This window comes from Schistocerca cancellata, chromosome 5 (assembly GCF_023864275.1).
Source record: "Schistocerca cancellata isolate TAMUIC-IGC-003103 chromosome 5, iqSchCanc2.1, whole genome shotgun sequence".
In the NCBI taxonomy this organism is placed as follows: Eukaryota; Metazoa; Arthropoda; class Insecta; order Orthoptera; family Acrididae; genus Schistocerca; species Schistocerca cancellata.
Genome location: NC_064630.1, coordinates 588868466 through 589012644, shown reverse-complemented (window position 1 = coordinate 589012644; position 144179 = coordinate 588868466). Strand labels below are relative to the sequence as shown.

The 144179-nt window shown below is 41.7% G+C and overlaps 1 protein-coding gene across 1 annotated transcript; it reads left to right on the top strand.

The window, feature by feature from the left end:
• The first annotated feature begins 68580 nt into the window (after positions 1 to 68580).
• Positions 68581 to 123286, top strand: LOC126188705 (carboxypeptidase B-like). Its single transcript, XM_049930312.1, has 6 exons — positions 68581 to 68898; positions 84803 to 84890; positions 86853 to 86998; positions 105865 to 105921; positions 106006 to 106090; positions 123096 to 123286. The coding sequence occupies exons 1-6, from the start codon at positions 68581 to 68583 to the stop codon at positions 123284 to 123286; spliced, it is 885 nt and encodes a 294-aa protein (XP_049786269.1).
• Positions 123287 to 144179: the final 20893 nt, after the last annotated feature.

Here is a 144179-nt window from a genome sequence, read left to right as displayed (position 1 = left end):
AAGAGCCATTTAGCCCGAGCTTCCATCTCTCTTGTTGGATGGATTGTCATGCATGTGGATTTGTAACTTTTTTCTGAACAAGATGGTGTGCTAGCTCTCGTACAAAGCAATAACTTCTCTGTCGGCAAATTTTATTATGTGGTCGAACTTAGACAGCTCTTACTCCACCACGACCGATTTCTTCACGTGTCCCAGCCTGTAATGACGTTAACTGTCTGTGATCCTGGCATTTATGGACCTTCTGGTCATTCCGATATAGACTTTTACACGTGTGTAGGGTATGTGGTACATACCCAACATTGCAACTGGGTCCTCTTTGTCCTTTGCTTCTCTGTGATACTTGTTGATCTTCTTGGTTGGTTTGTGGATATCATTCTCTTTCAGTAGTGACTTAATGGATGATTTTAATTGAATCAAATGTGGGTTCTTGGTGTAGCACTGTAAATCAAACAAACACTGGCTTTTGCTTTGTTTCACAAATTTTATCATTCTTACTGCCCAATCCAGGTTTCCGGCTATAAGCCAATTTTCAACTATATTACTGATTCCCAAAGATGATATTGCAAAGATAAACAAGATGATAAGGCAAAGACAGTCATTTCAACTTAAGAAGTTGGTTTGTATCCGGAAACCTAGGTTGTGCAGTAACAATAATAAAATTTTTGAAACAAGGCAAAAAACAGTGTCTGTTTATTTAATGGATGAGTTCACAGTACTGAAAGATGCTTCAGTGTTCAGAACCAACAGTATACACTCGTTACAATCACGTACATTAACAACTAAAGCTATCGTTCTATGTTTCTGAGATTTGGCGTCACGTATCACAATCTCATTAATTTTCGATGTTATCTATGGTGACAGCAAGGACAATAGTGATGAACTGGCTTTAGAGACTACTGTATGGTGTTTAATACCTAATGTAGAGGTGGTAGATTTTTTGTATTTTTAAGTTGCACGGTCTGCCTCAATTGAGATGTATTAAGAACAGCTGAACTAGTATTCTCCAAGAGTGAACGTGTCGAAAAGCATAGCAGCAATGTAGTTTACCTCCTCAATGCAGCAGGCATGTAAGTACCAGCGTTGATGATGATGGTAATACAATGTACGGTATTTACCTGTAATTCATTACCTTTTTTTCGTGCAGGAGAGGCAAAACCATCACAACCATGTAATGTAAAAATAATACTGTTTAAGGGGCTCCGGAACGCCCTATACTTGCAATGTTAAAATAACGCTTATAAATTACATCTTTCCTCACAAAGTATTTGAGGTAGGAAGTTGAACTTTTTACAGATTATTTATTGGAATATGGGCTACAACTTAACACAGGGATTTTACAAAATTTTAGTTCAGTTATTAAAGATGATTTTTTTCAATTGTAATGAAAATTCACAACATTTTTTGCAATTTTTTATTTATATATTCAAAAATATACAGTTATTGGAAAAAGGCTGTGTTAAATTATGCAGAAGGTACTGTGTAGCATTTACTGAAAGTTTGAAACAAATATGTTTGGAAGATCCTTAGAAAACATGTAATTAGCATGAGAAAATAAAAGTTTTGGGAATCGAGCGACAAAGATTGGATTAACTTTTTAGTGCATTCCAGGTCCATAGGATGGATTATCTTCATCCTCTGCAAACTCCTCCTCAAGCTTCCTCTTGTCCCTCCTCCTGTTTACTCTTGCTTGTATTTCTAGACTCTTTACAGCCCTGTCTGCAGCCCGAAGGCGTTCCTTGTCTAAAGCAAGCATCGCTCGTACCATGTTAGAACCTATCTTCATTCCCATATTTCTAAATACCTTGCACCTTACAATGTTGCCATCATTGAAAGTCGCAACAGCAACTTTACTTTTACTCGTTATTATACTTCAACAAAACAGAGACTCAAGAAACAGAATTAATTACGAATATTTTCGAGATAACGACAGAGTAAATAAACATGAAACAATCGACAATCACACCAGCGATATATATTGAACCATCACAGGTTAGCCACAACACATACTTTATCTCACATCACTAAAATGTACCTGATGAACACGGACGTTAATAATAACACCATTTGACAGCAGTTTAACAGCGCCACAGTGGGTCACGCCCATGTAGAACACATTTCAAAAATAATTTAAAAATAGTTGTAGTCTTCGGAATTGAATAAATTATATATCTATTAAAAGGTAATAGTCTGCAGATTCAGAAAACGCAAAAAAGTAAAAATTGAACTTTTCATGATTTTGAGCCTTTCCGGAGCCCCTTAATTCGGCTTAGAGTTTAAACAGCAATGACAGCAAACTACTTAGTTCAGGAATGATGCTGGATCGCTGGTCCTCCTGGGTTATTGTTTTCGAAAATCCTCGATATAGTGATACAAATTATCCTTCGATCCGTCTATGTGACACTTCTGTGAAAATTACTGCCACGTTCATCACTCAGACTCCCTGAGTGATTGAGCCATGGTGGCCCATGTAGATCCTAGTTTCAAGAAAGGTCGCGCTCTTTGGTTTCCTGCTGTTCCAGTCGGCTGGGTGGCATGCGGCGGCGGCAGGACTGTTGCGGCGAGACAGGCGGCCTATGAGAGTGTGGGCAATGGGATTTGGCACCTGCTTGGCTGTAGTGTGATCTGCCGGGCTTTCGTGGTGCTCCCCTACGTAGCATCCTCTTGAGCGTTACCATATTATGGAAGATCGTTTGGTTCCGTCTTCGCTTTGGTCAGCGATTTACTTCTTGGCTAGCTGGGAGCTCAAGTGTTTCACATCTCACTCCATGATTTGCAACTGCTTCTGCTTTTACTTGTGGCGCTGTTCATTGTGTGATTTAGAAAGTGCTTTTTAAGCTGTCACATGAGGTTCAAGTCTTGACCTATTGTACGTTATCTCCTTTTTTAAAAAAAGAAAAGAAATTGCAGTTGGTTTGCTCATGGACATTGTTCAAGCTGCCTATTGAGGTAGCAGGAACTTGATAACAAAGGAGCTCTTTCTATGATGTTGAGAGTGAACTGTGTACTACCATTATCTTTTTTCTAGTGTCTTTTAGTTTTTTTCCCTTCGATCATCACTAAGTGTTTCTGGATGCAGAGCACGGTCCTGTTGTGGCGCCTGACGGTTTGGGCATGTGTTTGTTTGTACCCACCCGTGTACTGGATACAGGAATGCAGGTTGAAAACTGTTCTCCATTTTGGCATTGAAAGTAGCACGCTTCTACGTGGGCAAAGCTAGCTGATAAATGCCGCTTATTTCAGTTTCGTTGTTTGAGTTCCTCTGAAGGCTGATGGTAGTTGGTAGTGCTAGTATTGTTTGAGATATTTGTTTTGATTAAGAAGCCCTGGCAGGTTGTATAATTACCTATTACATTAAGTCGCTCTCATAGGTTTACTGCGGCGCTAAGGCAACAAAATTTTAAAGTGTACTTCTGCTATGAATGTTATCTGCTGATTAGTGTGATTAATGGCTGATTGAGGTGCAGCTTGTACTTAGGCTAATCCTAATTGAGACATCTGCTCTTCATTCCGCCATAAAGGTTGTTAATGAACTATTGGCACAGTAATGATCAAAGTTAGGGAGCAAATAGTAAAGCTTCTTTATTTCCATTATTTGTAGCTTATTGTAGTTGGCTTTCTCGAAACCCGCACATTACACTCTATTTCGTATCGAATCTGGTACTGAAAAATCGTTATATCGTAAATAATAGCCTTTTATCGGCACTAAAGATACACCTGGGAATAAATTCGTTATTTAGAAACTTGGTTAAGGTTATACTTTTGCTATGTTTTGACCTGTCTCAGCACTGGATTTTGTTTTTCACGGCCGGCGCGCAAAGATACCGGCCAGTTTACACCGGCATCTTGATGTTTGGACACAGGCAGAAAATGTATTGCAATGGTCATGATTTCCGGCAGCTTGGGCTGAGCGTATTCTGCAAATTAGCATTCTTTGGGTGCCCTGTTGCCACAACCAAAGAAATAGATAATTGTTTTTCTAATTTTAAAACTATTGTGATTTTAGGACTGTTTATGTATACTTCCATTAGTTTGAATTTTAAAAACTCCTTTTCTCCGTGGATTAGTTTTTTGATTGTTTAATACTGTTAATTTATTTCCCTTTAGCTTTACCTTTGGAGCACTTATTGTTTTATGTGAGTTTGAGCTGTCATAAATTTGAGGCCATCTATTTCTCAGTTGTGCAGTTTCAGGGTGCGACAATTTTGAGTCCACTCACTGTTTTCTTGGACAGTAAAATAAAAATAAAATTTATAACTTTGTTAAAGTTCGAAATTGTTATCATCAGTCCTTTTAAATGTTGAGTGGGAAATAAAGACGTTGATCCTTTTAGTGCTGACTGAGGTACAGTCCTTCCATTCAACAGCATTTACTGGTGCCGCCTTACGAGCAGTTACCAGGCCCATTAATACAAGGCGATCGTGCGATTTCTATAGAGGACTTACCACGAACGGTTAAACTTTTTAACGAGAGAGAATGAACTCTCGTGCAAGAGCAGACGTTTAAATATTAATGCATACCAATTATGCGATCCAGCATGCTCTAGAAATACGACTGAGGCAGCCATATATGTACAGATACTATGAGAAAGTAAGTGCCAATTTTATGGAATTAGTCCGTCAAACTCTACATTCATTGGAAGGCATTATCGTTCAACTACATAACACATGCAGTGCACCAATACATATATATATGAACCAGCCATGCAATATCAGATGTAGGCACAGAACTCCGTTCTTGTTCAAGCATGTTCATGTATCCAAACATATGTAAGAATGTGCAAATAAAAAAGTGTATTGTTCATGTATCAACATATGTAAGAATGTACAAATAAAAAGTGTAAGTGCCACATGTACATGTCTTTTTTCGTATAAAATACCCTTTATGTTAAAGTGAATGTATAGTCGTCTCTATGGCTGAGTGGACAAAACACCATCGTCACAAGGATCTCACAGTAATTGATTGGTGCTACAGTACTACGGAAAACCAGAAAGAGAAGAGGAAGAAGATGATGATGATGAATGGAACACTCTTTTCTGATAGTATGCAATCCATAACCATAGAGTCATCAGACTGTGGCAATATGAATGTTATTTTACATTGCTAGCCCAAAGTGACTGTGTTAGTTTCGCTCATGCATTATTTGTGTTATTACAGGAGATATTGTCCGGCATTGACGTTATAACACACCCGGTATTCAGCCAAAAAAGTGATATCCAATCACCAGAGAGAGTAAAGCCGAACACTGTCTTCATATTTGACAATGTTACTGTAGAAAACCAGGTCAGTTATGGAAATATTTCTGTTTCGCTCATCATATGTGGGTTGACGTCTTTTATTTGAATCGAACATATCTAAGGATTGTGCATGATTGGCAAGGGATAAAGGAAACCTAATTATAGCTTTCAAACAATACAATGCCGATTAAAACACATTTTTCAGGCACATATAGAAACTGATATGATACTAATTTGTAACCATATTTGGGGATTGCTAGAATTACACACTGTACAGGTTTCTGCTTATTGATAAAACAAGAAACTTGAGTTATGGGCGAGGAAGATTAAATTTCCAGGAATTAAACAGGTAATTTGCCAATACGGAACTGTGTCAGTATACTGTATACGAGTGACCTGTATGTACATATAAAGGCAACACAAAAGTTTTTTACACTACTATTCATTACATTTTGGACAGATTTCCGTGCATGTCCTGCGTTCATTCTGAGAAGGTGATGCACAGACTAAACGTAGGTTTGTACGTTGATGCAAAAATTGCACCAATCAACAATGACATTCCACAGAAATTCAGGCGATGAGTGATGGTACTGAAAATTCAAAAGATCTACAAACTTCTGAAAATCCAATCTGTAAAAATTACAATGTTGTGCAATAGCACTGAAGAGTGTAATACGAAAATTCAGATGACTGAAACTCTCAACGACTGAAAATCTCTAACGTCATCACATGGAAAGTCAAGTGAACAACCAAGTTCTCAAAATCCGTTCTAGGTTGATTATGTTAATCACTTAAGGACTTAGGACTATAAATGTTCAACAAGAGAACAATACTAGAGGCGTTCTTGACACACAGTAATATAATGCGTTCTTGCGGTTGATAAAACGCTAGAAGGTATAAAGAAGGACCTGCTGAAGAAAATCATTCTCTCTAAGAAACGATTAAACCTTTAAGTGAAAGTGTTAAACATATCTTGCACACACCCAATGAATAGTGTCATATGTGGGCGGGCAAATAATGGCAAGTGATTAATAATTGCTGCTTGAATAATTGAAAAAAAATGATTGGAAAGAATAGATGAAATAAATTGGAAGGCAGTTTATATTGGAAAGAATAGATGAAATAAATTGGAAGGCAGTTTATAAACCTGTATACGTATCCTGGGTGAACGTTAACTGATACCAATATCAACAGACCTTCAATATCAATACATTCAAGGTCAATATTCATAATTTGCGTTACGTACTGCCTCACATTAATTCCATTGTGCGTAGTCCTGATTATAACAAAGCCGAGCCAGGATCGCTCTTCCGCTGCTCGCGCAAATTCCTCTCGTCTGCTTCGAACCTCCTGATGCAGAATCTCGACGGCGGGCGAAACGATGAACAGACAGGGATACACATTTCACATATGTGAATTAATTTTATCTTTCTAATAACTTTTTATAATACTTTTAATGTACTGTTGAGATACACATTTTTTAAAAATGCTGGTACGACAGATCCAAGCTTACATCCGCATGCTACCACTTACAGAAACAAATAGGTGAAGGTACAGGAATTAACAAATTGAAGTGCGTATTTATTCTTTTTTTTTCTTTCAAGCGTATGTATCAAAACGTTATCCTTGCCACAAAACAACTTGTTAACTTATCTTTACCAGGGTTTGTAACCCATTCAGTTTACATATAGCTTACATGTATGAAAAGAAAAGAAGGAAAAATTTCTATGATTCAGTATGCTAACAATAAGGATCGCGCTAGAAGACAAGAACAATAAAAAGAAGAAAGACATACTGTTGTCAGTTACATTAACAATCAATATGCTACTTAGATAGATACAACACATGCGGTCGCCAGGACCCAAGCCTATACGAGTATGTTGGGTATGCAAACAAAAATATAAACAAACCTGCGTTAGTCTGTAGACATAGTGACAGCTGCAGTATCGACCTACAGCATAAAAAAATGAACGATCTATCTCTGTAATAGATATATGAGGAAGATCCCATCGAAATAAAATAAAAATGCTTGTGACTGTCCATGGCATCAGCCACCAGTGATAGTACAGCTCAGATGAATGAAATCATATCAGATGTTTCACAAATTCAAGGAAGATATATTACTAAATCATTATGGAGACAGTAGTTCAAGAGCTCAACAAACTTCAGCACAAAACATTCCTGCACCAGTCGAATGTAATGTCGCTGTTCTGTGACTGGACTGTGCCATGTTACCTCCAATCGATCTGGCACCCTGATGTTTTCCGCAACACTTTTTACATTAAATGTTTGTTTGTTTGGTCGTCTTTCTTGAAGTTTCTTGGTGTAGTGGAGCTTCTATGCAGTGCCAAAATATCTTGCAATGCGACTCCTTATCCATCTGCAGAGGCTCGAGGGCTGGAAGAATGCTTCCAACTATTCAAGCTTCGAAATGACGTAACCAGTATTTAAATAACTCTTCTGTGTTTGGCTGATCTGATGTAATGATTAAAATATTAGGTGAACAAGTCTGTTATCATATTTGTAAATCAGAACAGGACGTGCGAAGAGAGTCTTGGAACATAACAAAGTCGAATCTCAGAAGGGAATAACATTTTATTAAACTTTGTACAAGTGTTTCCGGGCGTTGTCATTATCAAATAAAGCCATTTTCTATGTGCCAAGCAAAGCCTGTGCCTACCAAGACACCGCCAAGCCACGATGGAAAAATATAAGCGACCCCTATCAGCAGCTGGAGAGGCTCAATCGTTCTCACACCTGGTTCCTGCGCTCACTCTTCTCTCATAATATCCACACATAATATCCACACGTATTTGAAACAAAAGAAAGCACAGTGGAAAGTTCTATCGTTAAATATTACATAAACAACATTTTTACACGAACGTCTTGCACTGGTTTGAGGAGAAGTGTAACATGTTATACGGAATGAAAAACGTGTCACACCGCAGACAACCCCCCCCCCCCCAAATTAATATGGAAGATGTATAAAATAATTTACTTGACTAATTATAATTATTCTATAGCCTTTAACCTTTTGTTAAATTGTTATTATTAATAAACTTAATATTTCTTATGACCATGCTCGTTTTCCAATCACACAATAAACATGTCTGATCACATGTCTTGTCCCAATTGTTTCATTTTTTGATTATTTTGGTTTAACAGGAGTAAACATCATAGCATGCAGCTTTATTACCTAACTCAGGTAACTTGAGAGGAAGGTATCACATCTTTTCAGTATCCTTGTTTCTTTGTTGTGATTATTTATTCAAATTGTTGAGCAGATATCTACACTGTTCCATAAGTAAAGAAAACTCATGAGAGATATGTGTCCTATAATACTCGATCATTATCCGTACCTTTTACTCAAAGGTAATTTGCTTTTCACTTTTAAATCGTTGTATATAAAAGCACAATATTCTCATATCTCATGAGAAAGAAGGGATTATCTTTAGTTACGAAAAGTAGTTACATACTGACGTTTTATTCTTTGCTACTTTCCATAATTTCAAACCTCAGATTTGTGATAAGTCAGCACACAAGGAAAGATTCAAAGAATCACAATAATAACACTCAAAACTCAATAACCAATCAAATTATCATGTTAGGTTAGGTTAGGTTAGGTTAGGTTAGGTGATGAAAAAGTCAAGAATGATGAGGTGTTCCCAACAGCAACATATATGTATGAAGGTGCTTTATTCGCAACTACCAGTTTCATGCCAGTATAGAAGTATCTTCAGGTTCATCTGTCAAGAATACAAACTGTAGTGGTTAATAAAAAAGAAAAAGAGAATAAAAGAAAAGGCTGAAAATGTGGGAAGAAATGGTGAATAAAAAGGGGGTTTTAAAATCGTTAATGACCGTGAAAAAAGGGAAAGAATGAAATGCAAATCGGACTTCGTATTACAGAAAAGTTATCGGACTTCGTGATTCGGAAAAGCTATTGTTGTGGTGGTCCTTGTGGCGTTTCTGAGCAAAAGTCAAACCAATTTCCACTACAAAAATTATTTGAAGGAGAACAGAGAATAACAAAATGTAACTGACAGGGGAAAAATGGCGTAGATAAGAGTTCATCATTTACCATGTTAACATGTCTTCTTTCGTGCGGCGTCCAGGTCTTCAAAAATCTCCTACTTCATTTCTGCGTGAAAAGTCTGCTCCGAAATCTTGCAATCGTCCAGGAATCACTAATTTATACAAATCAAAATCATCTTGACATTGAATGCAATTTATTTTACGTTGCTACTTCCATCCTCCGAATTTCATAACAACTTCCACAATATGTCTACACATTAATAAGTTTTTCGTCTTACTCAGATCAAGACTAGCTAATAAGTTTTTTACGTCTGCATTAAGCTTCCGCTCTCGAGAGACAAAAGAAACGGATAGAAAACAAAAAAAAAGAGTTACAATTTTAGTATTTTCTCTGTCGTCGAGCGCTCATACCGCTGCGACGGTATAATTTATATCTGAGGGAACGAGTGTAGCGCGGCGAAATTCAAAGTCCCGCTACAAAACCACTGTGTGAAATTTTTGAAACGGTAGAAATACAGAACAATAATGTTGGTATTCAATAAAACCAATGACAAGTACTCACAATGGTTATATTTCCATGATGTAGATGCACAATTACGGAGTTCCAGCTTTCGGGAACTTATCCATGCTAAGAGTCAGACCACATTTGTGGGTGTTCCTAATAAAATCTAGTTCACCCAAAAGATGCTTGTCAAAATGTACAACTCATGACTTTTCAATGACCCAGGCCTAGAAAAAAGGGGCGGGAAAAATAATAATGAAAGGGACACTATTTTGAACTGGGATAAAGTGCCTCAATTTAACTAACATCTAGGGAAAGTACTATAAGCACATGTGAAATGTCAACCAAAAAACAATACTCTAGTATGGAACAAAAACGTTGAGAATGGAAGAAATCTGAAAAATAGTTTACGGTTAACACTCCGTAGGATACATTATAAGATCAGATAGACATCAGCTGTATAGAACCAATTAAGTAAATCTTAAAACTCGTGTAATGTGCGTTCTCCTGCAGTGTTGCCAAGAGGCCAATGTGATGTTAGCATTCCGTGGAGTCTAGAAATACATTGGAAGTCGGAAGGCCACGGTGCTGAAGAGGAAAACAAAGTAAATACACGAACTGCTGCTAGGAGGAAATCATAACTGGGGAAACAAGCCAAGACTGGGAATCGCATTACATAACTTTAAACAAATCCGTAGTTTGTTGTAAGTTTAAAGTGAAAAATAAAACATAATCTGCTTTACATCGGTTCCTCAATATTATAAAATTATCAAAGGAGTGGTATTTGAGTATTGTACAGTTGCTAAATTAACGTGAAAATCATCCTTGTAGGTACTAGCGACAGTTCAGAATATCAAAATTCTGTAGGATATTGTAGTGTTTTAACTGTATGCCTTGCTTCTGATCCATAGTTTTAAAACTTCCAGTGACGAAGTATCATTCTACATGGTCATTTAAAACGCACGTTCCCTAATTCTTTCTTTTGTATTCTTTCTCTTCGCGTTTCTCAACGCCATAACTCACGTATATTCTTTCGAACTGTGCAGTACAGAACCTTCTTTAATGTTACTTGTTCCACATTCGTTGTCACTTTTATTATACATAACGTTCTTGTAGATGCTGTTAAAGTCTGTGCACCAATGATATATTTATTGTTACCAGATTATTATATCATCAAATCAATCACATTGCTGAAGCTAACTGGACAAGTTATAGGAACCGAACAGAATCTTGTTCGCTTTGAAACGTATTCCACTCTTCACTTGCTTAGATCCATAATCGCCGTATATTTTATCAAGTGACTTTTTACTTTCAGTTGAGCATATTTTCTACATATGTTATTAATTTCTACTTCTTCTCTTTTAACAGTGATAAGAAGAAAAGCCTTCACTTAACAGCTCTTTAAGCTCCTCATTTTACATTAAAAATCCGGTAAAGCTTTGCACAGCTGTGTTGGGTAGTGTCTCTAGTATGGCCGTCGACCTTGTCGCGTCTCTTTTTTCAGTTTTCAGTGAACAGTGAGCACGTAAAAATGCGTAGGGAATAGCGTCTCCCGCAAAGCACGAGGGCCTCGTTAGAGATTTCGCCTGTGTCATGCAGCCCACATAACACAACTGTCGAGCAGTTCCTTCTTCATACCAATTCTCGGCCGCACACTGCAGGGGCAATGAAGACGCTCCTGCAGCGTTTCCGATGAGAAGTGTTTGATCACCCAAAATACAGTCCGCAGTTGGCTCCCCCTGAGTCTAATCTCTGCTGACAAGAACCGCTGGCTATGAAGACAAACTTTTTCCACAGAGAAAGAGCTGCAGACCAGTGCAGATAACTGGCCGAAACCACAGGCGGCTGCTTTCTATGACGAGGATATTGGAAAGTTGATACACCATTACGACAACTCTGGAAGTTGGAGCGGCGACTATGTAGAGAAGTAGTTGGCAGGTGTACCTAACTGTTTGCAAATAAAACATTTCTGGTTTTCACTGTGGTTTTCATTTCGCGACGGATCGGAACTTACTTTCTGGACAACCCTCGTATATTAGTAACAATCACATTTTTTTATATTTATGTAAATCTTTTGTACACTAGCACACTCTTACCGGACATAACGTGAGTCATTTGAACTAATTTTGCTCTTCATTTGTTAAACAACTGATTAGCCCTCAGTGCTTGCTTGTTGGCGGCAATACTAACTCCATCTAGCGCAGCCCAAGTACTTGTCTGTTACGCTATTTCATTTCCACTGATACGTTAGCTAAAATGTACTTGATATCAAAATACAAACGATTCTCTAACACACCGGCGACAAAAAGTATTGCCTGGGGGGGGGGGGGGGGGGGGAAGAGATGAAGTGTAGTCGGTATATCGCACAGACTCCTCTCGGCTTCATCCATGAATGTCCCGAAAACTGATCCCTACTACCCTCCTATATTGGGTGATAACGCATCAGTTTCTATGCCGTAATTCACCAATATGGGGCGTATGTAATTGGTCGTAAGTGCTTTTGTATTTAACGGCTTACAGTACATACTTAAAAACTTTCATTAGCAAATATCTTCTACAAAAGATATACGAAACTCAATCATTATTCATAAGAGGAGAGGAAAAGTAGGAAAGTCCATGTACAAAAATACGAAAGTACGTTTACTTCACTCAAATAAAGTTTATAATCGTTATTCACTGACGTAAGTTTCTTATGTTCAGAAACGTACTTTTCTTTCTATTTTTAAGAATTAGGATACGGGAGCAAGAGATGAATGTATATTACAGACAATAGGGTAGCTGAAGAGGAAGAAATTGTTTCACGGAAAAACTAAATGAGATGTAGCGGAGCAGTTAACTCGTACACCCGTCGGGCGTCACTCAACCAGATTGATAAAGATTTTAAAATCTCCTGGGAATTTATTCACTTGAAAAGAAAAAATGATTATATAAGGTCATTTTTCCTACCATTACCTAAATAAAATTAGTAACAGTGTAAGTAGGCTGTTTAGGTTTTTTTATTGGTAACGCCACGTAGCGCTCTGTATGAAAATCACTGCCGGCCGGGTGGCCGAGCGGTTCTAGGCGCTACAGTCTGGAACCGCGCGACCGCTACGGTCGCAGGTTCGAATCCTGCCTCGGGCATGGGTGTGTGTGATGTCCCTAGGTTAGTTAGGTTTAAGTAGTTCTAAGTTCTAGGGGACTGATGACCTCAGAAGTTAAGTCCCATAGTGCTCAGAGCCATTTGAACCATGAAAATCACTGGCTGTGCTGTGTGCAGTCTGTGGCTGGTTTGCATTGTTGTTCGCTATTGTAGTGTTGGACTGTTGGCTGTTAACAGCGCGTAGCGTTGCGCAGTTGGAAGTGAGCCTCCAGCACTGGTGGATGTGGGGAAGTGAGATGGCGGATTTTTGAGAGCGGATGATCTGGACGTCTGTCCATCATGAACTGCTATATATGTTATGACTTTTGAACACTATTAAGGTAAATACATTGTTTGTTCTCTATCAAAATCTTTCATTTGCTAACTATGCCTATCAGTAGTTAGTGCCTTCAGTAGTTTGAATCTTTTATTTAGCTGGCAGTAGTGGCGCTCGCTGTATTGCAGTAGTTCGTGTAACGAAGATTTTTGTGAGGTAAGTGATTTGTGAAGCGTATAGGTTAATTTAGTCAGGGCCATTCTTTTGTAGGGATTATTGAAAGTCAGATTCCGTTGCGCTAAAAATATTGTGTGTCAGTTTAAACACAGTCATGTATAATTTTTCTAAGGGGACGTTTCAACAGTATTCTGATTATCGGATAACCTCATTCCGTTTGAGTTAAATCTCTTCTCATTTTTCTTTCTAACAATGCTGCAATCCCATGTATACACTATGTGATCAAAAGTATCCAGACACCTGGCTGAAAATGACTTACAAGTTCGTGGAGCCTGACATCAGTAATGCTGGAATTCGATATGGTGTTGGCACACCCTTAGCCTTGATTACAGCTTCGATTCTAGCAGGCAGACGTTCAATCAAGTTCTGGAAGATTTCTTGGGGAACGGCAGCCCATTCTTCAAGGAGTGCCGCGCTGAGGAGAGGTATCGATGTCGGTTGGTGAGGCCTGGCACGAAGTCTGTTTAAAAATCATTTTGTTTGTAACGGAAAATAAACCGACACTTCCCGTCGAAGCTGGATGTTGTATAAAAGATGTGCTGAGTAATATTTGTTGGGACTGAGTCCAGTTACACATGGCGTGAACGAAACTGCAAATACCTGCTGAAACATCAGAGGAAATGTACCTGACGATTCTTTGTAGGGACAGCCTTTAAATTCTTCCACAAATAATTAGGTGGTATCACTGAATCATATGTCAAAGAATAAAAATGAAGCCAGCTGATATTCATGATGATGAGCTTCTAAATACAATATACAGTCCTATAAAAATGGTGGCTCCATGCACACCGAAATTTAATGTACGTGATTAGGTATGTGTTTCAAAATACAAGGATGCCTTTGAGAAACATATAACTGGTCTACAGAGATATACACAATTTACAAAGTGCAATGAACATACATTTGAACTTACATCTAAGATAATGATTATGGTAGTGAAGTAGCTGGTTGTTTTTACACAGAAGAATTACAGAGAACCAGTAAACCAGACATATTTCTTTAGAGCGCATCATAAGACTTTCACCTAAAACGACGATTATGGTAGTAAAGTAGCTGGTAGTTTTTATACAAAAGAATTACAGAGAACCTTTGGATCAGTCATGTTTCTCATAGAGTATGTCTTAAGACGATGGGGCATTAGGCCTTCGTTGAAGGGCTTGGCTCCCCTTCATCGTTCGACAGCTACGAGATTGTTAAAAACGTGGTAAATCAGAAGGTGTGCGAACCCTCCAACCATGCAGTAACATAACATGTCTATTTTTGCCTGTCCTTGTGCATTGTATAAGGTAGTGGCGGTATTTTCAACGAGGTAAATGTAGAATTACACATTCCCATACACAAATACTGCAGACCAGGAACAAAGTTGCGAAAGTGGCTAACACGTAGTGATAAAGGAATCTGTATATTTGCCAGGGTGTGCAGGAAGCACTATATTGCATATGCTGCAAATGAAAGTTTTGTGTTGGCATGAGGCGTCACACACATGTGCTAATTTAAAGTGCCACAAAATTATATGTTGGCACCAAAGTTGCTGCAGTGCTCTTGTCGGCGTGTGGCCGAGCTGTTCTAGGCGCTACAGTCTAGAGCCGCGTGACTGCTACGGTCACAGGTTCGAATCCTGCCTCGGGAATGGATGTGTGTGATGTCCTTAGATTAGTTAGATTTAGGTAGTTCTACGTTCTAGGGGACTGATGACCTCAGAAGTTAAGTCCCATAGTGATCAGAGCCATTTTTTGCAGTTCTCTTGCCCTGTGTGGGAAGTTGCTGCTATCAGCAGTAGGGCAGCGCCGGCAGCATGCAGATCCAATGAGGGTGACCCGCTCTGAATGCAAAACAGAATGTTGTGGAGCATTCGCACAGGACGGCCTTCAATAGGTGCATGGATACCCAGTGGCAGGTTGACTGTAGCAATTTCTTGAGTTGTGTATCTGTATGTTTTACATACAATGCTTCCATGGCTCCAGTACTTGTTACTGCGAAGTCTGCCCACTATACAAATGGAATTGTATTTACAGGAAAGAGCAGGCATTACTACTGCGTGGCATATATGGTCAATTATTCCGTGTAAAGGTTGACTATTTGATTATGACACTGTTCTTAAACGACTTGTCAGTAACTGATCACATCTGCATCTGATTACATTGGCTAAGACTATTTCGAACCGTCCATACAACAGCATTTAGTCAACCAAATTATTTTTGTGATTAGTGATGCTTGTGCATCTCAGCAATAAAATAGTTTTGGGGTAAATTACGCTTACTGATAATCCTAATTTCTTATCGTTTTGTAATTTGGCAGGGCCTGGGGGAAGATTAACTCGAGTAACTTTCATGTGCCTCTTGTATAATGTTGTTTTATTTAGCCTTCGGTCTCATGTGCTTTGAGCTTATTACGTATATTCTTGTTTATTCTTTCAGATTGATTTTAATTCTGTGACTTTGTGCAGTGCTATATTTTTAAAATTATGGTCCTCGTTCCTTTTATAAGTTTTACACTTTGTCTTGATTGAACAAACTTGATCAGTTAATAAATAATTGTTTTCATTTGTCTTACTGGTGGGTGATGAAGTCGTTTTTATTAAGATAGTAATTTATTGCAAATTAAAAACTCATGTGCGTTTTAAATAAAATGTAGATTTCATGTTCATGCACGAACCATCCGAGCCTAACCTCTTTTCTGTACCACTATACAGTGCTATCAAACAGTAATTAGTTATGGTGAGTTGTGAGTAATAAGAAAACTATTTTTTAGGGGTTTTGCTAGTTGTAATATATTTGGACCTACCATCCTTTTACTGTGTTTTCTGTGTGACCAGAAAGGAGGTGACTGGGTTGATGGATCTCCAAAAGAAGGAACTGTACTACAGACTGTAAGTTTGTAACACTGATATCGTGGGAAGCGCTTTAGAGCTGCCGCAGTGGCTGCATGAGGTATTCGACTGCTCTGTACCACCATTGAACCTGCAGGCAGCACAGACGAGTGCAGTTTGTAAAGTAGCAAATTATTACGAGTCTGCGCAGGGGATGTCAAATTGAATGACTACGCAAGGCAACATGACCTGAAGCTCACTGGAAGTGCCATGAATCCGAGATCCTAACAGGGTGGCCACAACGAAACGTAACTCTGGTGGGACTATTTAAAGACTGAGAATGTAGGCAAAATGTAGTGAACAAACAACATTTTTTTTTAACCAGACGTAAATTATGTTAAACAAGTTACAGATTGAACAACTAACAGGTGCTTTAATCCTACACTGGGTGGATCCTGGGTGGCAAAGACAGTTTAAGTAGGTGATCCATGGGTCAAGTACTCTGGCCTTAAAAATGTGGATAAAGCAAGCTGAATTGATCTGACACCGAGCAGACTTTGATTAACCAAACCTACTGAAGTTTCTCTACATCGGTTCAGCTGAGAGCAAGTGGTGATTGAGATCTGTACGCCCTGACAATGCCGGAGCGGCAGTATGCTACCCTGTGTACTTCGTGGGGTCACGTGACTTGCAGCTGACGAGATGTGTGCGGCGGAGGTGAGACGTGGAGGCGGCACCTGAGAATCGATTACAGCCACGAAAACAATGCAAAAATCTCACGATCTAGTGATCAGGCAGAAGATTGCAATTTACTCTCTACCAGAGCCCTGAAATCGCGGTAGATTTCAGTGTGTGTCACACCCATTCGCTTGTCATACCAAGGACCAATTAGGCTCACTTATACGACAGAGCTCACAAGGATGCCAAACGCCAAGACTGGTAAAGCAAAAACGAATAAGTGAACCGTAAGAACTTTACCACAGGCCCCCAGTTTAGACTACTTGCAAGTGGAGTCAGGACAGGTTCCAAGTACCAACCACATATGCCAGAGCTTCGACCAGAAGTGCTTACCAGACCAAAGTCCCACACCCGAGTGCTTTGTTCCTCTCAAAAAAAAAAAAAAAAAAAAAAACCTTCACACCGTCTTGAGCTAATCACAGAGCTCTAGAGGCTCTAAATCTCCACTCCGACACGACAGCACAAATTCGGGCAAGAGCTAAGAAACCTGTGTGTCTGAAAAAGAAAGAAACCGTCAGTTACTGGCTTTTTTAAGTTTCCGCAGAGGGGGGAGGGATGTTAAATCACGCTGATCAGATTTGTACCAAAATAAAGAAATTCGGGCCTTTGATCGGTTTTAGTGTCTCTGACGAAAAACGACGAATCTATAGAATATTTCGGGAAAGTTTGAGTCTTGTGAGTGGTTTATTTTAGGAGATATTCGCCTGTGAACATTTCACGTCATCCATAAACTCGGCGTGATGTGTTTCGTACAGATTACGAGACATTATGAGGAACACGTTTTTTACAAGGGACCTACTGAATGACTGAATGTTTTAACTCGGAAGTAGTCGTGGGTCATTGACTGTTTAGGACGTTCAAAGTATCGGGTCGGACTAAATATCTTTTGGTTGCTTTTAGGTGTGAACGTGTAACAGACACAGTCAGTAACATTGCATGACTGATGTTGGGATATTAAATACGAACTTGATAGCAATTTTCTGTGTTTTAAAGACAATAAACCAACTTAAAGGAAATTTTAGACATTTTTTCAAACGAGTCGTGCAAGACTTCCGAACGCTCGATAGTTTAACTATTTAGTCGTATTTTCGTCAACGCTACTTTTGTTGGTTGAAACAGTACGTACCATAGCAGAGTGAAGAGGCAGACAACCAAGAAAGCTATTCATGTAGCTGGACTGATTGTTTAAAAGATAGTAAGAGAACAATCCACCCCGCTGTCGAAAGTTGCCTCTCACATACAGGTCATACACAGTTGTCCTTTGTCATTGCTGTGTTAGAAGTCAGACAGCCATCGTGTTGACAAATAGGTAGAGTTTGGGTGGAAATCTTACATAATATGAATAGACTTAGGGTTTTCTACAGCGTCAGGGAGATAGAAGAATTTAGCAAACCTGTCGCCTTGTTACACGATCAAGTGAGGTGGTTGCAAGAGCACACACACGTACTTTAGAGTAAGATAACGGAACGTGTTACAAACAATGAAAACTCTGCCAGGAGCGGGCTAGGGTGTACTGAAGCAGTGGTTTCTAGATCCCTTGTTGGTACGTCTGAAATATTTACTGAGCTGCCTAAGTCTTTGGTAGGATTGCTATGTGAAGGAGATATTTTGTCTGTTGGGAGTAGTGTAGACATTGAACATACATTACATTCATACATTGCATTTTGTTGTCAAACTGCAGGATAGGGGAGAGGTGTCTGTATTAGAAAACTTTCAATATTATCGATTGTTAATACCATTGATTTCTGGCCACGCTATGGGAGGATACGGAGAAAAGATTGTCTTTTGCACAATTTCAAGATGGAAAAAGTGTTCATTGGGGTGCAGTGTTCTGGAGAACCATTGGAAGACGATGTTAATAGAATTAAAAGGTATGTTCAATGTATCGTACGTGTTTTTCAAGGTTTCAGGAGGCAAAGGTGTTTAAAACCTTTGACAATAACCAGGTTTAGTTCCAATTACCCTTGGCTGAGGAGTCAAAACTAGTAACAGTTTTTGGAACTGACTGGAATCTTTTGGAATACAACTCGGTTCCTTTCGACCTGTCAACTGTCTCGTATTTTGGATAATATCTTCTCAGATTTAAAGTTTAGCTGTGTGTATCACTATTTAGATAGTTTTTGAGAACATTTCTCGTGAAGAACAGCCGGCTAGCTAAAGTACTTTAAAATGGACACAAACATTCTCTTGAATTTATCTCTCTTATTCAGCAGAATGGCGTCGTCCAAAAGACGCGATATTTCGGCAAGCCGACTTCTTGCCAGCTTCAGACGCTCCTGGAATCTGATTGATCTCTGATTGATGCCGACTCTGTATAGTCTTTCCCTCCTCCCGCAGCCACCGTCACTCCGTCTCTGCGCGTCAGAGCGGTCCGTGGCTGGTGACGGTGGTGGAGGGTGTGGGGGGGGGGAGGGGGGCAAGCACCGCCCCGTGTGATGGGGGAAGCGCGGCGCCCCGCGACAGATCACGAACCGCAGTCCCTCCGCAGCCGAGGCCGAGTGCAGATCTCAGCCGATGCTGTGACAATGCGTTTTCTTCTTCAGATGACCTGACGGGTGCGGATTTCCGTGTACACTGCCGATGTGATTTGATCATATTGAAGACTGGATCACAGGCCTTGCTTAGCTGAAAGCCGCTGTCCTATTTATTATTTCGTCATGCAGTCGAAACGCCATTCTCTTTGAGAATACAATGCCAGAAGGTATTCGACTGCTGCAACATCTTTGTGCCATCGTAGTTCATGTCACGTCCATGGGTGATGCAGTGCCCTGCCACGGCGGATTTTGTGGGCTGTACGTTGTCCGTGTGAGATGCTCATGCATCTCTTCTGTACCGTCCAGACGGTCTGGCCTACATACATTTTCCCGCAGTGGCATGGGATGCGGTAAGCTCCTGGTTTCCGGAGCCCCAAGTAGTCCTTGACTGATGTTAATTAGGGTTTGGTTTCCCTTGTCTCTCTACTGTGATGCCTGGATGACCAAATCGTACCATCTTTTACGATGGTCATTTATCATGTCAGAACCGCAGCTGCCAACCGGATCTCCAGAAGAGCTAGCCTGGTCCTAGTCAGGGAGAGGATCTGGTACACTCGATGCAGACTTGACCAGCCATACGAGTAAAACAAGTCTTCTCACTCCACTTACGTCTGGCTTGATTCATGAGAGTGGATAGATGAAGTTAGTTGGTCTCAAGCCAACAGGTCATGTCGATCGGCCTCCTGCAGAAAAAATCCTATATATGAACGCAATGCAGCCAACCCTCCGAAAGAAGAAATTCATAGAACTGTCGTCAACTGTATAGAGAAAGTAATTCACAATGCTACCTTATCCATACTTGGAAAGGGACTAAATTTCACACCGACACCAACAACAATACCAACAGCGCAATTCTGCAATAGGAATTCCACAGTCAAACGCAGGGGATAGAGGTCATGGGCGGAAGGAGGACACTGAAAGCCACTACGAGGGGGAGAACAGTCTGATGACGTTATAGAAGAAGAAATGAGAGTCGATATGGAAGACACAGGAAATCCAGTTTCTGAGCCAGAGTTTCACAAAGCTTTGGAGGATCTGCGATCAAACAAGTTGTAGGACATAGATAACATTCCATTGGAAGTGGTAAGGAAGCAACTATTCATGCTGGTTTGTAGAATCTATGAGTCTTGGTAGATGCCATCAGACTTTCGAAAAAAATATGACTCACCAATTCCGAAGTTAGCAAAGGCTGACAGGTGCAAGAACTATCGGACAATAAGCGTAGCGGCTCATGTATCCAAGTTGCTAGCAAGAGTAATATACAGCAGAATAGAAAAGAAAATGGACGATTTGTTAGTTGACGGCCAGTTTGGCCTTAGTGAACGTAAAGGAACCAGTGAGGCTGCTCTGATACTGCAGTTGAGAATAATGTAAGCAAGACATAAGAAAATTCAAGACATATTTAAAGGATTCAACCTAGAAAAAAATTTTCGACAGTGTAAAATGCTGTAAGATATTAAAAATTATCAGGACGTTATTGAGAAAGACCGGTAATCTATATCATCTACAAGGACTAAGAAACAAAAATAAAAACTGAAGACCAGGAACGAAATGCTCGAATTAAAAAGGGTATTAGACAAAGTTAAAATTTGTCGCCCCTGCTATTCAGTCTATAGGTCAAGCACTCACGGAAATCAAAGAAAACTCAAAGAATGAGATTAAAGTACAGGGCGAAAGGATAGAAGTGTTATTATTCGCTGATGACACTGCTATCGTTAGTAAAAGGGAGGAAGAATGGCAGGGCCTGTGGAATCGAATGGACAGTCTAATGAGTACACACTATGAATTGAGAGTAAACTGAAGAAAGATGAAATTAGCGTGGAGTTGCCGAAACGAGAATAGCAATGAACATAACATCAAAATTAGCAAACACGAAGTAGTCGAATAGGACGAATACGTTTAAATTGGAAACGAGATACACTATAAAATAAAAAAAAAAAGAAAACGAAGCACCAGGAAGGAATTATACGAACAGGATGGAAATCGGTAGATGTGATCTATATGTCGAGACCAACTAATGATTACGGTTTCAGCAAAACTTGATGACTTATACAGGAGAAAGATCTACATAAATTGAGCAATGACGCGTCGGTGCACATGTGACCCCTATGCAAGCAGTTATTCGGCGTGGCATTAATTGAGAGAGTTGTAGGATGTCCTTCTGACAGATATCGTGCCAAATTCTGTCCAATTGCCACGTTAGATCACCGAAGTCCAAAGCTGGTTGATGAGCGCTGTCCTTAAGGTCACTTGCTACTGAATCTGCTTCAAAAATTCGATTTTTTTCCTTCCTAAATCAATATTTAGAGTTCTCCGAACAAAATGGTAGTTAAATGAATCGATTCGGACATAGAGAACACCTTTAAAAACAAATTTAAATATATGTCGGTATGCGGAAACGACCGTGTTTCCTCTGCGGTCGGATGTCAAATGGCGTCATTATTATTTTGCCACTTCGAAAAGTTACACTGCGTAATCGTTTTTTGAGTTGGCAACCCTCTTAGCACACACGCTTTCCGATGCTCCTTTTTTCCTATATATACCTACGGTTTTCGAGAGTTGTTTGTGTTCTGTTCGTTGTTGAGCTGTTGGTGCTATGTCATTCTCGGAGGCAGTTATGCCTCCAAAAAAGTGTTTTGGAACGGGAAATCGTAAGTTTTATGGTAATCGGTTTACTTTGTTGGAAAGTAGAGACTCTGTAATTACATCCACTAACCTACTGGATGTTATGTCGACTCCGCCAAGTCACTCAAGACAGAAGCTAAAATATCTGAGTACCCAGAGTGACATTTCTATAAAATACGCTCAAAACATTGAAACGGACTGTTTCCATAACTGCTGTATTGAGTGCTTTATGTACGCTTCTAAAGAATGGTGCTATGTGTGCGCTTTGTGGAGAAGGTGGTTTTAAAATCGTTGAAGATTTTGAAGGCAGGAAATGTGTGGGTAGGATGTTACAAGTGGTTTGTGATTTCTGTGGGGTAACAAAAACTCGGTATTCTTCTGGATTGTGCAAAGGATAACACAAATATCAGACTTGCATGTGGAATGAGGTGTACTGGGGAGGGTAGAAAGGCAGCTGAAACATTATGTGCTATAATGAATTTGCCCCCACCTATAAGATTTGAGAAGTACACACAGTTACTTCTTGAAATTCTTGGTCAAGTGAATGCTGTGTCAATGAAGAAACTGTGTTATGCAAAGAAGGTGACACTGATATAGCTGCAGCATTTGATGGGACATGGCAGAAGCGTGGTCACCTCTCACTGAATGGTGTTGTCACCGCAACATCCCTAGAAAATGGAAAGGTGACTGACATAGAATGTATGGCAAAGTACTGCCATGGTTGCAAGGAAATAACCAGGATCATGTTTGTGTTCAGAATTTTTCTGGGTACAGTGGTGGAATGGAATCAGAGGGAGTTCTCAGGATATTTCAAAGATCAGAAGAGGATTATGGTCTACGGTATGTGAAGTACCTTGGAGACGGAGACTCCAGAGGGTCTGCAAATGTGTTGGAAAATATGCCTTATGAAAGAACTGTAAAAATTGAAAAGTTATAGTGTGTTGGCCATGTCCAAAAGAGGATGGACGCACGTTTGCATAAGCTAATAAAAGATACGAAGGGGGAAAAGCTCAGTGATGGCAAACCAATTGGTGGTTGGCGTCGTCTTACTAAGGAAGAGGTGGACAAACTGCAGCTCTATTATAGTTTCGCCGTAAGAAGGAATCGAGACAATATTGAGGCTATGAATAAAGCAGTACGGGCAACCTTTTTTCATAAAGCTTCTATGGATGACCATCCACAGCATGCTCTCTGCGACAATGGTGTAAACACATGGTGTGGATACAAAAAAGCAATAGCAAATGAAGAGACTTAAGCACACCATCACTCCCTGCCGTTTGAGGTATTGGAAGCAGTTAAGCCCATATACAGGAACCCGAGTGACAATAAAATATTGTCAAGGTGCTTACATGGAAAGATACAAAATGTTAACGAATGTTTCAACCATGTGATATGGGACCGCCTGCCTAAAACTGTATTTGTTGGTTTCAATACAATGAGATTCGGTCTATTAGGTACAGTTATTTACTTTAACGATGGGTCAGTTAGCAGATGTGATGTTTTGGAGTTGTTGGGACTAACTCCTGGTTTCAATATGAGACAAGCATTGATGGCAATTGATTTCTTGAGAGTGACTGAAGGTGTAAAATGGGTTTTTGAGGCAACTAAAGAGGCCAGAATAGGAAAGAGGAGGAAGAAAAGGAAGAGAGAAGATGAAGAACACACAAACCAAGAATATTATGCAACTGGAGGGAACAGAGGTAACAGATGAAATGTACCTTTAAACTGAATTTCCCAAGAATCAAATTTTCTGATAAGTTTATTTTATGCAACAAAAATCTATTTGAGCTAGAGGTCTGAAATTTTTTGTGATATTTCATGCTACCATTTGGAGAAAAGTAAACTACAGACACCACTTACTATCACCAGGAGGAAAAATATACCCTATTAATTATAAAAAATTGCCTTAATTTTGATTGTCTAATTTATGTATTTATAGTATAAAGCTATTGATTTAAATCATTTGATTGTAGTCTACTTTTTAGATAACAATGTCATAAATGTGTGCACAAAGTTTTAAGCATCTAAGAAAAATGGTTAATAAGTCTACAGACTTCAAACCTAGACTGGCAGATAAAATTTTAAATTACTGACCGATATAAATGAAAGAAAAAAATGAAATGAAATGAACTGAAAGAGGAAGCCGCCTGGTAGGAGAAACTTTTGCACAGAGCACAACTTAATCATAGCTAACACTTGGTTTAAGAATCATGAAAGAAGGTTGTATACATGGAAGAACCCTGGAGATACTAAAAGGTATCAGACAGATTATATAATGGTAAGACAGAGATTTAGGAACCAGGTTTTAAATTGTAAGACATTTCCGGGGGCAGATGTGGACTCTGACCACAATCTATTGGTTATGACCTGTAGATTAAAACTGAAGAAACTGCAAAAAGGTGGGAATTTAAGGAGATGGGACCTGGATAAATTGAAAGAACCAGAGGTTGTACAGAGTTTCAGGGAGAGCATAAGGGAACAATTGACAGGGATGGGGGAAAGAAATACAGTATAAGAAGAATGGGTAGCTTTGAGGGATGAAGTAGTGAAGGCAGCAGAGGATCAAGTAGGTAAAAAGACGAGGGTTAGTAGAAATCCCTGTTTAAGAGAAGAAATACTGAATTTAATTGATGAAAGGAGAAAATATAAAAATGCAGTAAATGAAGCAAGCATAAAGGAATACAAACGTCTCAAAAATGAGATCGACAGGAAGTGCAAAATCGCTAAGCAGGGATGGCTAGAGGACAAATGTAAGGATGTAGAGGCTTATCTCACTAGGGGTAAGATAGATACTGCCTACAGGAAAATTAAAGAGACCTTTGGAGATAAGAGAACCACTTGTATGAACATCAAGAGCTCAGATGGAAACCCAGTACTAAGCAAAGAATGGAAAGCAGAAAGGTGGAAGGAGTATGTAGAGGGTCTATACAAGGGCGATGTACTTGAGGAGAATATTATGGAAATGGAAGAGGATGTAGATGAAGATGAAATGGGAGATACGATACTGCGTGAAGAGTTTGACAGAGCACTGAAAGACCTGAGTCGAAACAAGGCCCCCGGAGTAGACAACATTCCATTGGAACTACTGACGGCCTTGGGAGAGCCAGTCCTGACAAAACTCTACCATCTGGTGAGCAAGATGTATGAAACAGGCGAAATACCCTCAGACTTCAAGAAGAATGTAATAATTCCAATCCCAAAGAAAGCAGGTGTTGACAGATGTGAAAATTACCGAACTATCAGTTTAATAAGCCACAGCTGCAAAATACTAACACCAATTCATTACAGACGAATGGAAAAACTAGTAGAAGCCGACCTCGGGGAAGATCAGTTTGGATTTCGTACAAATACTGGAACACGTGAGGCAATACTGACCTTACGACTTATCTTAGAAGAAAGATTAAGGAAAGGCAAACCTACGTTTCTAGCATTTGTAGACTTAGAGAAAGCTTTTGACAATGTTGACTGGAATACTCTCTTTCAAATTCTAAAGGTGGCAGGGGTAAAACACAGGGAGCGAAAGGCTATTTACAATTTGTACAGAAAGCAGATGGCAGTTATAAGAGTCGAGGGGTATGAAAGGGATGAAGGGGAAGCAGTGGTTGGGAAGGGAGTAAGACAGGGTTGTAGCCTCTCCCCGATGTTATTCAATCTGTATATTGAGCAAGCAGTAAAGGAAACAAAAGAAAAATTCGGATTAGGTATTAAAATCCATGGAGAAGAAATAAAAACTTTGAGGTTTGCCGATGACATTGTAATTCTGTCAGAGACAGCAAAGGGCTTGGAAGAGCAGTTGAATGGAATGGACAGTGTCTTGAGAGGAGTATATAAGATGAACATCAACAAAAGCAAAACGAGGATAATGGAATGTAGTAGAATTAAGTCCGATGATGCTGACGGAATTAGATTAGAAAATGAGACACTTAAAGTAGTAAAGGAGTTTTGCTATTTGGGGAGCAAAATAACTGATGATGGTCGAAGTAGAGAGGATATAAAATGTAGACTGGCAATGGCAAGGAAAGCGTTTCTGAAGGAGAGAAATTTGTTAACATCGAGTATAGATTTAAGTGTCAGGAAGTCTTTTCTGATAGTGTTTGTATGGAGTGTAGCCATGTATGGAAGTGAAACATGGACGATAAATAGTTTGGACAAGAAGAGAATAGAAGCTTTCGAAATGTGGTGCTACAGAAGAATGCTGAAGATTAGATGGGTAGATCACATAACTAATGAGGAGGTATTGAATAGGATTGGGGTGAAGAGAAGTTTGTGGCACAACTTGACCAGAAGAAGGGATCGGTTGGTAGGACATGTTCTGAGGCATCAAGGGATCACCAATTTAGTATTGGAGGGCAGCGTGGAGGGTAAAAATCGTAGAGGGAGACCAAGAGATGAATACACTAAACAGATTCAGAAGGATGTAGGTTGCAGTAGGTACTGGGAGATGAAGAACCTTGCACAGGATAGAGTAGCATGGCGAGCGGCATCAAACCAGTCTCAGGACTGAAGACCACAACAACAACATAATGTTTATGTAATAAAGTTTATATCAAAACTCTTCTGATTATTGTTATACCAAAATCTTCATCCTTAAAACACTTTCATTGTCCTAAAATTTCATTGTATTCAGAGTTCAAATTATGTATCTAGAACCTCATAAACTTTATGAAAATTCTTACTGTTTTTCCGGCCATTCACTGGCAAGTTACCTTAATGCTCCAGAATTTTCAACTGGGGAGAGATCCGGTGACCCTGCTGGGCTTGATAAGCACGAAGACAAGCAACAGAAACTCTCACCTTGTGCAGGCGCGCGTTATATTCCTGATATGTAAGCCCAGGACAGCTTGTCATGAAGGGCAACAAAATGGGGCATAGAATGTTGTCGGAGTGGCGCTGTGATGTAAGGGTGCCGTGGAAGACAACCAAAGCGGCCCTTCTATGGAATGAAATGGCAACCCAGACCATCACTCCCTGTTGTCAGGCTGTATGGCGGGCAACATTCAGGCTGGTATCTGACCACTATCAGAGGCGTCTCCAGATACGTCTTCACTGGCCATTGGGGCTCAGTTCGAAGCGGGACTCTTCGCTGAAGACAATTCTAGTCCAGTCAATGAGATTCCAGGTTAAAGACATGTGTGGAGACACTTCGGGCAGTTGTCAGATACCAGCATAAGCATACGGCCCGACAACCAGGAGTGATGGTTTGGTGTGCTGTTTCACTTTATATCAGGACAGCTTTGGCTGTCATTCGAGGCAGCCTTACAGCACAGCTGTACGTCGACGACATTCTATGCCTGTTTTTGTTGTCCTTCATGATAAGCCATCCTGTGCTTATATTTCAGCAAAATAATGCCCGCCCACATACTTGTCTGCATATCTTCTTGGTTTCCAAATTGTATATTGGCATCCCCAATTGAGAACGTTTGGGGCATTTTGGGCAGCACCCTCTTACATGTTCGGGATTTTGACGATCTAATCCACTAGTTGGTCAGAATTTGGCACGATAACCCTCAAGACATCCAACAATACTATGAATCAATGCCAAGCCGAATAACTGCTTGCATAAGGGTCAGAGATGGACCAACACGTTATTGACTTGCTTAATTTGTGAAGTTTTTACTCTTGAATAAATCATCCAGTTTTTCGGAAATCATAATCATTTTGTACTATAGATGCATGATACAGCTATCGCTTTCCGTCCAGTTCGGATAACTGCTTCGTAGCGCGTCGTTTTCTTCTGTCTTAGAGTAGAATACGAGACAGACGAGGCAACGACAGAAGTTGACTAGTACAAGCGAAGAGGGAATTTCCATCCAAAATAGATCTACTAGTATCATACAACGGCCTAATTTGAGGAAAAAATTTCTTGGAATGAATGTCTGGAGCACAACATTGTATGAAAGTGGATCATATACTGTGAAAAACGGGAACAGAAGAGAATCGAATCATTTAAGATATGGTGCTATAAGAGAATGTTGAACATTAGGTGCATTGACATCATAAGAAATGATGGGGTTTTCCGCAAGAATCGGCGAGGAGAGGACCGTGTGGAAAACGGACAAGAAGAGGCACGATGGTAGAACATGTGTTCAGGAATAATGTCCATAGTACATGTGAGAACTGTGTAGGTTAGAAACTGTAGGGGAAGACAGAGATTGGGGAACATCCAACAAAGTTTGGGTACAATTTATACACTGTGATGAAGAGGTTGTCACAAGGGAGTAATTCGTGCTGGGGCGCATCAAATCAGTCAGAAGAGTGAAAAAAGATTTACTAGCAACAGATTACGTATTTCTCGTGGGAGTACATTTCCAGGTATATGCTGGTATATAAGTGTGTCAGAGAATGGGAAGTAGAAATCAAAGAATAAATTATTGGTTGCTGTCAAATTTGTGGACAAATATTCAATGTGGTAGAGCGTTGAGGATTAGAAGTTGATACAACACTCTTGTGGGGAAGGTTAACCAGATCAGAAAGCGAGATGGAGTGGCATTCCAGGATTTGGAGGTAGTCAAAGAGGTTTATCATACAGGAATGAAAGGCGTCGCTGGCATCCAAGAGGATAAAAAATGAACCACTCTGCACCAGATATGCGCCGTTCTCAAACTTCCTGGAAGACTGAAACAGTGTCCCCAACCTGGACTCGAAATCGGAACCTCAGCTTTGGCAGACAATGTACCTAGAGACTGAGCTAGCCACGCAATCTCCTACTCTCCAAACATCACTGTCTGTCTCCGAAACATCTCGCTAAGCCAAGACTCCTGGAAGGAAGGATATTTTAGAGACTCTCCTTGCCACAGTCTAAGGCGTCGTTTCTAGAGCTAAGAAAGGATAGATCTCATGAAGGCTTTGTAGGTGTAGAGCACTTGTGCGTGCTCCAGCATTGTGCTCTTTCGGCAGAGATGCCACAGATCACCATCCGTCCTACTTTACAGAGCAGACAAGCCTACGAACCTCATGTTATCTTAAGAGTCGTGGACATCCAACCATTTAGCGCCCAGTGGTTAGTTTCACTGTCCTTCTACCTCTTTTCGTAGGTGCCCAGGACAGGAGCACGTGAACATCCGATCAGCTTCGCCGTTTTCGAGATATTCGTTCACAGTCTCTTCGTATTAATAATCTGCCCTTTGTCAAAGGTGCTTATCTCAGTGTATTTTCCAATTTGCAGCCCATATCTTCGCTGGGTTGATTCCACGTCCGTCTCTGCTTCGCTCGCTTGCTTCTATCTCCACGTCACGTGCCCGCAACGCCAGCAGGCGGCATCCAACGTTGCGGTAGGTAGTGCTCATAACGCTTTTGCTTATCAGTGTATAACAGACATTCACCTGCCTTTGCATGTGGCCTGTGATAGTAATCAAAGACACGCTAACAGCTGCGAACCATCTGCATCCCTTCATGCTTAATGTCTTTCCTGACGGGGATGTCATCCTTCAGCAGTATAATTGTCCGTGTTTCGGACCCAGAACCGTGCTATAGTAGTTTGAGAAGTATTACAGTGATATCATGTTGATATCTCGGCGACCAAATTAACCTGATGTAAATCCTATGCAACCCATCTCGATCGCTATCGGGTGCCATCACCGCATACGGGAATCAGTGACCCGTTATTCCGCGAATTAGATGACCTGTGCGTAGACATCTAATGCTGCATACCTCCGTAATGCGCAAAATCAGTGTTGTATTTCCTTCCAAAGACCGACAAGTAAGCTACTAAGCAGGTGGTCATACTGTTTTAGCTCATCAGTGTATACTGCATATATGTATATTTTAAACATGGTCGGCAACATACTGCAGCCCTCTCTAAGTCCTTTCGATTTTTGGAATTTCTCATCCACTTTTTCCATACTTTAAATGCTGAATACGATTGGTGCTATATTCTCCGAACTAGGGATATTTGTTGTGCTTCTACACCTATATACTCCATCACTTCCCATAGTATGTTAACGGATACAGAATCATACGCTTTTTCCTGAATCCACTAGTGTTAGGTGTACTTCCTAACCCTCAGAATATGTCTTCTCACTTATTTGTCTAAGACTAAAAATGTGATCCACACAAGATCACGTAAAGTGCCCTCCGCCACACACCGTTGGGTGGCTTGCGGAGTATAGATGTAGATGTAGATGTAGATGGTCCAACAGTAAAACCAGCCTGTTTCTCTCGCATATTTCCCTCAGCCTCATTCTCCAACATGTACTTCGGTATAGCGCTAAAAGGTCTGCTGATAGATGCCGCAACACTAGTTCCCCTATAATTATTTGAGGGCTTCTTGTGTCCTTTTTTTTTTTAAATAGATAGTAGATATTTCTGACACACACCACTCTACTGGTATTTCCTCTTCCTCCACAATGTGACTCAATAGTTCACATATGCGGATCACCATTTTAGGGGGTCCATATTTCCACAATTCCATCAAATTCCTCCCGGTCCACTTACCTTTCCATTTCTTGCGATTTTCGGCATCTCTTTTGCTTCTTCCTGTAACACTAGTTCTGTACTCTCTAATATACTGCTTTGATTGTAGATATTTATCACGTGGTGTATTCTTTTTTTCTACCAGGAGCTCTTTGAAGTGTTTTTCCACTGTGCAATAGATGTAAGTTGTATTGTGGGTGCGGGATTGCTAGACATTTTCATCTTCCTTATCATCCTCTATGCCTCTGTCGATCTCCTACATTCAAGCGAATGCTCTATTTCCCCACACACTTTTTCTCATTCCTCTTCCCAGCCTTTTTGTTATTCTTTAGTGGCACGGTAGATTGAATAGATGGACGTTTTCAGGGCACTGTTGATTTTTGCACTTTCCAGTCACTAGTGGTGTGAGCTTCTCACCAGAATTGCAACACAATACCACCGTCAGTCTCTCTTCGCCACATTTTCCTCAATGACATTTTTTTGCTCTTGACATGTCATGTTTTTTCAGACATCATGTTATAAAAAACGCAGGAGTCATTCATATTAAATACGAGTATATCTCTTAGGTAATACAAATGAGAGATCTTGGGCTAAAATTCCCTTGCCCACTCATTAGGATGTTCCTCAATTATTCTATGTGCTTCGACAAAAACGCTGACTGCACAGATTTTATGTCTCTTCTATAAAAGTCTTAGTCAGTCCTCAGAACACACAAACACAGCATTTGTCTTTCTCTCTTTTTTTGTTTTGTTTGTTATGGTTTTAGGGCGCAAAACTGCTACGGTCATTAGCGCCCGGTCTGTCACTTAGGAAAAGGTAAAAAACGAAACTGGAAACCAGCAGCAATGGCAACGAAACTCAAAAAAGTGGGGAAACCAAAAACAGAAGGAAAGCTTAAAAAACCACTATAGAAGGGGGGTTGTTTGTCCCCAAAAAGAGCTTCAAATGACTGACGTCATCTCACTGGCACTAACGAACTCGAGAACGCGATCGGCTGATCGCGTGTCATCTGCTAAAATGGAAGATATGTCAGGAGACAGCTGTAGACGGGCGCGTAACGGAGTAAAATAGGGGCACTTAAAAAGGTGTCTCACCGTCCACAGTTGAGAGCAGTGGGGACAGAGTGTGGGAGGATCGCCGCTTAAAGGATGTCGATGGCTAAAAAGACAGTGCCCTATCCGGAGTCTAGTTAAAATTACATCCTCCCGACGACGAGTTCGGGAGGAAGAGGTCCAAGCACAGGGAAGAGCTTTCACGTCCCGCAATTTATTATTGGGAAGTGTCGACCAATGCGCTTGCCATAAAAGAGCAACACGACGACATAAAACTCCGTAGATCGGCGAAGGGAATCGTGCGAATAGCTGGCTGAAGAAGAGAGACTGCAGCCTTGGCCGCTATATCGGCCGCCTCATTTCCACAGATACCAACATGTCCTGGGATCCAGAGGAACGCCACAGAGAGGCCCCCCAAGTGGAGCAAGTGGGGGCAGTCCTGAATCCGGTGGACCAGAGGGTGGACAGGGTAGAGAGCTTGGAGACTGAGGAGAGAACTGAGAGAATCTGCGCAGATAACATACTGTATCCGCTGATGGCGACGGATGTATTGGACAGCCTGGAGAACAGCGTAAAGCTCCGCATTATAAACCGAACACTGGTCGGGAAGCCGAAACCGATTTGGGGTGTCGCCAACAATATAGGCACTCCCTTTCCTTGAAGCTGGACAAGGGAATTTGCAGCGACCACATATGTTGGAACCATTCAGACAGCGAATCCTCCACTTCTTCACGTTCGGCTGTCTCATTCGTTAGTTATTGTTGCTGAATGAACAGCTTGTCAGACTTGCCTCTATTTTCTGTCTTTAACTTATTATTGGTGATCTAAGAGTGTTCTGCAACCTGTGTTTCAATCTTCTCTCCTCTGTCTACTACATGTAGAATTTGCTGCCTTAGTTGTAGCGTTAGAGCGCTATGAGCTCGTTTCTATTTTGGCAGCATATTGGGAGTGATGGAGCGAAAGGAAAAAAACACATCCACTGTTCAGAAACACAGACAGAGAGCTTCCGGTATTGTGTCACGAACTGTGTGAAGCGGTCTACTGACAGGGCTGAAAAAAAACAATCTGTTAAAAAAACAGTCAGTTAAAACCGCTAGCGGTATTTTAGTTCTGAATAACCGGTATTTTTCGATATTTGGTTGGCCTCGGTTATAACAGAACCGAAACAGCAATGAGCTATAGCAGCACTGCTAGAATTTATCGTTCCTAAATAAACCTTTTTAAAAAAATGAGTAATTCTTATTGGTAAAATATCCATTGCTTTGAAATATCGCGTTATAACACAAAACGGAAAAAGCGATCAGTGCTGTTTTAATAAGAATGCCGACAGAAACGAGCAACAAACACGTGGCATAAGAAGTGGTACAGCGTTGCTCAGACAGTGTTGTACCTATTACTGTGGCGTGACAATTTAGATAGTACAAGCGTACACGCAGTGTGCATGACTTTCCCCGCCTGATAGAAATGATAGTTTTTACTGTCGTCGACGGACATCAGTTGTATTACAGAATGGCGACATCCATAGTCTGGAAGTATTTTGCGAAGTGCCGTATCAATGAAGTACAGTGCTCCATTTGATTTAAAAGATTTAAAAGATTAAAAACCGTAGGAGCCACAACAAAGGAGAACACTTAGAACTTAACACTTGATTCATAGTTTACTATAGCAATAGAAAGCAGCTGATCAGCTGCCTGTGTTTAAATAATATGCCTTTATCTGCTTGCAGCCCTTGAAAACGGACAAATTAACATATACTTCAGCCTCAATTTTCACTCTTTAGCACTGACTCTTCGTAATGCTCAAATAGTACTATGTTTCTCGATTACAATATAATTTTTGGACAGAATTTCAAAACACTAGAATCAGTAGGACAATACTGGTGATTTTTTTGTAGTATTCATCCACTTATCACTTTTCGAGAAGAAGAGGGCGAAGGGTGGACGGATTAGGGTTTCTTTTATTTGCCTGTTTAATTTAACATTTTGACTCTCTTTATTTCGAAACTGAGGGAGTCAAAATTTTTCAACTTTGTTCGATTTCTAAGTTTATCATAGAAAATAAGAGGAATGAAACGAAAGTCATTTATTTCGGGAATCGGTATTTTCAGCTGTCTTAACAATGAGGTGAAACTGACACAGAAAAGAGCGACATAAGCGAAAACTGGTTATTTCAGTGATAACTGCCAACCCTGTCTGGTGACGAACCCTCCCCCCCCCCCCCCCCGTTCCCTCTTAGGCTTTGGATGCGACGCGTGAGCAGCTAGCAAGCGATTGGGCCATTGTTGCAAAATTACAGTACAGCACATTACCGTGAAAAATTATGTGGAATGCATAATGGAAAATACCGTAGTATCCAGCACTACATACATACATACTTGTTCGGTCTGGACGAAGAATAAGATATGGGCCATGTATGTGGGTACCAAATTTTCGTTTGTAGCATGAATTATCCGAACTTCGGTTTACGCGGTAGATCTTTGAATGTAATTTGGCAGGGATCGAACAGCTAGAACGGCTTCATCGAGTTTTTGGTTTATCTGATTTCTAAATAACGAGCGTCTACTGTACTTCGCTTATAACGTCACCTGTCCGCCACGCTAACATGTAGCGTTCGGTCCCACGCTGGGTAGCGCTCTTAATGGCTCATCAGTGCATAAAAATGATGATGAGCGATCGATCTGCGGTCGAGTGGTTCTAAATATGGCATTAAATGAAGTGGATAATTAGAGGCTAGCAACGAGATAAGGCCGGGTATACATGGGGGGCGGGCAGCGGAGTCACCAGACGACAGGATGCGCGCCTCTGCACTGTGTCTGCTGCCGCTGCTGGCATTACTGGCGCCTGCGCTGGCCGCCGTCTCCTACAGGGGGTGAGTGTCGCCAGTGTTACGCCACCTGACTTCGCGCTCCATCTACAGCTCACATCCTCGCTATGGCTCTCGGCGAAGTGGCTTATGGGAGTTCCTGAATTGATTCAAATCGAAATACGCTGACCATCTTTGAATGCTTCCAGTGAGTTAGCGAACTTAGCTACCAGACGACACACAGTGCATCTTACGTCTAACACTCCTGGATGATGAAGGCATTGAAACAGAGGATGACACGCGTAAAGCTGAAATACTAAACACCATTTTCCAAAGCTGTTTCACAGAGGAAGACCGCACTGCAGTTCCTTCTCTAAATCCTCGCACAAACGAAAAAATGGCTGACATCGAAATAAGTGTACAAGGAATAGAAAAGCAACTGGAATCACTCAACAGAGGAAAGTCCACTGGACCTGACGGGACACCAATTCGATTCTACGCAGAGTACGCGAAAGAACTGGACCCCCTTCTTCTAACAGCCGTGTACCGCAATTCTCTAGAGGAACGGAAGGTTCCAAATGATTGGAAAACAGCACAGGTAGTCCCAGTCTTCAAGAAGGGTCGTCGAGCAGATGCGCAAAACTATAGACCTATATCTCTGACGTCGATCTGTTGTAGAATTTTAAAACTTTTTATTTTTTATTTTTGCTGTAGTATCATGTCGTTTTTGGAAACCCAGAATCTACTATGTAGGAATCAACATGGAGTCCGGAAACAGCGATCGTGTGAGATCCAACTCGCTTTATTTGTTCATGAGACCCAGAAAAGATTAGATACAGGCTCCCAGGTAGATGCTATTTTCCTTGACTTCCGGAAGGCGTTCGATACAGTTCCGCACTGTCGCCTGATAAACAAAGTAAGAGCCTACGGAATATCAGACCAGCTGTGTGGCTGGATTGAAGAGTTTTTAGCAAACAGAACACAGCATGTTGTTATCAATGGAGAGACGTCTACAGACGTTAAAGCAACCTCTGGCGTGCCACAGGGGAGTGTTATGGGACCATTGCTTTTCACAATATATATATAAATGACCTAGTAGATAGTGTCGGAAGTTCCATGCGGCTTTTCGCGGTTGATGCTGTAATATACAGAGAAGTTGCAGCATTAGAAAATTGTAGCGAAATGCAGGAAGATCTGCAGCGGATAGGCACTTGGTGCAGGGAGTGGCAACTGACCCTTAACATAGACAAATGTAATGTATTGCGAATACATAGAAAGAAGGATCCTTTATTGTATGATTATATGATAGCGGAACAAACACTGGTAGCAGTTATTTCTGTAAAATATCTGGGAGTATGCGTGCGGAACGATTTGAAGTGGAATGATCATATAAAATTAATTGTTGGTAAGGCGGGTACCAGGTTGAGATTCATTGGGAGAGTCCTTAGAAAATGTAGTCCGTCAACAAAGGAGGTGGCTTACAAAACACTCGTTCGACCTATACTTGAGTACTGCGCATCAGTGTGGGATCCGTACCAGATCGGGTTGACGGAGGAGATAGAGAAGATCCAAAGAAGAGCGGCGCGTTTCGTCACAGGGTTATTTGGTAACCGTGATAGCGTTACGGAGATGTTTAACGAACTCAAGTGGCAGACTCTGCAAGAGAGGCGCTCTGCATCGCGGTGTAGCTTGCTCGCCAGGTTTCGAGAGGGTGCGTTTCTGGATGAGGTATCGAATATATTGCTTCCCCCTACTTATACCTCCCGAGGAGATCACGAATGTAAAATTAGAGAGATTAGAGTGCGCACGGAGGCTTTCAGACAGTCGTTCTTCCCGCGAACCGTACGCGACTGGAACAGGAAAGGGAGGTAATGACAGTGGCACGTAAAGTGCCCTCCGCCACACACCGTTGGGTGGCTTGCGGAGTATAAATGTAGATGTAGATGTAACGTGTCAGTACATCGATTAGTCCCTTACGCACAACACTTCAATGATCATCAAGTCCGTCAGTCATTTCTGGTTTAGTGGTTATAGACACCCTAAACTCAGTGTCCTCTGCTAGTTAACGTTGGCAGCAATCGAGAACCAGGCAATACCTGTCGAAATCATGTGATCTCTGTTTATTGAGATACTGCTATCAGCCATCGCATCGAGATCCTTGTAATGCTCGAGTAGGAGAGACATGTGCATGTTCTTCAAAGATATGAGTGTTGTTTGAAAGAGTTTCAGAGATTTTACGCCAGCCGTTGTGGCCGAGCGGTTCTAGGCGCTTCAGTCTGGAACCGCGCAACCGCTACGGTCGCAGTTTCGAATCTTCCTTCGGGGATGTATGTGTGTGATGTTTTAGGTTAGTTAGGTATAAGTAGTTCTAAGTTCTAGGGGACTGATGACCTCGGATGTTAAGTCCCATAGTGCTCAGAGCCATTTGAACCAGAGATTTTACAAACAAGAAACTACATATTCCTGCAGAAACTTCTTTCTAAATCCTTCTGTCTAAAATGCTTAATATAACTGGTATACTTGTTGTTACTTTTTTTAAAAATATTCCAACACTGTACCCTTCCACTTCTCCTCAGTTCTCCTTCTTGTTATGTGATGAAAGACAGTACATGAATGGTTTCAGAGAAATTTGTAACAATGAGATTCTTGCTTTGATTACAAGAGGGTGATCGTTATCACAGTATGAAAACAAGTTTCGTCCCGCGATCCACCAAACACACTAGACTGAAGATTTTCAGCTATACACTTCGCTTTTTACTGCCTCTGTACTAGATGTGACCGGAGATGTATGCATCTACTAGGGAGCTAAATCATCCGTACTACCCACAGTGGAACGAAAGAGATACAAGGTAAGGCAACTTGGACAGGCCCCAAACATATGTCCAGAACTATTTAATGTATGGAGCTGCGGTTTTGTATATCATAACGGACAATATAGCGAATTTATAGTGGCTGAGTCATGACAACAACTTTTTTAATGGAAATATATATAGTTCTTCAGTGGCACTGCAAAGAGCCTTCGATGAGATCTTACGGACATTACATGCGTAGGGCTTGATCAGACAGTAACAAGACAAAAGCACCGTGAACCACTGTCTCGCCGTCAGCAGAAGAGGTGCTACAATACTAAAAGTAAGCAAATACATAATAAAGCTATGGTGTTTATTATTATGACTGTCACATCAAGTGCTCAAAATGCTGACCTCAGTCATTGATACCTGCTAAATGGGATTCCGGATTGTCATACTCACAGATCAGAGCAGTGTATCACCGTATTTAATATCATCCACAGTCGTCGATGTGTTATTGTAGATTTTATCATTATTCCCACAGATAAAAGTCCAGAGGTGTTAAGAAGAGCGAACGTGTAGGCCATTTTGTGTTTCCCGAACGACGGGCCAAATGATGTCAAAAATTTTTGTTGAGGAAGTCTGCAATTATCTGTGCAGAATGATTGGGCCATCATCCATGCTCCACAAGGATTTCCTTACTAACAGTGCGATAACTTCCAATAACTGAGGCAGCATGCCTGCTAGGACCTGAAGGTATCTGTCGTTGTTTAGAGTCTCATCAATGAAACAAGTAACCAAAGATGCGACTCTTGGAAAATTACATCACACGTTGACGCATTAAGGTCATTGTTTATCCACTTCCCTCAGCCAGCAAGGATCTCCAATTGACCTTTGGTGTATAATGTCAGGACTAATTTCATTGTGGTTTGTAAATAATGCTTCAGACGTAACAAAAATCCTACATAGCATCGTTGCAACGCTTCGTAGTTGTCTTAGACAACAAATGGAGAAATCCAACCAATTCTGAAGGTCATTACACCGAAGCAGTGCATGGAGCGAAATGTGGAAAAAATGATATGCATTAGAACGTACCATTCGTACACACTTATTTCGCTGATCTCACTTGCACACCAAGTTGCCACGTAAAGAGATGTGGGCTATGTGTTTCCGCTGCTGAAATGTAAGGTGTATTTCTTTCACCTGCTGCTGTACTTATTCGTTGGTGTATTATATCATTAGAACTTCGGGTTTCTTTAAATATTTTGTCAACGTTTGTAAAGACAGATGGTGAGTGTTTGGCATGACCAGGAGACCTCTCAGCTGCAGCCGCACTGCTGCTCTGACAGTTTGGTGACGTTGGCCACACCGAAGTGTCGTATACGTTGTGTGAGTCTGAACAGCAGCACGAGCAAATTACCTGGACAGACTAGCGGGCTTCAAGTGCACTGTGTGTCAAACAAGTCTGGAGAACTACCAAGTTGTAACTGTTGTAATCAAAGCTGGCAAATCATCTTAGATACGTGAAAGGTGAGCCAGCCTTTGGGTCGTTGGTTGTAATTCCAAGTAAAGTCTTAGAAAACTGCTTTCTATCAATATTAATGAAATTTGTGCGACATCTATTATTCCTTACCAAGATCAAAAGTTTCTATAGGCCAAGTCAATGTGAGAACAGATCCTAAAAACTAACAACTGTTTCAGAATAGCTATAAATGGTGTGTTCGATAACGCTATCAACTGCCATCTACGTCCTGATAACAGGTTCCTAGGAGATGATGACTCTGGTCCTTGTCGTTTGATTGCAGACCACTTGCTATCGATGCAACATTTTTATATGAAAAGACCAAATGAATCAGTTGAATGGTTCAAATGGCTCTGAGCTCTATGGGACTCAACTGCTGTGGTCTTCAGTCCCCTAGAATTTAGAACTACTTAAACCTAACTAACCTAAGGACATCACATACACCCATGCCCAAGGCAGGATTCGAACCTGCGACCGTAGCAACAGCGCGGCTCCGGACTGGAGCGCCTAGAACCACACGGCCACCGCGGCCGGCGAATCAGTTGAGCTCGTCATCATTTTCTAAAGCCAAGCCCTGTCGTTGCGGCAGTTCACTTCTTTCGTCTATATTTCGTTGCTTAGTAGTTTCAGTATTCCATGCTCTGTACTAATTCTATGATATTCATTCGTTAGAATAATTATTATTCAAAACATGTTTACATATTACGGAACTGAATAGAGTACTCACTGACGATAGCTCAAAGGCGCTGAAAAATGTTTAGGTGTATACAGAAAATAGCTGTTTGCATGAGAGATGGACCTGAAATCCAGTAATCTGAGAAGCTACGTCAGCAACATGATGGCTGTTTTGAAAGTCGCGTTCTTGGATCAAACTCGCAATTTTAATATATAGAGGGTCAAGTCACATACCAAACAGAGAACTACACGAGAAAAACAATGGTGTCTTTTATAAAATAGCTTTATTCGAGTTACAATTTTATAGAACAAGGAAAACGCTGATGTTCACATATAGCGACCGCAGGATGTGCTCGGTGTGTTGTTCAGCGTATTGTAAGGTTGTTATTACCCGCCTCGCCCATTCCATAACTAACACAAGTACCAAAATGCGAACATCAGCAATCTACCCCCTGAGATGTGCAAGGTTTGTGATCATCGCATACTCACTTGAATTCACATGTCCCCACAGATAGTAAACTATCGGTTTTAAGTCTGGGGAACATGGAGGCCACTCCACCAGACGTCTGTGGCCTATCCATCTCCAGATACGTCCAGACAGCTATCACCAATGAGGCGCTGCACTCCATCCGTGGGTATCAGTAGATTACAAGGGTCGCCCAGAAAGTAATGTACCACATCTTTTTTCTCAGCCGACAACAATGGTACGAATGCGAAACTTTAGGTATGCATTATTTGAAGTTTCCGGAGTGCGCGTATGTGAACACGTTGACCAAACTCAAGAAGCGCTTACAGTAACTTCAGCGTCGTAACAGACCAGATGACAACGTTCGGCTTGACACAAATTTGAGGACTTCGGAATACATCATTAGACAAGGTTGGACAGTCTTCCCCCATCCACCCATATGTAGCCCTCATCGAACTCTCTTAAGAGTTCCACATGTTTGAGCCATTAAAGGATGACATTCGTGGAAGACATTTTGAGGATGACGAGGGGATAATGCGCGCAGTGAAGAAATGGCTTCATGACGAGAAGGGGGAATGGTACCGACAGGGCACACACGCCCTTGTGTTTCGTTGGAGAAATACCGTCGAACATGTTCTTAGCTGTTTTAGAGAAGTCGACGTAATTTACCAGTTCTTCTATGTGAAACATTTTTGTGTGATGCTTCGTAATTTACGTGTGTTGAAAAATCTTCTACACCGAAACGTAGTTTGAGCATTATTATTACCATTATGATTATTATTGTTAATCATATGATAATTACGTTTCAGTTTAGAAAGAGAAGTGCAATACACAGTTTCGCCATTGATGGGTTTTTATCCCTATGTAAGTGCATTGTAATCATAGTAATTTTCTTTTGTATAAGAACTGGTAGAGGAGCGTGTTCGCTTTAAGTCCTGTAGACCTATGTCTTTAAGGTGACGGTTGTGTGCTATGAAATTATCTAGAAATGTGGACTGTGGAAGTTCACTAATTATTGATCTCATGTGTTACTCGCATTTTATTCGAAAGATTTAATGCGCTACATCACACGTGTATTGATTTTCAGTCAGTACATGTTAACTGGGATCTCTCTGTTTCGCTGAATTCCTCTGAGACTCCACTTGGCGTTCGTAACTATTTTTGTGGTGTTTACCTGACCTGCAGGTTTCTTGCACTCCCTGTTTTCTTATGACGTTTTCCACTCCATAGAATACTTTAGTGTTAAATGCTTGTCTGTGCCACTGTTATAGGTTTCCTCTTTCATGTGCTATTGCTTTATGGCATTGGAATATTTTTGTGTAACGTTTCAGTCTCCTTGGTTCATCTACATCTACATCTAAATTTATACTCCGCAAGCCACCCAACGGTGTGTGGCGGAGGGCACTTTACGTGCCACTGTCATTACCTCCCTTTCCTGTTCCAGTCGCGTATGGTTCGCGGGAAGAACGACTGTCTGAAAGCCTCCGTGCGCGCTCTAATCTCTCTAATTTTACATTCGTGATCTCCTCGGGAGGTATAAGTAGGGGGAAGCAATATATTCGATACCTCATCCAGAAACGCACCCTCTCGAAACCTGACGAGCAAGCTACACCGCAATGCAGAGCGCCTCTCTTGCAGAGTCTGCCACTTGAGTTTGTTAAACATCTCCGTAACGCTATCACGGTTACCAAATAACCCTGTGACGAAACGCGCCGCTCTTCTTTGGATCTTCTCTATCTCCTCCGTCAACCCGATCTGGTACGGATCCCACACTGATGAGCAATACTCAAGTATAGGTCGAACGAGTGTTTTGTAAGCCACCTGCTTTGTTGATGGACTACATTTTCTAAGGACTCTCCCAATGAATCTCAACCTGGTACCCGCCTTACCAACAATTAATTTTATATGATCATTCCACTTCAAATCGTTCCGCACGCATACTCCCAGACATTTTACAGAAGTAACTGCTACCAGTGTTTGTTCCGCTATCATATAATCATACAATAAAGGATCCTTCTTTCTATGTATTCGCAATACATTACATTTGTCTGTGTTAAGGGTCAGTTGCCACTCCCTGCACCAAGTGCCTATCCGCTGCAGATCTTCCTGCATTTCGCTACAATTTTCTAATGCTGCAACTTCTCTGTATACTACAGCATCATCCGCGAAAAGCCGCATGGAACTTCCGACACTATCTACTAGGTCATTTATATATATTGTGAAAAGCAATGGTCCAATAACACTCCCCTGTGGCACGCCAGAGGTTACTTTAACATCTGTAGACGTCTCTCCATTGATAACAACATGCTGTGTTCTGTTTGCTAAAAACTCTTCAATCCAGCCACACAGACAATCACGTTTACATTTCATGTTTCAGTTTGTCTACTGTGTATGACTTGTTTTTATTTTTGCTGTGGTGCTTGCCTTGTTAAGAGAGGCGTGCTTTTACAATCCCACCCTACAAATCCTTAGACAAGACAGCTATAAAATCGTCACCCAAGAACATTCCTTCCTCAATAATTGCCTGAACTCACTACTTTTTCAAGACAAGAACAATCACAACATTTTCTACAGATTTTGTCCCTTACAACTGCTTGTTGTGCGAGCAAATATAAAGATATCTGACGCTGTGGGCTGCAAATAAGGCCCATGGCAGTGTTGCGAAGTGGCGCTGCCTGAAATGACATTGAATCCAATTCATTTAAAATTATATAAGACCTTTAACGCATGGTAACTGATGGAATACATTAAGGACGGTTTTCTTAAATTAAGTATAACTAACGGTGGAGGTAGAAGAGAGTTGGCGATACAATCGAACTAAGTAGATTGAATGGCAGGTAATAAGTTTTATGATCGGCAGAATAACATTACAACCGCCCACTGGTACAAAAAGGACGAAAACTGGGCTCCCAGAAACTACAGAAAAGACGAATCTGAAATATTAAAAGTAGCTGTACTCTATTACGTCACTCACAGTTGACATGTTGGATCATCTGTCGGATCGTTTGTCAGCGCACACACAGCATCGATGTTTTGAACGGCGGGACGCCTGTAGACCTCAGTAGAATGGCGTCCACTGAACGCTGCTGCTCTTGTTACTACTATTACTGCTACCACCACCACCACTACCACAAGCGGGGAGGGAGCTCTACATTTCTCTCGAGGGCGTCACCTCACTAAGCTCCCTGAGTACCATTTGCAAAGAAAGCATTCAGGGTTCTACATGGAATAATTAATGTACATTTGACTTTCATCCTTTACCAAGCACTCTGAGATGTACTGAGCCCATGCTTAATCGCCTTGTTCTACTGAAAATACAAACTGATAGTGTATTCATCAATTTAACTACATATTGTGCTGCATTGGTCACTTTCACTCCGTGTAATCTGTTCCCAACCATACAAATTTAGTTTTTGTTGGTTTACGCTCAGCTATTTGGCTCCAGAAGTCATTAAAATGGCTGATAGGTCAAACCATACTTAGTGTTCAGCGAGAGGTCAGTAAAGCACACCAACGTAATCGATGCCCAAAGTTAATACTACCTTGCAGCAGGATGTGTTAAGTTAAACAGGTGTCGCTGCATCGAATCTGTACAGTATTATTCCATACATGTGTGTTTATGTACTGTGGAGTGGTTTGATTTAATGTGTCACTAATTTATGGTTTCTGTTGAGAGGACGAGAAAGACATTCATGCGGACGGGATATGGTAGCCAGTTGGACCATACTAATACCACGGAAAGATTGTAGTGGAGTCGTTGTGTAAGGGGGCATCGAGACTGATCGAAGTCCGGCGACTCTCGGCTTAGGTGGTGGCTGAAGGAAAGGGGTTTATGAATGGAGTTGGATGTATGAGGTCCGCAACCCGAAGTGTGACTCTGTCTGAAGGCAATTGTCACAGGTCTCCTTCCTTTTAGTTACAGCATCCATGCGAATCTCTTCTGGATGAAACAGGCAACACAAACTGGACGGTAGCTGGTTGGTGGTTTGTAGGCTATTCTGAAGAGTCGCACCTTTGCTTTTCGTAAGACGCAAGCCATCGAGTGCATCGATAGTTCAGTGAGACATTTAACCTGTAGTATGTATGTGTAAATGGTGTAGTTCAGACCAGAGGCGGTCCTGTTAGCTTTTGGGGTGTTTTTCGTGTCATGATTTTGGGCCTACGCATTCAGCATTCTCGGTGACCAAATGTGCTCCTTCTTATACAGCTTAGTGAAGAATATTCTGTGGATTCTCCCATCTTCCAAGACGACAACGTGAGTGTTCGCAGAGTTGCACGGATTCGTTCCTAGTTCGAGTGAGACTCAGGCAACCTATCACACCTCGAAGTGCCCGCTAAACCGTCTGATCATAATCTGGTACCATCTGGACCAACAGGTGAAATGTAGCATCTAATATCATAGCAATTTAGTGGCTCTGCTGGTTCTAGTAATGAATGTGCGGCTTAATTTGGTTGTGGCATACCTGAAAATAGCTTGTGGAGGCTCTTTCTCACTGAACTGATGACACTTTCAGGGATAGAGACGGCATCATGTCGTAGTAGCATGTTGTCTCCTCGGGACTACTAGTACACTACTGGCAATTAAAATTACTACATTACGAAGATGACTTGCTAGAGAAGCGAAATTTAACCGACAGTAAGAAGATACTGTCATATGCAAATGATTAGCTTTTCAGAACATTCACACAAGGTTGGCGCCGGTGGCGACACCTACAACGTGCTGACATGAGGAAAGTTTCCAACCGATTTCTCATACACAAACAGCAGTTGACCGGCGTTGCCTGGTGTAATGTTGTTGTGGTGTCACGTGTAAGGAGGAGAAATGCGTACCATCATGTTTCCGACTTTGATAAAGGTCGGGTTCCAGCCTATCGCGATTGCGGTTTATCGTATCGCGACATTGCTGCTCGCGTTGATCGAGATCCAATGACTGTTAGCAGAATATGGGATCGGTGGGTTCAGGAGGGTAATACGGAACGCCGTGCTGGATCCCAACGGCCTCGTATCACTAGCAGTCGAGATGACAGGCATCTTATCCGTATGGCTGTAACGGATCGTGCAGCCACGTCTCGATCCCTGAGTCAATAGATGGGGACGTTTGCAAGACAACAACCATCTGCACGAACAGTTCGACGACATTTGCAGCAGCATGGACTATCAGCTCGGAGACCATGGCTGCGGTTAGCCTTGACGCTGCATCACAGACAGGAGCGCCTATGATGGTGTACTCAGCATCGAACCTGGGTGCACGAATGGCAAAACGTCATTTTTTCGGATGAATACAGGTTCTGTTTACAGCATCGTGATCGCCATACTGGCTTATCATCCGACATGATGGTATGGGGTGCCATTGGTTACAGGCCTCGGTCACCTATTGTTCGCATTGACGGCACTTTGAACAGTGGACGTTACATTTCAGATGTGTTACGACCCGCGGTTGTACCCTTCATTCGATCCCTGCGAAACCCTACATTTCAGCAGGATAACGCACGACCGCATGTTGCAGGTCCTGTACGGGCCTTTCTGGATACAGCAAATGTTCGACTGCTGCCCTGGCCAGCACATTCTGCAGATCTCTCACCAACTGAAAACGTCTGGTCAATGGTGGCCGAGCAACTGGCTCGTAACAATACGCCAGTCACTACTCTCGATGAACTGTTGTATCGTGTTGAAACTGCATTGGCAGCTGTACCTGAACACGCCATCCAAGCTCTGTTTGACTCAATGCCCAGGCGTATCAAGGCCGTTATTACGGCCAGAGGTGGTTGTTCTGGGTACTGATTTCTCAGGATCTATGCACCCAAATTACGTGAAAATGTAATCACATGTCAGTTCTAGTATAATATATTTGACCAATGAATACCCGTTTATCATCTGCATTTCTTCTTGGTGTAGCAGTTTTAATGACCAGTGGTGTATTTTGTGTGCTGTGTTTGTTTCGTATTCTGTAGCTGCTCCAAAATTGTGTTCAGGAACATGTCTACATTTTTTCATTGTGCTTAATGTTTGGACGTTGTTCTAATGGCTGTGTTCTTCGTACAGACACGAAGTGTACCGTCTGGTGCCTACGGAGGAGCAGCTGCCTGTGCTGGCAGAATGGCGGCAGTGCCCTGGCTTTGACTTCTGGTCGCAGGCACACCTCGCCGGCCACCCTGTGGACGTCAGGGTCCCTCCACACTTGCAGCGAGAATTCCGGGCAAACCTCGACCGCCACGGAGTGGAGCACCACTTGCTGATCGACGACCTCGAACAGTGAGTCTTCGTTTCTCTCACACGCGCTCTCATTCGACAGCATGACACTGTTCACAACTACACCTCCTGACAAAAAAAGTGAATCACTAGAAGGAAAGGAGGAAATGAGAATACGCTACTCAAGGGGACATGTAATGTTATTTCAGTGGTTTCAACATGGAGTCAAATTTTCAAAGAACTTGGCAGGAACGGCGCAGTTATCAGTATGACGTTGCGCCCCTTTCCGTCATGATGCGTGCAGTCATTCGGTTGGGATGGGTGTTACAAAGCCGGGCCTTACAAGGCGCTTGTTCGACCGATTCCTGAGAATTGTTCATCTGTACGCTAACCTTACCAGGTAAGACTGATAGAAGAGACAGGATATCTAAAGAAGAGCGGAACGTTTCGCCACGGGATAGTTTAATCGGCGCGAGAGCGTTACAGAAATGTTCAACAAACTCCAGTGGCAGACTTTTGAAGAGACACGTTGGGCATCACGGAGAGGATTACTTCTGAAATTTCAAGAGAGTGCTTTTTGGCAAGAGTCGGACAACGTTATTTCGTTCTACGAGTACATACATCTCGCGAAATGACCGCAATGAAAAATGAGAGCCGGCCGGAGTGGCCGTGCGGTTCTAGTCGCTACAGTCCGGAGCCGAGCGACCGCTACGGTCACAGGTTCGAATCCTGCCTCGGGCACGGATGTGTGTGATGTCCTTAGGTTAGTTAGGTTTAATTAGTTCTAAGTTCTAGGCGACTGATGACCTCACAAGTCGCATAGTGCTAAGATCCATTTGAACCATTTGAAAAATGAGAGCTAATACAGAGGCTTACCGGCAATCATTCTTCCCACGCGCATTTCGTAAGTGGATCAGAGAAGGCGGATCCGTTTGTGCTACCAGAAGTTGGTTGGTTCAAATGGCTCTGAGCACTATGGGTCTTAACTGCTTAGGTCATCAGTCCCCTAGAACTTAGAACTACTTAAACCTAACTAACCTAAGGACATCATACACATCCATGCACGAGGCAGGTTTCGAACCTGTGACCGTGCCGGTCGCGCGGTTCCAGGCTGTAGCGCCTAGAACCGCTCGGCCACACCGGCTGGCCTACCAGAAGTACCCTTCACCATACGTCGTCAGAAGCCTTCCGGAGTATTGATGTAGATATATATCGACTTGTGAGCAGAGCTGGTTTATGACCGAAATGATACAACCAGTGATTTCCACAATTTCTGCATTAATACGGTGTCTGTACACTACATTACAATGTTCTTCAGACATGCATTTATGTTTGGAGGACATAGTAATGTAAAATACAGACAGTGTATGAATATATGCATTGTGTAAATAATTTGTATACAAGCCTCAATGGTGTAAAATGACAATAGTAAAAATTTTCTCTCCCTGTCACGGAATTACAAAGTTCGAGCACTTTTCATGTGTCATTAATAAAATGTACAGCTGACACCAATAGTTACTGGCAAATTGCGAATCCATTTCGTAATATTTACAACAGCTCTGAATCGTAAAAACGGTGTCTCTTCCTTCAGACGTTTATGCATATCTAAAGGACATAATAATGTGATACACTCGACAAACACAGGCGTTGTATAAATCAGTGGTATGTACCCTCTATGGGCTAAAATGACCACAATAAAAATTGTCTCTCCCTGTGTGGGGAAACAAGGACTTCGAGCATAGGGGATATAGACAACATGACAATGGAAGTTTGGGTCGGCTCAGGAGGCGTTCACAGACAGCCGTAGTTGTTAAGGCGATCACTCGCGATAAACAAGAAATCCGGGTTAGAGGTGTGGTCTGGCACAGGTTTTCATGTGACTTGTACAGCTGACGCCACTACGTTTTATCAAATAGCGAATCCATTTCGTAACAGCATCAAGAGCAGCAGCTTGGGCCGCCAAGCTGAGAGGGAAGCCAGAAGCGACCCTAATGCAAAACTTACACACAGGATGTACGGTAATTAGTAGTGAAAACAACCCGTTTTCAAGATCACTACGTTTAGATTTATTTTCAAAAGTTTTACCAAGACAGCAAGGAAAGACAACCAGCGCATGAGTGAGGTAGGGAAAAGGGGGTTGGTGCCAAATAATACCTCGTTTGTGTGAGAAAAATGGAGGTGGAGGGGTTGACAAATAATACGTCGCCTGTGCTGCTCCTGAGGCAAGCTGGGCCACAACTGTTGTAACTCGTCCTTATTATCTTGGATATCGATTCTGGGACGGAGTTCACGTCCGGGACGATCCCACACATGTTCTGTCAGAGACAGATCTGTGCATCTTGCTGGTCATAGGAGTTGCTCTACATCATGTAGACAGTTCAGTGAGATAAGTATGAAGTGTGGACGAACATTGTCCTCATGAAAAATTGAAGCACTATTCTCCCGCATGAGAGGTAACAAATGAGGACATAGAATAGCCAGTCACATACCGTTGTTTCTCAAACCACTATCAACCGTGACCTGAAGTCACCATGACACCAGAAGTAACTACGCTGTGTTTCCCCACCTTTCCAGAACAACGTGGGACTGGAACCTCTTCCAAGTTCGTCATCATACTTGCAAACGGTCAGCTGGGAGACTGCAGAACTGCGATTCTTCGCGGAACACAGTGCGACGCCATTTATCAGCAGTTCTTGCTTCCCGGTCATGGCACCACTCCAGTGGCAACCGTTTGTGTTGGGGTGCTTACTGCAGCAAAAACGTGGTATGGTAACTTTGTACTCCAGCTGCTCCGACCAATGGTTCAAAATGACACACAGTGTGTCAGCGAGTTTGTTACTTGTTCTTGGATGGCAGGTGCAGACGTTGTGCATGGTCAACAATACGGCCCTCCTCCCATATGGTGATCACGTGACGTTGACTTGATCACGAGTATGTTTGCCATTACGTTCAAATCCAGTTCAGCACGAGGCCAACGTCATATTTGGTAGTCTCACAAATCTAGATGCTGCATGATTCGACCTGTCGTCGAAACCGAGTCCCGCAATACTGCCCCATTCAAACCGTCAGATGGTGATAACACCGCCTCTCATGAGTACGTCACATCTCAGTCTCCTTCACAGTTACCACACCTGGCGCTGTTCTCGCCCCTTATAGACTGAAGAGCGAAAGGAACTAGAACACCTGCCTAGTATCGTGTAGGGCCCCTGCGAGCACGCAGAAGTACCGTTATACGGCGTGGCATGGACTAGACTATAGCCTGTGCTCGAGGGAATTGGCACCATGAATCCTGTAGGGCTGTCCATAAATCCGTCAGAGTACAAGGGGGGTGCAGATCTCTTCTGAACAGCACGTTGCAAGGCATCCCAGATATGCTCAATAATGTTCATGTGTACCCAGTTTGATGGCCAGCGGAAGTGTTTAAAATCAGAAGAGTGTTCCTGGAGCTACTCTGTAGCAATTCTGGACGTGTGGGGTGTCGCATTGCCCTGCTGGATTTGACCAAGTCCGCCGGAATGCAGAATGGACATGAAAGGGTGCAGGTGCACGTGCCCCACACCATTACAGAGCCTCCACCCAGTCTAACATTTCCCTGGCGACATACAGGGTCCATGGATTCATGAGGTTGTCTCCATACCGGTACGCGTCCATCCACTCGAAACAATTTTAAACGAGACTCGCCAGACCAGGCAACATGTTTCCATTCATCAACTGTCCAATGTCGGTGTTGATGAGCCCATACGAGGCGTAAAGTTTTGTGTCGTGCAGTCATCAAGGATATACGAGTGGGCCTTCGGCTCCGAAAGCCCATATCGATGATGTTTCGTTGAATAGTTCGCACGCTGACAATTGTTGATGGCCCAGCATTGAAATCTGCAGCAATTTGCGAAGGGCTACAGTTCTGTCACGTTTAACGATTCTCTTCAGTTCTCATTGGTCTCGTTCTTGCAGGATCTTTTTCTGGCCTCAGCAATGTCAGAGATTTGATGTTTTACCTGATTCCTGATATTCACGGTCCGCTCGTGAAATGACCTTACGGGAAAATCCCCACATCATCTTTACCTCAGAGAGCCTGTGTCCATCGCTCGTGCGCCGACTATAACACCACGCTCAAATTCACTTAAATCCTGATAACCTGCCATTTTAGCAGCAGTAACCGAGCTAACAACTGTGCCAAACACTTCTCGTCTTATATAGGCGTTGGCAACAGCAGCGCCATATTCTGCCTGTTTACATACCTCTGTATTGGAAAAGCATGCCTATACCAGTTTCTTTCAAGCTTCAGTTTGTATCCTACTACGCTTGGTAAACGCACTACATACGAACAATCGTAGTTAATTTCGCAGACCGTTCTATCTGTCACAGAGAATTGCAAGTCCAATCGTTTACAAACCCTACGATAGTGTGCACATGTACGACGTTACACTGACAGCCGACAGAGTCCTCCAGGTGCTTCACTTTTTTGGCTAGGCGATAGAGATCCTGTCGTACACTTGTCACAAAGGATAGGGTATTCAGGAAATGTTACTTAAAACAGAATGGGCGAGTTAAATTCTGAATCGAAACTGTTTGGAAACGTTGATGGCTTAGTCTCATATACGTTGTAGTATATTAGATGAATACTGTGGTTTATTCATAGCAATGAGACATACTTGAGAAATATTGACTTGTGTAGAATGTAGATCATCTAAACGGTATGTAAAGATAAAAAATGTCAAAAAAAGTTTTGCTCATTTTGGATGCATCATTAATAATAGATAAAGATTCTACAGTTGATCCTACATAAGGTCCTTTCTTGTAAGTTGCGGGAATGTGTTCTTCGCACGGCATTTCGACAACATAACTAACGTAGATGAGGGACTGCGCTACCTAAGCTTTACGCCCTCGCATAGTGAGACGCAGTAGATGGGTCAATGGATACCCAGGAGCGAGTGGCTCAATGTTACTTCTGTGGTATTCCCTCCTGGACAGCATCGAAGGTAGTGGCATGCAGATCTGAAAATGGGTCTGAGCACTATGGGAGCACTGAGGTCATCAGTCCCCTAGAACTTAGAACTGCTTAAACCTAACTAGCCTCAGGACATTACACACAGCCATGCCCGAGGCAGGATTCGAACCTGCGACCGTAGCGGTCGCGCGGTTCCATGCAGATCTAAACTCTTCCATACCTTCCTACCTTCTTAATATATAAATTGTCAGTTTTAAGCATTTCCGTTTCCTGACATGTTTTCTTCCCCAGGATATACACCGAAGAGCCAAAGAAACTAGTACACGCGCCTAATGTCGTGTAGGGCCCAAGTGAGCACGCAGAAGTGCCGCAACAGGACCTGGCATGGACTTGACTAATGTCTGAAGTAGTGCTGGAGGGAACTGACACCATGAATCCTCCAGGGCTGTCTATAAATCCGTAAGAGTACGAGGGGGTGGAAATCTCTTCTGAACAGCTCGTTGCAAGGCATCATACCTATGCTCAGTAATGTTCATGTCTGGACAGTTTTGTGGCCAGCGGAAGCGTTTAAACTCAGAAGAGTCTTCCTGGAGACACTCTGAATCAATTTTGGACGTGTGGAGTGTCACATTGTCCTACTGGAATTGCCCAAGTCCGTCGGAATGCACAATAGACGTGAATGGATGCAAGTGAACAGACAGGGTGCTTACGTACGTTATCACCTGTCAGACTCGTAGCTAGACTTATCAGAGGTCCCATATCACTCCAACTGCTGACGCCCGACACCATTACAGAGCCTCCACCAGCTTGAACAGTTCCCTGCTGATATTCAGGCTCTCAGGTGGGGAAACACAGCGTAGTTACTTCTGGTGTCATGGTGACTTCAGGCTCTATGGAGTTTGTCTCCATACCTGTACAAGTCCATCCGCTCGATACAATTTGAAACGCGACCTGTCCGATCAGACAACATTTTTCCAGTCATCAACAGTCCAATGTCGATGCTGACGGGCCGAGGAGAGGCGTAAAGCTTTGTGTCGTGCAGTCATCAAGGGTATACGAGTGGGACGTCGGTTCCGAAAGCCCATATCGATGATGTTTCTTGAATGGTTCGCAAGCTACCACATATTGATGACCCAACTTTGAAATCAGAAGCAATTAGCGGGAGGATTACACTTCTGTCACGCTGAACGGTTCTCTTCAGTCGTCGTTGCATGATCTTTTTCCGGCCACAGGGATGTCGGTGATTTGATGTTTTTCCGCGTTCTTGACATTCACGGTGCACTAGTGAAAATTCGCACTTCATTTCTACCTCGGAGATGCCGTGTTCCATTTTTCGTGCGCCGACTATAACACCACGTTCAACTCACTTAAATCTTGATAACCTGCCACTGTAGCAGCAGTAACCGATCCAACAACTGCGCCAGACACTTGTTGCCTTATGTAGGCGTTGCCGAAGGCAGCGTTGTATTCTGCCTTTTTACATATTTCTGTATTTGAATGCGCATTCCTATACCAGTTCCTCTGCGCTTCAGTGTAAATCTCTTAAGTATGTTACAACGTATAGAAAGCAAGTTACTTTCATTTTTAAGTGAATGTACAATTTAATATTGTCGAAGCACGACGTGTCTTAGGCACTACTCTCAGGTCAAATTTAAATGGTTGCAAATAAATCTATAAAATAATACGTGATCATCGTTAGGTGCCAAGAAGATGTTCTACCATTTATATGTACTGATTGAATTGAAATTTATATATCGCTAGAATTAAGGAACACCATAAGATAGTTCTTGTCATAGTGAATAGCTCTTAACGACACCTTCTTACATCCAGTCTGGTCGTCACAGTAGTTACATCCAACTTACTGGGAACCAGATTCTCCATATTTAAATACAATAGTAGTTTTTCGCATGCATGTAGATCCAAAAAATATCTCTCGTAGTTCACATTTTCGAAACTGCAAATACGATTGCATTAAACAACCGTTAGGTACACAGGGCACTATTTCTAATAAATGGTGCTAAAGATGGACAACTTGTGTCGGGAAACATCTGTTACAAATCACAAATTGACGATGCTGTTCTAACGCAAGTGCACGATAAAAACATTAGGCACTGCAGCTGATATATTCAAACAAGCGGCGCTAGATTAGAAACATCATATCAAAGTATAATTTCTACAAGTGACAAATCAGATAACAAGTGTCATTACACTGTGATAAATGTACTGGTTTTTAAAAAATTTTTCGTCTCAATGTGTCCTGTATCATAGTAGTTGTCTAAAATTTCTCTACAAGTCTATGAAGATCTTTAAACCAACAGAATCGATTTCACCTGAATAATCTCTAAAGAAAATAAATAAGTCAGATAACTGAAAAAAGGTTCGCAACTACATCTCCTACACATTTCGGATGATTATTTTATTAATGGGCCCGTTTTTACACTTGCTTACTTTTTTCAAGGGAAGAAACAGATGAACGCAAAATGTTGTTCTGGAATGGTACTGGAATATTTGTAATGACTGAGCTGATGCACCTCCGTTGTGTTGTTAAACACCCATGCTTTTTAATAATGGCCCAGGCATATGCTGGGGTGACAAAAGTCATGCAATACCTCCTAATAAAGTGTCGGACCACCTTTTGCCTGGCATAGTGCAGCAGTTCGACGAAGCATGAACTCAACCAGTCTTTCAAAGCCCCTGCAAAACTATTGAGCTTTGCTGCCTCTATAACTGTCCATAATTGCCGGTGCAGATATTTTGCGCACCAACTGACCTCTCAATTATGGCACATCAATGTTCGATGGAATTTATGTCGGCCGATCTGGGTGGCCAAATCATTCGCTCGAACTGTCCAGAATGTTCTTCAAATCAGTCGCGAACAACTGAAGCCCGGTGACATGGCGCATTATCTGCAAAACGTCCACCGTTGTTTGGGAACAAGAGGTCCATGAATGGCTGAAAATGGTCTACAAGTAGCCGAACATATCCATTTGCAATCAGTGAGCGGTTCATTTGGGCCGGAGGAAGCAGTCCATTCCATCTAAGCACAGCTCATGCCACTACCAAGACAACATCAGGTTGCACAGTGCCTTGTTGACAGCCTGAATCCAGGGCTTCGTGGGGTCTGCGCCACACTCGAACCCTACCGTCTGTTCTTACCAATTGAAATTGGGACTCATCTGACGATGCCACAGTTTTCCAGTCTTATATGGTCCAGCCGACATGCTCACCAGCCTAGGAGATTCGCTGCAGGCGATGTCAAGCTGCTAGCGAAGACAATCGCGTCGGATGTTTGATGTCATAGCACATTAATGCCAAATTTCGCTTCACTGTCCTAACGCTTACGTTCGTCATAAATCCCACAATGATTTCTGGAGTGTTTCTTGTCTGTTAGCACTGACAATTCTACGCAAACGCTGCTCTCGATTGTTAAGTGAAGGCCGTCGACCACTGCGTTGACGGTGGTGAGAGGTAATATCTGAAATTTGGTATTCTCGGCACACTATTAACACTGTGTATCTCGGAATATTGAATTTTCTAACAATTTACGAAATGGAATGTTCCACTCCACGTTGAGAGTCTATTAATTCCCGTCATGTGACCGTAATCACGTCGGACACCTTTTTAAATGAATCACCTGATTACAATGCACTGTCCTTTTATAGCTTCTGTACGCGATACTACCTCCATCTGTATATGGGCATATCTCTATTCCATCACTTTTGTCTCTTCAGTGCATATCGGAGTTGTTATACCTCCTTCACTGCGTTAACAACGCCTCAGGGACGTCGAAGCCAACAATTCTGTTATTTACCGGTAGGCATGCAACAACATGCGCTACCTAATATGTTTCAAAACGATGCGCATAGAAACAGGATTCTTATGCCGCTCATACTTTGGATTGCATTGTTGGTAGAGAGGTAGGGTCCAGCGCTGTGGATAGCCCTTGTATACCCAATCCAAGGATAGTCTCAATGTCATTTTCCTTCAGTGCAGGGTCGAAAGTGAGTATATGCATTTCTTACTGCTTAGGTGAATGGAGCTAATCAGTAGGTTCATTTTATATTTGTGTGGTCTATGGTGAGCCTTAAGGGGGTTATGGAGGCATCAAAATGGAGCCTCATATTCCAAGACGACTATGCACAGCAGCGGCTGAAATTTTTACGATATATTCTTAAGACGTCGGGGTGGAACAGGCTGTAAAATTTTCTTGATATATTTTTTATTCGTTTCCGATATGCAGAGGTGCAAATTTACCCTACTTCTGTACGTAAAACACGCACGTAAAATCCAGTGTGAGGGGGAAAGGTAGTTTGTAAAGTGACGTAGCACGAAGAAATATGCTGTAAAGTGTTTCCATTACCATCAGAAAGGTTCTGGGAACCCCATGTTGAAGAACTAAAGCACAAGCAAAATTTTTGAGCCTATAAAATCCGGTTTAACGTGTATAATTAGTTTTGCGTTAATTCAATTTCACGTAAGTAAACTATCAAAATTTTACTGACCCATAAAGTTCTTTTCATATGAGTGACATGCCCTGCTGTGGTAGGCAAGAGAAGGGGCCCCGAAGAAAAATGCTCCTGTCGGAGCACAAAAAAGGCGAATATGCTCATGTTTAAAAGACCCTGACTGGAAAATCATTCTAACTTTCTCAGCATCTTTAAATATTTTTATAAGCGGAGGTATTTGCACATTCTATGTTGAGAGCGAAGGAGGCAGTGGCAGTGGGATAGAGACGGAAAAGTAATAAATAGTGGAAGATAGCAGACGGTGGTTGTGGTATAGAAAGAGCGAAGGAGATAATGACATTGAGAGGCAAAAGAAGGGACACAGTGGCAGTGAACATAGTAGACAGTGACAGAACAGGCTAGGAAAAGAGTGAAGGAGGTACTGCCGGCGGGAGAGGAATAAAGAGACAGAGAAAGTGGAAGTGTGTGCGAGCCAGTGATAATGAGAAACAGTCTGTAACAATGACAACGAGGAAGAGAGAGATAATAACAGTGAGAAGAGACAGCAGCAGTGGGTAGGAATGAATCAGTAGTAGCAACAAAGGAGAGCAAGAGGGAGAGAGCGACAGAGGGAGGAGACAGAAATAGTGGGACGTAACGAAGGAGATGTGGCTATGAGACGGTAGACAGTGACAGAGAGACACAAAGAAATAATGACACTGAATTGGGCTGAATGAGTGAATGAGAATGGGCATTTGGGAGTGGATGCGTATGAGCGACTTATAGCGATGGACTAGTGTGTGTGTGTGAGCGGCTTTACAATTAGGAGAGCTTTTGGGAGTGAGAGGTGAGTTACATGTTTAAAAAAACTATAATATGTTCTCACTCCAAAATGTTTGGGTAAATTTGTAAAGGTGCTGAGGAAGGTAGAACGAGGCGGCTAGACCCCGACTTTTCAGTCCGAGCCTTTTAGACAGGAGCATATCCGCCTTTTTTGTGCTCCGACAGGAGAATTTTACCGCTGGGATTCTTTGAATTGTAGAATCGTTGTCGTTGTTGTTGTCCTCTGTATAACGTTTAACCACATTGTAACAGATACTGTTGCCTTCATGTCTGATCTGCTTGTCGCCCACGTTTCAGTTCCGTACAAGGCTGCACTTCAGACTAATACCTTCAGAAAAGAATACGGAACACTTATATCTGCTTTCGGTGTGAACATATGTCTCTTTTTCAGTTTTCAACTTTTCTTGTTGTCGTAATTCTACGTTTTACGTCCTCTCTACGTCTGCCTCATCACCTATTTTGGTGCTCAAATAGCGAAACTCATCTACTACTTTTAGTGTCAAAGTTTCTAATCTAATTCCCTCGACATCACCAGATTTTATGCGACTAGATTCTATTGCCCTTGATTTAGATCTTCCTCTACATCCATTCTCTGCAGCCACTGTCAAATGTAAGGCAGAGGGTACTCCCATAGTACCACATATCAGAGCTTCCTCCCGCTTCATTTACATGTAGCGTGCACAAATGAATCTAACACTGTCCTTTCGATCCATATGGGAACAATAGATAGAATTCATTACGTTCAACTGGAATTATAATATATGAGACAGGGCGATATGACTATTGTGGACAGTACATGAATTATGCACTACAAGTTACTGTATTAGATGCTGTATTATGTTATCATAGCCGTAACGTATTTAATGCAGCTCATACACATATTCCAAGTTTCAAAATTTTTGCGCTAATCTAGACAATGATTTGAGCGTAAAAATCATGTTGTATCTTTAAGTACAGTTTGCTACTCACCTTTACAAATACTGCTTTAAAAATTATGTATGAGTGAATTAGCAAATTAAATAATTTGACACGACTTACGGATTACTAAACTGACAGCATTGCTAGCCATAATTCCACAAACATAGCTATGTTCATGATTGGCTCTGAGCACTATGGGACTTAACATCTGAGGTCATCAGTCCCCTAGAACTTAGAACTACTTAAACCTAACGAACCTAAGGACATCACACCTATCCATGACCGAGGCAAGATTAGAACCTGCGACCATGTTCTTGATTTGAGGGAACAGTAGTGTGATTGGCAGTTAGATTTAGCCGCTTTTTAGCATCCCAGGCCTATTCTTTTTCCGGACGCTTGTATCTCGGTTATCGACGTATTTTAGCCAGAAAACGCAGTTGTGTCTCAGGTGACCAGTACGCGCATCGATGACAATCATTAAACTGAAATTCTGTTTGTGGAGCCTTGTGGAGCGAGGCCAGGTAATACCACTATGCCGACTCGTCGTCAGGTGCCGACTTGCCTTCAGAAAAATGACTCCCCAAAGTGCCGAATGGAATTTCAAGATTGGGCACAGGAGATTCTAACGGAAATTTTTGGCTTCGACTTCGGACGTGTGTGACCAATGTGGCTCTATGTAAAAATCGTTAATTAAGGGCTATGGCGTTTCTGTATTTTTATCCTAGTTATCAAATTAAATTATTATCATTGTATTTGTATCAAACAATTTCTGTTCCTTTAAATAATATCTCAATGTCGCTCTGCAGGGTCTTCGAAAAGGAACGACAATGGGCGCAGACAAGAGCGGTCTCCAAAAACCCCGAGTCTCGCATATCATTCAACGAGTACCATCGGTACGAAGAGGTACGTTGCCACAAGGCGTACGTGAAAATTCACAACCACAACATTTTACGGAGGTTGGTCACTACATTATCTTACGTAAGCTAAATACAGCTAAATACATTTCATGGCAAAAAAGTGACGCAGCCAGAAATGGAGGAAGAAACGAAAGGAAACTTTACGGGCTGATGTTATTCAGTGATTAAGAAATCAAGTCAGATTTACAAATAATTTGGCAGAATGAAACAACTTGTCAGAATGACGTTGCACCCCCTCTGCATGTGTGACACCAATTTGATTGGGAAAGCTGTCATGAAGCCATTGTATCCTCTTCTGAGACAAGATGCCCTACAACACCTCTAACAGGTCTTAAATATCCTAAATACTGGCACTGTGACGGGGTTGATGTCCGAGATGCTCCCACACGATGTATTGGAGACAGATCTGGGGATCTGGCTGGCCACAGTAGTATCTCAACATCAGCGAGACCGTTCATAGAGACACGTGCCAAGTGTGTACGATCCTGGTCCTGCTGAAAAATGGCACCTCAATTCTGTCGCATGTGATGTAACACAAGAGGACACGTGAAGTATGTGGCGTACCGTTGTGCCGCCGTGATTCCGTCAATCACAACCTGCCTTTGCCTGAAGCCTTACCAGATGGTATCCTATAACAAGTCGCCAGGAATAACGCCACTATGCCTCTCCAAAACACTGGAACAATGGAACCTCTCCCAGGTCGCCGCCATACTCTTCGACGATTGTCATCCGGATAGTACAGAACCGCAGTTCATCACTGAACTCAATACGATGCTATTCATTAGCAGTCCATGCTTCCCAGTCACTTCACCTCTCCAAACGCAACCGCTTGGGTTTTGTTAACGGCAACCTGCTTGTGGGACTATAATTCCCAAGTCCGGCTGCAGCCGAAACGCAGGGAATCCATTATTTGTTCTTGGTAGGCAGGAACTGACGTGAAGGAGTTATCATGTGCCTGGCGCACAATACGGCGATACCACACTGTGGTGGTCAAAAACGTTCGACCGAAATGTTGACCACGAGTGTACTTGTCCTTACTTTCCCACGCAGTCAAGCACAGTGTCAACGTCACATCCGAATGTCCCATAAATCTGGATCCTGCGTAATTCGACTATCTGGCCAATTGAAGAACCACAATAAGGCCTCTTTCAAACTCTGTCAAGTGCTGATAACGCTATCTCAAACGAGTACTCAGCATCGTCTTGTTATTCACAGCGATCACTCAAAATTCGATGCTGTTCGTGCCCCTTTTATACCCTACGAGCCTTGTAACAACACTAAACACGAGCAGTACTAATGCACTCTGGTGGCCATTCTACTTGTCTCAGAGAAGCGATTCTCTAATCATTTACACAACCACGAAAGTGGGTACGTGTATGGAGTTACGATGACATCCGAGCGGTAGGGGGAGGAAATGTGATACGGTCTAATTCTGTCAAAAGCTTGTAATTAGATTTTTCAGTTTGCTTTGTTTACCATTAGCCTCTAAGCTCTAGCGAACAGTGAATGGATGTTGAGCGAAATTTTGAGTTGCAATGGGCGCTTCGCACGGCAAACATGTGGTTGTGCAGTACCCGTACAGTAGAGGAAGTGGCTATTTGAATTGCAAGCAAGAGTTTGGTGTTTTTCATTGCTATTTGTGAGTGAAAGCGATTCTTAAAGGAACCATGACAGCTTCGGAACATCGAGGGCAGCATTATCACTACATTCGCTGAAAGTACGAATGAAGGATTCTCATTTTGAAATTTCAGTGAATTACCAACATCAGGTGTGTACGGGACACGATAGAATCAACGGGCAGGGTTGAAAATGTGTGCCCTACCGGAATTCGAACTCGGGAGCTTTTGCTTACTAGGCAGGCGCTCTAACCCCTAAGCCACGGAGGACACAGGACCTCAGATGTTAAGTCCCATAGTGCTTAGAGCCATTTGAACCATTTAATTTTGATTCTTCTCAGTATTGTCCTCTCGTTTGTTTGGAGCTACGCATTTGATATTCCAGATTATCCATCAAATGTCTGTTTCTGAACTACGGCTCCAATTCCAGTGTCTGGGAATATAGCCGCGGGACTGACATTTTCTAACTGATATAATACAGCCTTTATTGATGTACTATTTTGATGCCCAACGTGGGGTCAATACATCCCACTACACTGCTGGGATGAAAACTGTAGCATCACGAAGACAACAAACGTAATGCCATCTACATTCTGTGCGTAAGTAGACAATACACAACGGGTTTTTATATTCAGAAACTGCATTTGAACGTCGTTTGTTTGCCAGAGGATCGTGTATGAAGGAGAAATTTCTGTTTTTAATTGCCGGAATCCAACAGTGGCAGCCACATGGTCAATCGAAACTGTGCTTTGTCGTTCCGGGATGCTGTTGCTCACATCGTTCGGGATCCCACGACTGTCAGGTGAAAATTGAATCGATTGGTTCATGAGGGCCTTAGTCGACGCCATGAAGGGTCTCAATGGCCCCACGCAACTAGTGCTTGAAAGAAAAGACATAGATTTCGCTCTGCCGTGCAGGATGTTACAGTCAAGTCATGTACATGGAACTAGGAAATAGGCTGGTTTCCAACAAGAATTTCCTGCACTTGTCTCGACTATAGGTGTGTATCAGTAGTAAAGAACAAATGTATTAAAACTTCACGCATGATGCGGCATTATTTCAGGTATCTGAGTGTTTATCAAATCTCCTAATATGTGTGTGGCACCATGATATAATTGTGTAGGTGTATTCAACAGCATATGGGGATACCGTCTACGAAATTTTTTGTGAACAGAGTTAATGACACAGAAGTAATAAATTTGAAAGTCATGCAATATGCGTCAGTTTTTCACGCATATCATTGTTAATGACGCCATAGTTCCTGAACTGTGATAAGTTTATGGGTCTTACCCCGACAGCGATTACTGCCTGACACTAAGGGATATGTGTACCAAGTTTGGTTGAAGTCGGTCCTGTAGCTTAGGAGGAGATGTGGAACACACACACACACACACACACACACACACACACATGCACACACACATCCATTCATCCATTTTAATAGTATGTATGAATTATAGCACTGATGATAGCTGCAATGTTACCTGACATCAAGATCTGCAGTAAAAAAGACAGATGACATTACGACAGATGCTACCTCTTTCTGTCCTGGATTACATCACGGTCGTCGGACACAATCATTCCCATGTAATCAAACATAATGAATATTCTGTTCCTTACTGCCTCTCTAACATTTCCAGCGTTTCTTGTGCAAAAGAAGCGCAGCCAAGGCATATAAAAGCTCTTTTTCAGGTTAATATTACACTCCTGGAAATTGAAATAAGAACACCGTGAATTCATTGTCCCAGGAAGGGGAAACTTTATTGACACATTCCTGGGGTCAGATACATCACATGATCACACTGGCAGAACCACAGGCACATAGACACAGGCAACAGAGCATGCACAATGTCGGCACTAGTACAGTGTATATCCACCTTTCGCAGCAATGCAGGCTGCTATTCTCCCATGGAGACGATCGTAGAGATGCTGGATGTAGTCCTGTGGAACGGCTTGCCATGCCATTTCCACCTGGCGCCTCAGTTGGACCAGCGTTCGTGCTGGACGTGCAGACCGCGTGAGACGACGCTTCATCCAGTCCCAAACATGCTCAATGGGGGACAGATCCGGAGATCTTGCTGGCCAGGGTAGTTGACTTACACCTTCTACAGCACGTTGGGTGGCACGGGATACATGCGGACGTGCATTGTCCTGTTGGAACAGCAAGTTCCCTTGCCGGTCTAGGAATGGTAGAACGATGGGTTCGATGACGGTTTGGATGTACCGTGCACTATTCAGTGTCCCCTCGACGATCACCAGTGGTGTACGGCCAGTGTAGGAGATCGCTCCCCACACCATGATGCCGGGTGTTGGCCCTGTGTGCCTCGGTCGTATGCAGTCCTGATTGTGGCGCTCACCTGCACAGCGCCAAACACGCATACGACCATCATTGGCACCAAGGCAGAAGCTACTCTCATCGCTGAAGACGACACGTCTCCATTCGTCCCTCCATTCACGCCTGTCGTGATACCACTGGAGGCGGGCTGCACGATGTTGGGGCGTGAGCGGAAGACGGCCTAACGTTGTGCGGGACCGTAGCCCAGCTTCATGGAGACGGTTGAGAATGGTCCTCGCCGATACCCCAGGAGCAACAGTGTCCCTAATATGCTGGGAAGTGGCGGTGCGGTTCCCTACGGCACTGCGTAGGATCCTACGGTCTTGGCGTGCATCCGTGCGTCGCTGCGGTCCGGTCCCAGGTCGACGGGCACGTGCACCTTCCGCCGACCACTGGCGACAACATCGATGTACTGTGGAGACCTCACGCCCCACGTGTTGAGCAATTCGGCGGTACGTCCACCCGGCCTCCCGCATGCCCACTATACGCCCTCGCTCAAAGTCCGTCAACTGCACATACGGTTCACGTCCACGCTGTCGCGGCATGCTACCAGTGTTAAAGACTGCGATGGAGCTCCGTATGCCACGGCAAACTGGCTGACACTGACGGCGGCGGTGCACAAATGCTGCGCAGCTAGCGCCATTCGACGGCCAACACCGCGGTTCCTGGTGTGTCCGCTGTGCCGTGCGTGTGATCATTGCTTGTACAGCCCTCTCGCAGTGTCCGGAGCAAGTATGGTGGGTCTGACACACCGGTGTCAATGTGTTCTTTTTTCCATTTCCAGGAGTGTATTTTGTAGCCTAAGGACATCATTCCATGCACTCTGCCCATTTCTTTATGCTAGTCTTCAGAGAAACAACCACTGCAGAATATGCATTCATTGTCTTCTTCTTCAGACTGCACACCAAAAGCATTGTCACCAGTTAAATTTGAATTAGACTACGAATGACTGGAAAAATGTCTCCTGTATTTTCCTTTTCTTCTTATTGATTAAGCTACGGCTTTCATCTCTTTGAATTGTCTCAAACATTCCCTGTACGCATACGCTGTTAGCTATTTAACCGATTCAGAATGTGCTGATATTACTAGATCAGATGGCTCCAGATTTGGCTTGTTGATTTTAGGAGTTGGCCTAATGCCAACTGGAATCACATTTGCTCCGTTACTTGCATCTTGTGTGTCAGACTCCTGGTGTATTGAAAAGTCATTGTATCTAAGTATACGCCTGTTACTTGGAAAGAATCATGCTTTCCGGAGACCGTTTTGGAGTATTTTACATTTTTACTGCTCTCAAGTATGCTTGTTACTGTTCTCAAGTATGCCGCGCCAAAAACCTTGTAATCAAATGGTTCAAATGGCTCTGAGCACTATGGGACTCAACATCTTAGGTCGTAAGTCCCCTAGAACTTAGAACTACTTAAACCTAACTAACCTAAGGACATCACACACACCCATGCCCGAGGCAGGATTCGAACCTGCGACCGTAGCAGTCCCGCGGTTCCGGACTGCAGCGCCAGAACCGCTAGACCACCGCGGCCGGCCCCTCGTAATCAAAAGCGATATTGCTACTTGACCTGGGTTATTTGCACACCAGATTTCTGCTTCTTGAAGATAACACGTTTTAAACAGTGCCGTGAATTCTACGCATGTGGCTGTATTTTACGCGTGGAATGGGGTGATAACCAGATATTGTGGACACTGCTTTCTTTTGCTTTGTTTCTCACACAAATGTGATATGATACCCCTCAACTATTAGCGCAACAGGATCATCGCTAGATCGATCCAACAAGTTCGCAAAGTTTTCATACAACTTAGTAAAAATAAGAGTCTGAATCCATCTACTATGGTCGAAAGATAAAGACATTCTGATATGAGATACCACATTCTAAAACGCAATACTGTCGCGTATTAGGATATCCGTGGTATCGCACGTTAGGAATAAGCCATCTAACGATAGACACCTAGCCCTATAGTTACGCTGCTTGGCTTGAACAATTCACTATAGCGAACGAAAGAGTACTTTGTGAAGAATATGTTTTCGTTGCGTTGTTGTGGTTTTCAGTCCAAAGACTGGTTTAATGCAGCTCTCCATGCTACTCTACCCTATGCTAGCCTCTTCATCTCAGAGTAACTACTGCAACCTAAATCATTCTGAGACTGCGTACTGTATTCATATCTTGGTCTCCCTTTACGATTTTGGAGTAAAAGTGCAAAAGGACTACTGTTGAACTTGGTTCTTACTTTCTACAGCATAATTCGAAAAGTAAATAATTACCATTTAGATTCGCACCAATGAACTGAATAGTTATTCGATTGGTTACCCTCCCCTGCATTTGAAAAACGAGTTTTGTGAAAAATAAAATTTTGCTAAAAAATGAGTAATCAAGAATCAATTTCTTATCGAGATAATAACATTCTCTCATTCCCATAAAACGAAAGCCCGTAACGTAAGTTGGATGAATTTTGTATAAAATTTTGTCAGCTTTTTGACATAGCTTTTTAATTTGTACTATAATAGTTCCTATATTATGAATGAAAATAATCACAACACTGGTGTAAAATTCTACAATATTTATTATTTATTTCACAAACCGGTTTTCAGCTGTTACGACATCATCACGTACAAAGGTAAACTTGTGGTTCAGTGAAATTTTGTAGGACCAAAGATTTGAAACTAGCGCACCTACAGAGTATCTCCATTTCCAGAGATGGAAACAATAAGATTCAGGAATAAAACGAAAGCAGTTATTTCAGTGTCAGTGTAATATAAGATTATTTAACTAAGATAAAATATGTGACAAATTAACTAATGAACTATACACAAATTACAGATGGTGCAGATGGCTCTAAGCACTATGGGACTTAACATCTGAGGTCATCAGTCCCATAGACTTAGAACTACCTAAACCTAACTAAACTAAGGACATCACACACATCCATGCCCGAGGCAGGATTCGAACCTACGAGCGTAGCAGCAGCGCTAATTCCGAACTGAAGCGCCTAGAAGCGCTCGGCCACACCGGCACATAAATTACAAAAAAGAAAATTGAACAATAAACTTTTGTGATACGGTCGTCTTATAGGACTGAGAGAATATTGTTATGTCGAGGAGTAACAAAACAATCATGTGTGATGTCACCGCCAGACACCACACTTGCTAGGTGGTAGCCTTTAAATCGGCCGCGGTCCGTTAGTATACGTCGCACCCGCGTGTCGCCACTATCAGTGATTGCAGGCCGAGCGCCGCCACACGGCAGGTCTAGAGAGAGACTTCCTAGCACTCGCCCCAGTTGTTCAACCGACTTTGCTAGCGATGGTTCACTGATAAAATACGCTCTCATTTGCGGAGACGATAGTCAGCATAACCTTCAGCTACGTAATTTGCTACGACCTAGCAAGGCGCCATTACCAGTTACTATTGATACTGTAAAACATGTACCGTCAAGAGCGACGTTCACCATTTATGGTTCAAATGGCTCTGAGCACTATGGGACTTAACAGCTATGGTCATCAGTCCCCTAGAACTTAGAACTACTTAAACCTAACTAACCTAAGGACAGCACACAACACCCAGCCATCACGAGGCAGAGAAAATCCCTGACCCCGCCGGGAATCGAACCCGGGAACCCGGGCGTGGGAAGCGAGAACGCTACCGCACGACCACGAGATGCGGGCTCACCATTTATGGATTAAAGTTAAGTATTCCACCAGCTACGTCAGTTTTTTCTAAGTCTAATTTCCTTGTCCTGTTCCAGACCTCACGCCAGCCTGCGTGAGCTAAAGCGCGTGCCTTTCGGCTTCCTCTAGTAGTACCGGGTTGGCTCTCTTGCCAACCCACAACATCATGTCTTTAATAGATCTTAAAATACAAACAAATAAAATATACTAGTGAGATTAAACAGGTAACTGAAGCAGCGGTATTGTACGAACTATTTTTTTTTCAGCACGACAAGATAAATTATAGTAACTAAACTAAAGGAAAAATGCGGTGTGTGAGTAAGAGGAGTAATTTACAACACGGCCTGGATGAGATTATGAAAGGGTACCAGCAGTTATAAGCGATGAGTAAGGGGACTGTTTTTCGTCATTCAGTACTAAGCTGGGGTAGATGGACATATGTTTATTAATTTCCACTGCTTCAAGACAGTTCATCTCCCTTCTTTTATGGAGGTAATATAATACTTGAGGTTGCACCTCGTAAATATGTCCTTTAAGCAGATGGTCTGCAAAAGTAGGGTCTCCTCTTCTAAGTGTCCAACTTCTGCGATGTTCCTTCAAGCGGGTGCATATTGCCGTGCTAGACTGACCTATACAGAATTTGCCACAATTAAAAGTAATTTTACATGTTCCACGCTTTTCCACTGCTGGAATTACAAGTAATTTTATACATTCTACTCTTCTCTAAGGCTGGAAAAAAATTACTTTGCATAACCACGGCTGCTTCAACTATGTGATTAATGTCACTAGTATAATTTACCTGTTTGTATTTAGGAACTATTGAAGACAAGATTAGTTCGTTCAGCCACACCCTTGGAATACGTCATCGAGGTTTATTGTTTAGTTTATTTTCTTCTATGAAAAATTTTTGTAATTTGTATACAGTTCATTTCTTAATGTGTCAAATATTTTATCTTAGTTAAATAAACTTACGTTGCAAGTACATTGAAATAATTTCTCTCGTTTTATTCATAAATCTGACATTGTTATTTTCATTTCTAGAAATGGAGAAACTCGGTAGACGCACTAGGTTAAAATCTATTGTGATAGCTATAAGTTTATATGTTGGAAGTCAATAAAATAAAAAACAGGTTTAAAATCTTTTATCCTACAAAATTTCACTACAGCCATATTTATCTTTGTAACTGATGATGGAGTAACAGCTGAAAATGGGTTTGTGAAACAAATAATAAATATTGTAGAATATTACACCAGTATTGCGTGAGTTTTCATTCATAATGCATAAAATATTCTACCAAGGATTGACGGAACAGTCAAGGCAGTATGACAGTTCTCTTATAGAGTACAAATAATACGTACCTGTGTTGTATTCATCAAGACAAGAGAAGCTACCAAAAAAGGCCACTGACACCTACCATGATGGAGGAATAAAAAGTATTGGCCAGTTGGCCAAACCGAATTCTGATTCAACGAGTGACATCCAGACATTTTGACGTGAAGCTGCTTGCGCAGCGATGCGAACACCTCCTTCAGACCACATCTATTGCTAGTGCTACATGTATCGCGAAGCTGTCAACATTCAATACTTCCGTGTATAATGTTTCACTGATATTAATTTCAAAATAGTTCAAATGGCTCTGAGCACTATGGGTCTCAACTTCTGAGGTCATTAGTCCCCTAGAACTTAGAACTAGTTAAACCTAACTAACCTAAGGACATCACACACATCCATGCCCGAGGCAGGATTCGAACCTGCGACCGTAGCGGTCTCGCGGTTCCAGACTGCAGTGCCTAGAACCGCACGGCCACTTCGGCCAGCGATATTAATTTCCTTGTTATAGTTAATGTCTCCCTGCCATGATAATATTTTGCAGCTGTAACTCAACATTGGCATTAACAGGGCGAAAGTGTTGCACCTATTTGCGACGTCTCTGTTCATGCCAAGAATGCCCGACGTGCGAACAGTTGTGTTTTGTCGGCTGCTTGTTTTCTACACCAAGAAGGGGAAGTTTCTGCTTCGTTCCCCCTTTTTTTTCTTGAAATAAGCCATATTCTCATTGGGTTGTTTTGAAAATCGGCCTCATGCAAACACAATTAGTTTATTTTTATATTTACCCAGACATGTTTCGACACCTATATGTCATCTTCTGTGCGTCAAATTTTTATTTCTGTAAAGTACAATGTCACATTTATAATAATTAAACTACTGTAGACCTAAGAATTACAATATGTGTAGTTTACTTTGTTTTGTTCAGACGCTCACCTTAAAATTTCGTCGCTAACTGAACTGTATTATTATACACCGGTTTTAGTGCACTTTTGTTTTGACAGCACGTCATTTGCAAACTAGCCTTGAAGAAAATTAATGCGTATTTGTGAACAACTCTTTCGAGGGTAGAGGTTATGTACGTTTCTGTAGTTACATTTTTTGTCCTGTTTCGTGTTTCTGGTTGGTGTCTTGATCAACTGCTGTTCAGTGTACTATTTTCACCAGTTTTCCACAAATTTCCTCACAATACTGGCAACAACAAATGAATCATCCCCTCCACGTAGGGCTCTTTGAAAATAGAGAGCTGAGGACGGTGAACCAAGTTTCATGACATTCGTGTTCTGAGTGCCTTGGCTTTGGTCTCCCACCGGTGTCTGGTGATGATGGGTGCACGCTGTGCTGATTTTGGGGAAACGTAAGTTTCACAAACTTCACTAGTACGATCCACACTCTGAGGTAATTGTCTATCGAGCCAGCACTGAGGATGATACAGGCATATCTTTATACCGTACATTTACTTACTACTAAACAACATCCCTTGTATCATGACAGTATGCTCTGACCTAATGTTTTATGGTCTGTGGTCTCCACCATGGTTTTGCAGATTCTGCAGTACCTGTCGGATCTGGCTTCAAACTACTCCGACACGGTGACGGTAGAGTCCATCGGGAACAGCTACGCAGGCCGCGATCTGGACATCATCAAGATCTCCTCCGGAGGTGACAACACCAGGCCTGTTATACTGATCGACGCTGGCATCCACGCCAGGGAGTGGATCGCGCCAGCTGCCGCCCTCTACGTCATCAACCAGCTGGTCGAGAACGCTGCAGAAAGCGCGCTGACAGACAACGTCGACTGGCACATCGTCCCCGTGCTCAACCCTGATGGTTACGAGTACACCTTCAAAGAGGTAATGACACCAGCAACTACAGGGGAACTTATATTTATACGCTCTAAGGAAAAAAAAGAGACGCACCATCAAGTAATTATCCCAATGGGAGAGAAATGACAGATATGATGTACCTGCACAGACAAACAAATGATTACAGTTTAAGGAAAATGAGATTATTTATTCAATAGAAAGAGCTCCACAAGTTGAGCACGTTAGTAACACTATGGTACACTTCTAGCCCTTATTAAAGCAGTTATTCGGCTTGGCATTCATTGATAGAGATGTTGGATGTCGTTCCAATTTCTGTCCAATAGGCGCATTAAATAATCAAAATCCCGAGCTGGAGAGAGGGTTCTGCCCATAATACTCCAAACATTCTCAATTGGGTAGAGATCCGGTGACCCTGCTGGCCAAGTTAGGGTTTGGCAAGTACGTGACACACAGCAGAAACTCTCGCCATGTGCTGGCGGCAATTACCTTGCTGAGATGTAAGCCCAGGATGGCATGCCATGAAGGACAACAAAACGGGGCGTAGAATATCGTCGATGTACCAAAGTGCTGTGCTGTAAGGGTGCTGCGGATGACAATCAAAGGAGTCCTGCTACGAAAATAAATGGCTCTCGAGACCATCCGTCCTGACAGTCGGGAGTGTGGTCGGCGACACTCAGCTTTGTATCCATCCCTTTCCAGGCCGTCTCCAGACATGTTTCGGGCCTGGAATCTCATTGTCTGCAATAGAACTGTCTTCAGTGATGAGTCCCACTGTGAATTGAGCCCCAATCACCAGAAAAGAAGCGTCTGGTGACATCTTCTGAGAGCAGTGGCACACCTACCTGACTGTCGCCCGCCGTACTGCCCGGTAGCCAGGAGTGATGGCCTGGGCTGCCATTTGTTTTCATAGCAGGACGCCATTTGTTGTCATCCGTGGTGCCTTTACAGTACAGTGGTACTCGATGATATTCTACGCATCGTTTTATCTTCCTTCATGGCAAGTCATCCTAGACTTACATTTCAGCAAGATAATACCCGCCATTACAAGGCGAGAGTTTCTACAGCTTGTCTTCGTGCGTCCCAAAGCCTACCTTGTTCAGCAAGGTCGTCAGATCTCTCCATAATGGAGAACGTTTGGAGCATTAGGGGCAGGATCCTCCAACCACCTCCGTCAGGAGAGCATCCAACAACTCTGTCAATCAGTATCAAGCCAAATAACCTCTTGCATAAGGGGCAGTGTGTAGTAGTTCCATTGTTGTGATATTTAAACTTTTCCCAATATAATGACTATTCCTCCAAGAGTATTTCTGTAGATGATTATTTCCCTAGGATATTCCATAACAATTACATGGTTTCTCGGGAAGGGGAGGGGAGGAGATAGAAACCACCTGCCAGCTCCAAGGAGTCAATTCATCAGCCTACCTGATGATGGCAAGGGTGGATACTTGCCGAAATATCGTGGCCATCGAACAGTGACATTTGGTCATTTACCACGAACTATTTCGTAATCTAACCCTGTCCCCTGTAGGAGTCAGACGTAGGTGCTGAAGAATATTTACAAATTATTCACATTAAAAAATACTGGTTCTTGATATATAACGTTGTAAGTGGCCTTTCGCTGTATAATAGGCGTCTATCTTCAAGAGTTTGCAATTCATGGCCCGCATCTCGTGGTCGTGCGGTAGCGTTCTCGCTTCCTACGCCCGGGTTCCCGGGTTCGATTCCCGGCGGGGTCAGGGATTTTCTCTGCCTCGTGATGGCTGGGTTTTGTGTGCTGTCCTTAGGTTAGTTAGGTTTAAGTAGTTCTAAGTTCTAGGGGACTTATGACCACAGCAGTTGAGTCCCATAGTGCTCAGAGCCATTTGAACCATTTTGCAATTCATGTTTTTCAACATTTTCGTGATGCACTCCCGTAAGTCATACAATACTGTGGCTATTCGTGGCATCGTTCTTTTTTATAAAATATATCATCAGGCGAACATCCGAAATTGAGAAAGTTATTAGTAAAATAAAACTTCCGCTTCCGTTGCCATTAATTTTTTATTTATTGCACTACCGGTTTCGAATCCTAAAGCATCGTCTTCAGGTGTCACGAACAGCGAACGAGAGAAGCTACTAGCATACAGGAATTATGCGGTTAACATGAAAAAATAAAGGTAAAGCCATTAAAAGTGATGTTCTTATGAAACCATAAATCTGTGGCAGTCAGGCCAATCGGTCACGGTGAGGGGAGGCGGGCATACCCACGTCAAACAAACGCATAGGACTAGGACGAATACGCTAACATAGAGGGAGGGATCTGGACAAAAAAGACATCTATAGCAAATAAATAAATAACTGCACTCACACGTAGAACCAGAAACCACGTTGACCGCATCGACAGCACTACACACAAGTGTGTAAAGCAGAGACGGACCAGATGCCAGCTGACAGCGGCAGCAGTAGCGACTGACACACTAGCCAATGAGGTGGGAACCACAGTAGATAGCTGAGAAACTACGGGACACAGGGGCTGATTCGTCTGCTCGCTTACGTAATGGTGGATCACAAGATCGATACAAAATATAACTACAAATGCAAGAATAATTATAATAATGATGAACACGAGTGTTGCGCAAAAATGCTTAATATATACTTGACAGAGTGCCCCAGGATAAAAACGTGAGCCGGCTGCGGTGGTCTAGCGGTTCTGGCGCTGCAGTCTGGAACCGCGGGACTGCTACGGTCGCAGGTTCGCATCCTGCCTCGGGCATGGGTGTGTGTGATGTCCTTAGGTTAGTTAGGTTTAAGTAGTTCTAAGTTCTAGGGGACTTATGACCAAAGATGTTGAGTCCCATAGTGCTCAGAGCCATTTGAACCATTTTTTAAAAACGTGAAAGATAAAAATACAACTAAAATAGAGGGCACAGACAGGGGCAAAAATGTTTCTAAAACTGAGCTATAAGACGACAGGTGAAGTATGGTAGGAGAATAATGTCAACATCGGTAGTCAAGTATGGACTCGTCTTAAGGAGCCAAAACAAAGTCTACAAAAAGATTAGTCTGGTTTAAAGAGATACACGCAACAGAAATAGCAATGTAGACATATAAAACGGCACGGTGCATCCCCACACTACCAATACGTAATAAAAGTAAGCGAGAAGAAAAGGACTAACGAAAGCGAGTAAAGAAACTAAGCCTACATGTAGTGTACGAGAGCACTCTAATTCGGGTACAATAGGATTACGTTAAAATGGAGTAATACTAACTATATTAAATATATGGAAGTATCACCGGTGAGACACTAAATAGAATAACATACAAACATAAGTGTTCAGCAAGAGTCCCTAAAAGTCAACGTGACAAAAAACACAACAATAAAAAGATAAACATACCAGTAAAATAGGGCCTACTGATAGTATAAAGAAATATACTAAAAATTAAGCAGTAATATGAAGAGTTCATTTTTGTCCAAATTCCTCCCTCTATATCAACGTCTTTGTTTTAGTCCCATGCGTTTACTCGATGTGGGTGTGACCGCTCCATTACTGACTGTCCCGACCATACATAAGAAACTAATCTCAAATGAAGCAGATTTCTTCTTGCAGCGGGCCTCACACGTTTGAGAAGTATTCGAAGATGGGACGCACAGAAGATTTATAAGCAATATTTTTTGTAGACTGACGGCATTTACCCAGTATACCGCCAATGAACTGAAGTCTATAATCCCCCTTATCAAGGACTGAGATTATGTGATCATTCCATTTCATATCACTACAAATCTTTACTCAAATATTCGCACGAGTTGACTGACTGAAAAACTTACTGCTTTATAAGAGACTATTCTTTCTGCGTATTGTGCAGTGCACAATTACACATTTATGATCATTTAAAACAATGTGCCAGTCTTTGCATGTTGAAATCGCGTCGAGATCTGACTGGATATTTGCGTGCAGCTTTTTTCAGATTTAGACTGGAGTAGTAGTCCCGCCAAAGGATGCATCCGTGGTGGGCGAGCCAGGCCTATCGTCAGCCGTGGTCGGAATCCGATTCCTCTAGGATGGTTAGAGGAACCGGATGTCGATGCCACCGGCGTGGAAGTGTAGTCCCAACGTGGCGTAACCCATGGACAGTGTCCCGCAGGGAATCCACTTTCTCATAGAGCCGCCGCGCGTTGTTGCGTGTGGTCGTCTATTTGATCGCAGATAACTGCATCATCTGCAGAACGTCTGAGGTTATTGTTAATATTGTCTGCCAGGTCATTAAGATGACAATATGAACAACAAGGGTCCGTTCACACTTACACTTACACCTACACACTTACACTTACACATCCAAAGTTACTTTAACTTCTCCTTACTATTCTCTATCCAGAACAACATGCTGCGTACCCCTCCCCCCCCCCCCCCCCATTTCCGAAAAATCCTCAATCCAATCACAAATTTTGTTAGTTACAGCATATAATCGTAATGGTTAGGGGCGAGTCAAATGCTTTTCTGGAGTGAAAATATACTGCATCCATATGATTGACTTGATCCATGAATCTCAGGATGTCTTGCGTGAAAATGGCAAGTTGAGTTTCGCACGATCTGTTTTCGAAATCCATGCTGGTGCGGTCATTCTGCTCGAGATACCACTGTGAAATAAGTTGGCATCTGTTATACTGTTTCCAGTCGCGATTTGGCACATACAATCAGACTAAAGGACCTTAAAAATTTCTGCCTCGAACATAAGTGATACACTCATTTTAAACAGCTAAGGAAGTCTGTGAAGTCGCGCGATTGGAGCTCTGCCTAACTTCTAATCATGCAGAGTATTACTTTAGCAGAAAGGTCTTAGGCACTTTCAGGCTATTGGGACTGTATGATGAACGATTCCATAGAAACGAAATTACTGTTTGGTCTCGTAACAAGGGCGGATGGTTCGGATTACATATTATGTGGGAACTACCCGTCTCTCTGTTAAAATATGGGAGTGGTCGAGTTGGCACCACCCATTCTTCTATGCGACATATTCTTACCATAAAAATATTGTGGCTGTTGTAATGTTTGCTTTTGGTCTCCAGAAAGCACGCATTTGCTAACTATGTGCATTTTGTCACCCCGAGTGTCCTCTTCTATGTTCAGCGACACCAGTGAATTGTAATAAGAGGCGGCGAAAGATGATCCCTGACAGCTGGCAGCGCTATTGCCAGCTTTCAATTGCGAAGCTCAAATGGCTGCAGCAGAAAACAATATAGTCGCACAGCTTCGACAATACTAACGTGTTGCCGTAGAGACGTACCAAAACGCAGTATGTTATTGATTTAGGTGGATGCTGCATGGACCAACCACATGAAACCCACTGCAACTGTCAGGGGACTTCTTTCGCTGACCTTACTATAAAACGTGGTGAACGAGAAATTTCGCTTGGAATCCCACGTTGCTCTCCACAATGTAATGCCGGCAACCTACTACTATTAATGTGAGGCAAACCACCTTCCGTCAGACCTAAAGTAACCTCCTCATCTACATGTTCGACCCAAACTACTTCACACCCCTACAAGTCCCCAACATTCTCTTCATCGAGTTATTTACTACTGCTCTGCAAATTACGTTTCTAGAGAACGAAACTCTCCTCTATAAGAATAAACCTGGTTTCCTAACGCAGAGATGTTGCAAAACACATCTTGCTCTACATGTCCATGTGTGGTGTGCGTACTGTAAGACCTTCGGTACACACACCATCAGATTATTTGACTTGTCGCTCTAACGAAGTAGGCGAGTGTCAGCAATATGTCTCGTGGTCTTATCGTGGCGTGTTCATCTTCTGCCGTTAGGTCAGACGATAGAAATGCCACTTGCACGCTTAGAGTAGCAGATTGACGGTGACCAACTTTAAACAGAACTTGATTAATTTTCACACATATTTATTAAAATAATAAAAATCATAGAAATTACTTAACTTGATTCTGGATGCTGTTTACAATTGACAATCTGAAGTTCCTTTGGTCTTGGTACGTTAATCTTATTCTCACATATCTCTGATACTTGTCGAAGTGTCTATTCATTTATCTTCATGGCTATGTACAGGAATATGATAATCTTATTAGGCGCGGACTGAAACTTGACTATAGACTAACGCAGACTGACTAATCGGAAGTCTGTACACTCGTTATAATACCTCGAGCGTTCAGGTATCACTGCGCGAGCGTGATCCGCGAGGAGTAAAGGTTCTACGTTAGCAGCAATCTCATTGGCTGCGTTACATATTAATACGCGGATCGGCGGAAGCAGAATTTGGTCCCTCTCTAAGACAGTTCCATCTCGTAGTGCGGAGACGGACGAGCGCTGCGCCTGCGCTGTTGTGCTTAGCGGGGCGCGCTCTAGTGGGAAAGTTGTGTACGCGCTGACTACGCGGAACTATGTACACAACACCATGGAATCCAGAGTGCCGTACATAGAAACTCCCAGGTTGATACCGTGTTCTTTGAGTTCTAGAAGACATCTGATACAGTTCCATAGCGTTGTTTAATCAGACGACATTTGCAACTCGGTTCACAACTTCTTAACAGTTATAACTCAGTACGTAGTTCTTAATGGCACCAATCTGATAAATTTAGAGGTAACGTCGGGAATGTCGGAGGCCACTAATGGTTATGATTTAAAGGAGTGATGCAGTGGATTCAGTCGGAAGCTCTATGAGGCTGTTCCTAGACTATGCTGTTACCTACAGCGAGGTTGCAATATCAGATGAGTGTAAAGAAATGTAATAACATGTTGCGTATCGACGATTGGTGCAGTCACTGCCAGTTGACCCTCAACGTATTGTATATAAAGATGCGAAGACGCCCATTACTGTTCGATTACGCGATTGGCGATGAATCACTGAAAACAAGACACTTCGGAGCTACCTAAAATGGAATAACCATCAAAACTGACAGCAGGGAAAGCAGGTGGCAGGCTGAAATTGATTGGCAGAATCGTAAGGAAATGTCGTTCAACAATGAAATAAGAGGCTTACAAAACGCATGAAAGACCATGTTGGTTGTTTTTCACTAGTCTGGGACCCTTATCATGTTGGATTGTTACATAATGTAAAGAACATCCAAGGAATGTCACGTTTCGTCATCACATCGATTAATAAGTGCGAGAAATTCTGCTGAGATGCTCAACAAACTCCGGTGATAGACACTGCAAAACAGACATTATACATTACAGAGAGGTTTACTGTCGTATCATGACTCGGACAACACATTAGTTGCTCCCACATGCGTCTCGAGAAATGGCCAAGACGAGAGAATCAGAAAAATCAGAGGCCATACGGACGTTTTATCGACAGTCTTTCTTCCCACTCACCAGTCGTGAATGCAAGAGGGAAGGAAAGTATTGATAGTGGTGCCGGAAGCACTTCCCGCCACCCACGACAAGGTGGCTTAGGGAGTGTAAATATAGATACCCACCCCTTACCACGTCTTCACATTCTCTCACAAGTCACACAGTATTAAACCTAAATTTCACCACCGCTTACTCCCGAAACCTACCCCCATTTTATTCCGCACAGGAGACAGAATCCTTACACATCTTGAGCCATCCGCAAACATGATGTGATCCCTTACGTTTACCCGAAACCCCATAAAGCTTTCTAACAAGCTCCATCCAATTTAATACTTCCATTTCTCACACAGTTTCCATCTCCTTTCTCACCATTCTATTTCGTCTCGATAATGGAAACTTAGGCTGGTCGCCAAGCCTCAAGAGATCATTCCCATTTGACGTACATCAGCAACACAACTTCCACACCAGTATCAGTAGGAAAAGATAATCACTATGCAAATCGCCACCTAAGTCAATACCGTGATACGCCAGTATGGCAATGACGAATACACGCTTCCAACGTGCGTTAACCGCGATGTCGCCATCGCGGATGCGACCATCATGATGCTGTAAACAGAACCTGGATTCATCCGAAAAAATGACGTTTTGCCATTCGTTCACCCAGGTTCGTCGCAGAGTACACCATCGCAGGCGCTGCTGTCTGTGATGCAGCGTCAGGGGTAACCGCAGCCATGGTCTCCGAGCTGATAGTCCATGCTGCTGCAAACGTCGTCGAACTGTTCGTGCAGAGTCGAACTGTTCGTGCAGATGGTCGTTGTCTTGCAAACGTCCCCATCTGTAGACTGAGGGATCGAGATGTGGCTGCACGATCCGTTACAGCCATGCGTATAAGATGCCTGTCATCTCGACTGCTAGTGATACGAGGTCGTTGGGATCCAGCACGGCGTTCCGTATTACCTTCGTGAATCAACCGATTCCATATTCTGCTAACAGTCATTGGATCTCGAGCAACGCGAGCAACAATGCCGCGATACGATAAATCGCAATCGCCATAGGCTACAATCCGACCTTTATCAAAGTCGGAAACGTGATGGTATGCATTTCTCTTCCTTACATGAGGCATTATAAAACGTTTCACCAGGCAACGCCGGTGAACTGCTTTTTTTGTATGAGAAATCGGTTGGAAACTTTCCTCATGTCAGCACGTTGTAGGAGTCGTCACCGGCGCCAACCTTGTGTGAATGCTCTGAAAAGCTAATCATTTGCATATCACAGCATCTTCTTCCTGTCGGTTAAATTTCGCGTATGTAGCTCACCATCTTCATGGTGTAGCGATTTTAATGGCCAGTAGTGTAGTTTCCCAGATCTTGCATACCAGAAATGTAATTATCTCCGTAATAAGTCTGCTAAAATGTTCTACGCCTTCTCCATAGAATGATGAATACTTCGCCACTCAATTTGCGGATATTCCCACTCTACGGTGTCGACATTGTGAGGCCTTCTGCTAGGATCAAGATTTTCCTCAACAAATCCCTTCTCTTTCGCGATATCTAACATTCTCACTTGATCTGTACTGCCACAGAGACGCGTACTGGTCATGATACCCAGACAGACGACATTCCTTTGTGTACCAAAACCACCAGGGTAGCACTTTTAGGAGAGGATTTGTGTTTCAGTATCTATCCGCACGAGATAGTCTCCAGAATTACTGATTACACGGAACCGTGACTCGCTTGGCAGTATATTCCTAGCCCATTACCAATGGCCCAATCACAAGCGTTCCAATCCCTCTTCTGACAACAAGCTCTGTTAACCACTTAAGGTCAATACGGCGATTCTTTCTTCGAAAATACGCCGGCCGGTTTGCGTCTCCCTCATTTTACCATTCTCGGATGGACGTTAAACTCTAACCTTGCTTTGTTCCACAAGCACCATGCTCGGTGCAGTACTGGATTTCGTCCTGACGGCGAACAGCGGTAAAACGCTACACACTGTTTTTAAGAGGATCTCTTGCCCCTCTGCAATCCCGCTGAAACAGCTGTAAAGGCCACCAGAAGGGCACAACTTTTCCTCCAGTAACAACACTTTTTTCAGTCGTAAGGTGACTTTATATTTGGTATTTCGAGTGGCACATTTCTGTTCCACTACCCTTCAGCAATCATAATAACTGACTTGACGACTTGTAGCTGTCCTCTAAAAGGATTAGACAGTGTAGGTGGCAATTCTGCCACTGATTTATTCCAGCAATGACAATTCACAGAGAGAATTCGCGTTCCACAACTAATCATTATTAACAAAAGTACAGTTGGGGCATGAAATAAATTTTTTACTCGGCTGGGGACATACACTTATTCAGGAAGGACGCAGCATGTTATTCCGATGGAAAGTCATCGACGGAAGGAAGTAACTTTGGGCGTGACACAGAGAAGCGTGTTGGGATCCTTGTTCCTCATACTGTATTTGAATGGCCAGGCATCCAATATTATTACTTACCTCATTTATTTCGAAGATTTTGCAGTGATCTACAATGAATATCTGAAAAAGGGCTCTCAAATATTCAGGCAGATCTTGCTAAGATTTCAGAGTGATACAAAGAATGACAAATAGTTTTAAACACTCATAAATGTAATATTGTGTATTTCACAAAACGCAGAAATACGGTATCCTTCGACCACAATATTGTAGAGGCCCCAGGTTGCTGGCCTGATCAGTAGGTGATGGAGCTGGGTTGTCAGAGCTCAAGAAGCCAGTAATTCACCTGAATGGAATAACGGTGGAGTGGCGAGTGCCTGGTTGTGGTTCGATGTTAAGTCAAGAAAACAGCATCGTTAAAAGATTAATTTATTGTTCAGCAAATTAAAATAGTCGTGACAAAGTTCGGAGAAGCCGATGCCCCCATAGTATAAGCTGTACACAGTCAGTGTCCTGCGGTTAGTGAGTGGGTTATTGTCCCTGGCAGCCTTCAGCATCACTCAGCCAGTTGAGTGATGGAAGCAGCGACTCAGTAAGGTTGCTGACTTTGGCAGTGGCCAGCAGCAGGCTAGCAGCAGCAGGCTAGAGGCAGCCACGCGACTCAAGGCAGGGCGCGCAAAACCACGTTACGGACCCATCGTGGAGGGGGCGGCTCTCAGCAACACTGCTTGCGTACGCAAGTGGAAATGGACAGCATAGAGTTTGACCACGCAAGCAATGATGGTTGAGTGGTTGCACGTCCCCTGGCTCGAACTGTAGACCACCAGGGTAGGAGGCCGGTAGTGGCTGCAGTAAGTCTGCTGGTGGCCCTTCGGTTGCAGGGCGCTAAGTCGGCAACATCAGGGTCAATAAGACAGGGCAACAGCTAGCAGCGCCACGGTCCAGTGGTGGCAGCTTGCAGATTCATGTCAACTCAAAGAACAGCGTGGACCTCCCGTCAAAAGTGGCCGCAGTCAGACTGCCTACTTCTGTCAAGAAATGAGTAGTATTCATACGGGAGCGGCCCATCCTTGTTATGCCAGACACCGAATCCCATCAAGCAAGCCACAACAGATCCACAGCTCGGACACGACGGGTCATCCATGCCACAGTGGCTTTGCCTTCTGCTGTGTCGGTGATATTACAACTCTAGCCCTGCTGCTGGCTGGGGTATGTGGTAACAGCTCGACTCCGTGGCGACAATACTTGTGATGTAAGCGCTAGGCCACTACCGGTCCGACCCACTTTCTTGAGGCTCTTACATTACCCCTGGCGGCATCTTTATTTTACCTAGCCGCGCCGAGTACACTACTTGCAGCACAACTATATAATTGAGACAACTCATACCAATACCTCGATGTAACATTTTGTATAGATATGAAACGAAATGGTCTTACAGGCTAAATCATAGGTGAAGGACCTGCCAGACTTCGATTTATTGTCAGGATACTGAAAGAATGCGACCGTTCTACAGAGGTATCTGCTTGCATATATCTTCCATGGCCAATCTAAGAATATTGAAGTATGTGGGACCCATACCATATGCCACTAACGGGAGACATTTATCGCTTGCGCCTTTGTCCCGCATTTTGCGCAGGGTTGGCGTGGTTAAATCTGATTTGGCATGTTAATTTGAAGGGGTTGCAGGATGACCTTCCTGCCGCCACCCCGTACCCCCCGGGACGGAATCAGAGTACCCCATATGTCTACGTCTAGTGGAAATCATGGAAAAGTGCGAATATGTTTCAAATGTCTGTGAGTCATGTAACTGAGGCGGGAAGTGGGGACCAACCCAGTATTCACCTAGAGGGATGTGGAAAACCGCCTAAAAACCACATTCAGTCTGGCTGGCACTCCGGCCTTTGTCGTTAATCCGACGGGCGGATTCGATCCAGGGCCGACGCGCCTACCCGAGTCCAGGAAGCAGGGCATTAGCGCTCTCGGCTAACCTGGCGGGTCCACTAACGGAAGACATTGAACGTATAAAAAGAAGGGCGACACGAAAGACCACAGGCTGGTTTGAATATCAGGAGAGCGTCGCACAAACTCTGAAAATTTGAACTGGCACACTCTTGAAGATAGAAGCAAATTCACCTCCGGGAGCCAATTTAAAAGGTTTAAAAAACAAGAACCAAATGAAAAGTTTAGGTGTTCTCTTTATCCCCTTCGTATCGTTTCAGTGAAGACAAGATTACACTATTTACAGTACACTCACAGCCATGTAAGCGTTCGCTCTCCCTATGCTTAGAAGCGCGACTAGAACGGGAAGGAACCCTAAAAGTGCACAGTACTGTCTGTCATGGACTTCACAGTAGTTTTCACAATACACTGAGATGACAAAAGCCATGGTATAGTGATACGCACGTTTAGAGGTGGCGGTAGTATTGTGTACACGAGGTATAAAAGGGAAGAGCATTGGTGGAGCTGTCATTCGTATTTGGATGATTCATGTGAGAAGGTGACCGACGTGGTTACGGTCGCACGACTGGAATTAACAAACTTTGAACGCGGAATGGTAGTTCGAGCAAGACGCATGGGACATTTCGTTTCGGAAATCGTTAGGGAATTCAATATTATGAGTTTCACAGTGTCAAGAATGTGCCGAGGGTACCAAATTTCAGGCACTACCTCTCTTCACGGACAACGCAGTGGCCGACGTTCTCCACTTAATGACCAAGAACACCAGAGCTAGCATAGAGTAGTTTGTGCTAACAGACTACATCACTGCGTGAAATAACAGCAGAAATCAGTGTGGGACGTACGATGAACGTATCCGATAGGACAGTGCAGCGAAATCTGGCGTTAATGGACTGCGCCAGCAGATGACCGACACTAGTGCCTTTGCTAACAGCATGGCATCTCCTACAGCGCCTCTCCTGAGCTCGTAACCATACAGTCTGAATCCTAGATGGATGTTAAAACGTGGCCTGGTCAGATGAGTCTCGATTTCAGTTGGTAAGAGTTGAGGGTAGAGTTCGAGGGGTAGGGTTCGAGGGTGACGCAGACCCACGAAGCCATGGACCCAAGTTGTCAACAAGGAACTTTGCAAGCTGATGGTGGCTCCATAATGGTGTGGTCGGTGTTCACGTGGATTGGACGCGTCCTATGGTCCAACTGAAACGGTCATTGACTGGAAATGGTTATGTTCGTCTACCTGGAGACCATTTTCAGCCATTCTTGGACTTTGTGTTCTGAAATAACGATGTAATGTCACCGAGCCACCACTATTCGCTACTGGTTTGAAGAAAATTCTGGACAATTCGAGCGAATGATTTGGCCATGACATCGCGTCGCACGAATCCCGTCGATAATTTATGGGGCATAAGCGAGAGGTGAGTTCGTATACAAAGTCCTGAACCGACAACACTTTCACAATTATGGACGACTATAGAGGTTCAGTATATCTGTAGGGGACTCCAACGACTTGTACGACAGTTGTCGTACTATGCCGGGCAAAAGAGACCCGACACGGTATTAGAAGGTATCGCATGACTTTTCTCGCCGCGGTATATGTATGTAAATGTAGATGTGGATGTAGATATTTATGACAGGGTGTAACTGCTGCGCCAGTAGCTCTCTGTAGTCCGTATTTTTCGAAGTGCAGGAAGGACGGCTGATTAGAGTTTAACGCTCCGTCGTTATCACGGTCGTTAGAGAAGGAGCACAAGCTCCGGATGCCAAAGGATAAGGAAGGAAACCTGCCGTGCCCCTTTCTTAGGAGCCATCCCGGAATTTGCCTGGAGCGGTTTAGGGAAATCACGGAAAAGCTAAACCTGGTTGGGCGGACGGGGGTATGAACCGTTGTCCAGCCCAAATGCGAGTCCATTGGTTGACTACTGCGCCACATCGCTCAGCAGCATTTTTCGATGCGTGCTTTCCATGACACTCTTTGCACGTGTTGCGACACCGTCTTAAATTGCAATGTGCGGGAAATAATGTGTCGATAACAGAAACGAGCTCTCCATACCTTGTATGTTTCCCATAGGTTTCTCTCGTTATAGTTAGGATAATGCTTGTTACGAAACACCTTTCTGCTGTTCTCCTCGAGCTACATCCTTCTGCATCATACGTTAAATCATGTTTACAAATTTCTGTGACAAATGATGCTTCATTTTTGACAGCCAATCGCAAATGTAAATCTCCATCCCAGATTCCTACTTACTGTTTTACTAAATAGGACTACCAACGTCGATGACACGTAGAGGTTTTTGTTGTAAAATCACTCGTTTTACATACTCGTGTGTCACAAGCATCCCTCATTCAAGACCTCAGTCTAACTGCAATATTAATTTCAGACTATTGACTCCCAGTTTGAAAATTCTCAGTTTAAGGTGCTCTAGCGGCTGTATAGTTTTAATCCAAATGCTGAGACACTGTTATTAGCAACTCACTAATACTACAATCGTGTTGCACAAGGACTGTTTGTGCGGTTATATATATACATATGAAGAATCGAAATGGAAAACATTCTATGTGTCATTAATAAAAAGAAAAAAAAAAAAGAAAACAAAACGCGTTCTCGGAATTCAGTTGCGTGTTTCTAGCTTTGATAGAGGTGGCAAATCATGTATAAAGTGAAACTTCCAGTCAGATTAAAGCTGTGTGCCGGACAGAGACTCGAACTTGGAGTTCGAGTCTCGGTCCGGCTCACAGTTTTAATCTGCCAGGAAGTTTCATATCTCAGCTGCAAAGTGAAAAATTTCATTCACGTAGAAAGTGTTTAAAACATGCCTTAGTAGATGGCTCATTGTCTTTGATCCAAGCTGTGCTTGCCTTTGGCGTTTCAAAATTTAAGGAATATGAACAGTGGTTCTTATTCATTACAGTTCTACTTCTTAAAAACGAAATTATTATTTCTGTGCTTGTATTATCACAAATAAAACTTAGTGCCGCAGTATTGATGGTATTTGGAAGAAAAACTTTCTTTTTATTTGGTTGAAATCACGTCTTTCACACCACTGCTATGTACAAAACACAAGTTCATTCTCGAAAACAAAACAGTTACCAATGAAAGTTAATGATGATTTCTAACTATATAAATAGCGCTATTTCCGATTTAGAAACGATGGGTCCGTCTTCACACGACTGTTTACTCTTGTAGTACATTTATTGTTGCTTACATTAGCTGTTGTCCAGTTTTCTTCCAACGAGTAATGTAAACAACAAGAAATGTAATATGAAGATGAACAGCCGTCTAGAGATTAACTTGTCGGTTAGAAACCCGTAACAGCGCTATTTATATAAATAAGTAGCATTATTATCACTGCTTGTTTGCTGTTTTCTTCTTTGCAAGAATCAGCCTGTAAATTCTTTCTTGTACAGTAGTAAGAAACAGCAGGGAGGAAAGCACAGCTCAAAAAGAAATGATGCACGTACCCCAAAACGGAATGGTTGATACCCTTTTCTTCTCCGCACGCACCTTGTTAGAAAAATCTGTACCATTTTGACGGAGATGCTCCTTGAAATGAAGCTAAGTCTTGCGACCGCTACGATGAACACTTGTGGGCGTAGCCTAACGTCATACCAAATACGCGTCGGTATTGTGACGTATACCTACATCTATAACAACATCCATACTGTGAAAAGCTCTGTGGAATGCATGGCATAGGTAACGTCTCACTTTCTCAGTCATTACGGATCTTTCCTCCTCCATTTGTGGATGGTAAGTGTAAAATTCCTTGTGCACGCTGTATTTATTAAAAAAGCCTATTACTGCATAAGCCAATCATTTACTGTGGAGCAACATTTGTAATTGTACCTTTCTGTTTGTAATGTATATCAATGTTTTGTAGGAGAAATACATATTTAAGAATTTTTAGCATATTGCCGCTGCCAACCGACCGCGTGGTGAAGAGATGCCGGGGCTGGACTTCAGTTAAGTAGTTTTAATTTGACATGGTACAACGGTACTATAGGTTTTAATTTTAATGGTGACTATGCCTTACTCTGGCATGCTATAGTAATTTTTTGCTTCTAAAGATGGCTAGATTAATTTAGTCGAAACCTGGTAAAGACTAGAAAATTTGCGCAACTGAAGCTGATTCTTCAAAATATTAAATATTAGAAATACATACGCTTAATGTTTATTTAAAAATTAAAATTTCCCCATCAGTGAGTGCTTCTGCTTGTACCCACACCTCGAAGACTTATACACTTCTACTTACTTGTGTTTTCATATCTCACAGGACCGAATGTGGAGGAAGACCCGATCCATTGAAATTACGGGATGCGTTGGAGTGGATGGTAACAGGAACTTTAATTTTCACTGGAATGGTAAGAGGAATTGCATATAGCATATGGAATTTTTATTTTATTGCCTAAGACTCAAACACACATAACACTTATTCCACAGAGCACAGGGTTATAACCTTCGTTAGTGTCACAAATGAAAATCATAAAATTGTAGGTGATTTACAGTATTAAGTTATTTGGTTAGCCAGTTTTCCTGTTACAAGACAGTCATTAGACTATAACAGAAGATCGTCATAAAACAAGATGTAGCGCTGGTTAACAACACTCCAAAAGACATCACACGTGGGGAACGAGAGGCAAATACAAAGTAAATCTCATCTTTGACAATGCAATAGTATCAAAAGTGAAAATATTAAAGCAGAATAGTTTGTAAATGTAAAGGGAACACAGCGGGAAAATACTAAGACAAAACATAAAGAAGACATGAGCAAAGCATTACACTCAAAAGAAGAGAAGATGTACATGTGGTAAAACAGCCCAATAACCTATACAACAATTTAAATGAAGTTAATATTTAAGTAACACAAAGTATGATAATATGAATCAAGATCACTTAGGAACGACTTGAAAAAGTTTTACATATGGAAGGTGATTTAGAAAAAGATTGAAAGGTATAATTGGAAATTGTAACAGGAAATGCAAAACTAAACTGTGTGTTAGTGGTTTGACTAATTAATCTTACTGCACGAAAAATGTACTTATAATCAAACAACAGAATACATGAAGCAGACATACAGTCACAGTTAAATAAATAAATGTAGGGAAAATGGAGGAATAGGAAGTAACAGACTGTGTGGAAAGAATTGGTCTCATATGAGGCTTGAATGAAGTTTAGGAGAAGGGAAGCATTAAGCGGTGTCTGGTCATTTATCGTTAGATGAGGACTTTGTGACAGATGTTTATTGAGTTCCAGGAGGTTCCAAAAGATTCAGTTTTTACCCTCTTTTAGCTAAGTGACGGCCGTGGGACTGTGACTGGTAGCTGTACCTTTCATATAAAATTATATACTCAATTAGATATAAACCGTTCTGTGTTGTCACCACAGTGTTTTTGGGGAAACTAAAACATTCAATGTGCGACTTGTTTCCAAAAACTGAAACGAGAATAAATATATCGCTCAATAACTAATTAGAGTGGATTAGATACATTTTTGGTTCTATAGATCCACTGTGATATAGAACGTGTCATGAAAGAAAAACAGATAATACCTAAGTACAAAGAAGAAAGAGAAATAGTTATGTCCCTTCCTCGGGTCCTAAGTGAAATGCCCCTCTCGGGAATCGCATGAGGCAAAAGCATTGTATAAATATTTTCATTAAATAAGTAACAACAAATGTGTTCAAAACATATAATTGTGCAATAAATCAAGTTGTTGTTGAATAATTTTTAGCCTATTGTAGTAATGCTTCTTGTAATGGTAACTCAGTTTACGACACTTATAACTCTGATTACATTACTGCACTCGATTTATGATGAAGTAAGGTTTTATGTAACATCCACATCTTTGGGTGTTATTAGTGATATACACATCATCCGGTTCTATTAAGAAACTCTCCAAAGGACCGTAAGAAATTAGACACCAATAAATCATTATCCTTTAGGCCTTAGGTTTTTAGCTCTCTGAATTTGTCTGAAGGATCTGATGCATTTCTGCTGCTGAGGACAATGAATTACCGCCCCATATTCCACCTTACCAACGGTCTTCAAGATTTTGTCTTGTCATTATAACAGCATGCCACAGTGGTGTGGGACAGAAACTTTGTTGTGTACCAGATGTAGACATGTACTTGCGCACACACACACACACACACACACACACACACACACACACTCACACACTCACTCACAATATGTTGCCCTGTGTAAGACACTATTTTCACCAAAATATGTTTTGTAACATTTTGTTCATTTAGGCCTAGAATGCTACCTGTATTATGCTGTATTATGTATTAATCTGCAAGCTGTACATTTCTACTTTTTCAGAGACGGGCTCCAGCAACGACCCCTGTTCTGACACTTATGCCGGGCCTATGGATTTCTCCGAGGTGGAGACCAGTTATCTGAGGAACCACATCAACAGGAACATCGATCGTATCAAGCTCTACCTTACGTTCCACAGCTACGGCCCTGTAAGTACTTAATGCACTATTTTCCAAAGTTATATAAAGTGCTACTTGGTAAACAGTATATTATAACCTAATATAGAACGAATATGAAGTTTTGGTGCTTCATAAGTAAATGAAAAACAATTGACATGGAGAAAATTAACGTTTTTCGAATGAGCAGTAGCATTTTGTTTGTAAGGAAAGAACTTTATTTATAGAAAATCAAAGATCTGTGTAATTTACATTGTCGCTTAAGAACAATTATTTCAGTCAAGTAAAGACCATTATCTTGTATACAATTATCAATTCTCTGCTAGAACTTTACTCATAACAGAGGCGGTGATCAATCGTACACTTCACTTTTTTAGTACAGCTTTCAGTTCCGTTAAACTTTGTATTTTCTTACATAAACAAACCAGTTCAAATGCCCTCACAAAGAAAAGCCACAAGTGGACAACTCTGATGTTCTGAGTGGCACGGCAAGTCATCAAAATGGGAAATGAAGTCTCCAGTGAAAATGTTCGACACAATTGACATGGCTGCATTTTAGATGTGTGATGTTGCATAATCCTTTTGAAAACAAAAATTTCTCACGTGCATCAGTCGTATTCACAATTCTAGAGAAAATAATGTGTTGATCATGCGTATGTAACGTACGGAGCTCATCGTCATTGTTGGACAGTCCTCCTGCAAAACGTTAGATCCAATTACGTCAGCAACGGCTACAGTACACCGCAAAGTCTCACGTGGAGGTCGCAGAGGACTATCATGAATTGCACAAGGCTTTTCAGGGAACTAAAAAACGATAATTCAAATGAAAATTGGCGCATCACTCGTAAACACAGCGGCATTTGAGTCTTCCTCAAAGACCTTTCTCCCATGCGCAGCGATGATTTCTCATTATTGGAAGTCCCTGAATCTGTTGGACGGATGATAACATTTTCCTCTCATACTCATAGTTTCTCGTCCGAGAACAGTGTGCATACTGGTGTATGAATCGTCTTCTGCTAATTGCTCCTCTCGTAATGGCTATGCTTCCATTGTTCTCGCTTTTTTCCAACAGGGCTTGGCGGCTTTGTTTACTGTTGTTCCTAAAAGCTGTAACCCACCACGTGATCGTAGTACGACTGGAAGCTGTGTGATTAAAAAAACGACGAAATATGCGCCACGTTACTGCACAGACTCAGCATTTAGCAATATGGTATGGCAACCAGACACGCGATGCTCTATAGCCGATTTTTCCATTGCTACTGAAATGGCAATCAGTCCGGAAGTGAATGGCAGTGAAGTATGTGCCATCTCAAAAAAATGGTTCAAATGGCTCTGAGCACTATGGGACTTAACTGCTGAGGTCGTTAGTCCCCTAGAACTTAGAACTACTTAAACCTAACTAACCTAAGGACATCACAGACATCCATGCCCGAATCAGGATTCGAACCTGAGACTGTAGCGGTCGCGCGGTTCCACACTGTAGCGCCTAGAACCACTCGGCCACTTCGGCCGGCTGTGCCGTCTCCCTCCCACCACTGACAGCTGTGTAGTAGCCAGTATAAAAACGTCCTTTTCCCATACGTCACCATGCATTTACTCTAGTTTTTAGTCCTGTCAGACTGGTAAATTTTTACAATGTTTCAGTCAAGTACTCTTCCGTTATCTCACTCAACCTCAAAACACTGAGTCGACATATTGTGTTGATTTAGCAACTTCATTGAACTTATTTTATTATACTGAGTACTGTTTCTATAATTCCACTGAAGTAGATATGATTTTCCGGTTCTGCGTCACCTGCCTTTGGTCACAATTTTTAGCCAAAATCATTTGTTCACCACAAATTAATTAAAGTAACGTGGGCAAGAGTAATTACGCGACCTCATCAGCGCACTGCACCACATGAAAGATAATATAGAAGAGTTCAGTCCTACATAAGCACATAACAGAAAATCTAAATCAAATCGCAAGTAAATAATGTGCCCATAGGTTTAAGAACAAAACTACAGACAAATTATCACCACCAAAGAAACAGCCGCCGGTTACTACGAACCTGCAATCATGCGATAAGTCACAAAGGCCTGAAACCTAATAGAAATCAGGCCCCATACAAACGAAGGCATTGAAAAGTTAAACACCGCCCAAATGGCGGGTTTGAAATAGAAATCAAGTAAGAACAAAAACGAAAATCGTAAGTAAATAACACAACACATCGATATGAAGACAAAAACAGGTCTCTCGTTCTATAGTTATCAAAATCGAAATAAATAAATCGTAAGCAAATCGCTTACATAGATACAAGTTAAATCTAAATATCATAACAACTAATCAAACAACCTTTCTGCTCCACTGTTCCATGTATACAATTAATGGCGGAAAATGAAAAACAGAAGAAAATTTTGAAAAATCCATGGGGTACCCTCTTTGATCCTCAAAAATGTCCGAAAATTATTAATTTATTTTCGGTGAAGATAAAAATTGAAAGACCATAAATAAGTTTTCTTATATAATAAATGCAATGTCTAATAATATAAGTGAAGAAAGTAATAATGGTATGAATGAGAGAATGAATGAGAGTGTGAACAGAGCAGCATTTGAAAGTATGTCCGTAAATAAACTACAACAATTATCTAAAGCCAATAATATTCGTGGCTATAGTACTTGCAACAGAAACAAACTAATTCAACAACTAACACAATATCACAACACGCCTGACCAACTAAAACACATCTATGACATGACTGTTTTAGAACTTAAATCCTATTGCAAAAATAGCAACATTCGAGGTTATTACAAATTTAATAGAGGAGACCTCATCAGGCATATTATTAATTCGAATCCTCAACCAAGTTCCTTAACACAAATGCCCTTTTACTATGACACAGATCAAACCACATTTATTAAGCCCACAGCACGAGATCGACTTAATGTAGCGATGAAAGATAAGGCATTCACTGAAAAAATTAAAAGCACATTTGAAACATGGACGTTTGAACAAACATCAAAACAAAAAAGGATCCAGTGGTTTCATTTATAAACAGGAAACTAATGCTCTAACTAAGAAAATCGAAAGTGCACTACATAAGCACAACGCTCTTAAAGTTATAGTATAACTAACATGTGATTACATTAAAGGCAGAGAGGTGCAAGAGTTCAACTTCAAAACCCCAAACGATAAGATTTTAGAATCAACCAACCTAAGAGTGTACATACACTGTATTAAAGACAAACTCTTAAGAGAAATGAGTGAATTTCAAGGTCGAGGATCAGGTTGGTCATTACACAAAATTAAAACATTTTGAACGAAGAATTAATCAGTATACACCATATTCAGGAGCAACTTACTTTGATTTACCATATCACATCAAGTCCAAAAGGCGGTACTAAACATAATGAATAAAGATGATAAGTGCTTTCTGTATTGTTTGAAGGCTCACTTGAATCCATTAGATGGTTTATCAAATCGAACAAGAGTACATCAACATTAGAACTGATATCGACGAAGCATTAAAAGACATTGAATTTCCTGTAGCACTTAAAGATATACCAAAGATTGAGAAAGTATTAGGATTACAAATCAGTGTATTTGGTTATGATGAAAAACATATAATTTATCCACTATACCCACACAAAGGAAGACTACCAGCTGAAATTCCTGTAGATCTATTACTAGCAACTAAAGATGAACAAAAACACTATTGCTTAATTCATAACCTACCACATTTAGTTTCATCTCAAGTAAATAAAAACGAACACAAGAAACATATATGTAGAAGTTGTATGCTGTGCTTTAATGATGAATCTAAACACAAAACTCATATGCAGGACTGTTGTAATAATGAAACTGTTAAGATTGTAATGCCAGATAAAGGAAGCCAAATCTTCTTTAAGAACATTCAAAACACAATGACCATACCATATGTTATTTATGATGACTTCAAATGTTTAACCGCTAAGATTGATCCCGACACACAAGACACCACCAAGAAAACTAGATGTGACCAAAAGCATGAACCATGTAGTTATGCATACTGTATTATTAGGAATGGCATATTTAGAAAGTTTAAGCATGGCAGAGGTTCGGAGGTACCAAAGAAGTTTATTCAAAACCTAACAGAATAAGCCAAGAAGATGCATAAAGTGTATAAAAACGTTGTACCACTAGAAATGACTGAAGAAAATGAATTACAATTTGAATGTTCTGAGAACTGTACATACTGCAATTGTGAATACACAGAAAAGAATATAAAAGTTCGTCATCATGATCATATAATTGGTAAATTCATAGCACTCACATGTAACGAATGTAATTTGAAGCCAAAAGCACCAAATTTTGTTCCTGTCTTTATGCATAATCTTAGTGGTTATGATTCTCGTCTGTTTGTTAAAGAACTAGAATGCACAAATGAAGACATAGAAGTTACTCCAAATAATGAAGAAAAATACATATCATTTAGCAAGAATGTTAAAGAAGGTGTGAAGTTAAGGTTTGTCGACTCATTTAGGTTTATGCCTAAATCCTTTGCATCACTCATTAAGAATCTGCAAGCGGAACAAATGGCTATTACAAAACGGTTTTTCGATGATGAGGCATTAAAACTTGTAACTGGAAAAGGTGTTTATCCATATGACTATATGAACTCTTGGGACAAGTTTAAAGAAACACAACTTCCAACTGTAGAAGCCTTTTACAATAGCATTGAACAAGAATACATATCAAATGAAGATTATAAACATGCAGTAAATGTTTGGAATCACTTTAATTTACAGAATATGGGCGAATATCACGACTTATATTTAAAGACTGATGTGTTACTACTTGTTGATGTCTTTGAGTGTTTTCGAGCTACTTGTATGAAAGCTTATGATCTCGATCCAGCACAATATTACACAAGTCCAGGTTTAGCATGGGATACAACGTTGAAAATGACTAAAATAAAATTAGACATGATAACAGATTATGATATGATTCTAATGATTGAAAAAGGAATAAGAGGTGGTATATCACAATGCTGCCGAAGATACGCTCAAGCAAATAACAAGCACATGAACAACTATGATCCAACACAAGAAAGTACATAGATTGCATATTTAGATGCTAACAACTTATATGGTTGGGCAATGAGTCAATATTTGCCATACAAAGATTTCAAATGGTTAACGAGAGAACAAATAAAACAACTTGACATCAAACGTATACTGAGGAACAACGACACAGGTTGCATCTTAGAAGTTGGTTTAGAATATCCACAAGAATTGCACAATCAACAAAAAGGCTTTCCATTAGATTTAGAGAACATGTGCTCCCAATTCAAAACAGCCAAAACTGCGTGGAAAATTATACAACAAAGAGAAATACGTTATACACTATAGAAATTTACAAAAGTGTTTAAAATTTGGACTGAAACTAAAGGAGATACACAGAGTTATTAGCTTTAAACAGTCTGATTGGCTAAGCAAGTATATAGATCTAAACACACAGATAAGAACCAAAGCAACAAACGAGTTTGAAAAGGACTTCTATAAATTGATGAACAATAGCGTTTTTGGTAAGGCAATGGAGAACATACATAATCGAGTTGACATACGACTAGTAGCCGATGGAAGGAAGTGTGCCAAGCTTATATCAAAACTAAACTTTAAAGATCAAACTATATTAACCGAAGATCTAGTTCTTTCGCACATGAATAAAACCAAAGTGCTCTTTAAAAACCCTATATATGTTGGGATGAGTATTCTAGAATTGTCTAAAGAGCTTATGTATGACTTCCATTATACCACAATGAAGCCTAAATATAGAGAAAACATAACTATTTGCTACAAAGATACAGACAGCCTGAGCTACCATATAAAGACACAAGATTTTTACCAGGATATGAAAAATATGATTAACCACTTTGATACAAGCGACTATGCGAAAGATAATCCATACAACATACTACAACTTAACAAGAAGGTCTTAGGCAAGATGAAAGATGAGCTAGCAGGAAAGGTTTTGACTGAGTTTGTTGGTCTGCGATCAAAGATGTATGCTATAAAGTATGGTGACAAAGAGGCTAAGAAGGCTAAAGGTGTTAAGGCAGGCACAGTAAGGAAAAATCTTGATTTTACAGACTACAAAACATGCCTACTGCAACAGACCGAAATTAATAGAAGTATGAAACTTATTCGAAGCAAACGACATGAAGTCTACACAGTTGAATTGAAGAAGCCAGCACTGAGTCACAAAGATGATAAGTGATACAAACTACCAAATGGAATAAACACATTGCCTTGGGAACACTATGAAATTGAGAACCAATTAAATCAACAATGAATGTCCATATCTAAATCTTACCTTTATGTTATTTACCATTTTTCTCTCTCTCTGTCTCTCTCTCTCTCTGTCTGTCTCTCTCTCTATCTCTCTCTCTATCTCTCTCTCTCTCTCTCTGCGTGTGTGTGTATGTGTGTGTTTTAGTATTAGTGCTTTTATAGGTGTTGCTTATAAAAGAGACCATGTGGTACCCCCTTTGACCCTCAAAAATGACCAAAAATGAAATTAAAAATCATTTTTAAGCTTATAATAAAGGAATGATAAAACTCTGCGGAAACATAAGAAAGACAACCTGATTGCATTGGTACAGAGTAAACAAAACACCATTGATAAACTCTTAATGACTATGCCCAATGACAAACTAGTTAAGCTTTATGATGATGAAGAAATAAGACATGATGTAACGAAAACACTTAGAACTACGAACATTAAATGGAAAAAAGTGTCAATATACCCTAACCTTTCAGAAGACTTCATAAGAGAATTTGAAAATGAATTAGATTGTCCTGGAATGTCATATAGTCAAAAGTTCACAGAAGCCTTTATAAGAGAATTCAATCACAAAGTCAATTGGCATGGTATTGACAGATCACAAAAACTAAGTGAAGATTTCATAAGAGAATTTCAAGATAAAGAATTCAATTGGTTACATTTCATTACTCAACAAAAGTGTCAGAAGATTTCATTAGAGAGTTTGCATATAAATGTAAGTCACTGAGCTGTTGGCGAATAATTCTAGTGTGAAGAAAATTTTTTTTCAGAACAGGTTTTAAGAGATTTCAGTAGCAAGTATGATATTGAATTGTGGAATGTAGTTCGTCAAAATCAAAAGTTAAGTGAACAATTCAATAGAGACTTTAAAGATCAAGTTGACTGGACAGCTGTTAGCTATAAACAAGAGCTTTCAGATGAATTCATTATAGAGTTTGCAGATAAACTTAATTGGCATGCTTTAATAAGTAAGAACAAGGTATTGAGTGTTGTAATCGAGCAACTCAATCACAATGTCTATAAAAACGTTGGAAAAAATAGAAAACCTTGTAGTGTATGTTTGTTCGTTAATTGTCATTCTAATAAAGTAGAAACAGTTTGCAATCATTTTTTCTGTGAATCATATTTAGAAACCTGGTAACAAAATAACAACACCTGCCCATTGTGTAGATGCATTTTAAGATATGGGTCTTACACACAAGAACCTGAAGAGAATGAAATTATTGTTAACAGGGTGCTTTTTGATATTGATGATGGATTTGATTTTGATAATCCAACTATTTCTGAAGATGAGTATGGTATTCATGAAGAAGAAGCGGTTTCACATTGAACATCACAAAAACAAAACTGAAATTAAAAAAATATTTTTACTCTTATAATAAATAGTACCATGGAATCTGTTATCACTAAACTCAATGCAATAGGTAAACCAAATATCCCATTCAAGAGCCTAAATGAACTTCCACTAAACAAAACGCTATTAATCAAAAAGACTGAACTACTCAAAACTAAAATTGGTGCTAAGATCGTTGTTTACATAGACAACTATAAGGTATTTTTACCTGAATGTTACATCAAAGCGTTTGATAAAAAAACCAGAAAAGTAATTAACGATGGTAAAGAACAATTATATCTTGTCTATGGAGGTAAAATCAATTTGAATGACAGTAGAAGTTTTCACAAGATTGAATTCACAGAAAAATCAAACGAAAAACAATCAGAACCAGAAATTAGCGATAGTGAGTAACTGCTTTTTTTAGTTTTAAATTTGTATATGCTTTTATGGTATTAACCATCAAAGCCTGAGCTTAACTGTGTTTACGTAAAACCTAACCTTTCATAACTGCCTTTCAAGCACAGCCTCGAGCTGTTTTGTAATAAGATGTTTTTGTGTTTAAGCCTTTCCATTTCTATTTCCGTTTTGAGTTTGCCTATTGTTATGTTTTTCAGTTTAAGTTGTGATCTAAGCCGGTCTCGTTCGTTTACTAATTTTTGAAGGTCGAAGCCATACTTGTCGTTTAATTCTTCGTAATATTCTATTGTCCTTATGAGTTGTTTCTTATTAGGCACAATTAGCTCTTTGAAGTTCCTATAATCAATCTTTTCACCTAATGTGTTAAAGCGTTTAGAGATGGAGCTTTCTGCGTTTGTTACATACAGCGGATCAATGTAAGAAAAGCATTTAAGAGTTAATATATTTTAATGTGGTCTTTTGTTCTTTCTTCTAAGTCTTTCGTTTTACCATATTTACACTCAATGCAGTTATCATCAATAACATCATTAATGCAAAACTCCTTGCGAAGATCTTTAATGGTACCTAATGAAAACAAATAAACACAAGAAATAGGATTAGTTGCTGTCTTTAAAACAGCTGTAATATGTGCTGGGGTAGCTTCTTTTGATCTTAGTTGTTTGTTCTCTCCTTCTAGTTGTTTAATTCTATTTGTTAGTTGGTATTGACCTGTCTTTCTTATTGATGGTAAAACTTTCTTGTAAACCAAACCTTGAAAATTTTCTGCTTCTTTCATGTTAGACTTCATAAGTAAAGAATATAGACCAGGTTCATTGATGAAGATAGAGTGAGGTTGAATATTTAAAGGGGGTAACTATGCGTTACCCCTTTGTGTCCATCTATTTAAAGGGGGTAACGAATCACTACTCCTTAATTGTGTATATGTTTCTTGGTATTTGGATTTCATGCGATCTTTAATTGCTTTGTTTGTGTTTGTGTACTGCATCTGCTGCATATTTGCCTTTAAACCATATCTTAACATCTTGGTCTTCATTAACTTTTGTTTCTTCATTTAAAGGGGGAGCAAGCCGCTCCCCCCTTAGTTGTTCGAATGTTTTTTGATATTTAAGTTTGACATGACATCTAATTGCTTCACGCATATTAGATCTTTACATCATCATCGTTTTCTTCAATAATAAAACTCATAGTTTTGGTTTTAAAAGTAAATAAGTTATTCTGTAAATCAATCAGACTATCCATTTATTATCTAATGAATTAAAAAAAATTGTTTGTGCTTTTATGGAACAAGAAACCAGAAGCAGAAAAGTTTCAAGATACTGTTACGTTTACATTACATTTACTTTTTTCGTGTTACGTCTATTTTATGTTTACGTTTTTCACGTTGCGTTTACGTTACGTTTACGTTGTGATTACGTTTTTTCGCGTTACATTTAAATTGTATTTACGTTTTATTTTGTATAATAAATGGTTGGTAAAATGAAGAATCCTTATTATGTAAATAAAGCACGAGAAGCAATTAAAGTGAGAGAATATTTAAGGGATAGGTTTAGAGGATTTACAAAAAGAGTTGATGAATATGACAAACACAAAAAACAGGAACAACCTATGATTGATGCAATTGGTAACCTTGGTGAACGACTTGAAAGTAAACTAGATAAAGCTCTTGAGGATAAAAGTAAAGACCTTATTCCATTTCAATTTAATACAAGTGATGATTTGGGAATCAATAGAACGAATTGGAAGTAGATAATGTGCTTATTGTAAACGATGAAGAAACTAAGAAAAGAGAAATGAAATACATAGCAAGTCAAATGGCTTATGATTATCAACAAGATGATGAATCATAAGGACTAGCAACTCCAAAACCGAAACCAAAACCAACTTTTATAGGAACACGTTTACTGAGATACCTGAACAACTGTAATGACGAAATTTTCGGTTTAAAATCAGTTGGCTCTGAAAAATATGTTGGTGATGAACCTGTAAAATTTAACATATTAACTATTGAAGGAAGACACTACGATTATTTAACTGTTCAAAGAAAAGAATATCAAGCCACTGACAGTTTAATGAATCTTCTTACTCAAAAGTATATTACTTTGGATGATCTTGATGGTAAATTTGATCAAGATGATTTACAAAATTATGCAGAAATCTTACTTGAATCAAACGCAATTTTTTGTAATGGGAAGCCTAGATCGAGCAGAGGGGCAAAATACAAATCAATAATTGAGCACATTCTAGGAAAACACTGTAGAAACGATAGTAGCTCAGAATCAAGTTTTGATACTAGTACTCCAAGACCAAAGAGAGGTAAAGGTTTTGTTAAAGGGTATAATGAGCTACCAAACGAATACATTTGGATGAACGACGTTAGAGACTTAATTGATCGTCTGGCTGTTATTGATGGTGAAGAGAAAGCAGGAAACATTAATTTTCGAAATGAGAAAGTTGCAATAATGAAAATGTTAACGTCGAAGTTTAACGATTTTGTGATTAATAGTCCTAAGGGTACATCATACGTTATAAAATTCTTTACCACCATCATTCTGGGAAAATAAGAAATATGGCAAAGGAATAGTTAATTGGTCTTTGAATGATCTTAAAATGCCTGAGCTTCACATTCCTGGTTATAACTACTGTGGTCCGTTTACATGCTGGAAGAACGATTAAACAGAGGAGATGTAGGAATTAATAGGTTAGATGAAGCTTGTAAAGAACACGATATAGCTTATCACGAGAGTAAAGATTTAAGTAAGAGACATGAGGCAGATAAAGTCCTACAAGATAAAGCGTTGGCTAATGTTTTTAGTAAAGATTCTGATTGGGATGAAAAGTTAGCATCGGCTGGTACCGCAGGTGTCATGTACACGAAAAGGAAAATGGGCTGGGGTCTGTAAATAATTGTTTGTTAAGTTTAGTTTAGGATGTTTTTATGGGCGAATCCATAAAAGCCGGTTTTAATTAGAGGCACTACAATGTTCTGCTGCGTAATCGGTAAGAGGAAACGATAGCTGTCAACCTTGGCGTGCATTTTGCGCTGTGCGTGATGCAACCAGCTAGTGACCTTGTTAGCCTTGCTATCTCTCACAGCTGCACGGTGCTGATTCATACACTGCGACACGTACCAGCTTTGAGTTTCCGTCAACAGATGGCTCTGATATTTGTTCCGTTTGAGGCAATATGAAAACATTATTCACTTTAAACTCAAATTAATTATTTTTAAAGCTGTTTTCAGTATTCATACTAACATTTGCACAGAGCTTACATTTCGTCTCTTCAAATGAAATACAATAATGTGAAGGAAATTATATATTTACGTCCAGAATATGCTGATGAAAGTAGCGCTTTTTGAATATACTTTATCACTAGAATACCAACTATATATACAAACTGCAAAGGACTACTTGTCCTCCCGGTTGCCACAGGCCGGGAGTTGAGCTGACCACTCAAGCTATGGGGATCATGGTTGGTCAAGACGCTGCTGTCTGGAGCTCTGCCCCCTCAATTAGAGACGACGGGTGACGCAAGCGGAAGGTCAGCTAGCATCAAGTCGCTGGGAGACGAATTTGGACTACGAGAAAACTTCGAAAAAACCCCAGAGGGTAAAGACGAGATAAAGAGAAGTTGGAATAACTTCCTCTGGGGTTTCCTTCAATGGCGCCGAAGGTTTTTGCCGTTTTTGAGAATGATTTTCAGATTTGATTTATTTTAATTTCATTATTGTACTGTGAACTTGTTCATTTCGTTTGAATTGTTTATGGTTGTTCTTTTTAAAGGCTGCTCCCTGTTTAGAAAGAGAACCGTGTTTCAAACGGTATGGTTTATCTGCTTCTTTCATATTAGCTTTATAACTAAAGAATACAAGCTGGGTTCATTGATAAAAGTAGCATGAGATTGATTATTGGAAGGGAGTCTATAGTATAGACACCTTGAACTAGAAGGGAGTCTACAGTATAGACTCTTTAATGCTTCAAATGTTTTCCGATTTTTTTGTCCTTTGTTGTTTGTTTATTTGAAGAGAGTAGCGAATTGCTACCCTATGTCGTATGTTTATTTGAAGAGAGTAGCGAATTGCTACCCTTTTTTGTTTGTTTATTTGACGAGAGGAACGATTCGTTCTCCTTTATTTGTGTATATGTTTTTTGGTAGTTAGATTTAACGTGATCTCTAATCTGTACATAACCGTCTTAAACAATAATAATGAAGTGCACATTTTTCGATTTTGTTGGCGGGGTTTAATTCATTCATTAGTTTAAAATTAGAGAATAGAGAATATAAGCCAACTCGTTAATAAAAATGGTTCTTCTTTCGTTAAAATTATACTTGTCGTTTTTGGCTGGATAGACCCGTCATTTTGACTGCGTAGACCAGGCGCTTCACCAGGTCTCACTTGTTCGTGTGTTTTATTATTTTCTATGTCTACATGTTTCCTAATTGCTTGATCCGTATCTGTTTATTCAAGTATATCAGTCATATCTTTACCATGGAGTGTGCAAGTGTCTGTTCTATTTGGTTTCAGGCCTTTGTGACTTATCACATAGTTGCGGGTTCATAGTAATGGGCAGCTGTTTCTTTTTTTTTTTTTTTCTTTTTTGGTGGTGATCATTTGTCTGTATTTTTATTCTTAAACCTATGGATACATTATTTACTTACTATTTGATTTCGATTTTCTGATTTAGATTTGTTATGTGCTTATGTAGGACTGAACTCTTCTATATTATCTTTCATGCGGTGTGGTGCACTAATGATGTAGCGTAGTTATTCTTGCTCATGTTACTTTAATTAATTTGTGCTGACTAAATGCTTTTGGCTAAAAATTGTGATCAAAGGCAGGTGACGCAGAACCGGCAAATCACATCTACTCACTGAATTTACAAAGCCTGCAGTTAAGATGGAAATAATGAAGCAGTTCACTACGCCCTATCAGTCTAAAAAGTTTTGATGCTGGATTAATAAAAATAGAGAAACGTTAAGATTGTGATTTTGATGCTTCGGGGTTTCTAGATAGTCTTCACTCACTTGAGTACAACGCACTGAACGGTCATACAACCATGTGAAATGTTACATAACACGTTCTTTGGGATGTTGTTCAACTCGCTTGTCGCATTGGGTCGAACACTGTTGTCAAAGCATTGACTTTTCATGTGAGTTTCTGCCTTTTGTCCTTTTGTGGTAGGCTCACGTTGATATCACCAAAGAGTTGTCCGCATTTGCCATTTCAGTCAAGTGGTGGTAGGTGTACTTACCATTGCCTGTCTGTTGGGGAAGTTAAGCTAGGCTATTCCCTTGGTGCTCTTCAAGAGTAGTAGCCTTTGTGTCGGCACCAGGTTTCAACCTCTCCCTTCTCTCATCATCTTTAGTGTGAACACGACGCTAACTTCTCCACACATACACCACAGTTACCTACACTTAACGGAAACACTTCAACACACAGCTCTCACACTTCTCGAAGGAAAGGTATCTGCTGCCGCGAAGGATAGGAAGAAACCGTTCCAAGTCTGGCGCTGAATCTGCACTTCCGTGTTTCCTATCCATTCATGCCATACGAATTTACTTTTATTTTATTGTTTTCGTCTGGGTGTCGAGGTTTCTAGGGCAAAGTTTGAACACACTTTTATCTTCTTCATAACATTTCGGACAATGTCTTCAAAACATTCTGGAAAATGTCTTGGACATTCGATTTAGAGATGATGTCTGGGAGACTAGGTGTGAAGGACAGAGTCTAGACAAACTTTTATCTTCTTCATAACATTTCGGACAATGTCTTGAACACTTGACTTGCAGATCTTCAGTTCGTTGCTCCATCGCGATTTGTGATGCAAGAAAGCTGACAAATTATAGTGGCACATCCACTACGTAACACTGTCTGCTCACAAGTGAGTGGCCGAATACACGTCTGTTGTTTACAGTTGTTAGTTGAAGCTGTCGCCTAGTTACTCCGCTGATGTCGCGTACATGGCAGAGTAAAACCAGCTCCGCAACGTTTTGACGTACGGTGTATACAGCACCTCCTGAAAGCACATCACAATGTTCAATATATTGTGATCATGTAACTTATGCTTATGGTACCCTTACTTTCAACCTGTTATGTTGCACCTTTCTGTAAAAGACTTAACTCTGAAGCGAATGATGGTAATATCATCTGAATAGTTTGCTTCTAATGAACTATGAGTTATGTATAAGTCTCAAGAAGATTAAAACCGTGTTTTGGGCTGATTCTCAAATTTCGCTCTCAGTATCTCAAAATTTTGTTCCATGGATTATGCAGACGCCACTCGTAAAGCTTTTCCCATGAAAGGCAAAGCTCTGTGATTGACCCTGGTTTAACGAATATATGAGGTGTATTCAAAAAGTTAGCATCTTTCGGTCAAGACAAAATAATCATTCATTAGAAAAAGATTTTATTTGAGATTTTAGTTAGCTACAAACCTTTTTAAAGTATCCGCACATCACTTATCATAAGGTTTCAATATCTTCTTCAATCCCTCGGCACGGAAGGCGCTCGTCATTTTAAAACCATTGTTTAACGTGCAACAAGATCTAATATTTGCTGGGTGCGAGGTCGGGGCTATAGCACGTGCGTACGAAAAGTTTCTAACGAAAATCCGGAACTGTCCTTAGTATGGCCAGTAGTCAAGTATCACACGTCGTATTTGGATAGCCAGCCGTTGTGTCCGAGCGGTTCTAGGCGCTTCAGTCTGGAACCAAAAAAATGGTTCAAATGGCTCTGAGCACTATGGGACTCGACTGCTGAGGTCATTAGTCCCCTAGAACTTAGAACTAGTTAAACCTAACTAACCTAAGGACATCATAAACAGCCATGACCGAGGCAGGATTCGAACCTGCGACCGTAGCGGTCTTGCGGTTCCAGACTGCAGCGCCTTTAACCGCACGGCCACTTCGGCCGGCTAGTCTGGAACCGTGCGACTGCTACGGTCGCAGGTTCGAATCCTGCCTCGGGCATGTTAGTTAGGTTTAAGTAGCTCTAAGTTCTAGGGCACTGATAACCTCAAATGTTATGTCTCATAGTGCTCAGAGCCATTTGAACCATTTTCGTATTCGGATAGGTCCTTGTACACCCAAACATCGAATTGTAGCACACATTTTCAAAGTCAGTATTGGATGTTTATCTGACCTTTCTTCATTTAAATACACCGCCTGACAAAGAAAGTGAACCATCCAGAAGGGAAGGAGGAATCTAAAAGGGATTTTACTGCTTGAGAGGAAATGTAATGATATTTCGGTGTATCTCTATTGTGGGATCTTTAGGATATGTTATGTCACAGTATGACATTATGTTGAGAACTGGAAAACAGTATGCTGCTTGGTATTTCATTTTGGTATATAATATCGTGTCCTGAGAGGGAGTTAGAAAGACACGCGCAAAGAGCGACAGGGAGACTTACCTCGTTCGAAGTCTTCGATGAGGAACGGCTTGTGGACTGGCTACTGTTGCCCCGACCTGGGCTGAAAGTAGACTATTGAGTGGTATAGAGCACGGAACTCGGTAGGATTCGCTCGGGAACTGGATGTAAATCATGTACTGGTAGGAAGGAATACACTCCGTGGAAGTGCCTCCTGTGACATTCCCTATATATAAGGGACTATTTACAAGTATGCAGAAGTGCTTGTATTAGATTGCACTACTGTTGTCTTCAAAGTACAAGTTATACTATGGCGGAGGCTAGTGAATCTTTCTAAGTATTGCCTGGTCCAAATAATACAAGTCCAGCCCTTGACCCCGAGGGACACGGTGGTGGTGTCCCAAACAACTGTCGATCTGCTCTCCCCTCCAGTCAGTGGTTGGCCTGTTTATAAGGAGCCGTTGCACACTGCACCAACCTTCTGGAGTGTCCCACGATGACTGTGTCGACTGCGATCGTCATGCGGCAACCGCATGACGTCCGCCGTAGTTTCCCGTCGTATTCTTGTCGGCGCTGGTGCCTGTACCGTTTAATGGTCAAGTTGCTTAGCTCATCAGTTGCCTCGTAACGCTCCAATATCGCTTCTTGTTAGCTGATCAGACACTGGATAGCGGCACCTAACTAGTCACACAAATATTTCACTTCCTCTCTCCAAGAAACGATTTCCCAACTTTCTTACTAACTTAAACTGAATACTTTACTATTGAATATTTTACCCATCCTGACAATAAGCTTATTTCAGCTTTACTGCCTTCATCAGTACATGCACTGACGTTGTAGATAGACATATGTTAACTCTGAGTAAACCATTATTGCTGTCTGTATTTGTTGGTTGTAATAATATTATTCTCAGCAACGTTTTAAAGCTGTTCAATAACGTGCTGTTGCATGTGTATTACAATTCGTTTTGTACTATCTGACACCTATAGAATTCAAGGTTGACACTAGCTGTTCTCTCAAAGAGTGAATAAATTTAACATACTGTACACAAATATGCGAAGAAATCCACTACTGTTCTGTTGCACTATTGGCGAGAGATCACTGATAAACGTGAGGAACTGCCAAATGGAAATCTGTAGTGTGTGCATGAAGTACCTACAGAATAACCAATGGACACACGTAAGGAATAGAAAATTGAAGGTAAAGCATAAATCACAACCATATCTTTGTAAATAGTTAGATATTTTAAATATGCCGCCAGGAAACACTACAGATCTCCTAACAGAACATGCATAATTAAATAATTTTCTTTGTGTTATAGACCACTGGTGCATAGGACGAATAGACAAATTTTTATTATCCACATGATAAACATAATAATCATCAACTAGTTACCCAAGCAAGTAATTCGAGCTCTTTCCTGATCAATCACTGATAGGCAATGTAGTAATGGAGAAATAAGCAAATGCGAGTATTTATTAATAAAAGATATTATATTCTGAACAGAAGTGACAAATATTAATCTCACTGCAAAAAGTCGGCATCATTATGTACAATATGTTTCATTGTAAAACATATAAAAAGCAATACTATCTGTGTCAGATTAATTTTTTAAACTTATTTATTTTACAAAATTTATTTGAAAAGAATGGTAGCAGTTATAATGTGATCTTCGTTTACTTTTTGACTCCATATGTGTTTAGCACAAACATAAACATCACTGAATGTGATGAAAAAGCCGCTTATAACTGTCCACGCAAAAGAACGCCTGGTAAATAGAATCCTGCCTTTTGAAGTGTTTGACCTTATGATTTATCAATGGTCATTGCCAAAGCTACTTCTGTGGTGAATTGTTGTCTTATGTTAAGGAAAGGCATGGCTGGATCATGAGGTGTGAGGTTAATATGGAGTATGAGCACAGTTTATCGGAGTCAATGAGTTTAACAGTCATGAGGTACTTGCATATGTGAGTTACCACTAATCTTACAACATTAGTAAATGTCAGATTAGCGTTAAGAATTCAATTTAACAAAATACCAGTATTTTTCTTTCAAAGCAGATGATAAGGTGATAAACCGGACGAACTGAAAGAGTTCAAAAATTCTGTGTGGTACAAATGAACATTATTTATTTCTTCGAGTAGGACGGAATCGGCCGGCCGCGGTGGTCTAGCGGTTCTAGGCGCTCAGTCCGGAACCGCGCGACTGCTACGGTCGCAGGTTCGAATCCTGCCTCGGGCATGGATGTGTGTGATGTCCTTAGGTTAGTTAGGTTTAAGTAGTTCTAAGTTCTAGGGGACTGATGACCACAGATGTTAAGTCCCATAGTGCTGAGAACCATTTGAACCATTTGAGCCAGGACGGAATCAGAACTGACATAAGCCATTGTCGCTCCAGGTAACAATTTGGAAACGACTTATACACTATCTGTTGTACAATCATAATTTTTTGACGTAGAATTCCATTGAATGCAATTTAGAAACATTTTGTTCATTGATTTCTGTAGCATTGAATTTAGTGGTAAAAAACTATCTTGACTACAGTAAAAGTATTTCGCAATTTTGATACGGATTAATGGTATTGAGGTTAGGAGACGTGTAACATAATGTTGCAGACCCTATAAAGTAATGAAGAATTAAGTTATAAAAATAAATATGTAGATTAATGGTACAGAGGTCAGGATTCGTGTAACGTAACGTTGCAAACGCTGTAAATGAATGAAGAATTAGAAGATAATATTTAAGGTATAAAGGTAAGCGATGCTTACCTGTGTTGGTGAACGCTGATTTCACTTTATTTGAGCAGTACGCAATGTTTGCTTAAAGACAGTAAACAACTCCAGTCACTGTTGTGCATAAAGGTAAAATTAGATTGTCAATAGATGGCACCTTCTACATTGGCTTTATAAAAAAGCCTTCTCAATAAAGTTTGTTAACGAAAAAAATAACATCAAACTGTGTAGTTTTCGTCATTAGTGGTGAACAAGACCTTGAAAATGATGTCGCAGTCATTAATTCTGGTATCTTACTCTCCATATGCGTTTTTTTCACTTCACTCTTCTACACTTGATAAGAAGAAAAAATTCTGTAGTTTCAATTATTCTGCACTCAGAACAGTATTTTAATTTATTCATTTGCTTTCTGTGTAGGTTGTATTGTCAACTTTGTGAGAGTAACTTTTTTACACTTAAGTAGTCGTGTGTATGTGAGAGAGAGTATAAGTTACAGAAGATACATTAGGTGTTATAAGTGACTGCCGTCGTTATATGTGGGTCGAACCGCATGCTAATAGCTGGCATTAGATTCAGACGATGTTCATTTTCAGGCCGATCAGACGAAATTACACGTTGTGTATAGAAAAATGTCATGCATTTAATTGTATCTTGCATACTAATTTTGTTTTAAAGCAGTTTACGAGTCTTAATACTCTCTGTGTTTTCAGTGGAGATAAATAATGAATGTGTAATTTCTTTGCAGTACATGCTTTACCCCTGGGGCTACACTAGCGAATTGCCTGACGACTGGGAAACTCTGGTAAGCTGAACTGAACATTCCACTCAAGTACTAACGGTTTTAATGTATCGTAAGTTGAGATGATAAATTCCTTTCTTTGCATAGGACGCCTTGGGTCAAGAAGCAATTGATGCCCAGCTGGCAGCGGGGGGGCCTAACTACACCATTGGCAGCATCTACAACGTCATGTGTGAGTTCTCCTGCTGCTCTTATTTTTAAAGAGCATTGTTTTGAGGAAACTGGAGCTACTTGCGAGACAGTATTATTCCTTGTATCGTTTCTCTCGGTATTTCGCTACTAATTTCGCGTTGAAACTCCGTGCACGACTAGCTCGTGTGAAGTCGTGTACTACACGGACCTGGCATATTATCTTAGCATAATGCAGTGAATGTCTTGTAAGTCTTTTAAGTTACAATTTTTAGCCTCAGCTCACATGGCAGATTTCGACTTTTTGCCAAGACATTATCAGATTACATCGGAACTGCTCTCAAAGTGAACGCCTCTCTATGCCTCTTAGTTTCAGGTGATTCGTCCCGTGTACAAGATGATACCAGGACGATGTTACGAACCATCATGGGTGATGGAGAAGGATAAATGTATAAGTTTCAAAGTGAAACTCGTCCGGAAACGAATGAGTTGAATGTTATAAGAGAAAATCGTTCGCATATCTCTAACAGTGGATCGCATTTGCCGGTACTGTTGTTGCTAATATTGTAGGGTGGCAACTTTCACAGATATCTGCATGGACCAAAACAAGAAACAAGTGGCAAGTAAACATGATCTCTAAAATGCATACTTTTTGAGCTATGAGCACTTCGCTACTGTAAAACATCTCATCTATTGAAGTACACTCCTGGAAATGGAAAAAAGAACACATTGACACCGGTGTGTCAGACCCACCATACTTGCTCCGGACACTGCGAGAGGGCTGTACAAGCAATGATCACACGCACGGCACAGCGGACACACCAGGAACCGCGGTGTTGGCCGTCGAATGGCGCTAGCTGCGCAGCATTTGTGCACCGCCGCCGTCAGTGTCAGCCAGTTTGCCGTGGCATACGGAGCTCCATCGCAGTCTTTAACACTGGTAGCATGCCGCGACAGCGTGGACGTGAATCGTATGTGCAGTGGACGGACTTTGAGCAAGGGCGTATAGTGGGCATGCGGGAGGCCGGGTGGACGTACCGCCGAATTGCTCAACACGTGGGGCGTGAGGTCTCCACAGTACATCGATGTTGTCGCCAGTGGTCGGCGGAAGGTGCACGTGCCCGTCGACCTGGGACCGGACCGCAGCGACGCGCGGATGCACGCCAAGACCGTAGGATCCTACGCAGTGCCGTAGGGGACCGCACCGCCACTTCCCAGCAAATTAGGGACATTGTTGCTCCTGGGGTATCGGCGAGGACCATTCGCAACCGTCTCCATGAAGCTGGGCTACGGTCCCGCACACCGTTAGGCCGTCTTCCGCTCACGCCCCAACATCGTGCAGCCCGCCTCCAGTGGTGTCGCGACAGGCGTGAATGGAGGGACGAATGGAGACGTGTCGTCTTCAGCGATGAGAGTCGCTTCTGCCTTGGTGCCAATGATGGTCGTATGCGTGTTTGGCGCCGTGCAGGTGAGCGCCACAATCAGGACTGCATACGACCGAGGCACACAGGGCCAACACCCGGCATCATGGTGTGGGGAGCGATCTCCTACACTGGCCGTACACCACTGGTGATCGTCGAGGGGACACTGAATAGTGCACGGTACATCCAAACCGTCATCGAACCCATCGTTCTACCATTCCTAGACCGGCAAGGGAACTTGCTGTTCCAACAGGACAATGCACGTCCGCATGTATCCCGTGCCACCCAACGTGCTCTAGAAGGTGTAAGTCAACTACCCTGGCCAGCAAGATGTCCGGATCTGTCCCCCATTGAGCATGTTTGGGACTGGATGAAGCGTCGTCTCACGCGGTCTGCACGTCCAGCACGAACGCTGGTCCAACTGAGGCGCCAGGTGGAAAGCCGTTCCACAGGACTACATCCAGCATCTCTACGATCGTCTCCATGGGAGAATAGCAGCCTGCATTGCTGCGAAAGGTGGATATACACTGTACTAGTGCCGACATTGTGCATGCTCTGTTGCCTGTGTCTATGTGCCTGTGGTTCTGTCAGTGTGATCATGTGATGTATCTGACCCCAGGAATGTGTCAATAAAGTTTCCCCTTCCTGGGACAATGAATTCACGGTGTTGTTATTTCAATTTCCAGGAGTGCAATTCTAAAAAATGTTTATTTACGACATAGGGCTATCTTACAAGTATCAAAACAAGTAAAATTTATTCGTCACTACGGACAAACTTTCATTTATGTGGATCAGCAAAATGAAAACCAATCCGTTGCTTTTGATAAATGAACTAGAATTCAACAAAGATTTCTACAACACTTCCTGTACTAAAAAGTAAAATATGGCTAAGATTTAAAGGCGGTAAGCACGTTTATGAAGCAGATAGTTAAACAATAAGTGCCATATAATTTTCAAAAATAAGGAATAGCACTTTTCTGTGATGCAGACCCAGCAGTACTTCCAGAATTTATCAAGGCATATGAGTGAAACCATTAATATACAAAATTTGAAAATAACAAGAAATTAGACACGTCTGTGAAGAAGGCAGAGCAGAATGTTGTTAAAAATATTTTAGAGAAAAGTAAGTTATTGAAACGTCCCTCCTCGTCAGAGTTTCCGTAGCGTCTGATGAAGTTCAGAAGTAACCATGTCCGCAGTATTGCTCGGTATACTTCCTCCCACACCTTTGTCGGCGGACCTGGATAATTTTAGGTCTTGTTACACCTACGCTATAAAGCCAAATTAGGGTCCTCAGTCTCGCTTAGACCCGACATAGAGGGTTAAAACGCTCTCTTCCTCTATACCACTATACAGTCCTCTGAAGCCATCTGACTACCTTCAAAAGCACCCAAGTCCGACCACTGAACTGGACAACGGACACTGCAGTCCGTCAGCACACCATCACCAGTTGGGTTCTCCCATCTCTTCTGCAAACAACACAGGAATACAGTCTGTAGTCACAGGGGGTTAGTACGTACACGAGAACATCCACACTTCAAATTTTTATTGGAGAAAAATTCAATTTATTCTTCTTCTAATAACCCTTACTTTGTTCGATACACTATGTCTGCAGAACCAGTTGCTCCACACTCTTTTAGGCAACCTATTCGTAAAAAGTCTGTGTACGCTAGCTATCATCAACATCCACCGCCAAAACAGTCAAGAGCCTGAGATGTTTCCCATTCCCGCGCAAGGGAACATACTTCACAATACTTTGTGAACCTTCCAAACACAGAAAAAAGCTTACTGACTTCTGACTACGAACTTCTGAAATACAACTTCATACCACCTCTCGCCAGAGGGCGCAATTCTCCTCCTGCATCCGATCAGAGCCACCGAGAGACTTCGATTTTTCGTGACCTGTTTATAGCCCCGCCACATTCTTTTCATATGCAGAAGTTTCGGCAAATCTAGCAGAGTATACACTGATATCGGACATTTCCTGCTAACGCTCATACTACTACTGTAAAATGCTGCTGCCTACCGACACTTTAAGTAGCTTGTTCGCAGAAGGGTACTAGGAGACGACAGCTATTCTGTGGGAAACACATGCCATTCAAACACTTGCAAGTCCGACCAAGCAACACGCGTTAGTCAGGTTAAGAAAAGACACATCACTTATGATTCGTTACAGCATATCCGTGAAGCGGATGGACCAGAATTTTGTAACAGACCTTGAACTTTTTCGGTTATTAACAAGACCTTTCCTCTGAGGAGCGCAAGCAATTGTTCTGTTCAGAACAGATTATACAACACACAGCCGGCCGGTATGGTCAAGCGGCTCTAGGCGCGTCAGTCTGGAACCGCGAGGCCGCTACGGTCGCAGGTTCGAATCCTGCCTCGGGCATGGATGGGTGTGATGTCTTTAGGTTAGTTAGGTTTAAGTAGTTGTCTGACAGATAACCAACAAGTATTTAAGAAGCAATTAAAAGAATTTCTGAATGACAACTCCTTCTACTCCATAGAGGAATTTTTAGATATAAATTTAAAAAAAATATTAATAAAAAACATAAAAAATAAAAAATAAAAAAATAAAAATAAAAAACAAAAATGAAAAGTTGTTATATTAACTTAAGTATGTTGTCAAATTAACTTAATTATGTCTTGTATTGGAAAATTTGACTCGTTCCACATCATTACGAAATATCGTATTCATGATCCATGGAACTAGTATTAATCTAATCTAATCTAATCTAATCTAAGTTCTTAGGGACTGATGACCTCAGATGTTACGTCCCATAGTGCTCAGAGCCATTTGAACCATTTATACAACACACAGAATACAAATTAGATTTACGTAGCAAGCGATTAACAAACCATATACAGCCCCCTCAAATACAACAGTGAGATGTGAAAATGCAACGGAAGTCGATTTTGGGCCACAAATCCCAAACCAAAGAAAATATTCAAATTCGCTGAAGCTTATTGTTAGATTAACAAATATACCACAAACACCGCAAGTTACAAGTAAATAAAATTTTGACTTGCTGAAAATCGACAGAAGAGACCATTACAGTGACTGCAAAGTTCTAAATTAGGAAGAGCCGTTTACTGCCTGCTTTCGTGTACGCAGAACAGAAGCCGTATGTATTCTAACACACATTACTGAACTCAAATCAGATAGGAAGTGAAAGCCCGCACATGACTCCCAAAAACGCATCGGAAATACATCAGAAATGTTGAACGTCAGTGGACGTATTTAGCTTCCTGAATTTTTTTTGAGTCATCAGTCTACTGACTTGTTTGATGTGGCCCGACACAAATTTTTTTATTAGGCCAACCTCTTCATCTCAGAGTATCAATTGCAACATGCGCCTTCAGTTATTTGCTGGGTGTATTCCAGTCTATGTCCTCCTGTACAGATTTTACCTTCCACTGTTTCCTCCAGTGTCATGGAAGTTATTCCCTGATGTCCTACTATCCTATTCCCTCTTCTTGTTGGTTTTTCATATATTCCTTTTCACTCCGATTCTGCGCAGAACCTCCTCATTCCTTTCTTTATCAGACCACTTAATTTTCAACATTTGTCTGTAGCACCACATCTCAAATGCTCCGGTTCTCTTCTTTTCCGGTTTTCCAATAGCTCGTGTCTCACTACCATTCAATGCTTTGATCAAAATGTACGTTTTCAGAAACTTTTTCCTTCAATTTAGACTTATGTTTTATACCAATAGACTTTTCTTGGCCAGGAATGCCATTTTTGTCAGTGCTAGTCTGCTTTTGATGTCCCTCTTGCTCCGACCGTCAAGGGTTATTTTACTGCTTAGGTAGCAGAACTCCTTAACTTCATCTAATTTGTGATCAACAATTCTGATGTGAAGTTTCCCGCTGTCCTTGTTTCTGCTACTTCTCATTACTTTAGTCTTTCTTCCATTTACTGTCATTCTCTTTTCTTTACTCATTATACTGTTCCTACCATTCAGCAGGTCCTGTAATTTTTCTTCACTTCCACTAAGGAAAGCAATGTCATAATCGAATCTTATCATTTATGTTTCACCTTCAATTTTAAGTTCACTCTTGAATCTTTCTTCTGTATCCGTCATTGATTGTTCGATGTATATTTTGAACGGCAGGAGCGAAAAATTACATCATTGTCTTACACAATTCTTAATCCGAGCACTTCTATCTTCTTCTCCCACTCTTATTATTCCCTCTTGGATCTTGTACATATTGTATATTACTCGTCTTTCCCTATAGCTTACCCCTATTTTTCTGACACTTTCGAACATCTTGCACCATTTTACATTATCAGACGCTATTTTCACGCCGACAGATACTATGAACGTGGCTTGATTTTTGTTCGGCCTTGCTTCCATTATCAACTACAACGTCAGAAGTCAGAACTGCCCCTCTGGTGCCTTTACCTTTCCTAAAGCCAAACTGTTCATTATCTAACACATCCTCAGTTTTCTTTACCATTCTTCGGTATATTATTCTTGTCGCCAGCTTGGATGCGTGAACTGTTAAGCTGATTGTGTGATGCTTCTCGCACTTATCGGCTCTTGCAGTCTTTGGAACTGGGTGGATGATGTTTCCGCAAAATTCTGAGTCTAATACTTAATCTCCTATTTCTTCTATGTCGACTCCTTCCGGAATACAAAATACTTAAATTTACTAATACAAGCACCAACAGTGCAAAGTGAGATTTACAATTAAACGGGCGTTAGGCCTAATGACATTCAGGATGCTAATCTGCCCTCAATGCTTCGGTCAATTTACGGTCTGTAGAATGAGAGAGCAAGGACAACGAACGATTGATAGTGACAGGACGGAAGTCAAGTCGGTATCGCGTGCAATCACTAACACATGAGTGTCCACCCGGCGGAGGTTCGAGTCCTCCCTCGGGCATGGGTTTGTGTGTTTGTCCTTAGGATAATTTAGGTTAAGTAGTGTGTAAGCTTAGGGACTGATGACCTTAGTAGTTAAGTCCCATAAGATTTCACAAACATTTGAACATTTTTTTGAGTGTCCACCAAATGTGGAGCTCACCATGGTTCCAGCATCAGGCCAAAGTCAGGTGATGTATGTTGCCAAGTCCACCAAACAAGGCAGCAGGAAACTCACCAAAACAACCTGCACTGTGTGGCTTCGTCACCTCGCAGATAGCAGGTGAAGGCGCGATCCGTGAAGTCAACACTAGTGATGCCAGCACTGGAAGCCTTGCACGACATCCTGCCACAAGCCAAGATTCCAAGCACAGCTCCATCCAACAGCTAACTCCAGCCATTGGCCACCTGATCAGTCTGCTCAGCTGCGAGCTGTGCGCCCGCTTAAATCGCCCTTGCGTCGCTCCAAAGCGCCACCACAGTAATCGCAGGAACCATAACTTACCAACGCAACCAAACGCATGACTACTAGAATCCATTTCAGGGTGCGCGCACGGCACAGAGGTATCATGTTTGTGTTTTGAAAATAAGTCTTTTCTTTTCCTTTCCGCGAGGAACTGTGTTTGTTATATTATGAGCGGCGAATGATGGCAGGTTCCAACATTGGAGGAGTCGTGGCTGTGTGTGTCTGATCGGAATGCGGGAGATTGGACATGTTTTGCACGACCTTGTTGCGATGATGTCAGACGCCTCGCCCAATGACTCACAGTGCTTTTGTTCACTGCTGGGTCTCTGTAGACAATCTGCAAGTGCCTATGAATATCTGTGATGCTCTGGTTTTTCGCGAAAAGAAACACCATGACAGCTCTCTGCTTGAAACACACCTCAGTTACAGACTTCATTTTGAAGGCTATGTATACGATCTCCACCGACAGAAACTCATGGATATGTAGGGGCTGAGGCGAGAATATTCTAGATATCCAAAAACAAATTCCGTAGTTTTTCAACAGAAATTGGTCGAGACAAAATATGTCGCATTACTTATTGAACGCTCCTCGTAAGTTTAACAGAAACAAGAAAAAAATAAATGACAAAAAAGAAAAAAAAAGAATCAGTAAAGCACTTGCCTGCGAAAGGCAGTTTTAGTCTGCCAGGAAGTTTCAGATATGCGCACGCTCCGCTGCAGTGTGAAAATTCATTCTGAATAATGTATGACCTATCATGAAAGCCTGCGCTCCCACTTATATTTTAGCCTAGAAGTTCATAACAGATTACGACTCCGGCCTTTATTCCCTGAAATATCATCTCATTATGTTAAATCTGATCCATATGTAATAAATAAATAAACGAAACTTGGTTAAAATTATCGAAGCTTCAGAGTTGCAAGCAGGTCCGCATAGCGCAACGGAATAATAAGTAAAGGCGGATTAACCAGAGACAAGCGAGACAAATTGAAATTACAATCCTCCGTGTCAGCATCCCTCCATAAAGATAATGCTGAGGGCAGAAAGAGGAGAAGGCTTATTATTATACACTGCTTAGTCTTCGGAGCAATGTTTTCTAAAAAAGGCAAAAGAAGAAAAAACCATAATGTTAAATTGATAGATCCTGGCAGATTAAAAGTGTGCGTGGACCGAGATTCGAAGTCGGGACCTATGCTTTTCGCGGGCAAGTACTCTACCTACTGAGCTACCCAAATACTTAATTTTCGCCAGAACCTAATCAATGTAAAAGTGTCATGTGAAATTACAGACGTTTGATTGTCGTTATTATCATTTATTTATGTTACTATACCTACCAAGACCTTGCTCTGTGTTGTCCGACTAGCCGTACACTTTATAGAACGTAGTTCTTAACACGTACAGGTAACATTTTAAATGAGGACGTTCAGTTATACCTTTGATCAATTTGGGGAATTTATTGCACAGTTTTATTTCTTGGTAGAAAGAGTCTTATGTGTAGTGAGTCTAGTAAAATGTAAGTTTGGTCTGGATCTTGTTCCATAGTCATGCACAAAGCTGTTTGTGCAATGATTTTCAATGTTGTTTTGACGTGCACAACTGAGTGGTAAATTTACTCGCATGTGTGGGTGTAGTTAAAACCCACAGTGTTTTGGCTAAAGAATGGCTCTGAGCACTATGGGACTCAACTGCTGTGGTCATAAGTCCCCTAGAACATAGAACTACTTAAACCTAACTAACCTAAGGACAGCACACAACACCCAGCCATCACGAGGCAGAGAAAATCCCTGACCCCGCCGGGAATCGAACCCGGGAACCCGGGCGTGGGAATCGAGAAAGCTACCGCACGACCACGAGATGCGGGCCACAGTGTTTTGAACAGATCTTTACTATCTGCTCGATTACCAGTTCTGGTTATTATTATTATGGCTCTTTTCCTTCGTTTGAAAACTATGTTCGTATTTCGCGCATTTGCTCTCCAGAAAAGAATTCCATAGCGAAGAATTGAGCATATATATGAGCAGTGTGCAACTAAAAGCCTCTGCCTCTGCCTCTTACACGCTGATGAGAGAATTCTAAGGGAGTATCATGTTTATGACATTCTGTTGGCAAACATCTCACATAACTTCAACTAAGAATAAATGTTCGCTCCTACAAGTTTAGTCTTTGTTACACACTCTATAGATTTTCCATTACGTTTAATTTAACAGTGTCAATTTCCTTCTTAAGAATGAATTTCATGGCATTTATTTTCCTTTTGTTCAATGTCACTTCGCTGTACATTGACAAATTGTAAACTTCCTGGAAGTTTCCACTTGCTTTCGCTGCGAGGGCTTCTCTTACTTTCTCAGTGCCAATTTTATTGCTGTCTTCAGGGAATAGAATTTTCACCGTGACTGCCAATGTTGGGAAAGTCGTTGCAGTATATAAATAATAGTATTTCTCTAATATGCTAACCTGAGGAACTCATACTAACGTATTTTGCTTCTGTTAAGTCTTTCACTAAAGGCTTAGTTTATTTGAGGTATGTGTTATTTCTACTCTATGTATATGTCTGATAGGTATAGTCGGTACCACTCGTTAGCTACACCTCTTACTTCTAATGGTTTCTTTAATAGAATCTTGTGTTTAACAGTATCAGAAGCCATAAGAATATCGAGAAATGTGCCTGTGACTCACTTATCTTTGAGAAGAGCATCAAGTACCACTTTAGTGCATGAAAATCGGACTTCTGTTATTTTTTTGTAGAATGAGGTTTTTAATATTATGTGCATATTAAAGATGTATAATAATCATGTATAATGTGATAATAAGGGGTTTAATTTTTGTAAATTTTTTCCTTTCGTTTACCCCACAGGTAAAACAGAAACCCATAAGATTTAAATGTAAGAATTATGTTACAGAATTTACAAAGAAAACTATACAAATGAATTTTTAAAAAGTGATGAGACATTTATCAATATGAAACAAGAAATTAACACTACATGAGGTTGCATTTAAGTTTTAAGAACAAAAAGTCATAAACGAAATTGTAATCTACTTCGTCACAATTTGTACTGGCCTCGTGGGCCCATTCCTTACAGTTCAGACACTGAATTCACCCCTCCCTGTCCTTTGAGTTAGAATATAATTCACTGAAGAATATGCAAGCCTCTTCTTCATTCAAGTCGTCGTCATCTTTATCGACATTAATTTTCACTTCCTTTTCTTTTAGCTTGCTATTTTCAGATTTAGTTTGGAGCTTAGACTGAAAATAAGGCTTTCTCTTTGGACATCTTTTATTTTTAGTATCTTTTCCCTGTGCTCCATTGTTTTTAGCTTTCATTCTTTCTTCTTTAATTTTCCTTTGCTCTTCTTTTTTCTTCTTCTCTGTCTCCAGTTCTTATTTGTAAGGTGAGGATGTGAGGATGGCTGTCTTTCCTTTTTTCCTTCCATTGTGCTTGTGAACTCTCTCCTTTTCTTGTGGGGGTGCCATTAGTAATTTAGATGATATTAGAAATGCTCCTGTTTCTTTCAATGGTATTTTTCGTAGGCCTACTGGGGTTGGCCCAGACGACGTATGTGGTGAACGTGCTGCTCCAGAAATGAAGGCTTGTTAACTTCTTCATTGCGTGCTTCACAAGTTGAATGCCGAAATCACGTAGCATCAGGTATCACAGATATAGATGGTTGAAAACGATTGTCATCAGTTATTCTAGAATCCAGACTCAGGAAGATTGCAGAGCCCTGGGACTGTGCAGCACTTGGTGCAGTGTTCGATGATTCTGTTGAAGTTGATGACGGACAGTTTGTAGAATCTGATTTTTCTGGCCTAACAGTAGTTTCACATTGAGCATACAAGTAATCAGGGAACACGTTTGTATTGAATGGCTGTATTCCGGTCTTCTCGAAGCCGTTTATGGGAGTCTGCATTAGAGCAGCTCTTGTGAAAGCCCTATTCACAAGCTTAATGATTTGCTAGATGGTGATGCAACACCCAGGATTCCCAATTAACCACTGCCTAGCTTCTTGTTCCGTAGTAAGCACTCAAATGGGCCGTGAAAGAAACATGTATGGGTTGAACAATGTGTGTGTTCATGTCCGTCAAAATTATCAAAACTGGTTTTTCCAGTGAAGGGTTAGGAAATTCGACGAATTTCTTACACCAGATTAGAGTGTCCTTATTGATCCACCCGAAGTCATGCTAACAGGGGAAGGATCATGGAGGAGCATCATCCGTTAACAAAAGATTTTCCTTCTTCCTGGGAAATACAAACATTGGCGGCATATAGTTCCCAGCTGAATCATACAGTCATGTTCCTGAAGTAACAAGTACACCACGTTCTGCAGAAGATAAAAATCCTTTTTTTTTTTTTTTCCTCGCAAGGCTGACATCTTTCAAGGTTTGTTTGGGACTGAGAATCCCTGTCTCATCCGCATTGTACACATCGTTTGGTTTAATTTCGGACTTCGTATAAATTGCTCTGGTAATCTTTGTTTTAATTCAGTATGTCGGCTAACGAAATCGTAGTAACAGTCTTTACCTTCCATTTTCTCGACTCTGTTAAAGGTATGATTTATGATATTTATCTCTGCTAAATCAAATGCTAGTCGGCGTAGATTAGAAATTGTAAGGCCAAAGAGTCTCTCTCATAAATAACACGTACTCTACTATTTCCTTTTCTTGAGCTTCAGAAAACACAGTATCATAGCGACCTAATCGCTTTTCAGAAGCCAGGTCGGACCTCATTTCATTTTTTCACGCTTTTTTTACCCGGAAAATCATGGTTGTTCTAGGTATGTTGAAGGATTCAGATGCTGCAGTGTATCCCATCTATCCTTCAAGGACTGCATTTGCTGCCTCCTTCATTCCTTCTTGTGACAAACTCTGCCGAGTTGTTCCTCACCGAGTGGTTTCTCACCATATCTGAAATGAAATTGCAGGTGCGTTAGATTTAGGAACATAAAAATTACACATCAGTATTTGCCGTGAGTATTAAAAAATTAAAGAAGTTGCTTTGTTAATTTGAAGAGAACTTTCTACTTGCCTTAGGCCCTGCTAAAAATACCAATTTCCTGCGGCTTTAACTTTTTTGTGTAACAAGTAAAACAGTTATTGTGTTAAGTAAAAAGTAAAAATTTGGGCGAAACCTTTTTATTTCATGTTAACTTCCATCCCCATTTAGAGTAAATTTAATGAAACACTTAAGATTACTAATTCGGAGTTTTTATTATTTTACGAAGTCGTATAATAGAACACTGAATTGAGTGGTATTACATTGTACGGCAAAACCGATCTTCGATCTACGGATTTTCCCCACAGTACACAATGAAACAAATATGGCGATTTAAAGTTATTGAGCAACAGCTGGTAAGCTACCTTTACTACAAAAACACAACCAAACGCACTGAATAAAAATACTTTCTTAACGAGCGAGGTGGCGCTGTGGTTAACACACTGGACTGGCATTCGGGAGGGCGACGGTTCAAACCCGCGTCCAGCCATCCTGATTTAGATTTTCCGTGATTTCCCTAAATCTCTTCAGACAAATGCCGGCATGAATGCTTTGAAAGGGCACAGCCGACTTCCTTCCGATGGTAACAATGACCTCGCTGCTTGGCCCGCTCCTCCCAAATTCCAAATCAACCAACCAACAATACTTATTCCCTAATAGTAAATCAGATTGGTGTATTAATTCTCAAAACCATCGATAAAGTTTGTGCAACTTGGAAAATAAACTGTCTAAAACTTCAAAAATTCACACAATCCAAACAGTGGCCAGTATGCAAACGAAACCATTTTCGAACTTCTCATAATCACTGACTTCACTGCTTCATAATGTTGACGCCCAATAGCTGCACCTGACAGGTAATTTTCTAGGGGTCGGTTTGGTCTGCCCAGTCAGTATTGTCCCACTCTCCCCTGTTTATCACTCTCTGTTTCCTGTTTAATGACATCAGAGTTTGCTTTGCATTTGATATTTGCAGTGTATATGATTTCATCATTAAATAACTTTTTTTACAGCAATCAGCATCTTATACATATTTTTGTACCTATGATAGAAATTTAAGAACTCTGGTTCATCACGACGACTTTTTTGGAACTAAGGTACTTAAGGGTTGTGAGGACTTCCATGCGATTGTCAATTTGCTTTTTAGTATACTGATACCGATTTCACAATTACATTAGTTTTTCTGTATAATTTACCCCAATCTTTGGTTTGATAGTTCTCTTAAAAAACCTTGTAGTTTGATTCCTGAGAAACATCTTTTGCAAGTCTATAGTTGGGGATATTTCTCCATATCCTATTTTACTGTTATCATTTGGCGGAAATGGTCTGAGTGTCCAAGATGTTTTGCAGCTACATCTCACTCTTCAAAAATGGTTCAAATGGCTCTGAGCACTATGGGACTCAACTGCTGTGGTCATAAGTCCCCTAGAACTTAGAACTACTTAAACCTAACTAACCTAAGGACATCACACACATCCATGCCCGAGGCAGGATTCGAACCTGTGACCGTAGCGGTCGTGCGGTTCCAGACTGTAGCGCCTTTAACCGCTCGGCCACTCTGGCCGGCCATCTCACTCTTCCCTGCCGATATTTGTGGTCACATTGTCGATAACGGATGCAGTCATTGTGGCAAACCTTATCGTACTATTGACCAAAAGGGACATTGTCTACCATGCTACCACAATATTGGCTGCTAATGACAATACGGGGTGGGACTAGAGGTATCCAGTGGTGAGCGCAGCATTTGGCTACGGAGCGTATTTAAACTGTTTAGTCAACTAGGCACTCACAACAGTGCTGCAGTGCAAGTGGTGTTGATACAAAGCAGAGTAATGGCAACGATAAACAAAGCAAACATTTGCATTATATCTACAACAATAGTTACGAAGTTGACATTTCGTCAGAAATGAAACCAAGGAATTTCGCAGAGTGAGAAAGAAATGACAGATGCAATATTAGCGTTTCTGTAAGATGAGTCAGTGGAATGTGGGGTCTCCTATACGCTCGATTGTGCGGACAGTGTACATGAGGAATACAGTGATGACAGTATGTGCTTAACAAGTGAAAGTGATATGGAAACAGGTGCCAAGCCATGTAGTTCATCATCCTTGTCGGACAGGGTGTCACAAATCCGGTTCCCAGTGAAAGGTAGTAAAGGAGCATCGCTGTCCAAGAACGGGAACTAAACATAATTACCTACATGGGAGATCATCCGCAGCACGGTAAAAAAAGGAAAAAAGAAAAAAAAACATTATAAATAGATTTTGAATAATTCCGCAGAAATGTGACTGTGTAGCGCATAAGAAAAACTACGGATATCGAAGAAGGGCAAGGGAGACTTGTTACAAAAATTGGTGTTTACGCTTTTCAAGGATGCTCGATATAATTTACAAAATGTAGCTGATAGTCATCTATTACGTCATGCACTCAAACTGTGCACGATATGAGTTGCAGTGGATGGCTGCATAACTTCAAACAGTGCCACAGAACTGGAAGACGTGAAGATAACCAAATTTCAAACAAAGCGTCAACTTGACGATGTACAGCAAACAGCGGAATCTGCCCGAAAATTTGTAGATGAGATAAACAAACGTATTCTATAGTTCAGTAAGGAATTTGTTTTCAGCTCCACCCATTCTGGATCTGAAGAGCAAATGCATATGAGAGGAATCCTGGAAATCAGAGGTACAGAGAGAGTGTACAATTATGCCAACTGTTAATCTCGATGGTAAATTGGCTGGAACGTTGTTTCCGTGCAGCGTGAAGTTGGAAGTACAGGGTTATTACAAATGATTGAAGCGATTTCACAGGTCTACAATAATTTTATTATTTGAGATATTTTCAAAATGCTTTGCACACACATACAAAAACTCAAAAAGTTTTTTTAGGCATTCACAAATGTTCGATATGTGCCCCTTTAGTGATTCGGCAGACATCAAGCCGATAATCAAGTTCCTCCCACACTCAGCGCAGCATGTCCCCATCAATGAGTTCGAAAGCATCGTTGATGCGAGCTCGCAGTTCTGGCACGTTTCTTGGTAGAGGAGGTTTAAACACTGAATCTTTCACATAACCCCACAGAAAGAAATCGCATGGGGTTAAGTCGGGAGAGCGTGGAGGCCATGACATGAATTGCTGATCATGATCTCCACCACGACCGATCCATCGGTTTTCCAATCTCCTGTTTAAGAAATGCCGAACATCATGATGGAAGTGCGGTGGAGCACCATCCTGTTGAAAGATGAAGTCGGCGCTGTCGGTCTCCAGTTGTGGCATGAGCCAATTTTCCGCGGGCTACGCGTGAAACTTGCCCGCACGCGTTCAACCGTTTCTTCGCTCACTGCAGGCCGACCCGTTGATTTCCCCTTACAGAGGCATCCAGAAGCTTTATACTGCGCATACCGTCGCCGAATGGAGTTAGCAGTTGGTGGATCTTTGTTGAACTTCGTCCTGAAGTGTCGTTGCACTGTTATGACTGACTGATGTGAGTGCATTTCAAGCACGACATACGCTTTCTCGGCTCCTGTCGCCATTTTGTCTCACTGCGCTCTCGAGCGCTCTGACGGCAGAAACCTGAAGTGCGGCTTCAGCCGAACAAAACTTTATGAGTTTTTCTACATATCTGTAGTGTGTCGTGACCATATGTCAATGAATGGAGCTACAGTGAATTTATGAAATCACTTCAATCATTTGTAATAGCCCTGTACTTTGCCCCCTGCTGCTCTTTTAAGTGTGCGAGGTATAGGAAGGGCAGTACGCATTATTTACGTCACAGCAAGAAGGAGTGGGAAAATTGGCGTAAGAGAACTACAGCAACGGTATGAGCAGCTGGTCAAAATACTTGCTTTTTCTTGATTCCTGGTCTGGGTATAAAAATCATGTCGCTGCAGAGCAAACTATCACTTCTGAAAAGCGTTTGGCATTGCAGTTCATATCATCTGGAACGACCAGACAAATTCAGATCTGGATGGTTGCTTTTTCCGTGCCTGTAGCATATTACCGCACTATCTGCAGCTACGCCCTAAAGGATAGCCAGTTTCACAATAACCTCTACGACAAACTGTTTCGCACTCGGTTGCACGCCATTACATTCCATCAGTTTCCATCAACCCGGTACACCAATATGATTCTATGTGCATTCTTTGAGAGTGGATACCCAGCTGACCACCCCGCACGGTTTGTAAACTGCCAAGAAGTTCGCCTTTGATCTTTATGGTGCGAGCCTTTGTCATCAAGTTGGCGCGCCATTTTTCATTCGGTGTTGATGGTCCAAGTTAATGGTTTGTTTTGAACATTTCTTGACTGTCGACGATGTCCCTTTTGTGAAGTGTAATGCATACATCCCATAGAAGGCTGATCTCTGCACTTCCCGGACACTCATTTTCTGTCACCCTCCTGATGCACAGGGTGAGTCATCAGTAGCTAATAGTTTTCCTGTCATAATTGTTCACGTAACAGTTTCAAATGAGCCTTACTACAGATTACGCTGAAGAGGTTCATTATCAGCTGAAGTGTGCTGCACATTTCCTGCTCCAAGTCCTACCTGAGACTCCCTTCCACTTATCTCTGGCAGTGGTTGATAAATGTCTTTAGGGTTGGTCATAAAAATATCATACTGCGTTCTATTTCTCCCTGACTTCTAACCAACTGCCAATTACAGACAATCCTCCTCTCCTCCGTCTCCCTTGATCCTGATAAATTCTCTCCTTGCTTCCTCTTAATATGCCTGAAGGGAGCAGATTTTACCAGCCAGTCACGCAATCAAAATGTTCCTCCTGCGTACTCCCACCAATTCAGCATGGATTGTTGAAGTGTTGTTCCCTCTGTAATGTAAAAACGAATTACAACGACAATACAATTTATCAAAGCCCTGTGCCATTTTGTTTTGCAGCTCTAGCGGCATGCTATTCCACTATGGCCCGGGGATTTCAAAGTGTACCAGGAGTACAAAAATGTTCTTTCAAATAAAAAGAAAATGCAACTTCATTTTTTGGAAGCGGTAGTTAAACTTTATTCCTACCTTCGTGTTGATGCTCTCTGTTTGCGAGTAAAAAAAATTACTAATAGTATGCAGTGGTTTACGGAATATGTATATAGGCGTAGATCAAGAAGCAGTTGTGAATGAAGGCCAATTTATCACTTAATTGTTGAACCCGACAATCCAAGAGGCTTCTAATCTTTAAAAATGTGTTGTTTTTTTTCTTAATTTCTAAGATTTCGTTCTCTGTTCTTGTAGGCTGACGTGTATGTGAGGATAATAAGAAAGATGTGTGTTTCTAAGCGATTGGACGACCCATGTTTTCACAGACGCAGCGTCTGGCGTGAGCAACGACTGGGTGAAAGGTGTGCCCGGAGTGAACCTCTCCTTCGGCATTGAACTGCCTGGTGGCGGAGACACAGGTTTCGACCCTCCAGCATCCGACATCCTCAGCATTGTGACACCATTCTTTGAAGCAATTCGTGTTTTCGGACAATATGTTGCTGACAACTATGGATAAAAAAAGACTGCTTGCTGAAGCACTTTCTATAAGTGAGACTTGATGCTTTATAATAAATACAATTTCGTGAATCATATTCTCATAGTCATTGTAAGGGTAAATAATAAATCAATTCGTACCTTTCGTCACCTCACCCACAGTTTAATACTTTCTTTGAGGCGCCATAGTAAGCAAACTATGTAAATGTATATGAACATCATTTATCTCATGGGCCTAAGATTGTGGTTGGTAAGTTAACTATTATATCCATTCGGCATACAACACACACTAACGCTATATTAACACCCACCTACGTGTTTCGTGAGCTACGTCATCATTATCTGTCTGACAATATTAAATAGTCAGAACTATTTGTAATAAATGGACAAATAATCGTCAAATAAACGGATTTAAAGATCCGAGGTATTGTCTTTACTACACAAAATTAGAAGATGTGTCAAAAGAGTTTGGCATTTCTGTGGTACAAGCCAACGAACATGAAAACTTAAATTAGAAACTGAAAAACCTATTCAAACCGCACAAAGATTTTATTCTTCCTTTATTGTATGAATGCAAAGGCTGGAGTCTAACTTTTGAAGAAAGAAGACAAACAAAGGAGTCTGAAATGAGATTTCTCCGATAGGTAGCGGGATAATCGCACCTAGATCACAAGAAAATCGAAATTAAACGAGGAACATTTACAGTAAATTTCCATTGTATTTATTATTCTTAAAATTATTAATTAATTTTCTGAGACACAAAATACTGCCAACGCCTTCAGTTCATACACGGAGTATTTAACTATCAGAGTGGAAAAACTGCGAAACGGCTAAACCACAGGCCGCCAACCAGTTGGATGTTCTTGATGTGTGATAGCGGCAACCCTAGGCATAGATGTGTCCATTTCCACAATAAATTCTTTCCCAAATTGGGCATCGTCAGAACAGGATCGCTTGCCAGGGCACCTTTCATAGTTTCAAATGATGCCTGCTGGGTCGGACCTCATTAAGATTTTCTCCTTTTTTCTCAACTCATTAACCGGAGAAACTCTTGAAAAAACAAAAAAAGATCGCCATGCCCGTGAAGCGAGCCACTGCCTTCACAGTCTTAAGCGATGAGCCGGCACGATTTTCTTCCTGCCGTGCCTGGTCGATGCCAGCTACCACAGTTGGAACTAAGTGGCTAATAAGGAGACCTCGGGCTGGGCGAATTTCACGTTAGTTGGCTTAATAGCAGATCCTGATTCTTGGAAACGTTCGAGTAACACTCTAATATTGCCCAGATGCTCTTGAAAATTTTGAATAACATAACAATATCACCTGAATAGCTATATGCAATGCTAAAATTTCAATCTGAAAATGCATTATCCGAAATATGAGGTGGTGGACAGGACAACAGAAACCTGGTTGTATTCGAAAGGGTTCTAATCAGTCACAAAAGCAGTTACTGGTTTTAATTCCTCAGCCAAGGACAGTTGGAAATAAGTTTGATTGTGATCAAAGGTAACGGACACTTTTGCCTTCTGAAACGCTGAAATATATGGGTGCAAATCAGGCAAGGGTACAGAATGTGGAAGAATCTTATTATTGGATGTGCGGCAGTCCGTAAGAGGTTGGACCCCCGTCCTCTGTGGTTTTGGGACCAGAAAAGTAGGGAGAAATGCGGGAACGTGGTGGGTCTGATAACTCCCTCTCACAGCATCTCATTCACTGAGACGCTTATTTGCTTCATTTACGGAGGAAACAGATGACAAGGAGGATGCCTGACCATAATAGCGCCTGTTAGTTCGATTTTACACTCTTCGCACCTTACAAGCCCGAAATGGCTGGTGAGAACATCTCTAATTTCTAATATCTTCACAAAAATTCTACAAATGTTCACGCTGCTCCGTGTCCAAATGGCTCAGCCCGTAGGGAGATGTCTCCCGAAAGCGATTGTCAGTAACCGCAGGATGCACAGCCAAGTGAACTACAAATCTTCAAAATTCAGTGACAGTTTGAGGAGAAAAACGAAAGAAAAAACTATTCTCGAGCCAATTAGGGATTACCCAACAGGACGACGATCAGGGGAACTCACAACCTACGAACTTCCCGGATCGTAATATGCCATATGACGTTACGTATACGTAATCTAACAACAAGAACACGTTAAAAGTGCATTTCGCTTGAATTGGTCACCTTGCACGATTCACCTCGACCGCATAAAGCCATAAATAAATTCTTGTGTAACAAATAAAAACCCTGACTGATTAAGGTAGGAAATGTCGTGTGGCTAGGGCCTCCCGCGGGTAGACCGTTCGCCTGGTGCAGGTCTTTCGATTTGACGCCACTTCGGCGACCTGCGCGTCGATGGGGATGAAATGATGATGATTAGGACAACACAACACCCAGTCCCTGAGCGGAGAAAATTTCCGACCCAGCCGGGAATCGAACCCGGGCCCTTAGGATTGACAGTCTGTCACGCTGACCACTCAGCTACCGGGGCGGACATTAAGGTAGGAGAACGGCCCGTATCGAGCAGTGCACATACCGGTTCTCTATTAACACTAGCTCATACAAAACAGACCCGAGAAGCGATAATCCTGTAACACCTTTGCACTCTTTACAACACTCGTTTTCTCCACTGTCATCTATTGACACATCCACCTCTATGCGGAGAGTCCCTGGCTAAAATGACCGTCACGGCGGCACCTGAAACATCTAACGTTTTCTCAGATGCGTTCCCTGGCCAGAGGCCCTCGATCCTACTCCAGCACTAACGCTAAGCTGCTCCCATCTCGTATCTTACCATCTGATTCCCATACGTCCTCAGCTACCTGATTCAGTTGCTCCAGTTGTATAAAGTTTCATGGACAAGTACTAGATGTTATTCGTGTGCTCTGCACTGGACACATTCCCTCCAGCATGTTGTTAACAACTTATTCCTCAGAAAAGGAAAGAGACGTACACTTAGTACCCTGTTTAATTCTATTAACATAGTCCTTCGTGGTTCTCTGGAACACTGTACTCCGAAGTACAGTTTTCCCATCAATTCATGCTATCCTGCAGTTCGAGGAGGAATGTAATTGTATGTCCAATGTCTTCACTACTCCAAATTGACAAAACACCTCATTCACATAATAATACTACCAAGTGCTTAGGCAGCCTAGTAAGTAATTCAGACCCATCATCAAGGTATCTGAAAATCACTGCTTCAGTATATCCTTACTTGTTCCTGGTAGAGTTTTCATTGTTTGTAACAAGTTCCGTTATCTTACTCAAAAGTGCCTGTGTATTCTCTCGTACCATTTCACTTGGTCCTGCACCAAGGTGATAGGTTTCCAAACGTCATCTATCCCATTGGCGCTGTGCATACCTCCAAGTCTGTTCATGCTAGAGGAGCTGATTAAGTAATGAAACACATTTTTTTCTGAAAGCAGGTTGGTTTTATACAGTATTCCAATACACCATATTATTACTCACTCTTTTGGCTACAAAACGTATATTTCAACATAATTTACGTTCAAGGCGACTGCCTTATGCCACCTTCTGGGAGGGACTATATGTTCACATGGTACCGTTTTACTGGTCATCGTCTCAACCAGTGTCTTGCTAGACAGCCATGGTGGCCGTGCGGTTCTAGGCCCTTCAGTCCGGAACCGCGTGACTGCTACGGTCGCAGGTTCGAATCCTGCCTCTGGCATGGGTGTGTGTGATGTCCTTAGGTTAGCTAGGTTTAAGTAGTTCTAAGTTCTAGGGGACTGATGATGTCAGATGTTAAGTCCCATAGTGCTCAGAGCCATTTGAACCATTTGTCTTGCTAGATCAATAACCTCCCCATCATCCACATATTGCTTCCCGAGGAGTGCATCTTCCGTTGGACCAAACAGATGAAAGTCGGGAGGAGCGAGATCCGGGTTCACACTTTTGAGTACTCCAACTGGTGGACGAGTGTACGAGCACTGCCAACAGAATTGTTTGATTGTGATCCGTCGATCACCTTGAATGAGAGGCTTCGCATGTTCCGACGTTGCAGGAGTGACAGCTGCTGGCATCTTAAAGATGATCATATTGTTATCAGTCGCAATATCAGAAAAAGAAATACGGGATGCATTCAATTAGTAATGCAACGCATTTTCTTGCTCAAACCAATTTCGGTTTATTCCGGATTCAATACACCATATTTTTCCCAGCTCTTTTAGCTTCAGAACTGTATTTTTCAACATATGTGACGGCCTTGCGCCACCTTATGGCAGGGCTGTAAGCCCTCTTGGTACCACTCTATTCATCGACGTCAGAGCCAACGTCTTGCTACATCAACAACCTTGCCAGCATCCACGTAATGCTTCCTGCAGAGTGCATCATTCATTGGCCTAAGGTATGAAGTCGAAACGTGCGAGATTAAGGGCTGCACGGTAGATGAGGAAGAACAATCCAATGAAGTTTTGTGCGTTCTTCTCGGGTGAGCAGACTTATGTGAGGCCTTGCGTTGTCATGGAGAAGGATAAGTTCTTTTGCATTTTTGTGGCGACGAACTCGCTGAATTCATTTCGATTGAGAGTATTCGCAAGTTTCAACTCTGCGGGAGTCACAGCTGTGTGCGGCCGACCGGCACGCGGGAGGTTCGACAGGTTAGCGCGACCTTGTTCAGGTGATGACAGACGCCACGCCCAGCGGCTCAACGTGCTTTTGTTCACTGCTAGGTTCAAATGGTTCAAATGGCTCTGAGCACTATGGGACTTAACATCTTAGGTCATCAGTCCCCTAGAACGTAGAACTACTTAAACCTAACTAACCTAAGGACAGCACACACATCCATGCCCGAGGCAGGATTCGAACCTGCGACCGTAGCGGTCGCGCGGTTCCAGACTGTAGCGCCTAGAACCGCTCGGCCACATCGGCCGGCTCACTGCCAGGTCTCCCTAGACATTCTGGAAGGGCCCTGTATACATCTGCGACGTTTTAGTTTTCCGTTAAAAGAAACACAATGCAGTTCTCAGTTTGGACCGCACCTCCGTTATAGACGCTATTTTAAGGCTACGTATAGCGCCACCATCTACTGGAACTTTATGAATCTAATGAGACTGAGGCGATGTCCCACAACAAATTCCACATTTTGTTCGACAGTTCCTCTGTAGGTTTCCGGAGGTATATAACACCAGACATCTACACGATGGTCACACAGTTACCGTGAATCACGAGCTGGTGGTTGGCGGCTGCGGAGCTGGCGCCCTACAGTGCCCTAGATGTACTCCATCTGGTCCAGGCCAGCACATCTGGTGGCCGAGACAGCACTGTCGTGCCCCTGAAACCGCTCTGGCAGCATTCTGGCCTAGTGACATGGACAGTTATACGGCTGCAAGACTCCATCGCCATCACGGAGTTAAGTGTGAAGCGCAGCAGGTGATCTGCAGTGACGTTCACGCTGTTGAAAGTGGCTTCGATTCCGACCACTAGTCCGATGGAAGTCCAAATGAATGTCCCCACAGCATAGTTTTACCGAAACCGATCTGCGTTTCGAGCACCCGTTTACGTAGATCACGGCGTATTCGGACACAATCGTCGACCTGGTGTAACGAGACACGCTTCTATTGATCCACGATCCAATGCCGATGATACCGTGCCCACTACAGTTGTAATCTGCTGCAGAATCTTAAGCCATCGCCACACTGACCATGCATTTGAACTTCAATGTTGAGCATGCCGAGTTTCTGACCTCATAGCGCGGAAAAAGCATGTTGGGGTGTTTTCTCAAGGTGTAGAGCAATATCAAGCATATCTTCTGAAAGGTCTTTTCAACATAGGCCAATGAAATGGAAGAACGCCATGACGTCACACGCGCACCGTCTTCAGGGGCTTGCAGTTGACGCCCATATATGGTGGCTTTTATACACACATCAAAAAAAGTTTTACATCACCCCGGTTCCCAGAACTCCTTAAGATAGACGTTCACAGACACAGCCCCTTTGACTGTTCAGAAATGTCACTAAACCCGCCCAAAGATGTAAACAGCCATGCATGAGCAGCGCCTATTAGACGGAGGGGGTCCGACTGCCGATCAGTTCCAGTCATTCCACCAGGAAGGAGGTACAAGGCGAGTGTTTTCTGTAGTTCCTCCGTGCCTAAACGGTCAATACCACAGTTCGAGCGCGTCCGCATTGTTACTTTATGCCAGGAAACACAAGTGCAAGATTTTCATATTCTCTCGCTCGATTTGCGTAAACTATTAGTCCTAAAAAATGAACAGGACCCTTTTTTAGGAAATTTAATATAGTTACGTTTTGTACTGGGATGCATTTTCGCTAGAGGACGTAGTTTTCGAATTACTCAATAAAAACTTAATCTGACATTCGAACGCGTTTTGCTTGCACAACTCTAAGACTGTGGCCTCCAGTGAACACGTAACCATGTACAAAAATGAATACATTAAATTTCCTACAAAAGGGTCTTGTTAGTTTTTGTTAGGACTAAGAGTATTCACATATCGAGCGAAAGAGTATGAATATCTTGTGCGTGGTATTTGAAGGTGTTTTGAGCTCCATAAAACATTCAGGTTTATGCTGAATCACGCTGCATATGGCAAAAATCAAATAATATCAGGGAAATATTATTCAATGCTCAGGTCAAACGAGTTCAGTAAGTTACTTTGTGATTGTAATTAGTCTATATGTTTCGTTCAAAAGTGATGTTGTAGAACTGATGAAACATTCTGTAAGGAATGTGGATTACGAAGGTGAGTCCTATTAGCATTCGACGGAAAAATTCCCTTGACTGAGCGAATCAAAAGTCGAAAATGGTATATCAAAAAAATGGTTCAAATTGCTCTGAGCACTATAGGACTTAACATCTATGGTCATCAGTTCCCTAGAAGTTAGAACTACTGAAACCTAACTAACCTAAGGACATCACACAACACTCAGTCATAAAGAGGCAGAGAAAATCCCTTACCCCGCCGGCAATCGAACCCGGGAACCCGGGCGCGGGAAGCGAGAACGCTACCGCACGACCACGAGCTGCGGAGAAGATGGTATATCTTTGTTGAACCACAAATATGAGAGTTTTTCATTGACAGGATATTTGATGTTTTTCAATGTCAATAAACTTCACCAACAGCCGTATAACTTGAGATAATTTATTTTATTCTGAAAGTAACCAGTTTCGGCAATTCATTTTGCCGTCTTCAGGCCACATATGCTTTTATCCAAATAACGAACGTATCGTGTAGCGCTATAAACACTTGATATCGTGAATCCCAATCGTTATAAAAATGTCATGTCTTCGTATGAAGTATTTGTATAAGCTACTTGGTCGCATCATGACGCTGCTGATCTTATTAGGGAATTTACAGAGGCCATCAAGCAACACGTTCTCTCAAGAGTGCACAAATACATTCAAGTTGACCGTGGGATATTTGAACACTTATTGTGAACTGTACAACTGCTGTAATATGACGTGCATAATAACGTTTAGAGGTGAATGTGTTAAAAACATGTATTTTCAATTATTACTGTGTAAAATGTATGTTGCAACTTTTATGGCTGGCTCTGAGCACTATGGGACTTAACATCTATGGTCATCAGTCCCCTAGAACTTAGAACTACTTAAACCTAATTAACCTAAGGACATCACACAACACCCAGTCATCACGAGGTAGGCAACTTTTATTAACTGTTGTATAAGGACATGTGCAAACCTAAAAAGGCTCTGAATAAGACATTAAATGTATTCGGTCTCGGAAACTATTCTGAATACGGCATATGTCCATATGAAGTTTTTTGTTTCAAATCATAGTTAAGTGTACACAGAGAGTCTGAAAGTTTACATACACGATAATTCTAAGATAAAAATAAAAGCCCCATCGCTATTTCCTTAAGGAATCGAAGTTCCAAGTATGAATCAGATTGAAACATGTCATTACTGTACAAATGTGTTAAATATTTGACGTTAAGCATGTAAGCGGGAGAAATTTTAGAAAACGTCTGAACTTACGTTTATAGTTTATTGGAAGCTGCTAAGTGCCCTTATTATCAAACACTGGAGGAGTACATTCTGGGTAATTTTCCCTCCGTTTTAAACAAATGTCAGTATTTTACGCATCATTTATGAGGTCATATCTCCTGAGCTATGTGTCGCACAATGATAAAGTTTTGCAGGTATATTCAGCTGTATATCTGGATACCTGCGAATAGAATTAGGAGTAAAGAAGTAATAAATTGAAACGTCGTTCCTAATGCTGTAGATTTTTTGCGTGAACAGCGAAAATCAGTAAGCGATAAATCTTCTCCTTTCATTATTTTGTGGTAGGTGTCAACGAGAAAAAGTTTCGGAAAGGTTTGGAATTAGGTGTAATATTTGTTGAGTCGGTTAGTTCTCTCACTCTCAAATACTGGATGAATATAGTCCGGGTATTTGCACGCCATGAGCTACGCTCGCTCAAGCCATGTTTTACTGTGTCCAATCATTGACGTCATATTATACCTTTTAATGAGTAGACTGTGACAGCATTTTAAATTTTCAAATTCGGTCAGTTGTTATACGGAGTAATGAAAATCAAATTTTTGTTGCTCCTGGAAGCCGTTGCATAGCCACCATACAACCGAATCGGGTTAGCCGCTTAATAATATAAACAATTCAAGGTTTTTGATGTCTCTGATGGAGAAAAAGGACATATGCGAGTAGAACACACGCTCTACGGGTTCCGTACAAGCTCAGTTATCTATATGCACAGTTCATCTATAGGTTTTGATTAGTGAGTTCGCGTGTATCAAACTATGTAACATAAATAACCGTATCTTTTGATTAAACTGGCTTAGAAGATTACATTGTTTTCACTGCCAAGGGACCGTAGACCTTCGTAAATGACGTAAATATTCAACTTGATACTTTAGAAATGGAGTATTTACAGGTGGACAGACAGACGGATAACGAACTGATCCTATACGGGTTCCGTTTTTACCGATGAATGTACGAAGGCCTGAAAGGAAGACTCTTAGAATGTAATGGCAACATCTGGCAAATTACAGCATCAGCTTACTGCTAGAAAGTCCACTGTGATAAAAATTAGTACTCGTCGTTTCGTAGCAAAAATTGAATTTCATTCTATTTGAAGGAAATGCACTGTCTGCTATTAATCATTTTCTTTGTCGCTATAGGGACCAATATAAAAATTAGGTTGGTAGTGTCTATGTCTACTTTCACTCTGTGGAAATAGGATGTTAGTTTTATATTTCAATCTTTGGAATTTCGCGGTGGATGTTTTGTGTTATTCTCCTGATATGTGACAAGTAGGCTAACACTTATCGCAATAGTTGGTAACAGGAGATAATAAAGGCCTGTCCTACTGGCAGGTGGAGGAACCAGCGACAACGAAGTTTTTGAAAATTATCGAATTAAAGTTTAAGGACGCACGTCTCATTTCAGTGATTTCGTACTGAACATCTCCAGATAACTGTGACCGTAGAGCCACAACTGAAGAATAACCACTATAACCTGATGGGGTAATGAGCACTTGTACGAATCCAATGATAAAAACAATTAGTGCGAAATTAGTCTGCAATAGTAGGAAGTTCATAACCACGTACGCTCTACTCGCCTCTAATGGTCTACTAGCCTGCTATTACTACATTACGAGGAACAGTGCACAACCCGAGTCATAGGTCACAAAAAATAAACAAATAAAAATAAAAGGAATTGCAAATATAGGAAATGAACACTTGAAAATGTATAGAAATGAAAAATACGGTATTTGATAAGAAATTAATTCAATAGTGCGAGGTACAAGTGGCACTTCTTACAAAATGTGCCGTTGTAGTTGTGCCGCATTGCAATATCGCGAACTGATGGTATCAGTAAACTATGCTGGGTGCTTGGGTAATGTCGGTTGCGTAAATGGCCTCGAAACTTGTTTAGTAGAAAGATCAAATCACAAAATCATGAATGATCTCCTAAGATATGAGTAAGTTATCTCTACAGGTTTACGTGTGAGCTTCGCAATCAGACAAGAACGGACTATCGGCGTAAACATCTGTAAAACACTTGATAAGCCCAAAATACACAGCTGGACGCTAACAACTGCGACGCCATGAAGACAGCCTGCAAAAAATTTCAAATTAGCATGAAGTGTAGTACATGTTTGGATGTGGAAATGGTTATCATTTCACTGTAAGCGCACAGAACTACACTGATCAGCTAGAACATTATGGCTACCTACCTAATAGCCGGTATGTCCATTTTTGGCACGGATAACAACGGCGACGCGTCGGGGAATTGAAGCAATGAGGCGTTGATGGGTCGCTGTAGGGAATTGGCACCACATCTGTACACACAATTCACCTAATTGCCGTAAATACCGGGGAAGAGGGTGATCAGCTCTGACGCCACCTTCACTCACATCCCAGTCTGTTTCAACGGATTCAGTTCTGGCGCATTGGGGGCCAGCATATCAATTGGAATATCAATAGGCTGGGAAGACTGGTAAAACAGGACAGGTGGTGAGCTGCGGCGGAACTAACATCATACTTTAATGTTGCCAGATTACAAATGTGGCTGAACACACAGTGCGCTGAACACTCCTAAAGATGGGTCTCTGCAGCCGACGACCCATGCATGTGTCAATGTTAACACCACGACATCGACAACTATGACTGAAATGGGCACGTGACCATCGGCACAGGACGTCGGCGCAGTGGCAAAGCGCTGCATGGTCTGATGAGTCCCGATACCTCCTTCATCATGCCGATGGGAGGGCGCGAATTCGTCGTCTTCAAGGCGAACAGCTCCTTGAGACCTGTACTACGGTACTGAGACAAGTTGCCGGCGGCTCCGTTATGCTCGGGGAACATTCACGTGGGCATCCATGGGTCCAGTGGAGCTCGTGCAATGCAACATGACGGCAAAGGAGTGTCGTTGGAGACCACGTACACCCCTTCATGACGAACATGTTTCCAGACGGCAGTGGCATTTTTCAACACACTAATGCGCCATGTCACAAGACCAGCAGTATGATGGGATAGTTCGAGGATTATAACTACACGATGTTTCAAAATTCATGTTATTCACTTCTGCAGGACTTAGATCACGTTTTATATAGGAACCCATGTCCGGAAACGGTTTGTGTTTATGTTATTAGAAAAACAAGAGCTACTCAGTCACTGTATGTTACTTATTCAAATCGCCTGTTACGGTAGGCCACCCACATTCATGAACAGTAGGATGACGCAATATCACGTGATGTCCTCTGTTTCCACCTGCCTTGTTTCCATGCTTCCTTGTGAAGCGTCAGTTTACATTACGGCGACTAGTACTGCAGTAACAGAACGCCTGATTACATGTTCTCAGATTACATCGATATGTCGTTAATTTATGGTGAACCTCGCTGTAAAGGACGTCTCTATGACGGGTACTTTCTAAACCGAGTGTCTCCATCTCATCCCATGTTTACCAGAGTGGAACAACGGCTGCGGGTAAGTGGGAAATTCACAAGTGCTAGAGCAAGCTGTGATGGTCCAAGGAGGTTGCGCAGTGTAGTACTGGAAGAGGAAGTGCTTCACCAAGCAGAAGATCACCCATCGACGAGTACTCGAGACATTTCATGTGACTTACATGTGTTTCAGTCGTCTGTCTGGCGTGTTCTGCATGAACAGTAACTCCACTCATATCGTTCTCAGAAGGTACACTCGACAGCAAAGAAAGTGGGTCATACCTGAATTCCAACGTGTAGGCTGCACCTGAATGTATGCAACCAACATAGCATATCTGTGTTGTACATCGTCGCAACCCTCCACAGTACAGTCGTTGTAAGATACACAATGAGTACGGCTAGAGACTACTAGAGAACACCGGTCTTTATGACAGTCCGTCCAGATGTAAAGTAACACCACGACAGTACAGAAGAGATCAGACAGTCCTTAACGTTTGTGAACAAAATTTAATTACAATAAGTGACATTTCAAACGTAATGGGACAACTAATTTTGTCACATAAATCGTTCAATAATCCTTAGGCACAATTAAATATTTGAGACAGTATACGGATTTATAAAGTTGTATGGCAATTGGGAACAAGTTCTTTGCTGTCTAAAAGGTTTATCCAACACATGCTGAACGTCGTTCAACGTTCAACGGGGAGTGGTTTCGCATCAACTTTATGTAATAGTAAGCAGTTAAAAGTAAACGTGATTAATGGCAGCAAGCACCCTACGGAAATCCCAACATTAACAGCGAATCACAAGTAATATCACTGTTCACATTACTCATCAACAGTAACTTGTACACAAAGTTGTACTTTAAATGACATGACCAACACCTTCGTTCTGGATCCGGGTGCAAACCCAGAACGAAAAGCCATTGTCAACCAAACAATGCCTTATCGAGACTCGATCACTAAGCAGAAAGAGACGTCAAATATTGACGTTTGCACCAGTATCAGTTATCAATTCTCAACTTGAACGTAAATGACGATAATGTTTGTACGAAACCAGGAACCCTAGCATGACAATTACCTTCTTGGTAATTAACCTCGAAAGACGTTGTATATTGTTGCATTGTCAAGGAACAAAGGATGCACATATTTAAAATGGAAATGCTATCATGTAATTCTGGTGTGAAGGAAGCGAACCCAGCACCTAATCGGATTGTTAAATAAGTACGTAAAATCAGAATGTAGATATCACAGTTAGTCACCAGTAGTGAGGTTGGAACCTTAAATGACGACTAAAGTTGTATTGCCTGACCGGGATTCGAACCCGGCGCCTAACCAGGAACAGACGAGAAATGTCCAATGTTGGTCCGCCATTAGCGAGATGTGCGCACGTTTAACTAGAAATAAGGCGACAAAAACGTCTATGCTGACTGAGAGTCAAACGCCGCACACATGGTTATGAAGACACGTTAATCATCAAATTGTTATTCAGTAGTAGCTAGGAGTAGCATTTTTAGTTGCAAACCTTAAGGCCTTTCTCATCTCTAGTAACGTGCTGCCTAATACCTGCGATATCATGGTGTTAATTTACAAGTGGATTGACTGCCGTAAAGAGCAACGTTCTCTAGTAGTCGTGTATCATTGAGGTGTAAATGAAGTGCCTCAGCAGAAAGTAATTCCCGTTTTGCAGCACGTATTGTTTCAGAGACACTGCGTACATGTTACAAGTGCACAAAATGTGTGTTATATACTACGTATATACTATTATTTGGAGAAGCTGCCGCCAAACCTGTTTGCTTTTACATTCCGCTTAGTTTTCGTGGTTGAATACACGTTTTCTTAAGGCTACATGTAATGCAGAGCGCTTACAAGAAAGAATAATTTCCTGCGTCATGCTATTGCTAGCTAGGTGAAATATTTTGTGGTAGCTATGTTTACAATGAATGTTTTTTTGGAACGTATTATTCGTCAAATATTTGAGTGAATCGTCAACTGTAGATGTGCCTGCACACGTTATAGCGTGATAGCTGTAGCTGCGTTACTTTATTCTACAGACTTGGGTAGATTAGGTGTAACTTTTGATCCTTCAAGGCCGGCCGGAGTGGCCGTGCGGTTATAGGCGCTACAGTCTGGAACCGCGTGACCGCTACGGTCGCAGGTTCGAACCCTGCCTCGGGCATGGATGTGTGTGATGTCCTTAGTTTAGTTAGGTTTAAGTAGTTCTAAGTTCTAGGGGACTGATGACCACAGTAGTTAAGTCCCATAGTGCTCAGAGCCATTTGAACCATTTGATCCTTCAAGGGGTGATCGTGGCCTTGCGGCTCGGATCTGTACTAGCCGCGGTTCGCGAGCTACGGGCCAGCCAGGCTGACCGATGCGAGACGGAAGTGAGCGAGCTGGCGGTGGCGTTGGTGGGCCAACAGCCCGGGACGAGCCAGCACGGCTGCGCCGCATGCCTCTGCCTCTGCCGCTCCGTTTGACGTAAATATGTTTACCTCCTCTCCTGGCATCAGTATAAGAGCGGCAAGCAGAAATAAACATCTGGCTGTCTGCCGTAATGGATCACTGGGAGAAGTCTAATCGAGATAGAGTCGTCTCTCTTATTGAAGAAGGAGGATGTTTCATCAGAGAAGCTGGCAGACGGTATGGCGTACCACATACCACTGCAACGAGATGGTGGAGGATCTGCCTTGAAAGTGGCACTCCAACAGGGCTCCTGTCTCAGGCAGGAAGAGAGTGAGCTCACAGCAGGAAGACAGGGACCTAGTATCTAGGAGCAGAGAAAATCCCCTTCTGAACGCGAAGCAGTTGCGGCGAGAGACCAACTTCCCCGGCTCCAGTGACACGGTTCGCCGAAGGCTGAGGGACGCTGGACTGCATGCACGACGATCCGCCGTGAAACAAAAGCTCAGCGAAGACAACGTTTTATACCGGCTAGCATTTGCGGAGCTTCACCTGAGGGCGTCGTGGGACAACGTCATTTTCACTGATGAGAAGGTGTTTTCCACCAGTAACGACGGTCCACGAATCGTTTACAGGCCGCAGGGGACTCGCCATCGACGCGAATATGTAACCACGACGAGAATAAGTGGCCGGTTATCTATTACCTGCTGGGTTGGATTTCTGCGAGAGGGGCGGACAGTGTGCAGTATGCCCACATATTGGAAAATGTGATGCTTCCGTCAGTGCGAATGCTGTACGCAGAAGGGGACGACACATTGCAAGAGGACCATTCTCCCAATCACAAGTCTACATTTCTTCAGCAGCGGCTCTCCACGATTGGCGTCAACGTCATGGACTGGCCGCCACGGGCTGCTGATATGAACCCCATGGAAAACATGTGGGCTGAGGCCAGAACATTAACAGAGAACTGCCCACGCAACCAAACTACTGCGGACGCTCTTTGGGACTGCGTTCTGGAAGCCTGGGAGGAAGTTGCTTCTTCAGACTGTTACATCCGACGGCTTATACATTCTATGCCAAGATGCATGATAGAAGTACAAAATAACGAAGGAGTCTGCATAAAATATTAGAGTCCTTAAAATGTTTTGTTATGTCTTCTTTTTCGTCATTTTTCCTCATTGGGTGCTAGTGGAAGATCGCATGGCAACAGAAACGATACAACATGGGTTAGTTTTCCTTTGAGTTGCCTTTTTAATTCAAGTGGGTTTCTTTTGAATATACAGTTTGTTAAATATTCTATTTTGATTTCATTTATACCCTGTCTAGATATTTACAAACTAATCAGCGTAGATGGACTCTGTCACAGTAGTTTTTGTTATTTCAAAATACACCTGTCTCTTTCCCTCCATCCATGAATACACCCTCTGTCATCCACACAATACGCAAACGATTTCATATTATGTTTACTCGTTGTTAATATCTCCTCTATTCTCTCTCACACTCTCTCTCTCTCTGACACTATCGCCGCAAGTGCCCTTCTATTCCATTCCCCCCAAACTTTACAAACAAATCTAGCGGTTTCCATTGACGCTGCATTTTCTCTTTTAATTGCTGCTGTCTTTACTCTCTGTCATTCCTCTCAACATCTATGAAACCGTATTCTATGATCTCCCCTTTCCTATAACCCATTCTTCGTTCTGAAAACAGTCCTTCCTTATGTCTCGGTCCTAAGATAAAACGAACTGTGGCACACATCTAAGTAAGTAATACTTTGCAAGCATTTCACGCTTATATTTTGCACTTCAGCACTTCTATCCATTCCCAGATCCCACCCTCCTTCCTGTTACCCGTCCCTTGACATCAGCATCTACATCTAAATAAATACTCTGCAATTCATATTTATGTGCTTGGCAGGGGGTTTTGTGGTCTGGTGGATAAATCTTGTATTGATGTGTAAAACGTATAGGTTCACATCTCACGTCAGGCGTAGATTTTTAACACACACAAGTAACTCTCCTTCACCCGTAGTAACGCCAAGTGCAGAACGCCACTAAGCTCCGTAGTTCAATATCCGCAGTAAAGATAACATCCCTCCGCTGCCGACTGGGGCAGAGCGGCATTCGTTTGAGCTGTGACAGATGTAGAAACCCCGGAAGGCAGATACTCGGTCACCAGCAAGCCGTAGTAAACTAGAAAACGTATTTCATTTAATGAACCAATGGCCATGTAAGTTCATAAGGCTCTTACTTTACTTGAAACTGAGACGTTGAAAATTGTGGTGCTGGACTGGGATTAGAATTTGATTTCGCTGTGTTCCCCAAACTCTTCTAGGCATCCTCGAAAGTCAACTATCTGGTTTCGAATCCTGATCAGCACAAAATATTCATTATTTCATTTCAAGCCCTAGCATGTGCACTCCGAACTACTAGTGAAAAATAATTGGATTTTCAACGTCTCTTCGTGCGTTGTCAGCTGTAACGTGTTCGTTTCAACTCACAGCCACATGATGAGTTTTTTATCACAACATTACAAGATCAAACGTTTCCTTACATCTTTTCAAGTTGAAACATTCCTCTCCATCCTACTGGCGTAAACGGATTTGTGTTTGACGTTGTGTTCGTTGTGATCACCAACGACGATATGTTGTGGATTCAACTTCTATCCAGAAGAGTATTTTCCATCAAATCATTGAAAGTACAAACATGCCACTCCTAGCTATTATTGGAAAAGAATTTGATAGTTAAAGTGTCTTCATGACCACGTGTGCGGGATTTGAATTCCATTCAGCACAGAACTTTTCGTCGCCTGATGTCTAGTTAAACATGCGCACATCTCGCTTCTGGTGAACCAACAATAGCTATTTATCGTCTGTTCCTGGCTAGAAAACGACGGCGCTAGATGCTAGGTTCGAATCCCAGTCAGGCAAAAACAATTCTATCGTCATTTAAGGTTCCAACATCTCGCTATTGGTGAAAACATTTGATATTTATCTTCTGATTTTACGTACTTCGTTAACAATCCGATTAGGTACTGGGTTCGCATCCCTGTCACAAGCTTTACATGATGGCATTTCAATTTTAAACATGAGCATAACTTGTTCCTTGTGAATGATACCATAATAAACGTCGTTGGGGGTAGTTCCCAGGAAGGTAACTGTTATGACAGGATTCCCAGTTCAGTACAAACATTTTCGTCATTTATTTTCAGGATCTGAATTGATAACTGATGCTGGTGCAAACGTCTATACTTCACGTCTCTTTATGCCTAGTGATCGGGTCTCAATAAGGTACAAACAAAGCTTAACTTAGTTAGCAATGGCTATAGGGGCTGGGCTTCAATCCAGATCCAGAACGACGACGTTGGTCATGTCATTTAAAGTTCAAATTTGTGTACTCGTAGCTGTTGATGTGTTATGAGAACAATGATAGTACTGGTGATTCGCTGTTAATGTTGAGATTTCCGTAGAGTGCTTTTTGTCGTTAATGGCGTTTTTTTACTAGTTAGTCCAATATCCAGTTTTCAGAGCCACTCACCGTTGAGCGACGTTCATCACATGGATGGAAAACCTTTTCGAGAGCGAAAAACGTTTTTCCAATTGCCATACAGCTTTGTGACTCCATATATTGTCTCAAGTATTTAATTTTGACTAAGGATTACTGTATGATACATGTAAAATAATGCATTTCCTCAGTACTTTTGGAATGTCACTTGTTGTAATTAAGGTTAGTTTATGAGTGTTATGGGGTGTCTCATCGCTAAGAACGTTTTTTCTAATATGTTTTGTATGACGATATTAGTTGACGCTTAGACTGATTGCCATAAAGACCTCTGGTCTCTAGTAGACTCTTGCAGTACACATTGTGTGTAGCCAAATGACTGTATCCCACAGGATTTTGGTGTTTAGAGGACCTGCAACACAGCTACGTTATGTTGGTTGTATTCGGCAGTGACCCACTTTTTTTGCTGTCAAGTGTACATGTCATGCTCCCGATGGAATTTGTGCCGCTTGTCACCTTCTTTACTTGATTTTCACACCGTTGTGTGGATTTTCCTCAATTTTCAAGGCGAATTTTGTTCACTGACCAAGCGCCTTTCAACAGACAGTGTGTTCTGAACGCTCAAAATAGCCACATTTGGGATCAAGAAAATCCTAAACCCAGACGTACACAAAGATTTGAGCACAACTTCGGCATCAATGTTTGGCCAGGTATCTGCGATGGTCGTGTGATAGGGCCACACATCCTTTCTCCCCACCTGACGGTTGTGAGGTACTTGATTTCCTGCAAAAAGTGCTGAAGGACTTTTTGGAAGATGTGCCGTTGGACATTCGGCACGAATTGTGGTTCCATCACGATCGCGCGGGGGTACATTTTGCACTTCGCATCCGAAACCATCTGAATATAGTTTATAGGGACAGGTATATCGGTCGAGTTGGACCACAAACTTGGCCACGAAGATCCCCACATGTAACTGCTTTGGCCTTTTTCTTGTGGAGCAACATGAAGAATCTTGTTTACGAGATCTGATTACATGGATCATTGCTGCAATGGAAGTGCCTAACCACATATCATGCATGTTGTACAGAGTTGATAGGAACTTACTGAGCAGCAATACACTGTCTGCACCGACCTTTGTAGTCATCACATCGAACAGTTCTTGTAATATAACAGAAACAGGAGAAAAATTTGTTCAATTTGTTTTCCTTGTAAGATGGAAACGAACCGTTTCCGGAAATGGATTCCTATGAAAACTTGATCTACTAAGTCCCCTCTGCAACCCCTAGAAGCATGAAACATGAATTGTTAAAAACCCAGTATAAATAAAGATCACACAGAGGGTTTCTCATTCAGGAACGGTATTTGACTGTTATTTTTTGTCTGAGGGGAACGTGTTATGCTACATGCAAGAAGCGCCTGTCAGAATATCGTGGCCATCGAGACTGGAGTTTATTGTTCCACAATAGGCCGCTCGCATTCTTCCAGATACGAGACTGTCATACGAGTATGGAATCGCTGGATACAGGCTAGCGATTAAGGCAGGGAGTGTTACGTTTCTAATGAATAAAGGACAGTGGCTGTGCCGAATCTTCGTGGTCCACGTGAAAGTATCTTTCAACAAGATAACACAATACTGCATGTTGGCCATGCTGTGCTGACCTACCTCGACATAGAGAGTGTTCGACTGTTGCCCTGGCCATCGCATATCTCCCCCCCCCCCCCCCCCCCTCCAGAGAGACTGGCATGATTGATGAACTCTGGCTTAGAGTTGAGGACGCATGGAATGACGTACACGTACCTTTCGACCAGCTCGATTCAACCCATTGCCCTGCCATGCTAGAGCTGTTGTTACTGTGCATTAAATTTCGCATGCTATGTACCCCAAAATCACCTACAAGTGTGATAATGTATTCCTCACATGTGAGGACGCGTGCCGGCCGGAGTGGCCGTGCAGTTCTAGGCGCTACAGTCTGGAGCCGAGCGACCGCGACGGTCGCAGGTTCGAATCCTGCCTCGGGCATGGATGTGTGGTGTGTGATGTCCTTAGGTTAGTTAGGTTTAATTAGTTCTAAGTTCTAGGCGACTGATGACCTCAGAAGTTAAGTCGCATAGTGCTCAGAGCCATTTTTCGAGGATACGTCGTGCGTCGTGCTTGGGTAGCTTAGTCGGTTAGACCGCCGGCCGCCGTGGGCCATATAGCATCCGAGATTTCCTAGTCGAACTGAGCTGCGTGACCGAGGATCTAACGGTGACTAGAGCGCCGAGCACGAGAAACTATTACCGCCTCCACCAAGCGCGACAACTCCGCAACAAGGTTGAACCGCCGCCCCCGAAAATCCGCTTGACCAAGGTGTGGCGGGCTGTCTACGCTCCATACTTCCCCAGTACGCTCGTTCCTTGTGGTACATGGTGGTGAATTAGCTACACGCCAGCGTCTCCATTCCATCCACCTAAAGGACGACCCTTTGTTCCAACACTGCGAAATCGTCAATTTGGACACTCACCGCTTGACATATGTTTCGACGGGCAGCTGCTGGTATCTTATTCAATATATGCTGGCGCTGCCGTTGAGGTGACAGCCGGAGTCCATCATGCCGGATGAACTCCTGCGCCCAGATACTGTTTACTTTCCCACAGCCAGAACGAACGCCGTCGACTGGCTGAAGGGCGTGGTGCTGTATTATGTTTTGCAACCGCGCCAGAAAAGCGCTCTCGACTTGTGGTTTCACCTGACGACGACTCATGAGGCGTTCCACCGCCGTACATTGTACCAGACACGACTAGCAAATTGTTTAGGCGCATTATTCGAGGATCCTACATCTACATCTACATTTATACTCCGCAAGCCACCCAACGGTGTGTGGTAGAGGGCACTTTACGTGCCACTGCCCATTAGGGCGTTGCGGGTACTAGAACGCACACTTGAAGACGACTCACGGAACATGATTGATACTCCAAGGAAACAGTTTAGTGGGAGTTCCCCTCGATTAATTTGCGAGAAGACAACTCGGAAGCTTCTGATGGCGGTAGTAGCATCCAGTAAAAGAAAAAAAAATTTGTTCAAATAAAGCTCTCTTGATCCTGTAAGACCCCTTTCCTACTTGGCTCCGGGAGGTCCTCGGAAGGCGACACTGGCTCTTTTTGCCCCCGACCTTCCTCTCGGGCTTCTACATATTAAAAAAAATAAAAAATTAAAACGGTTGGTAGTGTACTTCCCTGGAGAAAAGAAAGTCGGTAGAACACTTGCCCGTGACAGACAAAGGTCTCGATCCAGAACAGAGTTTTAATCTAACGGGAAGTTTCATATCAGCGCACACTCCGCTGCAGAGTAAAAATATCATTCTGGAAACATCCCTGTGTCTAAGCGGTGTCTCCGCAGCATCCTTTCTTTCAGGAGTGCATGTTTCGCAAGTTTCGTAGGAGAGCTGTGAAGTTTGGAAGGGGGGAGATGAGGTAATGGTGGATGTAGAGCTGTGACGGGGAGGGGCGAGTCGTGAGTCATGCTGAGGTAGTTCAGTGATAGGTCGAGAAACGCAAAGGTCCCGAGTTCGAGTCTCGGTCCGGCACACACTTTTAAGCTGCCGGGAAGTTTCATTCATCATACTGTTTCGTATCGGC

Bases quoted from the DNA above. Each gene is read 5' to 3' on its own strand.
- LOC126188705 (XM_049930312.1), top strand. From the start codon at position 68,581: ATGGTTTTGCAGATTCTGCAGTACCTGTCGGATCTGGCTTCAAACTAC. The intron at 68,899-84,802 runs GTAATGACACCA...CATATCTCACAG, and splicing joins ACGAGTACACCTTCAAAGAG to GACCGAATGTGGAGGAAGAC. The intron at 105,922-106,005 runs GTAAGCTGAACT...TTCTTTGCATAG, and splicing joins CTGACGACTGGGAAACTCTG to GACGCCTTGGGTCAAGAAGC.